The sequence below is a fragment of the Hesperophylax consimilis genome, chromosome 1 (genome assembly GCF_061612785.1).
Source record: "Hesperophylax consimilis isolate HC1 chromosome 1, BYU_Hcon_1.0, whole genome shotgun sequence".
In the NCBI taxonomy this organism is placed as follows: Eukaryota; Metazoa; Arthropoda; class Insecta; order Trichoptera; family Limnephilidae; genus Hesperophylax; species Hesperophylax consimilis.
In genome coordinates, this window is record NC_142836.1 from 34,670,780 (window position 1) to 34,814,958 (window position 144,179).

The 144,179-nt window shown below is 35.6% G+C and overlaps 6 protein-coding genes across 8 annotated transcripts; 5 read left to right on the forward strand and 1 right to left on the reverse strand.

Annotated features, from left to right (window-relative positions):
* The first annotated feature begins 2,528 nt into the window (after positions 1-2,528).
* LOC149426725 (uncharacterized) lies at positions 2,529-5,801 on the forward strand. The gene has a single exon (XM_089647092.1). It carries the CDS (start codon positions 2,529-2,531, stop codon positions 5,799-5,801), a length of 3,273 nt encoding a protein of 1,090 aa, XP_089503218.1.
* Positions 5,802-11,478: 5,677 nt separating this feature from the next.
* Positions 11,479-65,414, forward strand: LOC149426726 (uncharacterized). The gene is made up of 2 exons (XM_089638184.1): positions 11,479-11,722; positions 63,760-65,414. Exon 2 carries the CDS (start codon positions 63,875-63,877, stop codon positions 64,469-64,471), a length of 597 nt encoding a protein of 198 aa, XP_089494310.1. The 5' UTR covers positions 11,479-11,722; positions 63,760-63,874; the 3' UTR covers positions 64,472-65,414.
* A 13,224-nt stretch (positions 65,415-78,638) lies between these two features.
* On the forward strand, positions 78,639-99,595 carry Abcd3 (ATP binding cassette subfamily D member Pmp70). 3 transcript variants are annotated; one of them, XM_089633058.1, is made up of 16 exons: positions 78,639-78,884; positions 88,438-88,689; positions 91,051-91,120; positions 91,757-91,854; positions 91,957-92,137; positions 92,421-92,490; positions 93,093-93,187; positions 93,511-93,628; positions 94,273-94,353; positions 94,455-94,468; positions 94,795-94,993; positions 95,386-95,518; positions 95,604-95,778; positions 96,385-96,558; positions 97,134-97,238; positions 97,398-99,595. In XM_089633058.1, the coding sequence occupies exons 1-16, from the start codon at positions 78,775-78,777 to the stop codon at positions 97,530-97,532; spliced, it is 2,010 nt and encodes a 669-aa protein (XP_089489184.1). In that variant the 5' UTR covers positions 78,639-78,774; the 3' UTR covers positions 97,533-99,595. The 3 variants fall into 3 exon arrangements, with proteins under 3 accessions (XP_089489184.1, XP_089489189.1, XP_089489176.1); XM_089633063.1 differs by lacking the exon at positions 94,455-94,468 and adding an exon at positions 94,556-94,569; XM_089633050.1 differs by lacking the exon at positions 94,455-94,468 and having other exon boundaries at positions 94,273-94,367.
* Positions 99,596-106,020: 6,425 nt separating this feature from the next.
* Positions 106,021-112,835, forward strand: stx (ubiquitin-like domain-containing protein stuxnet). Its single transcript, XM_089633066.1, has 4 exons — positions 106,021-106,388; positions 106,549-106,636; positions 107,247-109,129; positions 109,298-112,835. Exons 1-4 carry the CDS (start codon positions 106,189-106,191, stop codon positions 109,977-109,979), a joined length of 2,853 nt encoding a protein of 950 aa, XP_089489192.1. The 5' UTR covers positions 106,021-106,188; the 3' UTR covers positions 109,980-112,835.
* Positions 112,836-123,375: 10,540 nt separating this feature from the next.
* On the reverse strand, positions 123,376-129,811 carry Sec61alpha (SEC61 translocon subunit alpha). Its single transcript, XM_089633067.1, has 10 exons — positions 129,654-129,811; positions 129,390-129,457; positions 129,099-129,164; positions 128,406-128,616; positions 127,329-127,490; positions 127,132-127,227; positions 125,323-125,489; positions 124,648-124,788; positions 124,281-124,529; positions 123,376-124,180 (listed from the first exon to the last, which is right to left on the reverse strand). The coding sequence occupies exons 1-10, from the start codon at positions 129,658-129,660 to the stop codon at positions 123,917-123,919; spliced, it is 1,431 nt and encodes a 476-aa protein (XP_089489193.1). The 5' UTR covers positions 129,661-129,811; the 3' UTR covers positions 123,376-123,916.
* A 1,901-nt stretch (positions 129,812-131,712) lies between these two features.
* Positions 131,713-140,277, forward strand: Tsr1 (Tsr1 ribosome assembly factor). The gene is made up of 10 exons (XM_089638197.1): positions 131,713-131,911; positions 132,035-132,875; positions 135,393-135,561; positions 135,651-135,758; positions 136,338-136,727; positions 136,974-137,249; positions 137,369-137,458; positions 137,783-137,887; positions 138,778-138,898; positions 140,015-140,277. Exons 1-10 carry the CDS (start codon positions 131,812-131,814, stop codon positions 140,179-140,181), a joined length of 2,367 nt encoding a protein of 788 aa, XP_089494323.1. The 5' UTR covers positions 131,713-131,811; the 3' UTR covers positions 140,182-140,277.
* Positions 140,278-144,179: the final 3,902 nt, after the last annotated feature.

A 144,179-nucleotide genomic window follows, 5' to 3' on the forward strand; every position in this document is an offset into this window, starting at 1 on the left:
GAGTTGCGCACTCGAGAGAAGCAGCACGTTAAGCACACCGCCAACCTACTTGCAGCCCTGGCAGCAGCAACAAAGACATCCGCCGCACTGCAAGCAGGCCACCAACCTGCCGATTCCAGGTTCACAACTATCCAAGCCCCCGTGGCGCCTGGAGCGTGGCCCGCCTTGAATGCCGGCTACGCTATCACAGCACCCGGGCAAGCCTCGAATGCATGCCCGGTGCAAACAGCGCCTGGAGCGTGGCCCGCCTCGAATGCCGGCTACGCTATCACACTACCCGGGCAAGCCTCGAATGCATGCCCGGTGCAAACAGCGCCTGGAGCGTGGCCCGCCTCGAATGCCGGCTACGCTATCACAGCACCCGGGCAAGCCTCGAATGCATGCCCGGTGCAAACAGCGCCTGGAGCGTGGCCCGCCTCGAATGCCGGCTACGCTATCACAGCACCCGGGCAAGCCTCGAATGCATGCCCGGTGCAAACAGCGCCTGGAGTGTGGCCCGCCTCGAAAGCCGGTTACACTATCACAGCACCCGGGCAAGCCTTGAATGCATGCCCGGTGCGTACACTGCCGGGAACACGGCCCGCCTCAAATGCTGGCCACGCTATCATAAAACCCGGACCCGCCTCGAATGCACGCTCAGTGCACATACTGTCGGAAACTACGAGACACACGGCACCCGTGGCAAGCATTCCCATAGCCGATTATACTCTACCACAGTACCCCGAGCGACAGCTCCAAGCAGCAGTACCTGGAGAAGTGGAATTTACGCATAACAGATCGCAGCAATTCCCTACGAGTCAGGATTTTTCACCACTGTTTCCGCCACTGCCTACGGCCGATGAGACAGCACAGCACACTCACGAGTGGGTGTAAAAAGGCGCTGATCAGCTGTCCCAGATCACCTCAGCAATAGCAGAGGGTTTTCGCACGTCCCGTGCCCAAGAAAGCCCTCGCACGATAGAGGACGATACACGGATGGCCGCCTTAATCGCAAGGCAGACCACGGCCAAGGATCTTCCCCTCTTCCTGGGTGACCCGCTCGAGTGGCCCACATGGAAAGCCCAGTACACCCAATCCACAACCACTTGCAGAATGACTTCATCTGAAAACCTCATCCGGCTGCAGCGTGCACTAAAAGGGAAGGCTCGGGATGCAGTCGGCCCTCTCCTCATGGATCCCGCTCAAGTTCCAGAGATCCTCTCTGTCCTCGAGCAGCGATACGGTGGCGCCAGCGCAATAGCCACGCTGATGTTGGAAAAGGTGAAAAAGCTGCCGTATCTCACAATAGACGCAACCCTTGAGGACCTGGCAGACTTCTCCGGAACCGTCCAGAACTTGGTGACATCACTTAGGATCCTCAGGACTGACGGATACCTGACCAACCCCACCCTACTGAATGACATCACAACAAAGATGCCGATTACGCTACGGATGACCTGGCTGTATGAGACACGTGGTCTTACGAGTCTAGCTACAATAACTCAGCTGGCAGCATTTCTGAAAAGTATGGCTAACGCTATACCCAACAGCGGGATGATCGACCCAGTGCGACCTCGACCGCGACGGACCGAGCAGGTGCATGTAGTAAACGGTGAAGAAGTTAAACCAGACTCTAGACCCGCTGAATTTGTTACATCGCGTAAGAGGAGTGAGCCTCGCGAAAATAAAATGAACAATACGCGTAAACGCAAACTGTCTAGTGAAAGTTGCGGCCAGTGCGGTGGCAACCACAAAACTCGCGAGTGCACCGAGTTCGCGGAGAAAAGTCTCGCCCTCCGGTGGACAATGGTGCGACAGAAGAACCTGTGTCGTAAGTGTCTGGATTGACACCACTCACGGGACTGTAAAACCAAGGCATGGTGCGGCATAGGAGGGTGCAGATCACCACATCACCGTTTGCTTCATGACCCACAGTTCGTACCGGAAGGTGCTGTCGGTGAGGTTAACTTGTGACGCCAGACGACGGACCGGAGCGTGCTGTTAAAAATTGTGCAGGTTATGTTGGGCGTCCCCCAAGGAAGCAAAGTTTTGGTGTTCGCGCTCCTCGACGAAGGCTCAACTGTGACACTTGTCGACGCTGACATCGCGACACGGATCGGGGTGAGCGGCACAGTCCGCGGCATACGGATCCATGGCGCCAAAGGGATGTGCACCTCTGACACACTCTCCCGCCGAGTGAAGCTGACCATAAGAGGATGTGATAGCAGTGACACCTACTACATCATCGCCAACACGATCTCCGACCTCAACCTGCCAGAACAACAGGCCCAGGGAAACCTTGTCACCCCAAAACTTTTGATAGGGCAAGACAATGCTCATCTGATCGTTTCACGGGAAGTGCGCGAAGACCATGACACTACGCGAATAGTGTCACGAACCGCACTGGGGTGGATCGCCCATGGGGGTGTCGGGACTGGCAGTGACAATAAATCCACGACGCTGGCACTACAAATTGAATCAGCCGCAGATATCCGCCTAAGAGAATTGGTAAAATGCAACTTTGCCGTCGACGAAGGGCCATTGCACTAATGAACACGACTACCCGGCCTCTTCGCACTGGGAGGTGGGAAACTGGCCTCCTGTGGCGTAATCCGGAAGCCACATTGCCTGACAACCGGCAGTGCGCGCTGAAACGACTTCATTCCCTTGAGAAGAAGCTGGCAGCAGATCAGAATCTGGCAGCAGCCTACAGCGACAAGATGAGCCAGCTGGTCAACAAAGGATACGCCAGGAAGCTGTCTAAACTGGAAGCGTCAACAACCGCACCCAGAAAATGGTACCTGCCGCACTTTGCGGTGACAAACCCCAATAAGCCAGGGAAGATCAGAATAGTGTTTGACGCCGCCAGTCGATGCCGAGGGACCTCCCTTAATGATCAGCTGCTTACCGGCCCTGACCTGCTGTCTTCCCTCTTAGGGAATATTCTGCGCTTTCGAGAGGGAAACATCGCCATTGCCGCAGATATCAAGGAAATGTTTCTGCAGATCAAGATAAGGCGGGAAGATCAGCTGTCCCAACTCTACCTCTGGAGATTACCGAACCAACACGAACCTGATACTTACCAGATGTCATCTATGATGTTCGGAGCCACTTGTTCACCGAGCAGCGCCCAGTTCGTCCGGAACAAGGTAGCCGGGGAATACGAACATGAAAACCCGATTGCCGCAGCAGCCATTCGTTCTAAATTCTACATGGATGACTACCTAGATGCGGTAGACAGTTGTCAGGAGGCTGCCTCACTCGTCCACGGTGTGAGCACCCTCCTCGCGAAAGGAGGATTCCACCTAACTAGCTGGGCATCTAACAGTCCAGCTGCCATAGCCGGTGTTCCCACAGAAGACCGGGCCAGTTCCACAGTGCGGATCAGCGGTGGAGGTACGGAGACGGAACGAGTGCTCGGACTAGTTTGGGACCCATCCACTGATAACTTCCTGTACTCATTCCAAGAGGCGATCACCCCAGAAGTGGCCACGCGACCCACGAAAAGGCAGCTGCTCTCAATAGTAATGAAAATCTTCGACCCAGTAGGCTTCATTTCCTGCCTTACAATCCGGTCGAAGATACTGCTGCAGGCCGTGTGGCGCTCGAGTATAGGCTGGGACAACCCCATTACCCCTGAACATACACAGAGGTGGACCGAATGGCTGAGCCTGTTGAATACACACAGCATTTCAGTTCCGAGACGCTGCCTCCATCTCAAGCAGAACAGCGTGACCCTACATCTCTTCTGCGATGCGTCAGAACAAGCCTGCTGCGCTGTCGCCTATTACACCGAAGAAGTAAATGGATCCCTACAGGCGACATTTCTGGCCAGTAAATGCAAAGTGGCGCCACTGAAGCCCCTCTCCATTCCCCGCCTTGAGTTACAAGCCGGACTCATCGCGGCAAGACTAGCCCAGACCATCCACAAGGAAAGCCAGGCCCGTATATCCCAAACGTACTTCTGGACAGACTCTGCAACCGTATTGTGCTGGTTACGAACTGACCCACGTACGTACTCTGCCTTCGTGGCAAACAGACTGGGCGAAATAGATGAGTTAACCAACATACTCGACTGGAGATGGGTGCCAACCAAGCTCAATCCCGCTGACATCGGTACAAGGGACTCAGATGTGCCCGACCTATCACCCAAAGGAAGGTGGTTTACCGGGCCGGCCTTTATCATTTTACCTGAGAGTGCGTGGCCAAAAGAGCGTGCACCTGTCAAAAGGCCCGACGACCAGACACTAGAGGTTAAGCCTCACTACGTCGGCCTTCTATCAACTGCAAGGGAAGCCTTACCATCCATCGAGAGATTCTCCTCATGGCAACGGCTGATTCGTGCAACAGCATGGGTTCTCCGCTTTGTGAAACAATGTCGGATGAAAGTTAACAAATCTGTAGGGGGCCCACTGCGAGCGGAGGAGATCAAAGAGGCGGAAGACAGATGGATAAAAAGGTCTCAGGAGGACGCCTTCAATACTGACATGACCACCCTCAAGCAAGGCCAAATGCTGCCGACTGGTAGTCGTCTGAACCCATTAAACCCCTTCTTCGGACAAGACGGCGCCCTGCGGATGGGTACCCGGCTGCGAGCTCTAGCGAAAACGAAGTGTGTAGCACGGACTCCCGTCATCCTGGATGGAGACCACCCGTACACTCAGCTCCTGATTCGCCACTACCACCAGAAGGCGGACCATCCCAGCACGGAGAAGACGGTCGCAGAGGTGCGGGGCGATTTCTTTGTACTGCGTCTGCGCACTACAAGCAGGAAGATAGCACACGCCTGCCCCACCTGCCACATAAGGAGAAGCAAACCCTCTCCACCACTAATGGGGGCGCTACCACCACCTCGACTGATGCATCACATCCGCCCATTTACACATTGCGGACTCGACTACTTCGGGCCTATGGAGATCACGGTTGGCAGACATCGGGAAAAACGATATGGAGCCATCTTCACTTGTCTCTCGACCCGCGCCATTCACTTAGAACTGGCCGCCTCACTGACCGCAGACTCAGCCATCATGGCCATACAGCGGATGACTGCGCGAAGGGGACAACCCGCAGCCATGTACTCCGACAACGGAACAAATTTTCATGGAGCCGATGCAGAGATGAGAGACGCTCTGGTATCATTGAGCCACGATGCCAGAATGCTTGATGCCATAGCCACCCAGGGCATTGAGTGGCATTTCATACCTCCAATGACGCCCCACATGGGGGGAGCTTGGGAGAGGCTTGTACGGTCAGTAAAAAGAGCCCTGAGCACCACACTTAAGGAACGGGCACCTAGAGAAGAAACCTTACTCACGGCCCTGGCAGAGGCTGAATTCACAGTGAACAACAGACCACTCACTCACATATCAGTTGACCCACGCGACGAAGAGCCTTTGACCCCCAACCACTTTCTTCTAGGGTCGGCTGGAAAGCGTCCCCTCTTGTCCATGTTTGGCAAAAAGGAAGAGGAAATATGCCTTCGCCGCCAGTGGCGTATCGGCCAGCAACTTGCAGACATATTCTGGAGGCGGTGGCTTCTAGAATACCTTCCCACCATGGCAGCTCGGCAAAAATGGCACAACCCGGTCACACCCATTAAGAAGGATGACCTGGTGGTCATTATGGACTCCACGCTGCCACGGAACAGCTGGCCGCGTGGCCGCGTCCTTGAGGCCGTGCCCGCCGCCGACGGACAAGTCAGGACAGCCCGTATCCAGACAAGTTCCGGAATATATGTTAGACCGGCCATTAAAATCGCCGTCATACTACCTGCTTCAACAACACCAGCCGATCCAATCACCAGCACGACAACACCTGCCTAGCCGAAACCCCTTGCAATGACATCAACTGCAAACACGAGACGCTGGGATGAAACAGAACACGCCCGACGGAGTAGCTGGGCGCAGCAGAGACTGCACCGTGGGGAGTATATCGGACGTGCAGAGCCAAAGTCATTATGAGATAACAAGATCTCAAGTTTTTACGATGTCCTTAATATTTTTGATAAAACCATTTAGATATCTGCGTCAAAATAAATATGATACTATAATATTATTCCACATCCTTAATGTGCGACTGCTATAGTTAATATTAATGGATTTTCGGCGCCACCATACATTTAAAAACTAATGTTTTTGTTTTGTTCAACACAGTGAAGAGATAAGGGTGATCGCTAATTACTCTCATTGAACATGTGTGAAATTTAATGTATAATTTTGTCCAATAAATAGAGAAGTAACTGGTACAAACAGTCACTTCTCATCCGAGAGTTCTCGGGAAAGTAATACTTGTTTAATTTAATGTTTTCCTACTGCCCCTGCAAAAACTCTCAGATCAAGGTGTCAATGTGTGCCGGTGCCCTATTGAATTTGCAGTATTTGTGCGGACTTCACTAACTTGGTCCCGTACAGGTGGGTAGGAATCTGGGGTTAATGTGTCCAGGAGTGACAGACATATCAATCCATCCCTCCCACTGCGGTGGGGTCCGGCTGGAGAGGTCAAAAGGTATCCCTCAACCAGTCTCACCCGATCCGACCCGTTACGCAGTACGTGGGCAAACGCATCCGCCGCCAAGACCTAGACAAAGCTCACCACGTGAACCCGGGCACCCCTGCTATGTCACCAAACGTAGCGATCACTTGGGGTGACCCATGGCAGGGGTGTTAGTTATCCGATAAATGGTTCCCCGGGCGGCGGTACCAATATCCGCCTCTCTAATTGGATCATAGTTCCAAGTGTTCATACAGAAGAATTGAAAAAAGGTAGGTACCTCAGTACCTACTTTTCAACAATTTGCACGAAATTTTTTAAAACTAGAGATCTTTTTTTGGGTTGAAGCGCGTGAGGCCTTGTACATTTATTTCGCTTGGCTTTTACTTGCCAATTCTTTCCCTATAAAACCACAGGTCTCCCAGTTGGAAGCTATTCGTGATGTTATATTATTATTATTAAATTACGACAATCACAAAGTCATTGTATAATTCTGAGTTTACCTCGTGTGATACTCGAAACTCGAGATCTCACACCGCTCAAAGTAGCCATGACGAAATTAATAGGACGGTAAATTATTTTATTGTAATGTGACTTTTTCAAGAGCAAAGTAATTTTAAATTACTTTCAGGTGAACTTTGAAAACCGAAGAGATGATAATCAGTTAATATATCCAAAAAAATGACAGGATGCAGTTGTGGACAAAAAATCTCCTAACATAGGTAAAATATATTAGCTATTGATTTTAAACTAACAAAACCTAATTTATTACTACAGTCGTCAGGTCAGGTGCTCTGAAACCACTGAGCTATGTCGGCTTATTTCCGCTTATTTATTTGTCTTATAGACATTACTTTATCATTAAAAAATAATAATATTTGACAAGTCAAAAATATTTCACCAATAAATGAAGATATTATATGTCTCGACGCCATCTAGTGAGATATTTAGCACTAACAAAGCCTTTCCTACAAAAATAAAGTTGGTTGTTTATACAGGTAGAAAAAATAAAATAAGCAGTAATTGTTGATTGAGGTACTAGTAGGTACATATTGAATCATTTGGCGGTTGGAAATAAGCCGACATAGCTCAGTGGTTTCAGAGCACCTGACCGGACATCAGAAGGCACGGGTTCTATTCCCGTTGGCGGCATTTATTTTTACACGGGAGATATTTTCAATTTGTATTGATATTTCAGGCGACTAATTATTGATTATAATTATTTATTACGCTTTGTAATTGTAGCTAAATGATTTTGCACAAACAAAAGCTACTCTACTACAACAGTAGTCACTGTGACTGAAATGTCATATAACTAGGTGCAGATATGTACTGCAAATAGAAAGATATTTTTAAGACAGTAAATACTATTAGACATACGAAGTTAAAGCAACAAAATCAATAGTAACCAGTGTTAATATTGTCTTCAAAACAAATCCTCTACTGGACACACTTGAAACAAACAGCATTTAGCACTCTGAATCACATATTCTGTTGTACTTGGCCGATCACAGCGGGTCTGAAGTAGCCGCGATAGCTTAGCGGCATCAGCCACTCTAGCAGGTCCATGCATTCAAAATCCCTGTCGCGGCAATGACATTTTGTCATGCGTGATTTTTATTACGATTTTGCTTGTTTTCTGAAAGACGAGCTTTTTAAAAAAATTCACTTTGTGGCAGATTATACCCCCGTACATACCAATAACAGAAAACGGCACTCACACAAAAAGTTATCAAAAATTCCACTAATCAATTGTGTTCGGTGATCAATTCTGATATCTGCATAACCGGATGAACGCATAAGAGCTCGGTTTGGAATATACAAGTACCTAATTATGTATTATGCATCCTACATCCGACACTCTATTTATTACGTTAAAATTATTTAATGGGTTAGTCAGGCTGCGAAGCGACATTTGCTTTATAGCTACGGTATACAGTTGTTGTTTTTTTATGTCCGTTGTCTGTTTATATACCTTACCTAGTATGTCTACAGAATCTATTTATGCACGTACATAGATTGCTTACAAGGTGTTTATATTATTATCGCAAAAAATACTACTGTATTGGAGAGGAGTAAAAGGAGAAGCTTTATTGATATTTCGGTTGAAGTTCTCCTTTAAAATTTTCCTTATTTTGGTATAGGTAACAACAAACCTACTTGTATTACCAACATGAAGAAATCGTATTGAATTCCTCTTTTATTATTTTCAGTAAAAAAATATTTTTATTTTTATTTTATGGAGTAGGCACCTACTTGCTTCCTAACATGAAAAAATTCATCTTGAATTCCGTTTTTAAATAATCTTAAAGTACCTAACTAATCCAACTTAGGGATACAAAATAATTATGCTTGAATTAATGTTTTTCCAATTTTTTCTAGTACCTATTGTTATTTTTTTTATCTTTTCTCAAAGTAACACAAAAACTATCACCGATAACCGTTCCAAATTTCTATCAGAAAAGCAGATCTATTATTTGTTCTTTCGACCTGACCTGTGTTATTTGAGTATCCTTTGATCCGTTGAGACCAGATCTGACACAACGGATGCACAACGGTGTGTTGCGGTTGGACTACGAACACCTGAGCTTCTCCTAGTGAAACTTTAAACGTCTGGCTGAACAATGCGTGAGAACCAATTAAAAAGTTACCATTCATCGAAAGGTTGATTTGGAAACGGGCTTATTTGAGAATTGCCATTTTGACGCGACTGACGTTGCGATGGGTGGATTTCGCGGGGACCGTTGTATTTACGATGCGCGAGACGTATTGCCTAGTGGCGGGCGGCGGCGGTCCCGAGACGGGAGGAACAAAAACTCGCCTCCGCTGGTGGGAGAACTGCTTTGTGTTCTGTTCCGAGGCACGGAGGACGGAGCTACCTTCTAACCACGAAGGTACCGTAAAGGTACCTCACTTTGCCACTGTCGGGGTAAATTTGCTCTATTAGTAAAAGGGGTATTATCTTTTATGAATACGCAAAATTATGTATAGAATACAACCTTGCGAACGTATTGTGAAATTAATAATGGCAATAACATTTGGAAGATTTTTATAGCGCCGTTTTTGTGAAAAATCACCTCAAGGGCGCTGTAATGCCTCTCTTAATCTCACCTAATCTAACACATCCGACGTTTATGAGATCGATCAATGGGTCAATAAAATAAGAAGAGGAACGCTGTTTGGTTATGTGAGGTTAGTTTAGATTGAGGGGCATGCAGTTCCGGCTTTTCCCTATTTTGCGTCTCTATAACTAACATTTAAAATTTTATTTATTTATAAAATACATGATAATACATTAAAACATGCATTTATATATGATACATTTAATCACCATACTAGGCGACTGCCTGTTTCATGGTGACCAATAGAATATAGTTATGTGAAGTCTAGTGTGAACATATAAATCATCAGCGAAGAGCAGAACTTGTACATCTTTATGTATAAATAATTTTTTTTAAAAAAATTGGTCCGAGGTGAAATCCTTGGGGAACCCCACTTGTGGCTTCGAAGATTTAAGATTCTATAGAATTTATTTTAACACAATGCTTTCTTTTACTAAGATAACAGTTGATCCAGATCAATAAGGTTCCTTTAATTCCCAAAAGACTTAGTTTATGCAGAAGAATATGTCTCCTAACTTTATCAAAAGCTTTGGAAAAATCAGTGTACATCGAATCCACCTGATGCTCGAAGACAAAGGAATCAGTTTTATAATTTTCATAAATGATTAAGTTACTTAAAGTGTTTCTACCTGTGATAAAGCCGTGCTGATTGGGTACGATTATATTATTGATTTGTATTGTAATGACATCTAGGACTTATGATTCAAAGAGTTTGGGTATAGCGGACAATATACATATTGGTATGTATTTTGATACATCGCTTTTATCACCCTTTTTGTGAACAGGCATTAAAAATCTTTTTTCCACTGATCCGGAAAACACCCTGATGACAAAGACTTATTAAATAATATGAATTTATTGCAATTGCAGATTTATTGGAATCTAAAGCTTTTATACCCTTTTCTATTGCAGCTATTTCAATGAAACAATGGCTTCTTCAAGTGATATATCGTTAGGGATCTCACTGTCAGGAATATCCAAGTCATATACACTTTTTAATTAATCTGCAAAAATATCGACTATACCTTCGGTACTGTTAGCACATTTGTTTTTAAGATACATAGTATTTGGTAACTACAATCATTCTTTCGCTGACCATTAGAAAAATTCCACAATCTTTTTGTGTTATGATGAACCTCCTTTTCTACAAGACTAAGATGATCATTGTAGCATTTACTGGATAATTCTTTGCATTGCCTTCTAAGTCAGTAAAATTTGTATAGTCGTTAACGTTTCTAGATTGCTTATACAATTTGTGCATTTGTTTTTTATTCTTTTTAAAACCATATGGGATAAAGTAAAGCCTTAAAATTAGTTTTAGGAACATCAAGTTCTTTCGAAGTGTTTAAAAATGAATAAAATTGCTGTACCTAATCAATTATATTGTTACCAGCCTCTAAAAATGACCAATCCAAATGGTCAAGATAATCAACAATATTTAGGTAGTCAGCTTTAGTAAAATTGTATGTTGTGTTCTAGACTCATTTGTAATAATAATGTCTAACGCCGGGTGATGTTGATCAAGAGGTAATAACAGTTCGTCCGATTGTTCCACTATTTTCTATATACATACTTATTTATTCACACATATATATTACCGACACTTACAACATTTTCTGAGTATGAGAAACAGGCTACTAACACATCGAAAAAGATTATATTGTTTAATTTTTATCACTTGTGGACTTAGTGGCGGCTGTGACTTTATCGTGTGCTAGAGTGCTAAGATTGTAAAATACGACATTGATGCTTGTGCCTACTTCAGACGCAAAGCTCGTCGTGTATTCTATTACCAAGCTACCCCGCGGGGTCAAAGTAAGGCAACTTTACGGCGCTGGGCTCTCTGAGTCTCTGACTCACATTAATTTGAGCGGCGCAGCCAATCCGGCCAACACAGAACACTGGCCACGGTTTTTATTTCAATGGCAGCCAGTCGCACATTCTCCCCGGTCGCGCAGTGTCGTTCCAGCTCACAACCATTCTAACAAAGAAAACATGAACATTTGAAAGTGTAACAGTGGTGAAGCGGGCAGTTCCAAACGAAAGTACTTTCATATCGACTTGGACAATTACCTCAGTGCCTCTGCAGTGTGAGTTCCGTGCCGGAAAGTGTTAATCCCCCAAGGAAACTGGTAAGGATACGACTGTGATCTCGTCTCCTTTGCCCTGTAAACTAGTTGAATGGCAACCGGATCATGTTGTCTTTCCGTGTACTATATCATATGTAGCAACCTTCTAGCACTACACCTTTATGTTATGCCATAAACATTGCCCATTGATTGTAACGGAGTAAGTTTTTCTTTCCCTTGTACAGATCGTATAACAACAACAGACAGGTTACGTTTTATAAGAGCTCAGTAAGTTTTGCATGCACTTTATAGTGCAGTTTTTATAATGTGATAACTATTATAAAAAATATTGACTAGCAATGGACATGAAAAATATGGAAAAGGATTCAGACAAGAATCTAGTTAGAACAAAAGAGATCTTAACGCCCCTCTGCACTAGCGACCAAATAAAACTATACAGATCCTAAACAATATAAAAACATTTTTCTTTCGCTTTCATTGTTTTAGGTTCTATTTAACATTCGCTAAAAATCTCTTGATAAACTAGAAATTATAACATGGACATCGATAGTAAAAATATAATATACAAGAGTGGCAAGGATACATTTTCGATTTGTTTTCACGTTTTTTTCACAATTTATGGATTGCTATTTGATTGAACCATAGAATTAGTAAGACTTTTATTGGTAATGTGAAGGGCCGTTAAGTTTAATTGATTATGCGTATTACATTTTAACGAAATGAACAATATTACAGCTAAACTTATTCTGCACTCGCAGTTAGTTACGCGATAAAAATACAACGACATAAAAGCTACAATTTCGAGCAAATTCTTGCAAGTTAGTGTGAGAAGTTGGAAAGCACAGTTACCGAATAAGAGTGCAGGTTTTTATGGAGATGTGTGTCTGTGAATAGCGCAGGTATGTTTTGCTTCACCTGTAATTATTATTATTTCAGCATGTATGGATCCCGTTACAGCATCTTTTCGTTGATTTATTGCGCTTCAAGCGAGAAAACTTTACGAGCGAGGTGTTATAACTTGTAACGCTGTATATATACATGCCTACACGCACTTAATATTTTTATACATGATTCTAAAGACCTTTGTGGTCCAGGGTTTATTATTATGCCGCGTTTTACGAAAGTAGTATTGCCGAGGTCCATTTATTTGGCATAGAAGATACTTTCAGTATTTCGCCCAATTGAAAGACAGCCATTCTGAATCGAAGCATTGTATGTTATGACTCGTCTGGTTCCCCCAACAACCCTCTCTCTTTTTTCTTTCACGCCCCTTATATTGCCTTTCATCGGAGGTATCAAAGTCTGACTTCAGAACTAACCCCATACTTTTTCCACCCTTATCCTCATTTTATCCCTGTCTATTCTGGATGGGGTGCAAATATAATATTATACACCCTCCTTACTTTCCTAGAAGTACATAATTAAGGAATTATGCAGCGGTGGGCAATGGCCTGCCAATACGTTTACAAGGGGCGCGCTAATCGCGATGTTCCGGAGAAAGGACGAATTGTTGTAATATACGGGCATATATATTCAACTACAATAACATCATTAGCCGCTGTTCGATGTGTAAAATAGCTAAACACAGTCAACATGACTCGTGAATAATGTTGATATGATTTATCCCATATTATATACATATTCGACATGAAATATATTCGTCTGAAAGGTCTGCAGCGTTCAATCCTCGGAATCCCTGGTGGCCCCTCTGCAGAACCCTAGTTTTCCACGAAACCCACTTCGGGAGCTGTTGTGTTAGACTGTAAAAAATAAACACCTTGGTCTCTTTAATTACGCACCCGAATTAAATGTATTTTACTTGAAATTTCAAAAGGCAACAAGTTCATAACACATTTAATTAATCTACAGAAATTATTCAGCAGGCTAATAATTTTATCAGATAATATGTTTTTTTTTACCAGGGGCGCGGTCTCTCCAGCGCACCCCTGCCATAATGTTTTAGAGTTTTTCAATAAATCGATATCAGAATAAAATATCCACACTCTGCTGGCTTCTTTAACATCCGTTTTACGATTACACCAAAAGCAACACTTAGAATAATTGTCTACGCATTTGATTTTGTGAGTCGTGAGTTTAATGTCCTTCAATTATTATCTTTTATAAATGACTTTATATCAGTGAGTATCGAACAAAGAAAAATAAATATTTGTATATCAGTGCTTAGAAAACTTGTTTTGTTTTAGATTTTCCTTAAGTGGTCATTTTAATATTGTCCTGGGAACGTATTTATTGCGAAATACATATCTGGCAATATAACTAATAGATACATTATAAGATAACATCGAAATTTGATGGAGGCTGGAGAAAGATCAAGGAGAATCGAACTAGAATACAAATATAGTACTTCATCTGAGACCTTTCACAAAGCTCCAATGAGAACACATTCGCAGAAATGTTGCCATTGTGATACCTATACAGTATACACTCATAGCTGAAAAGGAATTCAAATAAAATTTATTTTGTGAAGGGACCCCATAAATTTGGCACAAAAGATTTCCACTCACTTTCTGATTTTTTGTATCTAACGTTCTTTGATTAACCTCAATATATTATAAAGGGTAGTAAAATATTGCGCTTGTATAATATGATTAAAAAAAAATCAAATCCCAAAATTAGATTATACATATTATTATATGTATTATGTCTTCCTACATACAGACTTTTTTACTTCGGAGTATAAATTTTAGATTGCATTTTGGTCTCCGATAACTTTTTTCCACTTAAAAAAATTTAAAAAATCAGTAGGTATTTGACAGAGTGTGGGGGTGGGAGATTGTATTGATCAGTGCAGAAAGGGAATTACGAAACAAACATAAAATGGTTTAACGAAACATTCTAGCAAAATAAAATATTTTTGTAAACAACTCTTTCATAATCGACAGTCACAGTGTTCTACTTATTCCCTAATAGGTATATATCTATCAAATCTATTCGTATCGTATTTTCTCTTTGATGAGAAACATCTTTTGGCGTGCCTTTGAGGGGGGGGGGTGGTAACAGACTAGCAAGTCAAGCGTGGCAAGATGGGACGACGCCCTTGCACGGCTCTTTCCGCCCGTCTCACCAAAATTGGCAATGGATCTTTTCTAAAAAATGATGAATTTTTAATTCGCGACATATTACTTTGTACATATAACAATAAAATAATTGTTTTACTATAATAAAAATATTGTTTACTTTCATTTTCACTACCTTCAATTCAAATCAATTTCGATGTTTCACACCTTCAAGGCGTCCTGGACGGCTTTTAAAAAAAATTAATACCTACCTCCATTCTTACTCTCAGACATATAAATAACACACTGAAGTAGGCAATTAGTACTGAAAAACATTATAATACAGGTAGATACAATATTAAGGATCAAAGTGTTTTTTTGATAAATTCAAATTCGGAGTCGGTACCTACCAATTATTAGGCTCACCGTCGAAGATTATTTTCTGATTCTGATGGTTGAACTAGAAAAAAAAAATTTGTTCATAATTATTGATAAAAAAACGATCTAAGCCCGCACATTCATAAACAGTTCTAATTGGCTACAACGTCATTATGATGTATGTAACACTACTGGCTGGTAAGACGGCCGTCACCGACGTCAATAACGCCACGAATATCTTGTTTTGGCGGCAAATCGAAAATGGCACGTTTAAATTTATTCATAAATGCTAAAATAAAATAAAAATGTCATCAATATCGTAATTTTTTTAAAGAAAAAAAACTTTAAATAAATAGGTATTCCGCAAGAATTAAAATACATTTTTTTAAACTTCCAAATCTCGATGTAATTGAAAAATCCTCATATATGTTAATTCACATTTTATTTAAAATAATATGTAGTATATTTGTGGAACGTTCCAGAGTAGAAAATGCTCTTATAACGCTTTTGTGTAAGACTACCATTCATAATTGAAACGTTGCTTGAAATAGCTTAAGTCATGTTTGATGACTAGATCTGAATAGCCAGGTACTTCCCCACCTTTCTCTTCCCCATCTCCTTCACTCCCGACTACCTTCAGCATCACTACATACCCAAATGAGAATGCCATTGAGCCGGTGACCGGATAAATCATCAAAATGATAATTCATCACATCTTAAAAAAGTTTTATAAAGTGATGTAACAAAAACTTTATTAACTGGGTTAAGTAGGTTAGGTTAGGTTAGGTTAGTTTAGGTTAGGTTTAATTTATTTTTTTCATCGTTTCTAATGAAACATCACTTTTTAAAGGTGTGTTGAATTGTCACTGTGTTGAGTTATCATGGAACCCATTGAGCCTAAAGTCTCTCTTGGAACAGTTGGACTCTCGAGCGGGATGTGCATTAAAAAAATCATTTTAGATATCCCAGGGCTAACCGGATTTCGTGAAGTGCATAGACTACCACCCTGGAATACGAGTACCGTCTCCTCCGCATGGTTGCACCTCCTTCCTTCTAATTCACATCGCCGTGCGTGCAGATCCGGTTGCTGTCGGTTACGCCTGCATATTGTGTCACGCCGTCAATATTAATTTGTTTTTCACGAGATCGGGGATACACGCGATGGCCTTCGATGTAACAAATTTACACTACATATTGTGGAGATCAGTCGCTAAATATGGAGACTACGTCAATGGTTGCTTTTGGTCAATTTTCACGATTTATTTTGCTCAAAACAATCACGTGTCGTTAAAAATAAATAAGTTAAGAGTAATTTTTGCACATTTTTTCTAATAATCAAATACAATTTGCAATATGAACATGGCTGGATTGCAACCATTATCTGGTGAATGTGTAATTTTTGGTTCTGCGCCCTTAGGTGATTTTTAAAAAAACGGCGCTATACAAATTATCAATCATTATATCCTCACCAAACACAAGAGTATTGTCTCTTTATGTAAAAAATCTATTATTATTTTCCTTTATTATTTATGTGTATTTATTGTAAAAAACACAAACAATAAAAAGCAGTCAGAAAGCTGCGGACTCAATTTCCGGCGGCGACATTTATTTTTTCTCGGAAGATTTTTTCAATTTTTATGGGTTTTTTGAGCTGATAATTATTGCTTATGATTTGTTATCCTTTGTGGTTGCATAAAAACCTTGTCTTGTAAACATAAGTTTATCTCTGAAAAAATAGTAATAAATAAAAAGTATTAATATTGGACAGTATTTATACGTGTATATATTATTCACATTTTATCTTTAAAGCTATAAATAATAGTCTGCTTGTTTCTTCTTGATAGTGAGCTCTGGCGCTGTGAAAATTTTAATGTTCTAAGACAATTTATATAATGAGGCATGAAGCTATGAAACATCAATTTAAGATAATTTGATTCAATTTATTTTTTTTATTTACTTAGTAAAAATTAAGATCACAAACTAAAATTAAATGTACATACTCCTAGTTTATTTCATATTTTCAAGTATTCAATAAGAAAAATGCGTAGAAATTCTGGCGACGCCGGGAAATAACAGCGTATCAATTTCAATCGAATCGTGATGAAATAACGTTATTGACAGCTCGTGTAGCAACGATATTGAGTTGCATTTTATTATCTATTGTATTTAAAAAAAAAATCGTTTTAAATCATAAAACACGTTGAGTCAGGACTCCTTGACGGTATTGAGGGGGTACCTACCTGTTATTATTACACGACACATGAAAGATTGAATCATTTTTCTACGACTAATGACTTGAACTGTTTCATAATTGGTACAAAACACAATGTACACATAACATAACATTGCTGTAAACGGGAAACTCGGAAGCTGCATTGCGGTGAAACGCTGTAACGGGGCGGTGGTGTAACTCTACACCTAGAATCCATCTTAAACACGAACACCACCAACTCAAGAAACATACATTTACCCATCGATGTTGCAAAAACAAACAAAAGATTCTATTATAAATATGTAGTAATGATCTACGTTATAACCTTTTCTCCTGGGAGCAAGGATTCTTGAACATCTTCGCTAACTAAAAGAACTAATCCATAATTTGCCAATGTTTCTATGGTGATTGTTTATCGAATAGCTTTATCAAATTCCAATTTTTTTTTAAATACATCTAGGTATTTAAACTTCGATTATTTTTCTTTAATGAACAAATGAATCAATGAAATGGAAGTGGAATCAGCCCACTTCGTCGGGAAGTGATAGGGTGTAGATTCATCGCCAATTCGATTGGGTGTCATCAATCGAGCTGCAACTCGGCAGATAGACTCGTTGTCGATGACAATGTATTCTACTAACTTTTGGTGTAACTCACGCACACGCACGCATTTCTCCGAAATGACATTTTAAAAATTTAAAGCAGTTAATATACTAAATAAATCTCTATAACATGTTATAGCACATTTTAGTCACTTCCTTGGGAGGAAAGTTCAATCCTTAGACAAACAAAAAATAAATAAAAAATAATATATACGTTATAGTTTAAAAAAACTTTGTTTTTACGATTTGATTTTGATTCACTTTCGGTCAAGAACTCTATTATCTGAAAATTTACTTTTCTTATCTTGTTGTGATTTTGCATGCGAAGTAGATACTGCTATCTTGCGTCTAATTGACTGAACGTAGCGAAGTCCTATTTCAACTCGACCATTTGACATTTTATCCGTTTGTAAATTTGTTTGTTACGTTTCGGTTCCAGTTAAAGATGGTGGCCTTGTTGGATACTACCTTTTTATCCCGCCAGAGTTCGCATGATCGTGGTTCCAACTACGAGCTGCCGAGTTGGAATAATCAATAATATGAATATGAATGTTTGAAAAAATATATATTGTCATTTCTTTGGACAAATTGTATAAGTCCTTATTTGTAATATTTTTTTGATATTAAACTAAATGTTTATGGTTTATAATTAAGGCGATGCACTACGTAGTGTAATCTTTTAAATTGAGCCGCTATCAATAACAACCCTTACGTAAATGGCGATAAAGTTTAAATTCCTGCTTAACACAATCCGCCTGTTTTGATTTATGCAATAAAAAAAACATGGCCAAAAAGTGCCTTTTATTTTATTTTGTGGATGTTCAGGAATAAATATTTAATTTTTTTTCGATCATTTTATAAATAACTTAATTTTCACACTATACAATAAAATCATAACCGAAAATGGGTTCGTAAGTAGGAGATTTCGAACTTTAAAGCAGTTTTCATAGGCTTTATACATTATTTTTTTCTGGGCTTATAAAAAGACTTATCTAAAAAATTCTCGATTGTTTCAAAGGCCAAGATGTATTCTACTCGCAGTATTTAATTAAAGCATCTGAAACATTTCTAGGCGACCAAATTTTCAAACTTAAAACATATGCTTTTGCATTACTACGTATGGCATCGCCTTAAGTAGGTACGTTTAAGTACCTACTTACAAATAGTATGATTTAAAAAAATAGTGATTAATTAAATAAGGGAAATTTAGAAACATAGTGTTTTTGGATGCGAGGTCTACTTAACTGTTCACAGTACTACTAATTTATTATGCGTGATGAAAGTTATGATGCCCTTACTCTTATACTCTTCTGAACAAAAAATGGGTTCGTCTTTCTCTTCCACCGCAGTGTGATTACACTTAGCGCCAGGGTCGGCCAAATGGATCTGTCTCAATAACGTAATCTGACTAGAAAAACATATTTAGGTAGTTTATTCGTTAACATCATCATCCGCTCGTCAGCTTTCCCTCGTGCTGCAGATGTGGTATTTCACGATAGCTGCGGTCTTCGTGGCAATGAGAAGTATTAAGAACCTAATCTTATTGAGGTACATATAGATAGATATGGTCTGCGGTCTGTCGAATTTGTGATTTATTTTGAATTGTTGATGAGATCTCATAATAGGCAGGTAGGTACCTACTTGCCTAATATACCTTCTATGTTATGCAAGCTTGTTTAAACTCGAAATGCAGAATCAAATTCTTGCTTTTGGTGAACTGAACTTAAGTGTATGTACGAACTGTGTACCGGTCAGTGGCTGATTTGACATCGCGTTTGGGTCCCACCTAGGCGTCGTGTGTTCAATCCATCACAACCCAAGCAACATTTTCCGCTTACTAGTAGTAGTAGCAGTAGGAGTATCTCAAATATTGTAGGGTTAATCGTAACAGGGAATGTTTGCCTTTCTTAAAATAAAAACTAGCCCAAAATATGCTGCATTACAATTTTGTTAAAGAATGTGACACGTTAGAAGAACTGAAACAATTAATGATTTATAAACCAAAAGAAAATTGAATGTAATATTTTGATTGGTAATTCCTACCTAATTTGTAAAAAATATTTTTAATAACTGCATACTATGTTTAATTTATCTATTTCTCTAGCGATATTCACATCTTCTTTGCAGTTTTCCAGAAGATGTGATTTCCACTAATTCAAATACAGTCATAAAAACAAATCATAAAATCAGTGGCACTTACAAACATAGTAATTCTGACAAGTAATTTTAAGACCTCTCTGGTCGAGGGGTAAGACTATCGATGGCGATTCAAAATATTTTTTATTTAATTATTTTGTGTTATTTCACAATAAATTAATCAAAAATAATATATAGTATATTTTCTGAACGATCCAGAGTGGATGATACTCTCCGTATCGCCCTGGTGAACGACTGCCATTTATAATTGAATCGTGGCTTTAAATGGCTTTAGCCGTGTTTTGTGACCAAATCTGAATATCCAGATTGTACCAACTTCCCCTTCCTCATCTCCTTCCCCTCCACACCTACCTGCAGCCACACAACATATCCCAATAGAGGATGCCATAATCTCACTGGCTTTAGAAGGCTGGGATCAGTTGGAAGTCTTATATATACTCTATAATATTTAAATTTGACTGATCTAAGTTACTAATATGCTCATCGCGACTAACATTACCTTTCTAAATACTCAATATCTATATGAGAGGGTACCTACTTGACACTTGATATAACTTCCAAACTTCCGAGAACCTACGTGTGTCGCATAATACGAAGCACCTACCCAATATACGTTTCAATGACATCCCTTAGAATAAAGGGTGTACATTAATAAACCTCACAATTTTTTAGAACAGTTCTAAGAAAATGTTTCCAGGTCCCAAGATCTTCAGAAGGAACTACTCCAAACACTGATTTGTATAAAAGTGGTCAAAGAATGTGTCAATATCAATAGTTGAAAAACAAAATTACAGAAAGCAGAAATGCTTTTGAAAAAGCTCCCATTTGTGCGGGAGTGTGGGAATTATCAGAAATGAAAGTTATAACAATAGTTAGTTATTGGGTACCCTGTACACGACGACGATGACGAAGTCTCTATATATCCAGTTCCATATAATAATGAGTCACGAGTAAGGCTGTGAGTCATAGTGATGCATTTGCACTAAACAAACTTCTACTTGAGGACAGTGAATAAACCTTCAGATACACAATGCAACCTTTTACATCAATGATGAAGGTATCTCATTCAATGCCTTCTTCCTAGGCCAGTATACTTTGGGGGAACTCGTCAATCATTTCTCATTATAACTACTATTGTCTGATGTTTGTTTGTATATATTTTGTAGGCCCGGTTTTAATGCTGGCGCATTGGAGCAGGTAGCTCTGATCTACTTATACTCTTTTTGATCTAGATTTTCGAAGAAGTTTGGCTGTAAAGTTCTGTGAACAGTAAGACTTCGCGTAATGTTAACTATTCCGATTTGACAGCTCTTGAGCACATCATACCATATTGACAGGATTGTCCGAACCCGGAACACGCAAACAAATTTACAGACAGGTAGAATGCAAAGTGGTTGAGTTGAAACAGAAGTTTGGTACGCTCAGTAAATTATGATTTTTCTTCTTAGAATCACCTCAAAATTACAGCACCTTTTTTTGCAACCAAAAATACAAGAAATAATTTAAGATATGTTATTCCCATAATTTTCATTCGCAGACTGATTTTGTTCATAAATCGTTAAAGTTGATTGTTCACATAACATTTCGATTTCCATTACAATTTGGCTAATGATTAAAGTGGAAGGTATATTACCTGTTATATCTCTGAACACATTGTTTTATTATAAAAGTAAAAACATCACTCTCTTTTGTAGGATTTATTTGATGTATTATAAAAAATAAAGTAAATTAAATAATTATAAAATGAAGATGGTATGAACTTATAGTAGTTTTCGATTTCTATTTTCGTTTACTATCATTATTACATTTTTCTGTGAGCACCAAGGTGATTTGTACGATAAAAAACTAATAATGTTCATCTAAGCGTGTCCGACGTGTTTAACTTCTTGAAAATTATTAGGTACTTTAACAACAATAATTTGACACTGCTTATGATTTTTCTTGGAAGAAAAATGACTGGTATTCTATTTTTTCCACAAATTATGTTGGAACATACGTCAGCTATTTCTAAACTTGTTTTAGCATTCAAACTATTTACTAGAGACAAATACACCATTTACGTACCACTTTGAAATACATACTATATTTATATAAAAAAACGTATTTATTTTCCTGAATCTACCTCAGATTCTTGGAAATGTAAAAATGCATAATTTTTCCCTAGAAACACTACCAAGAATACTATACGTTACTTTTTTGCACGTTTAGCTTTAAATAAATAAATAAAAACTAAAATAGTTAATAATTTAAATACTCATACTCATAAAAGGACAAGACCCTAGGCGAACCAAGAAACTACTCGATATGGACAGAAACTCACTGAGGGAACTAGTAGGACTACTAACGGGATACTGCCATCTCAGGAGACACACGCAAATATTGTGAGTAGAAAACACCAATAGATGCAGGAAATGTGAAGAGGATGAAGATACTCCAATTCACCTATGGTGCCAATGTCCTGCCCTGATGGGAACTAGGCTCAGATACCTGGGGAGACATACAGTAGAACCAGAAGACATAGCCACATACCCAATAACAACCCTGGTGAACTTTATTAAAGGGACTGGGTCGTTGTTAAAGGATTGGGGTAAAATGGGAGATAGCACAATGGGCCTATGGCCTAAGTGCTCACGGGAACTACGTGTAAACCGTCTATGCTTTAAAAAAATATATATTTTAAATTACCTTCTCCAAAATACCAGCTGAAGAGTCCGGCGTTACCCGGGTTTTCGCAACAGACAGTGACCTTCCTCTTGTTTTCAAAGTCGAGTGTTTAAAAATTCATCAATCGAAAAAAAAACTGTAGGTTTGTATAAAAACCAAAGGCAGCTGCAAACGCTACCCGCCATACCGCCCTCTACACACTATTATTTAAATAAATAGATTTAAATGCACTTCTCAAAGATTCTAGGGTTAAAATTATAAATAAATGTACTAGAACAACACGAGTAAGAATTCGGGCCCCAAATTACTATTCTCGAATTTTTGTGAGAATTTCTCCTAGTGGAAATAAATTAACGACATTTTGCTCTCGAGAAAACTGTGCATGATTTACGATTTCTCAAATTTTCGATGACCGCCTTCTTGACCACAACCTTTAATCAATTGTCATTATTTTTCCCAAATTAACAGTCCGTGGTAATTTCTAACACGTGTTATTTTTTTAAATATAACTAGTTTCTAGAAAATCACATAATCGTCTAATTTATCTGAATCTGACAAGTCGCAATGCGGACACGGATTTCTAGAATAGTAATGATTTATAACCGGATATGCCAACAAATAATCATTCTAGACAACTGCTATTATTAATGTAAAAACCTTTAATTTTGTTCATGATCTGAATGAACCTATTCAGTGCGGCAATAATAAAAAGTCTTTTATTTGCATTGTCTAATAAAAACGTTCCAGTATAAGGTTTCTTGGAAATGTAAACACAAAAGTAGATAATAACTATGACTATATAACTATGACTAAATATGCCGTGAAGACGTAGTCGAGGGGTAAAGCTCTCGACTAGTAAGTTTTAGCGCGGGTTCAAATCCCGGAGTTTGCAAGTAAATTTTATTTGATACTGTGTTATTTCACAAAATAACTCATTTAAAATTTAAAAAATATAACATATTTGCGGCACGTTCCAGGGTGGAAGATACGCTCAGTATCGCCCTGGTGTAAGACCACCATTCAGAATTGATAATTTCTTGAAATGGCTCTGGCCTTTGGTGATCAGATCTGAATAGCCAGGTACTTCTCCACCTTTCTCTTCCCCATCTCCTTCTCCTTCCCACTACCTTTAGCCTCACAACATACCCCAATTGAGGGTACCTTAGTGTCACTGGCTCCGGACGGTTGAGAGCAGTTGTGCCTCTTGTGCAGTTTCATATTAAAAAGCTTCCTTGGCGTTGCCTGGGCCATATAAAGAGTTTTAGTTCTAAATCAGATATAGACAGTAATTTTTCTTTTTTTTTGTTTTTGGGGTGTTATGCCGTGTTGCGCTAACTCCTTCTTTAGCCAACGTTTCGGACAGCATTGCAGTGTCCATCATCAGGGCAGATGTGTTATTTGAGGTTGTGGTGAAATGTGAGCTTATGTATGAGGTTGTGATACCGTGTTGCCAGCTCCAACCCTCTGAGCTAACATTCACGTATCAATTTTTTTTCAATAAGTAATTTTCCTTTTATTTTCAACATCAAGTTTAGTGTGCAAAATTTCATCAAAAAATGCAAAAATTCTGCTTTAAAGATTTTAAAAGTGGATTGGGGTGGTATTCCGAAATCGCATGTAGACAGTGATTTACATTAAATAAAACTGTAAATTTTTATAAAAACCAATGCCTCGGACACTCTATTATTATATATATATAGATAGTATCTCTGATGGAAAATTAAATTGGAAACTTGTTCACTATTTAGATGTCCCCTGTCGAAAACACGGCTATGTCGAAAACACAGTTATACCGAAACCGGTTGGCGTTTAGCTATAATCAAAGTGTTGTAAATAAAGCTAAAATGAATCAGTTTATTAGTTTCTATAAAACTATGATAAAATACCGGATGCATCAATAAGTAATAATTCAAAACATTAACTATTCCATGCATATAAAAATATGAAACTGATAATATGATTCATCTTATATACATTTATTTACCCCAATGACGAGTGTGTATGTTATATTCCTCACCTGATTTATTGTTTCCTACCTGGCATTATTATTTGTTACAATTTGCGTTACCTATTATCACATCCTTGAAGCAAGCCATTACTGAACCACAAAGAAGGCAAACCAATTATCAATAAGCACTTGGCTACCTCCGTAGGTTATAATACTACATGTAAGTGATACCTACTTACATTTGTTACAAAACTGGTGCTGTAAAAACAACGAAAATGTACGGTAATTCCCGGCTTTGAAAATTCTCAGAAACTTCGAACTATTAATACTTATCGATATTTAATCTCTTATATTTACTTAAAGAGATAATTGTATTGCCTTTGATTAATGGTCAAAGAGTTCAAGGGTATGGATGCAAACACTTGCGAGGCCACAAAAAATTATTTAATATTGTTTTTTAAAGTATTTGTTTGAATTTGGCAGCCACCTCTTGTCTGAAGTCCCAAAATACCTGAAAAAACCTTGACTGTGCAGAAACTTATTGTCCGTTTGATAGATTCACCTATCTTAACAAACGTTTTGCAATCTTTAGAGCACAGGCGTCAGTATATGCTGTCCATGTACTACCGTTCTTACAATGGACGATACTCGAAGGAAATAGCATCATTGATCACCGGTGCCTATTCGCGAAACACGCCAAATGCGCGTCCGACATACGTAGATACACGGTTAACACATATCACATAAGAAAGGGTCGCTTCAACGACTCGTTCTTGAGTTCATCAGCTCGGCTGTAGAACGATTTGCTGGCCTATGTGTTTTCTCCTTCCTACGATATGGGTTTCTTCAAGATCCTTGTTAACTCCTTCCTCTCCTCAAAAACAGACCCTCACAATACAGCATCCCCCAAAGATGACATAGGCCCTGAGGGAAATTATTTTCCTCTGGCCTCCTGTGTGGAGTTAATATAAATATATTTATTGGTTATAGTGAGTGTAAATACGATTACTTTGTATGCGTCAGGTAATTGTTTGTATTTTGTGGTTTTGTTTATATATTATAATACTGAATTCATATGGAATACTCAAACAATGAGAATGTTAGTAACATAAATTATGTTGCTTTAATCTTTACAACGAATCTTTCTACATCGCACTGAAAACGTGCACTGTAGGACAAAAGGTATACTTATGATTTATTATTCTGCGGTTTAAACATTCAAAAAAGTTAATAGTTCATTTTTAAACTATGGTATTCCTAACACTAAACCCAAAATCAATTATCAAAACTACCCCAATTGGGCGATATTCTGAGATGTTTCTAATCACTTTCACTAAAAAACAACAAGGCTAATAAATTTTATAATATTTTTTTAATTACGTCTATTTGAATTTCACTTTTGTTTTCGGTAATGAATGGTATCAAATCTTGGAATCGAAAATTAACCTACTTCCCGACATTCGATCGAGCAGATAGACTTTTTGACGATGACAATGCATTCTTTAAAGTTTTTTGGTAATCACGTACACACGTATACATTTCTCTGAAATCGGATAAGAGTACATCAGTTAATATACTAAATAAATGTCGGTCTTACCCGATCGGTATTTTGCGAGGTTGGTGAGTTGCCGACTCCAGTTCCTGGATAGTCAGGTTGAAACCTCAAAAAAAGTTTTAAAAGACACTACTAAGTAATAATAAAAAGACTTTTTTTTAAGGTTTTTTTATATATAATTTTTATGCATAAAAGTAAACTCATTTCTACGAAAAAGTGAAGAGAGATAGAAAATCGAGATATAGATAATCGAGAGATAGATAATCGAGAGATAGATAATGGAGAGATAGATAATAGAGAGATAGTTAATCGAGATATAGATAATCGAGATCTAGATAATCGAGAGATATATAATCGAGAGATAGATAATCGAGAGATATATAATCGAGATATAGATAATCTAGAGATCGATAATCGAACAATAGATAATCGAGATTATATAATCGAGATTATATAATCGAAAGTTCGATAATCGAACAATAGATAATCGAGAGATAGATAGTCTAGAGATAGATTATCGAAAGATAGATAACATTAGAACTTCAAATCTTCAAATGTCATTTTGGACACGGATTTCATTTATCTGCAAAGCATGAAATTTTCTAGAATCGCTACACAGAAACATCCCATTGAAACAGAGAATTGCTCTGAAACGTTTTTCACCAGTTTTTGTTAAAAGAATATTATTGAATTTCATTGTTAAATACTGCGTTTCATTCTGATATTGTTTAAAATCTAAGGCAGCCTTGAAACAGAAACAGTACAAACGCGAGCCTTTTTTTAGATAGTTGGCGTCGGCCGTGAATAATTCCATAAGGACATGAACTGGCAACTTCATGGCTAGGTACTTCCGCCACTCCATCGCCTCAGGAAACTCAAATTAGGCAACATATTCAACCAATAATTTTAGTATCCATAGTATGTTTGGTTAATATGTTTCCTCTTAATGACCACTTTTATTTATTTTTTTGTTGGTGTTGGCTACTAAACATTAATATTGTTCATGGAATTAAATACACGGTGATTCAACCGACAAATATTAACAAGTGATTCCTGAGCTTATTTAGAGAGAAAAAAATTTCAGATATTCTGTTCAAAACAAAAATCATTTCAAATGTCACTCAGCCTGGTAACCACCCAACCCCCAGTCCCGCCAATTTGTTAAGGAACTCGGAAAGCGAAGAAGGTTAAAAAGAAGACGAAGACTAAAAAACACACATACTTCTAATGTATAGATAGTACCTACCTACTTTTGTAGCCAAAAACCAATTTTTTTTTGTAAGGATATTCAGGAATCTGGTGGAATGCCTGAAAAGCTTTGTATATATTATTTGAAGTTCTCTTCTAAAACATGCAGATCTGTAATATACCATTGCATAGTAAAATAAGTATATCTTTTTGAAAGTATATATTTTTGAAAGTAGGTATATATTTTTTTTCTTTTCTTCTACCGGTTTTTTAGGGTAAGGTTAGGTTAGGTTAATAACTATAACTAATAACTAATAACTAATAAGAGATCTATAATATACCACTACATAATAAAATAAGTATGTCTTTTTGAAATCTATTATTATACCGGTTTTCTTTTAGTACTCTACTATAAATAAAATTGAAAAAAATGGCTTTTATTACTCAAATAGACTTTCTTTGAGTTCAGAAAAAATTATAAAATAATTCATTGTTCTTTAATTTAATTTGTTGTTGTTTTTTTTGTTCTTTAATTTAAGTTAAATGAATTAATTTCACTCAAAACCATAAACTAATATACCTAGAAGACAGCGATGACAGTGGTGAGGCGTCTTTTGACATTATCCCTATGCATCTATATTTTGAATGGGTTTGATTTCACTATCAGAGCAATACAAATATATGCCTGTGAAAGACCACGTAATAAGAGCGCTATATTTTCGTGGCTTGGCCTATTTCAGCGTTTCGCTCACCCTACATTCCCATTGGTAGTGTATGGCGAGCGATATGCTGAAATAGGCTTAACCATGATGCCTATAGCGTAATGTGTTGCCTACCTTATGCGTAAAACATAATATTATGCACCTTTCATAATGGGCGTCACTTCACTCCAGTTGGGGATGTCACAGTTCCACAGGGCTCCGAGATCATTGAGGACTTGAGACTGATGTGCGGTATTCGCAAGTATTTTTATACCTATTTAGGTAATCTAGACATTAAAAAAATGACATTTCCAATGCAAAATAATATTTTGGGCCCTTTCACGACTTAAAACGGCCCTGTTCATAACCCTGAGCAACGCCAGGTACACGTAAGCTTGTATCTAAATATTTAAAGTTTGTTCTGACTACTTCTTTGTTCCTTCCCTGTAAGCTCTATAAAAAAATTAACCTGCCTTTCATACATAATATTATTATTATTACCCGAGTAGGTAACTTTAGCGTGATAAAACAAAAACTATTACTATTCAACGGACAACTTGGTCTTATAATTAATAGTAGACAAAAATGTAAGGCGCCGCGATCGTTTAAAAGGTTTTTAAATGGCAACTCCAAGATGGCTCATAAATGAAAGTAAGTTTTTTAAAAGTGAAATGTTTTTACTAACCAAACGGTGTTCAGAAATTAGTAGTACTTTCTGATGGGAGACGATTCTACGTCATATTCTCGGAAAATTTTATGCTTAAACTTTTGTTATTATTAATTTATGCTTTTCAAGGAAGATAATTATTACATATATGGAAAGACGTTATGTATGTATTTTTGAAATATGTGTATCAAAATAGCCATTTATTAAATGTTAAATCAAAATAAAAGAAAAACAGATCAACAACATAATAAATGACACAAAAAAATTGAAGTTCTTTAATTTGATTGGTTTTCCTTGTTTGTTTAAAACCAACTGTCGAAACTCGAATGTAAAGAAAGTGGCTAGTTTGGAGTTGCCATAGTAATGACAAAATTTAGTACAATTTTAATAAATTTCTAAATTATTATGCAAAGCTATAAATATATATACATGTTTGTGTTTTTGTATGATACCTTACTAGAGTACCAACTAACAGAGCAATTATTACCACGTCCCGCATAGTGTCAATTTTGAGGGACTTTGTGAGACGAATGGATAAAATAATACTCGGATTTATTACTAACCATAGCTATAGTATTTCAAGCACTGCTTCTGCTCTGGATAGTGCTACCTCACCAGCATGTCTAACCAAAACACGAAATACGATCTGCATTTAAATTTACCTACTTGATTTTTTTTCCGTGAAAAATCCCAAATGAGGTTTATACTTTTTATTTGCCCTTGCCTCTTGGCCCAGAGCCAAGGATCTTACTGCACTGCCTGGAGGTGGATATTTAATCGTATTCTTAGGATACATTAAATAATAATATTGATGCACAGAATTATATATACATAATATTAGGATTTTATTATTACTAATATGGTGTAAAATAAAGAATAAAAAAATAGATTTTTTTTTCAAAAATTCTGGCTTTCACCCTGCAAGTGTGTTCTAGGCCATCATTCCATATTATGGAGAAAGGGAAGGTGAATTTATAGATGTGCAAATTTCATAATTATGTTAAAGGTCGAGTTCAGACTTCGAAGAGATGAGGATATTGAATGAGGGGTGGCAATTTTAGATCAGGTTTGATAGAAGAGAAGATATTTTTTCATGGAGGGACAACCAAAAAAACATGTGATCTAAAGTTTCCACTTACGGACCACAGAAAGTACAATCCAGGGAATCAAGCAAGTGAATTTTAAAAAGGTGAGAAGGAACGTTACAATGTCCAATTCTCATTAGAATAAGTAAGGAAATTTCTTTTTTGGAAAAATGTTAAAACCACGGTTTTGATTTCATAGTCCTTTCTCTTGAAGCATAGCCGGCTCCATTGAATTGATTAGCAGTATGCCAATACTCTGCTCAAACATTGCAAGATCTATCCTTGCGGATGGAAAAAAAATCAGATAGGAGAATGTGGTTTACGAGGGTAACAGTAGGGTTGGATACTTTTTGTTTTGCCAAGAGATCTGCAATATCGTTATCCACGATGCCATCATATCCAGGAATCCAAAATAAAGAAGTTGCTAAATATCCCCAGTTTCCATGACAGAGAAAGGAAGTTTCCCAAAACAAGACAGGGAAGAATGGAAGAGGAGATTAGATGAAATTGCTGCAAACCAATCCCAGGATTGAAACCAGAGAGAGAGAGAATTATTATTAAAGCTAGCGGACGTGTACCCGGCTGTACTCGACTTTTATTTATTTATTTATTAACGGACATCGTCCAAATTACAAAATAATAACACGAATACAGTAAAATGAAAAATACAGGAGTAGACAAAGGTACATGAAAGCAAAGACATAAGGCAGATAATTATATATGCTATTTTCTTAAATTAATAAGAAAATAAAGTGACAAGTTGAATCAAGTCAAGAATACGCCATGGGTCAGGACCACGGGACACTTATAATATTCCGTCACTTGTTTAGCGACTGGCAAAAATAGTTATCCCAAAAAAGTTAAGGTTTCGACTTGAGTTGACCAGTCTACACATTCTGGACAATGGTGAATAATATCCATAATTTGTCGAATGATGGTTGAGGAAGAGCAGTTCATTATTTCTGAGTTTGTGCGAGGTTATATTGAAGGGAATGAGTTGCAGTAGAGTAGGTGAATCAATAATACCATTTATTATTTTGAGAAGCAAATGAGGTCATTTCTTTCCCGACGTACTTCTAAAGGAGAGAGGTTTAGAGTTAGTTCAATTTCATCATATGAGTATTTGCCTTTTTCTAATCCTAGCCTCCTAGCAATCCCTCTTAAGAACCGATGTTGAACAGATTCAATGCGTCGAATGTGGACAGCGTAAAAAGGAAACCAGATAACACAAGCATATTCATATTCTCTACTTTCAACAAATATAATATCCACGTACTGTATATTTAAACCTTAGGGAAGAAATTCTCTAAATAATAGTGAAAATCCTATCAAACTCCGTTGCATAGTTAGAAGAACTAAGCGCACAAACAGGCAGATGCGGATAGTGACTTTGTTTTATACTATTTAGAGATTTACTAACAATATCTGAGTGTAAACATTGTTTCTATTATAAGAACATGATTAAATAATACATTTTTATCTCTTATACACAAATTAGTCCCGCATTAGATTTAGATTAAAAAATATATTATTATGAGAAGCGCTTGAGACAAAAAAAGTGTTCATTGTTTAATTTTTAATTACACAATCTCATTACGATGACAAACAACAATGTTGGCGGATAAACGTAATTATATTATCTATTCAATGCCTTACCATGGACAAGTATTAATAATGACTATAAACGATGACTATTACTAGCTAGGTACCAGAATTATGAATTAATTTATTAGCATTTCACTTAGGTTGATGATTTTCGCTGCAGTTATAAACATTACGATTTCTCAATACTCGGCAATCAGTAAAAGATCACGACAGTCTTAAAATGCTTTTTATTTGAAAATTATTACAGTGATGCATTTCACAAGATTCAAGATGGTGTTCACAATAAAAAATATTGTCTGAATATAAATAATGGATAAGAGAATCATTAGTTATTCATGAAAATCATCGGTAAATGGGTCGATCATTCTTAATCAGTCCGCGGTTTGGTCGTAATAAAAAGTGAATGATTTTTCTGTTAAGTGGAATTATTCCGTAGAAAGTACTCTTAACAACATTTTTGAGGTGCTGATGTGCGACCAATACACAAGTTTGGAAGGTGAATATTCTATCTTACCATGACTTTCGTGAGTTTGTTTGGGTCAACGATCTATCTTAGTGTAAAAACAAATAGCTATGATGAGACAAGTTGCAATTGACAAATTAGTGTTTTTAAGCCACATAATCTAGTAAGAATAATTTTATTTAATGTAATATGTACATTGTACATGGAAAAATCGCTCGTTCGGATGCGTAAATAGAACATTCAATTCGCGTTTTCCTGGATGAAGTTCCCTTAAGGTCCTCTGAAGACGAAGATCGTTTTTAACAAAAAGTGTCTTGTTGCTATTTGCATATTTTATAAATTTATTCTTTTTTATGTCAAGAGTCACAACTGCTCCCAACCGTCTGGGACCAGTGAGACTATGGCATCACCAATTGGCGTATGTTGTGAAGCTAAAGGCGGTGGGGTCGGGAAGAAAATTTAAAATTTATATAAATTATATTTTCTTTGTTCAATATATTTTTATTGTGTTATGTTTGGAATACCTTTAGCTAGCGCCCTTTGTGGCAGCTGGACGCGTCATGCCGTCTCCAACCGCTTTGTGTTTTTTTAGTATTTTCAAGGGAAACGAGGCAACATCCCTTTGAAGATAATTTAATTTATTTTTTTACCATAATCTTAGATGGACACATCACATCAAACAAATCACAAATAGGCTCCTCAGAACAATACACATTTTCCTAAACATAAGAAACATATATAAAATAAAACAATTGAAAACAATATATTATGCACTATGCCAATCAATAATAGAATATGGAATAATTGCTTGGGGAGGAGCGACAAACGCAGCTATCGCTCAAATAGAAATCGCACAGAAAACGATATTAAAGGTAATACTCAAAAAACATAAACTAACCGACACAAACCAAATATTTAAAAGCTGTGACGTACTTGATATACGCCAATTATATGTTAAAACACTACTAAACTACATTTTCGACCAAAAAAACAAACCCCAACAAACACAAAATATCACTAATAGACCGGTCAGACAAGCGTACAAAGAAAACATAAAAACTCCGACGGTAAGCACTACCTTTGGACAAAGACACCATAAATACCACGCTATTAAAGCATTCAACAGTCTTCCACTTGAAACAAAAATTGAGGAAAATAAAAATAAATTCAAACACAAAATAAAAAAATGGATTAAAGAACAAAAAGACATTATTACCAAAATACTATAACATAAAAGAATAAAACATATACACGCAACACAAAAAAAATATATAAAACACACAACACACACAAACACATATATCATTATAAATGCCTATTTACATTCTCTTTTGATATTTTTCTTTTAGTGTTATAATTATATTTTAATTTTTAATCTTAATTTTTTATTTTAAATTTATCTTTATTTTAATGATGTTTTTCTTTTATTTTTTTTAAATGTATAAATTCTTAAATTATAAAATGGGGGCCTCAGCACGGGTAAACAACCCAGTGAGGCCAACATTACTAAATTGAAATATGAAATATTGTAAAAAAAATGTATCAACAATAAAAAAAATAAAAAAAAATAAAAGTTATTTTAAAAATCAGTGAATCAACATTTTAAATTAACTTACCAATTAGTAATCAGAACTTAATAGTAATGTGACTAGAGTGCAGTGTTTCAAAAATGAATAATCGAAAATTGTGCTAAAAATATTCTAAATTCGCTGAAGTTGAACTTGGGACGAGAATCGGTAACTGTAGGTACGCCAGATGTTTTCAATGTTATTCTTCGAAACTCTGAAAGCCCTAACAAGTGCCCAAGGTGATTTATTATCCCGTCCGCCGCCATTTATTTCGGAACAATGCACCACTAACATAATCACCAGAAACAAGTGTACAAGGAGATGGACTTTCCGAACGTCACAGCGGTTCTGCCAAGGTTTGTTATCTATGTGAGGATACTGTGACAGCGCTTAATTAGCAGCAGACACATACCTGGACCTTTGACGAACCTCGTGCTGGCACTGTTGGTGGCGCGGTGCACTCTTTCGCTGCAGTAGCTGGTCCAGTTTCCTCACCACCTAGGATTCTTGCTGCAGAGTCTCCATCCTCTACCTTCGTCGAATGTCACAGCGGTACTGCCAAGGTCTGGAATCCATGAGAGGACATTGTGTCAGCGCTCTATTAGCAGCAGACACATACCTGGAAGGATGACGAACCTCGTGCTGGCACTGTTGGTGGACGCGGTGGACTCTCTCGCTGCAGCAGCTGGTCCAGTTTCCTCACCACCTAGGATTCTTGCAGCAGATTCTCCATCTCCGTGTCACTTGTTTCTGTACTTCATTTTATTTAACTTAATTTCAATTTCAATTTGTAATATTTATATATTTTTTTGTAATATCTGCATTAACTGTACAGCACCCCTGAGGTGATATTTCGCAAAAGCGGCGCTATAAAAATCATCCAATAAATAAAATACCTTCTGGAATAAAATATTATTAATTATTATAAAACTATCAATAGATAATAAATAGTAAATTCATTTCTTATTTTTAATTTGCGAACAAAAAGCATTGGAGGTAAAGTTGGGATCTTATAAAATACATTTAAATCATTATAAATATAATTATAACATTGAAAACAACCCTCCATTTTAATACAACACTTAATTTGATGTAAAGCATTCTATAATAACTAAATAAATTAATATTTAACAGCCACGGCGTATGTACGCAATATTTAGACGTTTCACCACAAGTTATTGATTGAACGTAATATTGTGCTTTCAATCTTACCAACATTTTATTTGCTTGTGCTTTAATATGCAAGGATCATCAATCCACATACAGTATTAATGTTTAGCACGAGGTCATGAGATCATTCCAATAGTCCGATCTATTCCGAGTATTCGCCTCGGGAGAGTCAAGGCGAGGAAAACACGTTACATCACCTCATCACCCGAGTGGGAGGAACAAATGGTCAAAGCCTGCAAATAGTAACAACAAAGCCAGGAAAACGCCAGCCTATCACAAAGACTTCTAGCAACATTGTTGCAAAAAAGCATGGATAAATAGATAATGCTCAACAAATACCTACATAAGAACTCCCACACACGATCGAAATACAATGATTTCAAAATAATTTTGACTTTTGCAAGACTGCCACAGTATGAACTTTCCTGCCTAAAAGAAACATACTCCTGATCCATGCCAAAATTGAATAAAGACAATTAAAACGTGCACGTCTGTATTTAGATTCTTTACTGTTGACAATATTTAATCCTTATTAGTTTTTTGTTATTAAAGTGTTTAAGAACAACATTTAGTGTTTGATTTACTTTAAATAAAAATAAAAAAATTAATTTGTAATAAGCATTTACTTTGTGGATCGTCATAATTTACAATCAAAGAAATAAATTTGTTTTAGACCACTTTAATTTTAATTGCACTCAGTGCAATTAAAATTAAAGTGTCAGTGTCTAAAACAAATTTGTATCTTTTATTGTAAAAAAAATTATGTGGACGAATTAAAAAAATAAATAAATTATTAAATCCGTTTTTTTTCGACTTTGGTATTTTTATCGTAATATACAAGGGATTTCAAAATACTCAGATATTTTCAAATCTCTACCAATTAATAAAAGACCTCAAAATATTGACCAAAATTAAAAATAAAATATCGAAATAGAAATAAAAATATCTGAAAATGTACTGATATTCCATTAAACTTATTTGTCAGTTAAAAGTAGGCTGTCCACAAACGGTCAACATTCTGGTCAATATTATCTGTGATTTGATGTGGGTTTTAAAAATAATCTGAAAATCGTTAGTACAAATAATAATACTTCTAATAATCCAGCAATATTAGTTCAGCACAAGCTCAATGGTACATATTTTAAATACTAAACATATTATAGATCGTTTGTCCTGGCCGAAAGTTGAGTTTTCTGTCTGCCAACTTTGTTTAATGGTGCTGCCACACGCAAAGCTCACATCAACAGATAATATAAAGCACAATAGCGCTCGCCATACAATCCCATACAGACCCGACACACGTAAAAAGATAACGCGCTATAAGTGTGGTTCTGAACTTCGCTAACCGAATTTATTTTACGTAACCGCTCCCGACGCGATATTTGAAAAGTTATGCGTCCCCCTCTCCGCAGTAAAAAGGAGAGGGGGTCATTTTAATTACGGAGCTACCAACTAAGTTCCGTGTTCCCTTTGACAGCCATGACATAAGCAGCCTAATAATGCATTTCTTATTTATTATGTTAGCTCATATCGTCATGTGTGCTAGTAAATTTAGAAACATAAAAAAAAAACTTTATTTGGCAAACATACTAAACATATATTTAAAATATAAATATAATCAATATTTGAATTTGAAGTAAACAAATTTTCGCCCTTTCAAAATTAATCATATTTTTAACTCAGTATGTTTATTTGGTAATATCATTCGGTTTTTTGATAAAGTTGGACGGCCCGATACCTACATAGAGAAGCTTCTAGTTTGTTCGTTTGTTGATTGTTTTCCTGGGTAATCTGGTTTGCTCTCGTCTGCTCTCTTCTCGTTCCCTGCCCTGGTGTTGGTCCTTGCCGCCTTTGCCTTCGACATTTTTGGAAATCGACGCGAGCTTATTTTACAATAATTTATTATATGTCGCTTTCGTCGATCGGCGTGCGAACTGCGAATTTCCTGATTCGACGGAGAGGTTATGTCAGGTTATATGAAAATGCGCTACTTACGCGCAGATTGTTTAAAATCTAAAAAGTTTATAAATAGCATTTATAATTATATAGTTGGCGGCATCATCATCTGAGGATGAGCTGTCCAACAGATCCAGCAATAGGCGACAAGTATCATCCATTTCGAAAACGTGCTCAAGCTGTCAGTAAGTAAAGTTGTCACTTTGACAGATGAAATTATGTTCCTCGGCCGCTCTCGAATTCAACTGACCCCCTCTCCTACCATAGGAAGAAATATTTGATAGCGTCGTGTGTCGGTAGAAAAGATGATGCGCTGTACATTAACTTTTGATGTGAGCTTTGCGTGTGGCAGCAGCTTAACGATATCTTCCAAATGCTTCCAATTTTTTAGATACTTTTCAGCTATCTTAGGAACATCACTGTCATCGGTTCATCTTGTTTATGATCAACCAGGGGGCATATTCCCCTACCAAGCACTCCACTAGCTACCTAAAACAAAGTATGGAAAATACCGATTGGTACTCCAGAAAAATCAATTCTGCCTGAGGACGTGCACATTACGTTGAACGATCGGATAGGACAGAACCCACGAAATATGTTGAAATAATCAATTTCAATCTTTAATAAAGTTTATAATTGGATGATGATGAAATAATTACCCATCGCGTCAGTCAATCTTTTTTCAATTCAATTCAAAACAGGCATTCGTCAATACAGTATTTTAGAGTGAATTAGTTCTGTGAAAAGTAGACAAGAAAAACCCCAGTGGAAGTGTATTATGTACATAGTGGTTTTACAATTTTACTGCGCTAATTAGGAGACCATGTTTTCTCATCATACGCGAATGAAGTTATTTGTAGCAATTTACAATGTTGAAAATATTAAGTTATCGATAATCAATTAAAATAATTAGTTGTGTATCGAATCTGGATGTGTTATTCGATGAAATCAGTGTAATCATTATCATCGCACTTTTCAAAAATTTAATCAATTTCGTTACCTTCTTACCTCCTTGTCGAATTAATGATTATACTTAAATTGGCATTTAATTTCAAATTGCAGTTACCAGAATTTCATGCAATAGAGAACTATGATAGTACCATTTTCATTATTTTATTACGCAACTAAGTACCTACTTAATTTATGAATTTGTGTGCAGTGAAGTACCTACCTTCAAGCTCCCGGCCCCATTCATCCATCTAGTTCTTTTTTTCAGCTCGAATCATTACTTGAAAAAAATATATCACTTCAAGTCTAACTAAACGTCCATTCTCACTAGTAAGTAGTTTCATATGTGTACCCGATGACGTAGGGTTTGTTGTAGCGGGATCCCAGTCTATAATGTTTGTACAACAAAGAGCTAAAGCATGTAGGTACCTGGGTATCGATTCTCCAATCCAGGCCGCTCGGAATCGCCGTCGAAAGTACATACATTGATCGACCTTCTTATTCTTGAGTCTCGTCGAAGGTACTTAAGCCAAATGTCAAAAGTCTTTCAAATGACTTCGACGAGAATCGAGACCCAGTACCTATGTATATTATTTAGTCACGTGGTTATGATAGTTTTACTTCGAACCATTTTGTGTGGTTTTATATCCAGTCGTGATTGCTAGGAGCAGGCGTATGTAGAAGAGTGCATCATTTTAATTCCTTCTTCGCTAAAGTGGTTGTCCTTGGCTAGGAACCCACTCCGTCGCTGTCGAAAGTTTAAACTCTGCTCTCAAATCTATTATGACAAAACTCAATCTGATTTCTAACGAATCAAACAATATCAAAAATCTAACAGTCGTGATGTTTCAATTTAATAAGGTTTTTAAGAACAAAATATTAAGACAAAAATATTCCCGGGTTACAATATTTAAAATATTGCTTTTGGGGGGCTTAGCCAGTCGTGGAATTGAACTCATAATACTTGGGTGAAAACTGGAAACCGACAAAATTCCGCCTCAGCTAATGACCGGTCAATCTCTAATGTTTTTAGGGTATTCCTATGTATGAAGCATCTCAGCTGTTTTGTTAGTTCTCAATTAAGGTTTTGTCAAACCGTGGTGAAGCTACTGATTTCATTGAAAGTTCCTTAATTCCTTCGAAAGTTTCGGCTGCCACGAGCAGAAACAATTATAGCCAGCTGAATTGTAAAAAATGTTCTTAGGCCTGTCCTTTAGTTCAATAAAATACGCCTAATTACAACGAAATCAATATTTACACACCTTCTTTGGGGGAATGAACTATTGAAAATTTAGGTTAAGTATTAAATAATTAGTTTTTATTTTTTATATTTTCGATTAACAAGATTTTTGGTTAAGTTTTTTCCGCAACCAGCAATTTGTGGGCCATTGCGAAAAGGACTAGTAATTCGTAAACAGATTTTATTCACGAGGACTAAATAATGATATTACAATACGAGTTGCTTATACTCTGTCAGATTCGTTTATTATCAAATCACAGTAAGTGTGACGGTTACTCCGCCTTCTGCGCTCTTCGCAACTTGGTTCCTTCCCTTTCCCCTAATTGGCTAGTCTATAATTATGACTTTAATTCTCCAAACAACCACTCCTAACATAATCCGATTAAAAGAAAAACAAGGCTGCAACGCTTATGTTGAGATTCATAATACCACATTATTAATGTAAAAACATTTAGTTTTGACATTGCCAAATCCTTTTTCTTTTATGACTTTGATACATTTTAGGCGAATTAATTACGAGTTAAAAAGTTTCCGAAAAGTACATAATATTCTGCTGAAGGAGTTCCGCCGCAAGGTCAAAGACCCACCATCTTGACGGTTCGTGGTAAATGATAAATTAATAATAGTATTTTATTAGCCAGCCATATTTTAATGATAATATGTCTATTCAGCGTTCATTCTCAGCCTGACCAAGCGGTCAATGATTATTTTGTGCCAGGCTTACACGTGTGTAAAACGTACTACGCACAAGAGAACGTACGTGAAGTACGTAAGTACCGGTGGTAAATAGATACTTACCGCAACATTATAGAAAGAGTTATAACCTTATAACTTACAAATCTTACTTACTTGCATACTATCCAAATATTTCTCACAATTTGTATTAGCAACCGTTATCACTGTGACTAAATATTTTCTCCAAAAATCATTACACCTACGATATTTTTGACACTGACTTGTTAGAAAAACCGTTGAGAATTAAATATGTATTCCGGATATTTAGATAGCATTTTTTTAATTCAGCCCCTACACACACAATAGGTACTTTCAAAGTGTTAAAATGGTACAGCAAAATTTTCCAATTCTAAGCAAACCGGTGAACTTTACATCTTATAAATAAATACACAAGAGGCTAACATAAAACCATTTACAAAATAACCTGTTAGTGCGATTATTTGTCAGTAACCATTTAGTTTAGGATATAAAGAAAAGTGATTTTAAAAAATTTATGATGTCTACACGCAGAAAAATTACTGATATTGAATATTGCTAATTTATTAAGAATCTCTTCAAATTATTCGTCATTTGGTTAGAACGGGATTTCAGGTTTTGAACTAATGAATTTATAGGCTTCCTAATAAACTTTCAGTAAAACACGAATGTGTTATCGCGATGTCGGAACACATTTTCATAAAAATTCTAATATTTTCGCATTTCGTCATTGTATATTATCAGGACAACTACAGGTGCATGAACACGTGTTCGATATTGTTTCATAGTGCTTTCACACAAACGAAGTATTGAATTCCGTAAGTCTAAACATAAAATTTAGGGTGCACAGTTTACACCCGCGCTGTGCAAGCGGGTTCCCTACAGACATCCGACCATTCCATATAATAGAAATGTACTAAAAGTTTCACGGGAAACGTCCTGCAATCCTTTTTTTAAATGGATTTTTAAATATCAGCAATACTCATTTTTCTCCATGTATAAATATACAATAAAGTTTGTATGTGTGTACCACAGACATAGGAATTAATAGACGAGAAGATAATGGCGAGGGGTAAAATCAACTGTTGAAGAACGAAGGGAGTAAGGCTGACTGTGATTCGTCAATAAATCAATCTGACAGTAAATAGGCATCTCACATTATAATATCACCATTTACTTCTTAAAAGTAAAATCTGCTTTTGAATGAATAGACATTTTTACATGGGAGCGCAAATTACTCGCCACGTTATGAACTAATTTGCGAAGTCCAAATTCGGCAAAGTAAATTTCTTCTGTTTGCAGAGTCGTAGTTAGTTTCAGAGTATTTAGTTAAGACACTTTTACAAATGTTTCATAATTTACTTACCCCAGTAAACAACGATGAGCACACTTGAGAATCGCTACATTGTGATGTGATAGTATATGTTTCTAAAACTGATCCATATAATACGGTGTGAATAAGCTTAAAATAAAGTAAAATAATGCTTACTTATGGAATGTAATACGACAATTGGGTTTATTCTCTTTTTCACATCTATTTTTACAAGTTTTCATATCACAAGTCAACATTTTGCCGTGTTATTTCGTAAAATGAACCGATGATGCCTCGACCATAGTTCGCACAAGAATGATGACGTCACGTTTTCAAATTTCACTTGAGGCCATACGCGAGCCCAGCCGGCTCCAATGGAACCGGTATGGGGAGTGGGGATAATACGCTTTTAATCACTTAGGGCAGGTCTACTAATATTCATATGTCTATGGTGTGTACCCTATAGTCTTAAAAACTAATCGACCGATTTCGTTGTAAATTTAAAAGTTTGTTCTTATTAGTGCCAGGGGTGTTTGAATGGTAGAATAAGTCGGGATGCCTGAGGAAGATTCTAAACATTCATCCAAACCATTCATAGCCCCGAGCAACGTTGGGTACCTACACAACAGAAAGTTAAAAATTTATAGCCCATCTTCGTACGTTACTATTAGTATGCACATTAAAAAGGTAAACATCACTCTGCATTTACCATTTTGATTCTGACAGCTTCTTAATATGGACTTATTAATAATAATGACTTCGCATTTCATATAATTATGTATCCACAAAAAATTATAAAAAATCCCAAAGACGTTTAATAGTTCAGTTTTATTTTGTACAGAACTCAGATTAACTACTGTCTTTTTATAAACAAAATAATTAATCATAGGTCACACACAGGTCGATGTACAAAAAGTAGAAAAGTTCAGACACTTAATGTTCCAAAACAAACAAAAACATTTGTGACCTTGGTTACTTAATAATTTGTTAAATGTAAACAACAGAAAAAACCGGCGAATCAAAATAAAATTGTTAATTTTAGTTGAACTATTTTCCACAGATACATACATCTTCTTTCCCTTGTCATATATACATACTAGGGTCGAAGACCAATCAATTCGATATTGCACTTTCAAGCGTCAATTTCCTCCGCTACTTCCGTGATCTCCAAACAGCACGCCCAACTAGGTTTTGCAATCCCACAATCTCGCATCCCGCAATCCCGCATACCTCGAACCCGCGTGATTTCAGCAATATTTGATTGCCTTTTACTATTACTATTTTTTTTAAGTTTTCTTAAAAAAAACTTATTACGTTACTTTTTCAAAGTATTTTTTCATAATATTGCTATTACCAAAGATAATTGGTCTCACATTGACTGTGGAGAGTCCTGTCAGGGATGTTATTTATTTTTTCGTTATTTTTATCTTTTCAGTTTTTTTTTATAAAAGTCTTCTTAAATATATATCATGTTACGTTTTCAATATATTTTAAAAATATTACTAGTTCCAAAGATGATTGATTTGTTATTCTGACACAGGTTGGATCATACCTTTCTCCAAAGAATCATTAATTACAAATTAAAAATAATGATGAATTGGAAAGTCCTCTTAAATAATTTACTATGTTTCCTTTTCAATGACTTTTTTATAATATTTTATCATCATACGACAAGTTGATACCAAAAATGTTGATATTATTTCATTTTTTTAAATCACGCCAATCCTGCGGCTTTCAGCGGTATTTCTAAATTATATCCCGCAATCCCGCGGGATTTGAAAAAAGGTGCGGGATTTGCAAGCCCTTGGCCCAACCCAAAGATATTAGAAGAACGAGATGTGCTATGTGCAGTTCGTACTGAGTGGAATTGTTTTGCCGAGTGTCGCCGGTTTTGTTCACCAATACTACTGCACACCTTCGCTTGCGCTAAGGTATCCGCACTAATACATAGAACAGATTTCTGTGCGTACACGTACCGATACCGTTCAAAGTACCCTAATTAGGTAGTACTCCGGCTACGGTCCGGCGGCCAACATAGCATATCTGGTTCTTCTAATATCTTTGGCCCAACCTCTACTCGCAGAGGTAAATAAGTTTTTTGTTTACATGAAATGCTTTATTGTAACTACGTCTTTACGAAGACGTGTATAATTTTAAATTTGTCGTAGAATTTTTTATTGCTTGGTTAATTAAAAATATAATTTTTAATTTACAATTTTTGACCGAGCACAATAAATGCGTAACTTAATTTTAACATGGTGTATGTAATTAGCAATTATATATAACATTGATGTAATTAGTTATTCTGTTAAATAATATGATAGTGTTTGTAATTATATCATAAGCAATCAGCGAGTAAGATCGACCTTAGATCACGCAACCATAATAAGGCGTATGAATTATGTAGGTATCTTGAAAATTCTCAGCAGTCAGACAACAGACACTTAATTTCATAATTTTTCTACATACATAAATATTTTTTACTACAAGCAAAACAAAGAAGTCTTTATCCACACATAAAAAGCTGAGGGATTAGTTCATGAAAACGCAAAATTTTGCATTTTTTTTATTTTTTTTATTTTTTAAATTTATTTTATATATATAAATTACAAACAATACATAACAAAATGAACCTTTGTCTGTCCAACTGGGAAGGATTCCCGTTTCAGGACAGCCAAATTGTGTATTTAGTACATAATATTCTTACAGTGGAATGGCGATGCTGTCAAAACAGATTTTGGGAACATTGTTGATTGCATTCGAAGTGACAGGATGGTTTTTTTATCCTTGAAAGAATCGCAAAGATGTAATTTATTACCAGGGTCAATTTGGATACATTAGTAATTGCATTCAGAATAGATGATTGTTTTCTTTCGGGACATCACAAGTCTGAGATTCTTTCCAGGGCATTTTGGAAAACATTTACAATTGTATAGTTAGAATTTCTACATTTATAAATCAGTATAAGACATATGCATCCTATTGTACTTTTTTTTAGAATTTCTTAGGTATTTGATGTTATCTTTCTGATATGATTTAAGATTTTCAGTTTTTAGTTCGGTTGCCAATTTTGATCCAACGTTCAAACAGCATAATATGTTTCATTTACCTGCTGATTTAGTTTCAAAGAAATAGCTCCCTCGGCCCTTGCACATGTTCTCGTACCCCTCAACATTTTTACTGCAAGGTGCACAAAAAACCAGTTAAAGATTTCCTTTAAGAGTCAGATTAATATTTTTACACTAGTGCTATAAAACAGCTGTCCCAATCGTACCTACATTTTACGTGCTGGTAGATGTTATGATTTAAGCTTGTAACAGACCACGCTATAAGCGCGCTATATTTGGGTGGTACTTCCAGCAATATGCTGAAATATGCCAAGCCATGATGTGTATAGCTTAATGTGTCGAGTTTAGTTTAGGCTTGTAACATGTACCTATTTATAAATTTGGCATCGGATTTTAAATTTTACTTCGTTAGGTACCTTTCCTGCATGCCACGTATCACCCATTCTAATGATTATGCCACAAAATTGTTAATGTAAAATAAGGCGATATTTTGAAAAGCATATTCGTCTGACAATCAGGGCGAGACGATTCGAGGCGAACCATCCGAAACAAGCACGTTACCAGTTACTAAATGGATCCATATCGGCCGCCGCAACTTGGAATGGGCTGGTGTGAAACAAAAAACCTCTAAACCGGAGGAAACTTTCATTATTCTGCCATTGCGCAAGGGAACTGTATGGAATATAGAAGGTAGAACGTAGAACAGTGGGCCGGGGCTGGGCCTCTAACGTTCAACTGAAGCACAATAATATTACAAACACAGGATTACGGTGATTAATTACCTTGACTACTACTCAACTGCTGACTTGTGTGCAGTATTCATCTGATGGAACTGCTCTAAACGTTTGTTCTAGTTTCGGGCGTACGCTGGTTTTATGTTTCAGAATATTATTTTTTTTAAATCTATGATGTTTGTTGCAACCAATAGTGATGATTTAATTCTAATCAGCGTTAGTAAATATATGATTGATGGCTTCCGTGGTCGAGGGGTAAGGCTCTCGATTAGCAACACGAAGGTCGCAGGTTCAAATCCCAGTGTGCGCATGTAAATTATACTTGAACAATTTGTGTTATTTCACAATTCGTTCATTTAAAATAACATATAGTATACTTGCGGCACGTCCCAGAGTGGAAGATACTCTCAGTATCGCCCTGGTGTAGACAACCATTCAGTCCTGAAACGTTGCTTGAAAAACGACTTTAGCGGTTTTTGGTGACCAGGTCCGAATAGTCAGATACTCCTCCATCTTCTTCTTCCCCTTCTCCCCCCCCCCCCTCCCCGCTACCTTCAGCCTCACAGCATACCCCGATTGAGGCTGCCATAGTCTCACTGGCTCGAGACGGTTGGGACCAGTTGGGACTCTGGCGCGGTATTCACATAAATTTAAAAAATAATTAAGTCATGTATTAAGAAGAAAATTGTATTTTATCTTCCCTGGATGTTATCTTCTCCTATTTGGGTTTGACTATCATTGAAGCAATCTTCACCGTGAAAACTGACGCCAGTTACAATATAGTGAGATCGGGCTCATAGGTATACTATTGACGTAGGTCACAACGTCATGAATGACAACGTTTTCTCGTAGTACCTCTTTCATCAATCTTCCCCTGAATTTTCGATAGGGAAATTATTTTTTTGAAGATACTCGTATATGATTACCTTCATAATGAAAAACATAAAGTTGTTCTGATATGAAAAGTACCGAATTAATTGCGAATTTTTCTTTTAGATAAATTTTAAAATTTTAAAAATTATGAATAATTTCATAATTTAAAATGTTTCTGATATTTCAAATTGATTAATAACCCCTGGCCATTATTAAACTTCTTCGTTATGAAAGACATTTCCAATTAAATATTAAAAAATAATAATTGTATTTGCGTCACAGACCAGCAAAATAAAATAACATTATTATCATCTTCTTAATCATAGTACCTAATTATTTTAGACTGAATTATGTAAGTACTCCAAATTTTAAACATAATTATAAATTTATTTCGGCAAAAATTTGAGAATCTTTAAGTCCATCCGCTCATGAAGCAGAAAAAAACCAGTTGACAACTCAAGTTGCAATCCTGAGTATTTCAATGGCGGTCCGTGGATAGATATGACAGTTTTCAAGAAATTTGCGATTGCACCAGAGTCAGATTAACAGCAGGAAAACATAAAATTTGTTCAGGAGGTTGAAAAATTCCCGTATATTTACGCTATATTTTTCCTAATTTTCAAGAAAAGATTCTAGTTTGCAACTGGCAATTGCCAACCAGTTTCAGTTTAGTTTCAGTTGCCCCGTGAGCGGATGGACTTACATGTACCTATGATTCTAAAAATAATTTATCTAACTTGATTGAAATAATGACTGCAAATTTAATATGGGTGATGGGTAACCTACATGTTTCAGTAAAAAAATGTCTATTTGCTTATTTATTTAATTGGAATAACTTAATAAGTACAACCTCAAATTGTAATATTTAATTATTTAGTTCAGTAAGGCATTTAGTTCGAGTTGAATCTTGAAATCGTACATAAAGGTAGCTGCCAATATAAATGTGCGATGAGAAAATGAAGATAATGTTGGTAATTCTTATTCGAATTATAATACAGTTACATATGACGGAAGAAGATAGGGTCCCATTAGGTCTGTTGGTAGAGCGGCGTCCCGGCAACACGAGGGTCCTTGATTCAAGTCCTAGATGTGACCGTATCTTTTTCCGGTTTTTCTGTTTCAAATTGTATTCAATAATTAAACGTGTATTTGCTTTTAACTCCATAGATTACACGTTGAATTATTATATATATTTAATTATTGTCGAACATTCATGGATATGAATGTGTATCTATTATAAGATATTTTGCATAAAATTCTGCGGATATCAACAAAAAAAATAAACAAGTGAAAATCAGACGGCCGGCATAGTCCAGTGGTAACGCATTGGACTGCCATTCCGAAGGTCGCGGGTTCGAACCCGGCGTGCGCAAATAAATTTTATTTGATTAATTTGTGTTATTTCACAATTAATTAATTAAAATAATATATAGTATATTTGCGGCACGTTCCATAGTGGAAGATACTACGAGTATCGCCCTGGTGTAAGACCACCATTCAGAATTGAAACGTTGCTCCAAATGGCTTTAGCCGTGTTTAGTGACTAGATCTGAATAGCCAGGTACTTCCTCACCTTCCTCTTTCCCTTCCTCACTTACCTTCAGCCTCACAACATCCCCGGATTGGGGATGCCATAGTCTCACTGGCTCCAGACGGGAGCTGTTGGGACTCTTGTGAGGTATTCACTATAAAAAATAAAAAAAAAGACATTATATATTACATAAATATGTAGTTACTCGTATATTAACTTGATCGTGAGTTCAAGCATTGCCAGGTTCATCTCAACAGTTGTGAAAACATGCATTAAATATCTATTAACTTAGAATAATTGAACAGACCAACAGATCTTAACTCTCTCCCTCTCTCTTTACATTCTACTTTCATGTCGTGAATTTTTATTCAGGAGTGTGTTCTCTGCATCGAGATCTTCACCTTCTATTTCTCGTAGGTATCTACTTATATTACAGGAATCTTGTACTTCAATCACTGCATTTGTTCATTTATACCTAACGTACGACTATATGTTGATTACATAGATATTACCTGCGTACCTAAGAATCTACTGAGAATAACTGAGATGAGTGCTCACGTTTAACAAATCTAGTTACTGGCGACATAAGACTAATAACGGGGGTTTGTTCGACGCTCACATTTTAATTATTTCTAATTACTGTTTTACTAAAATCTCAAATGTTAACAAGAGGGATCACTACGGATATAAGGATATTTAATAAAAACAGGACCTTACCGTTCAAAAATTTTAATTAAAACGATTTGAAAATTGTATAAAACGTTTTTCAACTATAAAGTTAGCGGTAAGCACCAAATAGAAATTATTAAAATAAACCCCACGTAAAGATCGATTTTCTAGGCCTGCTAGGGCAAAGTCGACCGTAGTAAGGGGGTTACCCCAGACCGTGCGCCGAATATTGTGTTTACACGACTTCATCACTTGCGTCGTTAAGATTTCCACTTTATTTTATAGATTTGAAAGGACAAATTCAGCCTCAAGTCTGTCCAGTACGCCAGCGCCGCGCATCGCATATTTTATGCACGGCTGATTCCTCACGTGTCGTTAAGATTCTGGATTTATTTTAGGGTATTGTCTCGTCTTAAACATATTATAATAAAATCGACAGTCCTGAAGAACAATGTTGGATGTGTAAAATTTCAGTTATGCAGAAAAGCTGTTTAAAGTTTCGTTTCTGCATTTTTACTGTTTTAAAGGGCAGATGTGTGTGATCCTGATGATAGACACTCTAATGATGTCCGAAACGTTGGCTAAACAAAGAGTTATCGCAACACGACATAATATCCCAAAAAATAAATCACTTTATTACTTTTGGCCGTAAAATTCTCAAATCATATAGAACACTATATTTCTTGATCTCAAAAACAGTAAAAATGCTGAAACGAAACTTTAAACTGCTTTTCTGCAAATTTGCACATCCAAAATTGTTCTTCGGGACTGTCGAAATGAAGTATTCTTAAGTATACCAATCTATTTCTAAATTTCTACTAAGCTTCCCAACACCTTCAGCATTATTTTTAAAACCTTCTAAATGTTTACGTTTTGTTAAGCTTTTTGTAACTTTTTATCTTACCTAATTCTCGACTCATGTGACTAATGCGTTGAAAGTTTAACGCCTGAAAAAGGTTATTACGATAGCTATTATTTCAAAATCGGTGAGTACTTTTTGCCTCCTTCAAGCCGTAGTTATTTGCCAATAAATAAGTCACATTTCCTTTAAAGACTATGTGTTGTTTTATAAAAGCGTGTTGTGATTTTCACGGCGTTTTTTTAATAAAGCTCAAAACAAATTCACAATTCCCGAGGCTCTACAAAAATTCTACAACAAAAACCTTGGAATTGAGTTTTGTGAACATTGTTTATAACCGCTGAGAAAAACCTACCATTCTTTGAAAATAAAAGCTTCCAACCTTCATCAATAGATTTCTCAATAATATCTGAACGTTTATTATGGTGCATACATAGGAACGTACATAATTTATTGCGCCAAAGCAGTAAACCACAGACCATCAACAATCATTGCAAATTAGCAATCTGCATTGATCTATTTTCGGACAAAAGCATGACCAATGATTGACAGGGGAGCTTTAATAGATTGGGTGCACATCTTGTCCAACAATTGAAGCAATTTATAGAAATCAATTTTCTTTAGCACAGTTGAATCGTCAATAAGTGAAGCGATTAAAACAACTTCAATATATTTTTGAGCCGGAATCAACCTTTCGATGCAGTTAAATGCGTAGATCATTATACTGGTCAAAGAATAATTGATTGATTGATTTTTACGTTGCAAAACAGCTGTGTTTGCATTTGTTGAACATAATTAAACTAGAAGCAAAACTGGAACCGTCTCGCCTCCGAAGCATAAACACTTTTTTATGCCATCATCAAGATCTACCAAGAAAACTAGGTACATAGGAATAATTGTGATTAGATATACATTTTATATTATGAATGATTGTTGTTTTTTCCATGTTATATATAGGTACCAGGCACCATATGGTACAGAAATTAACTGATAACTAAACAATAGCTGATACCTTAAAGAAAACACATTTTTAAATACTTAATACACTGCCTTATGTAATATCAACAGTTAGTAAGGTCATAATTCTATCAGCAAACACTCACTATGTAAAATGCATGCAGGCAGATAATAAAAAAGAAGTGTGAATTATATTATTTTTTACCTGCAAAAAACTGCATGAGCCGATCTTTAATATAAAGCACACTCTGTTCTCACCAACCTAATAGTCCGTTTCCACTTACGTCAATTATTTCCCTTGACTACTTATTTAAACCATCCTCTCCCCACAGACGAACAATTTATATTAATTTTATTTAAAACATTCGTGGTACGCGGAAAAACCTCTGAATAATTTTACATTTAATGTAGGTACCAATATCTGGCCTTTGTTGGTAAGAAGAAACCATTACCACAAATAAGTACGTATTTTGCAACCATAATAACTGATGACTATTAATAGATTTGTGACCATCGACAATTTTAACGTCACTTACACACAGTTTAGCAATTATCTTTTGACCCATGTCACAAAATTGTAAAATTGTCTCTATGGCCTTTTATTACACGTACCTCAAAATTGTAATCTTCTCCGTAATTTATTGGTGTTTAACCGTTTTATGGAGAACATGAATAAACAAAGAAATGAGAGTGTCGAATAAATTATAAATTTCTGATCACCTGTTAAATCGTCTCAAAACGAAGAGGGATACTTTCAAAAACCTTGGCTGTACAAAAAAGATACTAAGACAATATTTCGGACGGGTTGTTTCGGAGAAATAGAACAATTCTTAAAATTTCAAAGTAAAATATTCAAGTTCTGTTATTATTTCATTTCTGTCAAGCAGCTAGCCTGTAATGATATAATAACACAACTTGAATAGAACTTTCACAGAACACGAAAATGAACGTTGAAATGTGATGAATTGTTCAAATTTTCTGAAACAACCCGTCCTTTAGAAATTTTACCAGAAGTTATAATTGACTCGATCAGGTAACTCCATTAATGGAGGACTGAACGCAGTTGGCGCTAACAAAAAATGTCCAATAAGCGAAGTTAGCAGTCCACAATGGAGTGCTGGTACACACCCTGATGTATGGAAGTGAGGCATGGAACTGGCGAAGAAAGGATGAAAAAGATTGAATGCTGTTGAAATGAGATCCCTGAGGCTTTTGTGTGGTAAAACCATGTATGATCATGTGAGGAATGTGGAGATCCGCAAAAAGTGGAAGGCTGATGTAAGCGTAATGAGTAAGATCAAGAAAGGGACGCTTAGATGGTTTGGGCATGTAGAGCGAATAAGCGAAGAAAGGAGTGTAAGGAGAATATACGATGCAAATGTGAATGGTAGCAGAAATCGGAGACGCCCGAGGAAGACATGGCACGACCAAGTGAATCAGATACTTGAGTCGGGCCATGTCAAGAGTCAGAATAATAGAAGATTATGTATGAGACGATGTATGAATGTGAATGAGGCAAGGATTGTGTGCCAAGACCGAGTTGTTTGGCGGTCCGTCCTCTCTACCTACCCCTGCGGGGAAACAGCGTGATGGTTAGTTAGTTAGTTAGTTTATCTACTGACAAGTATTACAACTGCTTGCTTGCATTATGCAATATTGTCTGAATGCCGTTATGAAATTTAATAATCGAGCAGCATTACAAAAATGATGAGCATTTACGAAATGCACCGTTAAACCAAAATAATGAGACAAAAAGCGTGATTACATATTGAAACCTACTACCGAATCTTTTAAATTCATTAAGTATATTATTTTCCTTTTTACCGTATAGATTTAATGTCAGAAAAGTAGTTTTATCATATTGCATTAATGTATGTTGGTATTTATTTTAAAAAAACTGCACTTGTAACGGGAATTGAGCCCGCATTTTATTATTCTAACGCGATTACGTATCTACATACTCGTGTCTAGCGAGAATGCAAAAAATTGTATTTATAATTTGACTGAATTTTTGGAGTTACTGACCAAAACTGAGGCCCACGCTGTCCTCAAAATGGCTGGAGTTTACGATTGACAACATTATATAAATTATACAGAATAATAATAATCATTACATCAAATGTAATAAAATTAAACAAATATTTAATAAATTATTTTAGAAAATCACCTACATGCATATTATGTATTGTAAGAAAATTATCGGATAATTTAGGTTAGGTTGTCTTGTAGCTCGTAACAAACCAATTGCTTAGAAATTTGTGATTATTTAAAAAAGATATCTGCCAAAAATATGAGAAAATTAGTTGCAAGATTATTATTCTGAAATTCAAAAATGACGTATAATAACTAGATCCCAATGTTCGAGTGGTTAAGACGCTCTCCCGGTAAGACAAAAGATCTCGGGTTCGATTCCGAGTTGTGATCGTTATCTTTTTAATTTACGTGTCTTGTTCTATCTCGTGTATCATTTAGATTTATTAGTATTATCTTCTTCTTCACTCATATATTACATTGATGAAATATAAATATATATATTACATTACATCACTAAATAGTTTAAAAAATAGAAAAATTTGTTCCTGAATTAAAAAACAACGACAACTTTAAATGAACTACATGAAGTTCTTCTCGGCGAGTTCTAGGTTCTAGGAATATTCTTGAATGCTGGTAAATTTTTGTATTTAAATCAGAATATTCGATTCCAAGGAAAATCATGATAAGTTTGTTCGTGATAGACGGTGCTAGGTACTGGTACAATGTCATGATAACGCGAGTCCTACTTTTATTGAGACGCGTCAGACGAGTCTGCCATCCATCACTTCTGACTACCTGTACAGTACCTACCACTACCTGTTGTCGACTACCAACTACCACAAGTACAACTCCCAACAAGGTACAACTAACAATAACGGATCTCAGCGTTGATTGAGGTCTCGTGATCAATCTGCAGATAGATCCTAGATAAAAACAGCTGATTTTATACTTATATTTTTATAGGTAAGTACTATTCTACTTTTTAATGTATTATTATTAGTACTTAAAATTAATTTATTTTTTATATGAAGCCTATTTTTCGTGTAAGAATGTAGTTTTTTCTTTGTTTATTTAAAAAAAGAAAAGTAAAGCGATATAATAAGAAATAAATAACTACATGTTTGTCAATAGGTGCTTTTAACGTTGAAATAAACTTTTTTTATTTTTATTTATTAACGCCGATTATAGCGGCTTTTACAAAAGAATAACAATTGTTTTAGTTATTATAAATACAGAATATACATAGATAAAAAAAATATAAATACAAAATACATAAAAGAGAACAATAGAAATGGTTATTATAAATACAATGCAACAATGTGTATATATAAATATATAAACAATTAATTTACAATAAATCCCGGATAAACTAATACTTTAAAACTGTATTTGGTTATATTCAATCAGAGAAGCGCTGATATACAGTTTTAATTAAGTGGTGTTTGTATGAGGATAAACTAGCAATGTTTATAGATTCATCCAGTTCATCCAGATTCATCCAATTCATCGATTCAACTTAAATATAACTTGCATTTAAATGTACATGCTCATATTCTGTAATTTATAAAAATACATGATGACGTACACATATATGCACATTATAAAATATTAATAATACGAAAACAGAGATGACAATATTAAAAAAAAAATAATCAACCATGTGGCATGTCAACAGGAAAAATATCTAACAACAATAAAAAACTATGTATACATGCCGAGATGAAGCATAATATAGAAACTATAAATTATAGATAGATCTCTCATCGGGAAAAAGTAATAACTTAGTAAATTATTTGTGTTTGTGAAGCAGAAAAATCAATTTACCGGTGAGCTCTGACTTCATAAAATTTGTATAGCATTTTTCCATCTGAATAGTCAATATGATTACAAATATTTCAACAGGAAACGATGTTTCCATCATGAGCTATGGAGTTATCGAAAATGTGTATATTTAAATAGGGCGAAGAGTTGTTGGTTAAATAAAAAAAACGATTGTTCTGCTGAAAAATTAAATTAAATTTTCATCGTTTTTCAGTGAAATATTATGAAAAATGCAAATGCGTGTATGTAATAAATATAACAATCCATATTACGGGAAAATCCGCGCAGTACCTACCTAGCCTAAAACTAGCGAAATATAAACGTAAGTCTCACTATTTCACAATGACATTATGTCAATTGGTATAAAAGTTCACATCTTTACCATTTACCGCAATAAACGAATACGCAAGACATCAACTCAACACGACTCTGACAACTGTAACATACACACAATGGAATTGTGGTGCATCAGTCTAAATTAAGATAGTCGTATAAAATACTGTTTTAAAATGGTGACACAAACAATGTTAATATTTAAAGAAACAGTTGTTCTAAAATATTTTTACACAAAGAGCTTCTTCAGGACAATCCACACAACTCAAGTGAGCCGCTTTCAACTAACAGATAAGTAAATAAGCAGCCAAACAGAAAAGTACCTATATGAAATCAATTTTAATTCATTACCAGAAAGTATCCGTAATATAAACAAACAACAAAGATTTTAAACGTCATATTAAAACACACACTAAAAATATAAACTGAATACTTTGGCATATTACATTAAAAATAAAGAACAAAATGACACATCCCCCCATACACACAAGCCTAGTTTTAATATGGTGGTACATCGTATAAAATTAGGTGAAATAATTACTATATTTTCTGTAACATTATAAATATATTTTTTTATTGTGACTCATAATGTATTCGGACATTCTCTAAAGAGACTTATGACGCTGGTTCTAAGAATATAAAGCTCAATTTATTCATACCAAAATCACCACATTTAGTATTATTGTGCAATTTAAAAAAATACAAATTTTATAAAACGCATTTTCAGTTTCCTTTAATAAAATAATAATAATATTATTTAGTAAAACGATAAAATAAATGTTACATCTTCATTTCATAATTTGTTTTACTCCTTCAGCCAAATGATAATAATTAACTTGTGTTCTTTGATCTTTCACAGTCTTATTTATAAAGATTTCCTAATACGTCGCTGCTACGCTGGTATAGCTATACGGTGAGAAGGGCCGTATAATGCTCGGGTCAAAATATTTACTTATAATAATATTCATGCAAGCTTTTTTTAGACTGGCACCACTTTGTTCCAATCCTCAAAAACACGGTCATTTTTGCATTTCGCGTTTACTTGCCAACTTCACGTTTCTTCAGATTGACCCGGCCTGTTTTAAATTGCTTCTAAATTTGGCCAGTTTGATTATGCGTTCTGTATTTGTTTTGGTTAATCTATCTTTCGATTTAAAATATTCCTCTGATAGTGCTGCCAATGGGTATTACTGCTTTTTTACACTTTCATTGCGCGACCGATCGATATTTGTCAAATCTACAAGATTTTTAACAAAGTCCGCGTTCTCCGTCTTAATACCATGGTAATACGTCCCTAATCCTGGGGGTCGGACATTTTAAAAATCTGTCAGTCACTAATACTGCGGTATTACGGCCGGTATACGCGGTACGATTATGTGTAACGATTTCTACTAACCTGTTCTTATCCCTTCGTATTATCCATTATGAGTAAGATGGTTTTATCTTTCATTATTAGAAATGCTAGTTCTACAATTCAGTTAATCATTACTAATTTCCTTCTTAATTTCAATCTCATAAATGAAAGGTCTCATTTTTTATGTTTGCTATCTCAGTTGAACGGTGTTTTCCACGCTATCGTGTGACTATAAGTAAATGACGTGTCACGTTCACGTTATTCAGTGCCTTCGTTACGTAATAAAGCACGGAAAAACATAACTGCAGCGTGTTTTGTGTCACATCGCCTCAATTTATATTATTTTTCTACAGATAAAATGTGATTATTTTGATATTTACACGTATGGCACGACGAGTAGAAATAGATTTATGAATATTTAACAACCTCTTGAATAGTTAAAAAAAATATCTGTTATACGTAATATGCATACATATACTTTCAAGATCGGTTCATTCATTCGAATACTGAAAATAGCTCATTTTATTCTTTCGTCCGTTATTTCAACGCATGGGTATTATACAAACTTTCTTGGGAGGATTGTGTTCAGCGATTTTTTATTTGTGTTGTGTGTATTTTTACAATAATTATTATGTGTTTAAGGCGAATTGAAACCAAGTATTATAGCTATTCCTCGTCATAAAGAGACACAACTCTTGTGATTGGTAAGGGAATTTAAGTTCATAAAATAAAATCATAAAAGTAATAAAATAATTTAATAAAAACCAGAAAATAAATAAGAAAAACGCAAGATTTATCGAAAACCGAATAAAATAAACTAAGAAAAAATAATAACAATAATAGACTGTAATAATCTAATATATATTATGAAAAAGAAACCCGTGTTTCCCTACCGTTCTAATTACCTTCACAACCAGCCACTGCCACCCACCTTTGGTTATGGTAGTAGATGGCCCTTGGTGTCACATCGAAAGTAAGAGAGTTTGGTGAGGGTGGCTGAACGTGGGTGGGAGTGGGTGACGAAAATGTTTTTTGTTATTGGAAGGACGCGAATGCTTCAGATTATTTCAGAATGATGTTCATGAAGGTTCTTGAATGCTCTAACTCTAGAAGGTTCTGGAAGGAGAAATTTCATGAAGGTTCTATGCGGTTCCAGACTGAGTGGCGGAGTGTGTCAGTGAGTCTAAAAGGTTTCGGAAAGTTCGAGTATGCTCTTGAAAGTTCTAGAAGGAGCCACAACAACGCATGGCGGGTTAACACTAGTAGTAAATATGATTTGATATTTCAATTGCCAAAAGTATTATAGTGATTTATGTTTGGGGTATTATGCCGTTTTGTGCTACCTCCTTCTTTAGTCAAAGTTTCGGACAGCATTACAGTATCCATTATCAGGGCAGATGTGTAATCTCATAATTATAATAGTGGCTATTTTTTTATGCTGAAATTCATCAATATTTTAACGTTTAAATTAAAAATTTAATTACTTCCTTTGTTTTAATTTTGGTACTGAAACAAGCGAGATTTTTTCTAATGAGTATCGCCCGCTTTTTTATTTGAATTTGACTAAATTTCTCTGGTACAATCCAAGTTGGTAGGAACGATAGTCCGTTCTGTGAAACCAAACAACACTGTAAAACAACTACAAAAGACATTGTCATTTAAAAATCTTTTTCCCCTATCTAATAAATCTATCTAATGAATCAGATTGACCAAAATGAGTCTTTAATATTTCGTTACTTTGCATACAAAAATAGTCCCTTAGATTTCTCACCTACAAAAGCTGAGAAAATCGGGTAGTGAAATTCTTAAATCTGAGAACTGATCAACACAATCATGCAATCAAATATAAAAAATATGTAATGTAATACAATATCTGTGTAATATATAATACATATATCACAATATCTGCAGAAACCAATGTTTCACCGTCAATCACAGCCGCCTCCGTTTTCATTTGTCTGTGCGATGTCTTTCGCAACAGTTATCCACAACAAGAACAAGGTAAATGTAAAAACTAGGGCGTCCCTTTTACAACAAAGCACAGAATATCTCACAGAATCTCACTGAATATCTTCAATGTAAATATGTGAATTAGAAATGATAAACTGTAGCAGATATTTTGATCTGAGAAAACAATGATCCGATAAAATTGAATTACATATTTTTTTAGTAACAAATCAAAATTGATGTTCAGAATTTATCGTGAGAAGAGTAATGTCGAGTGATAAGATATTACAGCTTTGTTTATTTGCAGCAATCTGCTGAATTACGTTTACTTTTACCGGAAACACTTTTTTTAAATCAAAATCACGGCTATAACGCAAAAATTCGTGTTTCTTCTTACATAATGGACGTCTGATCTAATCATGAAAAAACTTTAGAGGAAAATATCAGTTAATATTTTCAAGGCAATACCCAGTTACTTCGTTTTAATTTGTTAAATTGATTGCGGAAACGTTATCGATGTTTCAAGTAAGTACATCTAGGCCATGGGCCCATAGGTTATTTAATTATTGCTATTTTAGATACCTATGGCATAGAAGTAACTTGATATTGATGTAACACCTTTTTCACCTCTCTTGTAGTAAATCTTTGTAAACGTAACTAACTAATCGTCAAGATGTTTTTCTGCAGGATTAGATACACGGCCCTAAGCCAAACGGCGCTTGGCGCCAGCAAAATTTTTACGTCCCTTGTCAAAACCAGTAGATGCCTAGATGGGTGATCACTGTAATCAATATTATTCGGATGATTTGTATTTTTATGTAGCGCCGTTTTTGTGAAAATAATCTCAAGGATGATGTGTTAGGATCGTTAGGTGTTAGGTATTATCAGCGCCTTTGCGCCTTTATAATTCTGCGGACTGCTCCAATTTGGACCAGCCCTGATGTAGATTCACACTCGTACATTGTCTCATACATAGTTAGTTAGTCTTCTATTATTCTGACTCTTAACATGACCCGACTAAAACTTGATCGTGGGTTGTTTCTCGGACATCCCTAACTTACTTCTTCTACCATTCTCTTTTGGGTCCGTATGATATCCTCTCTTTGCTCCCCATTTTCAACCATGCTTTTGGAAACAACCCTGTTTCAAATGTGATCTGCATCCTCTTTAAAATATTGTTTTAGTTCTAAGAAGACGAGCTGTGTCGGTCTATCAGTAATAACAGACCATTACAATCATTATTTTATGAGCGAGTTTTTCTCACGCCGAACTTTGAAGTATGTGTGTATTTTGCTATTCTCTTCTCGTCTGAGGAATGATTGTTATTAAAGTTGTGTAACTAAATCGCCATTGTTACGACGGCAGAATCTGTTCTGCCATTACTCTTTGAAAATGAATATAGAGTACTGGTGTCCACCGGTGCCCTTGGCAGCTTAGGTAAACGCTCAGACTCGCAGCATTTTGGCAATCTAAATGAGTTATCGCTAAGTTAAAATGTTGCTAAATTTTACTGTCTCGCTGTGTCTAATCAAAGGCTCTGAGCGCATCTTTTGACTGGGGGTAAATTTACGTGTGTATATATTAATTCGAGCTATTTACTGTGAAATAAACAGAAACAGGATTGGTTTACGAATCTAGCATTAAAAGATTATTTGTATTAAGTTCTGAAGAATTATTTAAATAGGCACAGGTAAATCGTTTAAAAGAGACCCTTGCTTGTGCAGAGATCTACTTGGTGGATAAAACTAAAATTATATTTAATAATAATTTTGTTGCTGAAGAATGAAACAAAAAAAAAATATCGGAATTAATTTAAACGGATTTTATAAATGTCGCTAAGCACCCGCACGCTACAGTAGAGGAGGGACGGCGCGGCGGGCGCATGTACCAAGTTATTACAAGTACTTTTTTGTAATTTCCTATACAATCGGTGTGCACAAATACATTCAAAGTGTCCTCTTTAAAATAATTTGCCTGCACATATATAGTATTTTCATCTTTCTCTTTGTAAATTGGGTAAGCGCTTAATGAAATAAAATACTCTAAGGTTTTATAGTGATTTATATTTGGGGTCTTATGTCGTGTTGTTCTACCTCCTTCTTTAACCATCTTTTCGGACAACGTTACGCTGTCCATCATCAGGTCAGATGTCATTAAGGTTCGCTAATAAAGATATTTATGTCCGTCAATTTGCTCTCTGGCAGGGGGCCTGACAAGATAAGCCGATATACCGGCCCTAAATTGGTAATGAGTACCTACCTACTCTTTCGCTAAATTTCTTTAGCTTACATTTTCGTAAGCTTTCTTGTGTTCAATTTTGAATGATGAAAAAAAAAATTCTGTGAACACTGAACATTAAATCCATTTTTTAAATTAAAATGGGGTAGGCACATCTTCGAAGATTTTATTAAAATCGGGTAGGCACTTGTTCGAAGATTCTTTAATTAAAATGGGGTAGGCACTTCTTCGAAGATTATTTAATTAAAATGGGGTAGGCACTTCTTAGAAGATTCTTCAATTAAAATGGGATAGGCACTTCTTCGAAGATTTTTTAATTAAAATAAGGTAGGCACTTCTTCGAAGATTTTTCACAATACATATTTAAATCTGTTAAATAAAAAAAAACCAAAGAATATGTATGGAAAATAAAACTGAAGCTTTACATAAGAAAAACAGTGAGATATTTGAGTTTTATCTGCTTAGGGGATGATGTAATACATCTTACTTTTAAATAAACAATAGGAGAGGGAGAGAATATTATAATATTGTAATTGATCTTCAGAGCCTGCATTCAAGTTTTTCTTTAATTCTTTAAGTTTTTAAGTTCCAAAAAATTTTTTTCGTTATTTTTTAAGATAATATTCATACCTTTGTTGTGCTGAAATATTAATTATATATAATTCCCTCGATAGAATGTAATCGCAAAGTAAGCTCCGAAAATTATTAAACCACGTTTTGTTCTGTTATGTTGAAAAAATTCACAGTGTATCTCTAAATGTTGAGAGATTTTTGCTCTATTTCAAACAATTCGTATTTTATTAAATATTTTCACCATTTTCGCTTAATTGTTTTCATTTTTTAATATAAGCACGCTTCCTCTAACATTCGTATTTACATTTCTCCCTTTCAAACCATCTACGAACGCTTACTACGGGGCCTTAATCAAACAAACAAACTTTAGTTTTACGCCATAACTCGGTTATCCATTGTCAATTTATCTGTGTAAACCTAGGTATATTCTACGCGCTTTTGATTTTTGTTACAGAAGAGTCACCATTATGTTTTGTCTTATAATAAAATTAATTACAAAAGTGTGTTCTGGTATCTGTTGCTGAGATTTGTAGAACAGTCGGCATTATATACCTAATATCTGATGGTAGTTAGTTACTCAGTAGCGGCTCGAGTCCTTTTTCAGTGGTGGGTAGAATTTTTTTTTCCAAGAAATTCTCACTGTCCCTATAGGTTAACGGATAGTTTTAGGTCCTGTAAGGTTGTGAGGGTTTAAAACAGAAGAAGAACATAATAAAACGGGAAACAAGGATTTAAGATAAAGTTAATAAACATTGAACATGGCTTAAGCGATTTCATGAAGTATCCATGTTTAATACTTTTTGCTCTCGATTAGCAAATATTGTAAGAATTAGTTATATTGTTGTATATCCAATTTCAATTTTCATTTTCCTTAGAAATCCTGGTTTAAGTTTTAAGAGGAAAGCTACAAGCCAAAAATGTGTATTTTTTTGGTGAACCTTATATTGTAGGTAAAAAGCATTAAAATCGCTTGACAAACTGAGTCTAGAAACGTTCGATTTCATAAAACTATTTTTTATTTATTTTGTAAATAATTTTATAAGAAAGCAAAAAAGTTAATCAAGTGAAACTGTCACAGTTAATCTTAGCTATAACATTGTATTTTTTTAAAGTTGTTTCCTTTACGCGTTCATACATTTCTATTGAAAAAAATATTTTTTAGTAGTTTACATTTATATTTTTTATTGAGTAATTTATTTTGAAGTGAAACTTCTTTACGCGCGTCATGCAATTTCGAGGACTGGAGTAAAACCGACTCATGACCGTCACGAAAAACCGTGATCATTTCGCTATAGGAGCCTAGCTAATATTATATACCTAGTTTAGGTCACTCTCCAAACTCAGCTTCGCGGTCTAGAGGCAGAGCGCCCGACTGTCGTCGTGAAGAACCGAGGTTCGATCCCCGCTTTAACTAATTATTATTTTTTTCTTTTTGTGATTTTTTTAATACGAGGAAAAGTGATAAAATGCTCTCGTGCTGCGACTTTTAAATATTTTGACTATATGATATTTTGGTCGAAATATAGCTTACAAATCGAGCCGGTAGAGTCGCTCGGTATTTTGGTTAATTATTTTTATTTTGAATCATTAAAATTACTAATCAAGGTCGATAACGCGATTGCGCGGGACAATTGAGCAGTACACGTTGTATACGCGGTTCTCGTCGCGCGAGATACATCTCCTCGCGGTCTAGAGGGAGAGCGTTCGACACTCGTTATGCAGGACCCGGGTTCGAATCCCATATTTTTATAACTTTTAATTTTTTTTATCACATGCTACTTATAAATATGTCAATAGACAGAAGAAAAGAGAGAATGAAATGAAAAGAGAGAGAGAAGAATACTAAAAGTTTCACTTCCGTCGTGCGTAGGCTTGCCACACACTGTATTTTTTTTATTTGCATTATACTCAAGCGAAACGATAGGAAAATCCTTCAATTTATCTAAAGAATATTTTTTGGTATTCATAATATACACCAAGTCGTTACAAAGATTAATCAAAATAGTGATTTAGCATTAAGCTTCGCCTTAAGTGCGAACCATTCCTTATAACCTATTCCTTATTCCTGTGACCGACCTTTATTGCCAGGGAGAGGGCACATAAATTATGAGCCTTTATTAAATTGTAATATTTATAATAGTTATTATCCTACTAGTGCTTACGTAATTTACCTATATAAATGTTATCCGTGGAGTGCGGGTGGCCTAGCTTACAACATCTACGGTTTTATTCAGAGATTGATGAAATTTTCAACACTACACCTTTAAAATAAGAGGAAGGTCACTGTTTACATAAATTTCGAAAAACAACCCTCATCTCATTTGACTTCTTCGCGAAATTTTGCCCATGTGATTACGGAAACCTTCGTAAAGCCCGGGCAACGCCGGGTACTTCACTTAGGTTATTACGAATAAAAGAATTGTCATTTGAAGACCAATATGATGTATAACAATAATAAAGCTACGCTTTGTGGACATCATTATGGAACATGTCTTGCATAAGATTGTAAAGCAGTTTTCCACCGGAAGTACTGAAAGTTTTTATACGCTCCGCCACCGCCTTTTCAACAAGTCACTGAACACACCTAATTGTTGTAATTACTGCTTTTGTCGTCTCAGGATTTCATTGCCACCATAGAACATTCCAGCATGGACGTAGCATTCATTATGTTTTGCTCGCTCAAACGGCGGATCTTCAATAAATTAGATAAAGTAAAAGGTTTATGAAAATACACGATTTTCAGTGAAAATCGTTAAATAAGTACTTTTCTTGAATAAAAAAACAAATTTTGCTACACCACGGTAATAAAAACAATCAACATATTTCCGACATTTAACCACTATTAGCTGCTTCAATTACTCTATAGTGAAGAGGGACTTTATCTTACATATAGGCGTTTTTGAGCGTTGGTGAAATCGAAATAATACTTTATCCTATGCATAGTGCTTCTGACAGTTTATGAGCAGGATGGTGAAATACCCCGTGAAAGATTAGAAGTATAAAGGTAGCTAATTTTTATTACCGTCAGCAGTTCTGCAGTAATTCACTAGAAGGAAAATGTATTAAAAGCAAGAAAAATATTACTTCAAAAATAGCAAAGTCACTGTGTGGCGTCATTTTAATGAAATAAAATAACGAACTCTGTTTAAATCACTATACTAAAAATTATAAACATGGTTTCTTCACACTCCAAAAATTGATAATATTCATCAGTATACAAAGTATCAATTTGTATCCTGATGAAGAAATATGTTGATTGTTTTTACTACCGTGGTGTAGCAAAATTTGTTTTTTTATTCAAGAAAAGTACTTATTTAACGATTTTTAAACAGCATTGAGGATTCAAGATTTTTTAGTATAAATTTCCTATCCGCGATTTAGGAGGAAAACAAAATTAGTAGGCAGTTATTTTGTTATTAAAAAAAGGATTAAAAAAATATTAGCATTTGAAAGTAAAAAATGTAATCGAAATACTTGTAAATATTGGCTAATGTTTCATTAGTTCGTCATAAAACTTGCTATTCTTAAAATATATATATTCAGGTGGGATTTATTTTAGCAGCTGTACAATAGTTCTCAATAAACAAGATGTTTATTGTTTCCTAGTAACATCAAATTGGAATTATTACAAGACGAATATTTTATTTTAGTACCTATACAAATATTTTAAATGTTCTAAATGGCCATTCAACTTTCCCACGTCCTACACGCTATATTGTCTCTCCAGTTTTGAAGGTCTCTGTATAAAGCACATTTCTGATTACGTCGCAAAGATTACTAGGTATTATTTGAATCTCTGCAGATTTCAGACCCAATAACCTACCTCCCACTCATTACACTAGCTAAACACTCACATGGTTCTACTTTATCCGAATTATGATTTTCCGTATTTAAAGTAACATTAAAAAACATCATCTAACCATTTATTCTTTTAATTTCAGATTGCTACACTTGGTATGGAATGAGATGCCCACATAGATCTCAAATTACGAGAGGAGGAATCGACAGACAAATCAGCTGCTGCAGACTGACCTGACCTAGACCAGAAACCTCATCATGACTTCTGAAAGGAGCATTCCTCATCTGAGGGACATCTTCGGTCTCGGAGGCCAAGCCTTCCACTCCGGATACAGCGAAATCAACAGCTTCCCAAACCAAAAAACCAACATCGAAAACTTCGAAGATACCAATAAATCGAAATCCAAAAAGTCTACCAAAAAATCAAAAAGCAAAGACAACTACAAAACCCTCACGAATGGAGACGTGAAAACGTTAGAAAGACATTTAAGTATGAAGAAGACGATCAGAAAAAAAATAATGCGGGACCTACAGCAGGCCTTTGTGGAAGACCCTAACGAGTTCAAAACTGAGAACTCCACCCCGGAACAACTAAAAGCTGAATTGAGTGCTGAAGCCATGAAATTTGGAGAGAAGCACAACAGGAAGAACGGACCTGACTCTAACTTCTTGGATATGCTGCGTGGAGAGAACAAGACCGTGAAGACAATAGCCGTGGCTGTGGCTTCACTTCCACCAGACGACTACTGTGTGGGGAAGTTGGAGCAGGATGTCGAGGACCCCTCGGCCCAGGCCAACGGGGAGAAAACGAGCTTTTGGCGACGATTCACAATCAAAAACAAAACTAAAAGATAAGACCACGAGCGCCAAAAATGTTATATTATTTGTGTCGTTGTAGTATTCGCCAAATATTTCCTGTAGGTTGTACCGAGTCCTTTGGAGCGATCTGTTGAAGCTATTCATCGTAGAAGAGCAAGAGGTTTTTGCAACAAAAACATTACAACGATCTCAGAAACTAAAGCAAAATAACGAGTTCATTTTCCAGAATCAGACTTAACGATCGCTCTAATATTTTGTGATAAGAATAAAATATTACTTTATTATTCAAACTATGTTTTCTTTAGTATAGTTTAGTTATAATGTTAAAGTGACATGAACATTGTACGAATATTAGCTTCAAAATTAAATAATGAAACTTTCTAGATCAAAACCAAAACCCACATCGAATTAGTATGTAAAAGTATTCTACAAATGGAGTCATTAAAATAACAGATTTTGTTAAATATTAGGTACTTACCTACTTCTATATTATTTCATTAGAATCTTCTGAACAACCACAAAATTCTTATGAGAACATTTTTAAGTACCTACTACCACTTAATTACGGATGTTTTGCTTTTTATTATTTGTTTGCCTATTTATAAATTAAGTTACACAATATGTTAGTGGAAAGTGTTCCGTCCATTAGATTTAAGTATCTGAAACAAAATACTGTGTTATTTTCAGAATCAACGATCCGTCTTAAATTATATGACTGTGTTTAAGAACCTATCCTGAAAACTGAGTTAGCAGTTGAGGCCGTTTTTATACTCTATTTTATTTAAAAATGGCCCTTGTATTTTTACAATAATATTCCTGAAACATATAATTTGCAGAGGTTATGCTGGACAGTGATAAGTAAATTGTAAGATTTTCAAAAAATATTATCATGTAAATATTTATATCAAAAATACTAAATTTTATATAACTGCTTACATTGTTAAACCTAATATTAATAAACAATAAAGGATATTTTCACTTACTTACCTATCAGTTATGTAATTTCTTTGCTACTTGTTATATCTATCTTACTTAGCAGATTTAAGGGTTGGGAACTCTTTGTTAAAAAGTAAAAGGTTCTACTTATAATTGTGTTTATTACGTTACAAGTAATAGGTCTGGATTTAGCTACACTGTTCATTATCCGAGGTTTGGTAATTCTCAGGTTAGATAAGCTTATTCATTGTCACTATAACCTCACAAGCATCTGTTACACTCTAGCGACATCTGACGGACTCTCGAGTAAGCTTTATGACTAGCGCCATCTATCGCTTAACTACTCAACTTATTACCATACATCACACTACCCTTCAAAGAAAAAGGGAGGTGAAAGATTGGTGTCCGTGGGTGAAAGGTGACACCAAAATAACTTAATAACAATACTTTCCACACAGACAAAATTTAAAAATCTAAATTTGCTTGAAAACAATTAACCTATGTTCCGTGAACCAATCTGAAGATCCAGCGACTTCCTAAACATCCCCCTCGCCATCCATTCTTCTGTTCACTTTTTTCAGCTAACAACAGTCCACCATATGCTTCGAGCAGCTGAGATGGGAGAAGAACCATGGGTGTGACACCAGCTCTTTTGATGATAGACACTGTCCTAATATAAAGTAGAAGATACAAGTAATAATTAATTATTATTTCCATGGGATGAGAGAGATTTCATAAAATTTGGTTTTAGAGATCACTCCCATATAGGTTCCCAACTAACTATTTTAAGGGTTTTCTAGGGGTCGCCGTCTGTAATAGTTAAAAAATATATTTTTTAGCAATATTACTCATTTTTAATCTAACGATTCCTAAGCTGTTATTTACTACTCTCTGCCACTAATCTTCGAATAAATGCATCAATAATAATGGAAAGTAAAACAGCAAATGCAAATAGGAAAATATCAAATCTATGTCCGGGGTTTTTACTATAATAGAGTCCTCTGCGTGCAAAGTCGTAAACTTTAAATAAAAGTGTGTTTATCTGATGTGACCAGCCAGGTAAGTATGAATTTTAATTGTTTTTTTTTTAAGATATACAAACATTCCCGGGTTACGAATAACCTGAAAATATTTGAAAATATCCTACTACCACCACAGTAAGCGGAAAATGTTGCTTGTGTTGTGATAGACGACTTAGCCAGCCGAGGAATCGAACACACTACGCCTGGGTGGGACCAAAACGCGATGTGAACTGCCACCGACTGAGTATTTCACGGAATAGCATAATTAACGCTCGAAAATTCCTCCAATCCGAAAATATATAATAGATTTAGCCAACCGTATATTTTCTGTATCTGTTTTTTAAATAATAAGTATGTTTTTCAAAATCTGACTGTAAATAATAAAATAATGTAGAAACTAGGAGTTCGTAATAAATTGTACAGCGCCCTTGAGTTGATTTTTCACAAAACGGCTCTATGCAAGTTATCCAATTATTATTATCTTGTTGAAAAAATGCCGTCTGAATTCTGATGCACTATGTATCAGCAATATCCAAAAATGACAATTTTTTCTACCATTCACTTGTACATACTAATAATATCTCTGTGAGAGTGGATTTTCAACGCTTGTTAGTTTGAAATTTAAAACAAGAAACAAATTGGTTTTCGAGAGTGACAACTCAACCGCGATTTTTTAAGCTTGGTAAAAAGGTGAAATGTCAAGAATCCCATTAAATATAAATTAATAAATAAAACTTTAATTATACTGAAAATATAACGGGCGATCACGAGAGTTTTCAAAATCGATCACTTTCGTTATTTCGTTAGGTACTCGTATATTAGGTATATTTTAAAGCCTAAAAAAGATTTTTTTAAAACATTGAATTTATGTGGGCAAGGTATATTGGAGTGGCAATGAAATATAATCTGATGTAGGTAGGTACTTTGAAAAATTGCTTATGGGGAATGACTCTTTTTAAGGAGAGGAAGGGAAGGAAAATGATACTATGTATTTAATTTTGTCATAAAATTTCAAATTGTCTCATACTATTTTACTTCTGAACTTATGTTAACAGTGATGTCAGCAGCGAAAGAAAGTTCTAGACATGGATATTTTTAATTAATTAATCCGATTCGTTGAAAATATTGAAAGCGTGTATAAAATATAGTTTTAAAATAACTATCAATATTTTTCGAAAATTGTTATAGCACTGAGTAGACCATTGTGTATTATGGATTATGAGTAATATACTATTTTCACTTTGGAAGGCAGGTTTGGGTACCGCAGCCCCGGGAACCATTTATAGGATATCCAACACATCTGGTGTAGGTCACCCCAATTGGTTCGGTATGTTTGGTGATTTAGCGGGGGTACCCGGGTTCATCGGGTGATGTGTGTTCAGGATGCGCTTGCCACCAGCTGCGTGACGTACCAGATCGGGAGAGGCTGGTTTGGCGAGACTATGTCCTATGTCTGTCACTCCTGGACCAAAATACCTCATATCTTTTATCTTCCCAGAACTTCCTTCCCTCCCTTTCCTTAAAAAAGACCCTCTACACAGCATCCAAAAGGATGATATATAGGCCCTGAGGAAAATTATTTACCTCAGGGCCTCCTGTGTGGGGTTGATGTAAAAAAAATACGAACATCATCTGAAAAAAAATTACGTAAAACACTAGAGACTTGGTAAATATTGAAATTTATTAATTGGCATTTTGTAAATACCTAAATATATGTGGAAAAATAACAAGGAACGGGTTATTCTACGATTAATACTGTTCATTATTTCACTACGCTCGGGCAACACTGGTTTGACGTTTGGTAGAGATGTACATACATGAAATGGGTTGTCACTACGGTTCCCGTTACCGGGGAACCGGTTCCTCAGGGTTTTGAAATGGGTTTGCCAAAGAATAAGGAATTCCAACTTTTTTATGTTCACCTTTTAACTTAAATAACAGTTTATTTTTAAAAAAATGTCGATTTATGGATAAAATAATTTTCAAAGCTTGCATTTTTCAAAGCCCGCCAAAATGATCGAAATCTGACTGGGTACGGTTTGGTGGTGAACACTGTGGTCAATCCCACTCGAGTCAGTATGAAATCAAAACATCAATTTTTAATGTAAAACACCTAATGGAGTCCCAACTGCTTCCAACCATCTGGAGCCAGTGAGACTATGACTTCCCCAATTGTTGTGTGGCTGAAGGTAGAGGAGAGGGGAAAGAGATGAGGGAGAGGAAGTTGGTAAAGTTCCTGGCTATTCATATATGGTCACAAACACGGCCAAAGCCATTTCAAGCTGAACGTTTCGATTCTGAACGGTGGTCTTACGCCAGGGACTGAGAGTGTATTTCGCTCTGGACCGTGCCGCAATTCATAATATATATATATATATATATATATATATATATATATATATATATATATATATATATATATATATATATATATATATATATATATATATATATATACGAGGCGTATCCAGAAAGTAAGTGTACTGAGGCTCTCACGACCAAATGAATTTTATTTTCGACATGTCAGCTACACTTACGTGTAGCCTGACTCTTCCCCTCCGCAACGATACCGGTTCAAGGTCAGTACGTTGAGAAATGTCGACGCAACAACACGTTTTGTGAAAAATTTCAATCCAATCTCCCGCCAAGTGCGAAATACGCGGCGTCATCCGTTATCTCGTTTGGAAGGGAAAACCTCCGTTTGAGGTTTATAATGACGAGAAAACTGCATATGGCGATAAAGATATGAATCGTACGAGTATGTACAAGTGGTATCGCGAGTTTAAAAACGGTTCTCACCTCTTCACTCTCCGCCAAAAAGTTCAAAACCACAATTTCAGCCAAGAAAATCATGGCATCCGTGTTTTGAGACAGTCAAGGCATAATTTTTATTGAATATCTGCCTGAAGAGGAGACCATCAACTCTGCAAGATACTGTGAGACCCTAAAAAAATTGCGGAAGGCGATTCAAAACATGAGGAGAGGTATGCTGACAAAGGGAGTCAGCCTGCTGCACGACGATGCCAGACCACACACGGCCAACGCCACGTTTAAATGGGATGTCCTGAACCACTCCGCGCATTCCCCTGACCTAGCACCTTCAGATTATTATCTCTTTACCTCCCTGAAGCTGTACATGGGTGGAAAAAGGTTTTTAACCGACGAGGAGGTAAACCAGGAGGTGGAGAAGTGGACGAAGGGGTTGGCGGGAAACTTCTTCGAGGGAGGCATCAAAAAGTTGATACCCCGCTTCACCACCTGCATTGAGAGGAATGGCGACTATGTCTAAAAATAGCTTACATATGTACTACGGTAACCATGTAATATTTTTGTTTCAATTAAAAAAAATTGTAACCTACAGAAATTCAGTACACTTACTTTCTGGATACGCCTCGTATATAAAAATCACGTGTCACTATTTTTGTGATATGATATGTGTATGGTTGGTTCTAATTTGAAATACAGGATAATTTTGGACCCAAAAGAAATTTGAAAAAAAACATTTTCTTGAACGATGATTTTAAAGTAAGGATTTAGGGAAATAGTGTTAGGACGGGTTGTTTCGGAGAATTTGAACAATTCTTCAAATTTCAAAGTTAATTTTCAGGTTCTGTGAAAGATTTTTTCAAGTTCTGTTTTTATTTCAGTTCTGTCAAGCAACTACCCTATGCTGATATAATAACAGAACTTGAATAGGACTTTCACAGAACCCGGAAATCAACGTTGAAATTTGATGAATTGTTCAAATTCTCCGAAACAACCCGTCCTAAGTGTTGATTTTTAAAAATTCTTTTTTTTTTCAAACAAACATGCTTATTTTGTTTCAATATTTTTATTGAATATTAATTATAAGACAATGAAGATACCAAGCTTTTTTTAAAAGCAGTAGCTTAAACCTACTTACCGACATAAGAGGGGACCCAAACTTATTCCAGACATTTAAAGACAGACAGATCAAATTATCTAAACATTAAAATCATCGCTAACTCAAAAAAACACCTAGTTAGGAACTTTTGGCAGTAAACCCCACTATATATTTTGTAAGCTTTAATATTTTTTACTCAAATTCTATTTCCGAAAAAAAGGAATCAGGTCCCCAGAAAAACTTTGCATCTTTGGTGGGGGGGGGGGTAATTGAAAAAATTCTGAGAGAAAAAAGAACGAATTTCTCTAAAAACTTTTTTTTTTTTGAATATTTTGTTCTTTCACCTTTTCTGATATTTTTTTCATTTGATAGACGTTTCAAAAGAAGCTTTTTCCAGAAATAGCCGGTTCGTCAGAGAAATTGATATGTCCCTAGGTATCTACGTGACTTGAATTCACAGAAAGACCAAAGTGACCACGTGCGCCAGCATTTGTCTCTGTAATTTCACACGCAGATTGAGACGGCAGTCCGCATTATTGGACCTTAAATATTTACTGAATAGCTTCGCCGGTCCCGCAATAAAAATTAAGAAAGCCAACTTAGAAATACACCCATAAAGTCGTAAATCTGAAATGGGTGTATTGTTAAACCAGCGACCCGGCAATAAAAACCTTCGCCCAAGGCTAGGCTATATTGTAATTGTTTGAAGGTCTTTTGTACAAATGTAATTGTAAAATAATAATAACTCTAGCGGTGAGGATGGCGATGCCAGCACCCCGGACTCAGACAACGTACCAAAGTGGTGTAAAGCGGAACCACTTTAGTTCCAGCACCCCACGACAGGCGCGCTACGGTCGCCGGATTGCGCAGCTGACAACAGATTCTATTCACCAACAGTTGATTTTTCGGCACTGGAGAGTGATCATCTCGCTGCCCCGTGCGGCGGTCGCCGAGGCGCTTCCACCTAGGAAGCTGTCCTCTCGGCAGTTCCCATCTCGCCTCAACAGTCAAGAGTTCCCATTCAGAGAGTGATCATCTCGCCGCCCGTGAGGCGGTCGCCGAGGCGCTTCCGCCCAGGAAGCTGCCCTCTCGGCAGTTCCCATTCAGCACTCAACAGATTCCGCAAAACAGTCAACAGTCCCCATTCACAAAGTGATCATCTCGCCTCCCCGTGAGGCTGTCGCCGAGGCGCTTCCGCCCAGGAAGCTGCCCCCTCGGCAGTTCCCATTCAGAACTCAACAGATTCCGCAACCAAGTCAACAGTACCCAGTCAGAGAGTGATCATCTCGCCGCCCCGTGAGGCGGTCGCCGAGGCTCTTCCGACCAGGAAGCTGCCCTAGCAGGAGTTACCATCTCGCCTCCGCCGAGAAACTTCCTGCTCTCCCCCTTGGAGCGGCGCTGAGGATCTTCCGACCAGGAAGCTGCCCTCTCAGGAGTCGCTGCCTGCCGACTCCGCCCTTCGGAGCATTGGCCCAGGCTGAACTGATTCCGCCCTTCGGAACCAGCCCAAGTTGCCGCTTTTGTGTATCGTTGATAAGTGCGAACGTGGAGATCCGCGGTTCCATATAAGAATTATAATTTAACTGCTGACTATTATTAAGGGCGCGCAAGAGCGCCGAGAAATTTTAACGATAGGTATTTGTAAAAATTATTTCTATTTCGTTCTTCTCAGCGGGGACAGCAAAAGCGCTATCGGTGTATTGGTGAACCCCAATGCGTGTGTGTGCGTGGCACATCACGTGGCTCAGTCACATCGCAACTTGTGCGTAGGTATATACGTGTGACTGCCTGCTCCGAGCTCATCTTCTGCACACGCACAAGTCAATGAGACTTGTGCGTGCGTGTATACAGGTTGCTGCCTGCTGCAACAGATAAGTCAATACGCGTCGCGACTTGAGCGTGCGTATTCCTATATAATAGATATGTTCTGCGCTCATAGTTCATTCATCTTGTTACTATTAGTAAAGTAAGATGCACGCTGTTTTGGTTTAGTAATATCGGAAGATTCATACCATCTTTTTTTATAAAACGGCAGCATAGGCGCAGTAGGTCCTTTTTTAATTAAACATATAAATATCGCTAAAAATGATGTTGTTTTTTGGCTCTCCCTGAATAACGTAAATTCATCAGTTTTGAATGTATGCATAAAGTGCATTAGTGCAAGTCGGTACATTTGTTAACATATCTAGTAACCTATAATAAATATTATTCTACGTCTTGGGCTGCGTATACACACGCCAGCCGAACAACGGATTATGGGAAAGGAACGAAGCAAAAGCAAACTGCCCGAAACGCTGCGTCGCTTGCGGTTGCTTCGTACCTTTACCATAATTCGTGGTTCGGCTCGCGTCTCTGTCCGCAAAGAGTGGCGTGCACTGATTTTTCAGTGGGCTAGAATCCTAAGATTGAAAATACGACATTAATGATGTTGTCGTAGCTGAAAATTATTTTTTTTCCGAAATTTCAATTTTCAAATTCTGTGCACGCCACTATTCGCAAATATATACGTAGCATAATATATGTGTATTTAGAAATTGAGTTACATAAAATCGACTACTATATTACCTACCTTCAACTCAAAAAAAATTTTCTTACAGATAAATAATGGGTAAAAGAAATGGAAACAAAGCGCGTTTGTTTTTATCTACTAGACGAAAAAAACCGATTATTAGTATCAAACGACAGATTCATGTTGCACCACGTTCGACATCTAGGTAAGTCGAAATATCGCTTTCCTGTTACTCTTAATACTGAACCTTCCTAAGGTTACCTTTACGTACGTAAAGTTTTTTTTCCCGTAAGTTGCTCACATAAGAGAGTTATGGCAAAATTACCAATGGGTATCGTTTACATTGATAATTTTGCCATAACTCTCTTACGTGAGCGACTTACGAGAAAAACCTAAAGATTTATGCTATGAGAGCCGTGTATTATGTAGCATGTATAACGGGAAAATGGGATGGACAAATTTGAATAAATAAATCATTTGCATTTACAGGGATATGGATGTCATCGATACTACTTTTGGAAACTTAACTACATCTTCACTAATGCATGAAACTTCCATGGATGAATCATTTGCTCCAAATATAGACGAAAACGCAAGTTCATCGTCATCAACAACGCTTGATGATTTGGTGATAGAACCAGACCATATTGATGAAACCCATAATTTCGAAGGTCGCAGAATTGTGGATATAAAATATTTGTTTTCGGAGATATCAAATATAAAGCACGAACACACCAACTGCACATTTTCCGATTTAAAATTTGTGAAGGAATGACGAAATGGTCTTCTAAGCCAGTATGTTTTTGAGTGCAAAATGTGCAAGAAAATAGAATACGTACACTCCGAAGACCCGAAACGGAAAATGTCTATAAATACTGCTGTCGTCGAAGGAGTGATGTGTACAGGAAATGGGTATTCACAATGGAATGAAATTTGTGGGGTTTTAAATATGCCAAATATGGATTGTAAGACTTACACGAACATAGAACAATGTTTAGCGCCAACAATTGAAGAATGTGCCTTAGAAGAAATGATCGCAGCTGGTGAAGAAGAAAAAAGGCTAGCCATTTTAAACGGTGACGTAGACGAGGGTGGCTATCCTTTGGTAACGGTGGTTGCAGATGGCTCCTGGGCAAAGAGGTCGTACAAAAGTGGATTTAGCTCCTCATCTGGCGCAGGGTGCATAGTTGGACTACGAACTAAAAAGGTTTTATTTCTGGGAGTGCGAAACTCATACTGCTGCATATGTGCTAGAGCTACTAAAATACTACACATAGTTGCTTCTGAGCACAGGTGCTTCATAAACTGGCGTGACAGTGCTAATGCCATGGAAGCCCACATTATAGCAGAAGGGTTCTCGAGAAGCATGGAAATGCATGGATTGAAATTTAACAAACTAGTTGGTGATGGCGACTCCAGCATCATGAAAAAAATAATGCAACAAATGCCATATGGTCCTAACCTTATAGTACAAAAAATAGAGTGCAAAAATCACTTACTCCGCAATTTTTGCAACAAAATGAAAGCACTTGGAAAAAAAAACCAACAACGCTAAAGGCTTTGTACCAGTTCATATAAGGAAAAAGGTTGAAGCAAACGTTTTACGCATGAGAAGAGCTGTAGTTGGAGCAGTAAATTACAGGAAAGAGCAAGAAAACACAGTACAAAGTGATAAAATAAAATTTGAAAATGGACATAAAAAATACCGCAAATCATGTGTTTGGTGAACATAAAAATTGTGCATCGTACTATTGCAAGCCGGAGAAGTATACTGATGATCCAAATTTAGTAAGCGATCTTCGAGATTGTGGAATATGGACTGATATCTAACAATTCTTATTGTCTCTAATAGCAAATGCAGAAAGTCTTATTATTGACGGGACAAATAACACTGTGGAGCAATTCAACAACGTTATCGCCAAATTTATAGGTGGAAAAAGGGTAAATTTTACTACAAGAGGATCTTACCAAGCAAGATGTTTTGGAGCAGTAGCTTCGTGGAATAGTGAATTGGCAACCCATTCAAGAATACAAAAGAAAATCCAAGGCCACAGTCCCGGCAAATACACGAAGCACTTTATAGAGAGAAAACGACGTTCGAAGGAGAATACACAAATGTGTCGAAAAAAAAACTAAAGTATAATGAAAATACGACAGAAAAAAGAAAAAAAGTTACAGGGCCCGATGAAAATTATGGTCAATTGGAATTAGAACCAGATATGCCACCTGAAATATTTGAAACGAAAAAAGAGGAATTTCTCAAAGAATTATCTTCAACGAATAAGGAAGAGCTCGAACGAAATACGGTAGGCCAAAGCAATAACAATCTGTGGGCAATTGAAAGACGTAAGCGGATAACGGCGTTTAACTTTGGAAAAATATATAAGCTTCGGCAAAAAACTTCAGTTACGGGAGTATTAAACTCTTTACTGTACTCACAATTCAAAGGAACTATGGCCACAAATTATGGAAAAGAAAATGAAAGCCTAGCAATAGAGCAATTTTCAAAAAAAACAAGTTTGCAGGTATCCGCTTGTGGGCTATTTATCGATAAAACCAAAAACTTTTTAGCGGCAAGTCCGGATGGCCTTATCGGTGAGGATTCTATAATTGAAATGAAATGCCCTTATAGCATAGCAAATATGTCACCAGAAGAGGGAATTTTTCGAGGATCCCACCACTTACCCGCCCCGGTATAGGTAACTTATGGTTACCCCTTCAGGGCTCTTGCAAGGACGCTAATTTTTTTGTTAAGAACGACTCTACATTTAATAAGAACGAAGCTAAACCGCGAATGTCCCCGCATACGTTTTTAGGGAAGCAGTCTGCGAGTGCTTACTGTGTACAATGTTAGTTTGTTAGTAGATTACTTGCCTCTGTTTCTATGTTAGTAGAAGGGGAAAAAAATAAATACAAAAATAAAAACAACTGGTGTGGACTGTTTGTCTACATAGTATGTGCATAGTAATTTAGAGAAAACAAAAGTATAAACGAAAAACATCTGGTGCTGGTCCGGAGAGGAATAATCCACATTCTTCTCGGCGGTCCCGAGGCGAGTCAGTTGGTGATTGGGTTGATCGGTTACGAAGTCAGGGGACCGCTCCTCTTAGCCTATTTCTCGGTGGTGCCCTGAAGAAAGTGTAACTGGGAGCTGGGGGAGTGGATACCCGAAGACCCTAGGGAGAGATGCGTCGAGTCGTCGGAGGCGGGGAGGAAGATCCCCTAAGGTCGACCGACCATCCCTCAAACCTGCTACTGTCCTCGGGGGAGGCGCGGTAGGTTTGTGGATATCCTGTTTCCGGGGTCTGTCCGTTGGCCGTATGAGGGGACGAGGTTTATCCACCCCCTTGTGGGGAAAATGGACATTGACAGAACATTGATGTTCAGTTTCATCCCGGACTCGTGTTGCCCCTAAAGGTGTCTTCTATATGGGTGTATAACCTGAATAACAAAATATAAGAAAAGAAAGCAGAAGAGAAATGTGAGGAAACTATAAAGAAAATTATGAAGCAAAAATAAAACAAAAGTATGAAAGAACGGAGAATTGGTAGAAGCTACAATTTCCGTAGCAAAAAAAAAAATATATATATATATATATATATTATTTGTCATTCCAAGGTATCCACAAATAAGAAGAGGGAATTGCACAAAAGATAATTGATTACTGTAAATTGGAAGACCATTCTTTAACATTAAAACGGAATCATAATTACTTCTACCAAGTACAAGGCCAGTTACATATTACTCGTCGTAATTATTGTTATTTTGTTGTGTGGAGTCCAAAAATAGTCCTGTATGAAAAAATTGAGAGGGACGATGAAATCTGGCAAAAAATCGTTCCACTGTTAGAAAATTTCTACCACCAATGCCTTTTACCAGAAATAATTGACGGTCGCATACCAAGAAATTTACCGGCGAGGGAAAGGTCTGGACCATAAATTGTTTTAATTTCATTGTGTAGATGTTAAACAGTAATTTTTTTACAATAAAGCGTTTAAAAACAAAAAATATTAGATCATTGAAGAAGATTGAAAATGTCAAGTGATGTAGGAGGTATTCCCAAAAGTGCATTTTTCTGTAATAATATAACGTATTAAAAAAGTTAAATAAAAACTAAACTAGTTATGTGTATGTACCTAATATGTAGCACAATAAACAATATGGTGCCTCTTATACATAGATTTCAATATTCATTTGTATAATATGATATTATAATAACATAATCGATTCAACAACATAAGGTAGATGCATGTACCACTGAACATACGCTGTACCAGCATTCCAACAAAAGATCAGTGGTGTATGTACTTACCATCACACATTTTCTTGTAAAATATAATTTAAAAAAAAAAATCTAGAACAATATATTTAGTCAAATATAATTTTTTTTTGGCTCGGTAGTTGTATCTTAAAAAAAGTGTCCTATAAAGGGATAATATTATGTTGAGTACAACCTTCAAAAGTTATCAAAAAATATTTTAATTAATTTTTGTGTTCCATATCCAACTCGGCAATACGGAACGGAATCATCTCGGGGTCTGTCTGTAACAGGTGTTTTTTTTTTCAATTTTTTTCCATTAATTTATTTGACGTAAACAAATTAAATTTGTCACAATAAATTTAGTAAATAAGCTCGGTAAGTATTGGCACACTCAAGATAAGTCACCAAACAGAAAAATAATTTAACTAACTCGGGTACAGGATAACTCGGGACATGACAACACTAGTGGACTAGTGTATCGATATAATTATTGAGAATGTCACATCACTTCGTTGACTGTATACGTATTCAACAAAACCCTCTCCCCCCCCCCCCTCTCCCCCCCTGAATAGTATTAATTATTTAAGTAGAGTTATAACAAAATATTATCGATGGTTCCAGTGACAGTAGGGGAGCCGGTTTCGTGTAACTGGGAAAAGAAAAACAACCATCTCTATGTTGAAGTGATTTGAAGTTTTAGCAAATGCGTTTTCCAGTTTTCTTGCTTGTCAATTAGAGATGGGCGAAGCGGTTCAGTTGAGGGAGCCGGTTCACTAGTTCCCGTTCACTTGAAAGATCCGCTTCAGTGAACCGGCTCAATTGAGCGGGTCAATGTCGCCGTTTTTCAGTTGCAGTAATTCTGCCCACATATTCCCCACAAATATTCTGCGTGAGCGTGATTCCTCCTTTCATTATTCGAAATCCATGGGGGGGGGGGTTGTTACAGAATTTCTATAAAACACAATTCCCCACAAAAAAATTCAAGATACATACTCCTAACGAAATATTTGAAATCCATGGGGGGTGGGGGTTGTTAGAGATTTTCTGAAAAACATAATTCCCCACAAACTACGTACTCCCCGCAAGATATTTGAAATCCGTGGGGGGGGGGGGGTGGCTACGGAATTTCTATGAAACATAATTCCCCACAAAAGTTTTGTTAAAATACATACTCCCCACAAGATATTTGAAATCCGTGGGGGGGGGGGGGTTGTTACAGAATTTCTGTGAAACATAATTCCCGCAAAAAAATTTCTACGGGATTCCATTTCAAAAATTTCCTCATAAAAATCAAGTGAACCGGCTCACCGTCCTCGAACGAGTGAACCGGCTCATCATTCGCCAACAAGTGAACCGGCTCACCATTCGCGAACGATTGAACCGGCTCATCGTTCGCGAACAAGTGAACCGGCTCATCGTTCGCGATCAAGTGAACCGGCTCACCATTCGCGAACGAGTGAACCGACTCACACGAACGAGTGAGTCACTACTGATCCGAGAACGAGTGAGCGGCTAATTTGGGAACCGGATCTTACGGATCCGCAAAAAGATCCGGTTCACTGAGCCGACTCGTTCGCGAACGACTCACTTCTATTGTCAATGCTTGAGCAGTGAGTGTTCGTGAGTGGTTAATTTATGCTCAAGCTTCGAGCCGCTTAAGCCCGCTTGAGCCCGTTTGCTAAGTTTTCTTTGCCAAACCGGTTGTGCTATCGATGAAATAATTTTTGTCAATAACAGGCGAGCAAAATGGCTCCAAATTTAAGTAAATTAGTTACAAATCCAAAAGTGCAAATAATTGGATCAGTTTCGGCACTTTTCGTGGCATGGTATCTCAAAAATGGATATTCCAAGCGAAGGTAAGTTTGACGTTTGCGAACAATTATGTGTAAACTGATTTCGTAATCCACAAATGAAGTAACTAGCAATCAAAAATAGGAAAATTTTAATTATAATTTAACGACCTTTTATATTCGCAGTGTCATGTCACTTTTGATACATCTGATAACCTCGTGATATAATTGTTAAGTCTTAGAATTACCTAATCTTAGATTGTGGTTAATACTTAATATTTTGTTAATTTCTTGCCTCGTATGTACAATTCAGCACACTTATATTTAAAAAGGTCATAACCCCAGGGCCCGATGCGGCATGCCCCATTACTCATTACTGTGCAAGCAACCTAAATTCTCTGACAAGCAAAACAATTCTAAATCATTCGAATATTGTCAGGTGCTTAAATTTTAACTATTTCTTTACAACAATCAACATAAGTGGTTGATATTTTCCATACCTATGTTTTAATGTAATATGTTCTAGTAACATACCATTTTATGTTTTGAATAGATTTTATTAGAAGTGGGACACCTAGTGCAATATTAGAATTAGTTTATCTGCAACGTATAGTTCGGTTTGCTTGCCACAATCCAGATATCCTAGCTTCTAATTTGGCCATTAAATATCTGTTTCTAAAATTATTGTGCAAAAACATATAATATTTGCTTAGATAATCATTGAGCTCTTCTTATTTTGCAATTTTACGTTTTTGCATATCGCTAAGCTGGTTGTGTAATTTATACACACGCTATGAACCTAATTGGTTCTAAGCTTAAAATATTAAAATCTATTCCATTATACCTAATTATTTCTTTGGAATTTTAATAATAACCAAACTAGATAGACATTATTGTGATAAGTTTATTACTTTGAAACTAAGCAATAGTATATTTTAATTTTATTAGGTTTTACTAATCACTTTTCATAAAAAGGAATTAGTAAAACTACAGAAAGGCCATTTTATTTTATTTTATTGATACGCGATTACATGTGGTTTTTTGTGATATTTCACCCTCCATGCTAGGGATGACCCTGTGTTATGGCGGGTGAATTTTACAATTTGCGGATATAGAATCTATACTTTACTATAATATAAATAAGAAAAATGATGGATAGCTAGTTTAAAAAGTTTTTCATAATAATTTGATAAAATGCATGCATATTATTATTTTCAAATATGATTATTTTTCTCTTATTCCGCTTCACTCTTAATACGCAATATTTCACTTTCATATAAATGGATTTAGCTTTATTAATTCAAAACATGATTTATTATGTCGGGGGAGACGGAAAAATACGCACTTTTAATTTTAATTTCGTTTATTAAGTCACTTACGCGATATGTCAATTAGTATGCGGCGCCGTTATAGTCTCAGCCGACGGCGACTATGTTCATATCAAGAGTTGGATTATATTCATAATATTGTATTAGAATTAAATCACAAACCAGTCTATACAAACCTAGCGTAGCCCACAAACTACTTGAAAACTGGGATATAACTCTAAAGGGGACGCGAGCAGGCGTTATTAAAGGTTTTCCCCAACATTCATAGTAACTTTTAGTAATAATATAACTAAATTCAAGTATTAATTCAAAGTAAACATTCCATATTTACCCAAACACGTCTTGCTGCTCTGTAATGTAAACTTTTTGTATCAAAATTTAAAATTGTATCCATTTTTAGTTTGACTTATAGGTAGTGTCCATAATTTATCATCGATAAAAATGTAATAAAAACTTAATTGGCTTATCTCGTCCAAGGCAAATTCGATATTATAGCGTTGAATTAATAATCATAATTCACACATGTGTGTCTTTCTATTGAAACTGGAAATGCGAATCTTAGATCTTTTATTTTTTTTAAACAACAACCGACCTTGGAAATTGTCGATAGATGAATGTAAATACTCGGCTAACAAATAAGTTGAATAAAGTATTATATTATGTATTTTATTTAAATTAAAGTAGTTTTTCCTTATTGTAAAATAAACATTAATATCAAGCAAACATCCTATTATAAAATGCCATGTGTAATTTTATTGTGGTTGTATTTTAATCCATCTCTCACACTCGAGACAACTGAAAAGTTTATATTCATTGCAAAATACTATTTGTAACATAACCTAGCATATAATAGTTAATAGGTTCCTTGGTCCCTAATTATTTCATGTTATAGCAATAGTATATTATCCCGTACTGAGTAGGTAATTAGGTAGAGAGATTACATCAATTCTTGGCGATTAAACCCAGTTTTATAGCAATTTATTGCTGATAAGGCAAATCTAATATGTAAGTTGATAATGCCAATAATTATTATTTATGTTTCTTTAAAATTATCGAGGGGTAATTACAACAGCTAGGTAACTCCGAAATCAGCAGAAATGAGTTTTGCACAGAAAATCAGAACTACTTTATTTCCTCACTCGTGTACGCACAATGCATATTAGTATGTGTTTGTGGCCTACACAAGCGAAGAAATATAATGGTTTTATGTGTAACTGGAAAAAAATTGATTTCAGTATTGCCTAGTTGTAGTAATTACCCCACGATATTTTATTTATTTGCGCTATAAACAGTCTTTATACATTAATATTTTATAGTGTTTATATCATTGCGCAATAAAATAACGGCATAAAAAATTTAATACCAAATTAAAAAAAGAAAAATACATAACAATGTAATAGCTACTAGTTAAATATACAATATGCAAGTGAAGGACCTTAGAAATAATTTTAATATATTTATTACCACCTCCGTCCACATGACCTTTCGCTGGTATATGTCACCTCCAATATGGCCTTCAAAATTGGCTAACAAGTACTACTAGTCAATCTGAATACTTCAGGCTATATATTAGGCGTATTAACAATCTAATACAAGCTACTAGTTAAATATACGTATAATATGCAAGTGAAGGACCTTAGAAATAATGTTAATATATTTATTACCACCTCCGTCCACATGACCTTATGCTGGTATATGTCACCTCCGATATGGCCTTAAACATTGGCTTACAGGTACTACTAGTCTATCTGAATACTTCAGGCTATATATTAGGCGTATTAACAATCTATTATAACCTATTAGTTAAATATACAATATGCAAGTGAAGGACCTTAGAAATAATGTTAATATATTTATTACCACCTCTGTCCACATGACCTTTTGCTGGTATATGTCACCTCCGATATGGCCTTAAACATTGGCTTACAGGTACTACTAGTCACTCTGAATACTTCAGGCTATAGATAAGACGTATTACCAATCTAATATAAGCTACTAGTTAAATATTCAGTACACAAGTGAAGGACCTTAGAAATAATGTTAATGTATTTATTACACCTTACACCTTTCTTATTTCTTATTCATAATATTCAAACGAAACAGTCAATTTATTTAATCTTAGGAATTAACCTAGCTGGAAGTAGACAAATGTGTTTTAGATGATAAATAATATACAATAGACACAGTGTCGTTCTTACGAAACTCGCAAATCTACTTTACAATGAGAACCCTTTCAATCAGAAAGCAATCTTTTTTCAATCTGAGTATTTTGATTTTTTAAACATTTTTTTTTGGCAACTAAAGGGTTAAAATACTTTTGGAGCCAGGTATATGCTTCGACGAATTATAAAAATGTTAGTTGGTATTATATCCCTAGCGACTGATTTTTTCAAATTTGACCTAATAACTAGATTAACTTACTAAACTATTCTTCGGGCTAATTTGTTTGCTTTTGGGAACAACTTAAATGGTTCCATTGAAATCGTTGTATCTGTCATGGTGAGAAATGTGATCTAAACTTATTTTATGTTATTAACTTATTACTTGTTTTATGGAATAGCCCAATGCGTGTAAATGAATAAATAAATAAACGGTGTTAGAGAGAGAAAACACCATGTTTTATATTCAATTGTAGAATTTAACCACAGAAGAATTAAAATGTGCACCTTTATGAAACCAAAGGTTCTGAACACAATTTCAAATTAAATTATGAAACTTTGTAAATTTTTAATAAATTATTTTTAAAAAACTACAAAAAAAGTGAGGTGACAATGTCATTTGTAATACATTTGTAATACATTTGTAATACATTTGTAATACATTTGTCTAATAAAATGTATGTGTTTTTATATATTTTTTGTTATCAGTAATTTTAGCTACAAAAACGTGAGTGAGCCATTTTCTTTTTTATGTTCGCATTAAAAATTTTAAAATATCAAAAATTACATTCTTATTTCGAATAATAAATTCATCCATTTGAAAGCGTATTTTATCACCTTTCAAAAACAGTTTTTATGTTTTGTTACATTGAGAAATATTAATTTATTTATTTATATGCTTAAAAAGGCTTTTACATAAAAGTGATACATGATGCAGTGTACGTACATAGGAGAATATCTTTCTGTATTATATAGGAAATACTAACAGTATATAGATGCATTTCATTATAAAGTAGGTACAAAATAGATCTACGGATTACAAGTATAATGAGAATATATTAAAAAAAAAAACTAAATATGAAACAATATAATTAAACGTAAGAGTAACATAAAATAAAATAGACACTAAAATAATACTCCATAAAAGACAAAACACTTGAAGTTCCTACATTACTTAAGCTACTATAATTTGTAGGATTCAACAAAGTGCTGGTATAGATTATGCTTAATTCTATGAATGGAGTCAATAAATGTATCAAGAATGTTATATTTTGTCTTGTATTCCTAGTCGGCACATGGAATTTAATAGTGGCAACGATGGCAGGACTGTCAATTAAGTTGTTAATGACTGTGTACACCACCACACCACATGCTTGCACAATGCACAATGACACCACAACCAGGTCTGAAATAATTCTCCTGTCAGGTTTCCATTTATTTGGATATTATTGCAAAGCAGAAACACTCTGACCTTCCGTCAAAATATGGCAGAGGTCTGAGGAGTTAAACCCCGAAATCCACATGCAACACGATATCAATTACACTACAAGACCGCATAATAACCCAAAAATTAATCACAAATATCATTTTAAAAATTTGAAATTCATGCAAAATTTCTTTTTTTTTTTTTTTTTGGTACAATATTTTACATTTCTTAGTACAATTTAGCAATGTTGGCTTCACTGGTTGGCTCACCCGTGTTGAGCTGCTATGCTGATTATAAAGACATATTTTATTATTATGTAAAGTAAACGCAAAATCAACAATGCTATAACATCCATAAGTTTATAGTTCAGGGTCAAAGAACATGTCTGAGTTTTTTTAATAATATATGCAGAGGACCTATAAAAAATCTTATGAAAAATGTAGACAATGGCAGTACTGCTGTATGTCTTTAATTTAATGATATTATGGTGACTAAACATTCAATGTACATTTCCGCTGTGTTCAAGTTGAATATCATCAACCAGCATAAATAACTTTAACATAGGTCATATAGTTCATTTCTTTATTCAATAAAGTGAACATTTAGGACGGATTGTTTCGTAGAATCTGAACAATTCATCAAATTTCAACGTTTATTTTCGGGTTCTGTGAAAGACTTAGTCAAGTTCTGTTTTTATATCATTTTAGGCTAGTAGCTTGACAAAACTGAAATAAAAACAGAACTTGAAAAAATCTTTCACAGAACTTGAAAATGAAGGTTGAAATTTGATGAATTGTTCAGATTCTCCGAAACAACCCGTCCTTAAAAAAAAAAATACATATCATTTTCGATGAGTACTTTTATTAGAGACCATTTTTTATTCATTATTTTGAGTATTATTTTAGAATTAGAATAAGGAAGTTGAGTAAAATATATTTTGACTTTTGAAAAATATGTTCCTGTCGACCAAAAAATGCCCATTCTGAATATACACATATAATTCCATATTTTTACTCTCATAATTAATAATTCATAGCAATCATATTTGCATAAACCAAGTTCAACTTGAAATAGGGTAAACTTCATGTCCTGGGTCCCTTTTAAACTTTTTGTGGCATTTTATGTAACGGTGGAGTGCATTGTTATTTCTCTTTGACCAGGGGCAGGAGGTAGCTTTTCAGGTGTAGATTAACACTAGATATCGGATTATGTGCACATGCATGCAAATATGCACTACCAATACCAAATATGCAGTTTTAATGCTGAAATAATTCCTAAATTCATCGTGAAAGTTAGGAATTAGTGTTCTGGAAACAAAAAAATTCTTTGGGAAATATTTGATTTTCACAGAGGGCCAGCGATATTCTCGAGCAAAAGAATCAAATTGTTTCCTCATCTATATACATGTACAGTGAAACCTCTATCTATTGGTTTTAAAGGGACCTATCGAAATAAACGATGAATGCGGGAAAACAATGAATGCGGGATTAAGAGGACAAAACACAAGGAGATACGATCCAGTAAAGATACCGTCCTCCCAATCTGCATAACCATTGGTAGATTAAAATTATAAGAAGAAAATAGTTTTAGATGTAAATAAATGTATTTATTTAAAAAAAATACAAAGCTAAACAGAACCAAATTTTTTAAAAAGTTTATTGCATTGTAAATACATAATCTTTCATGGACATTTGTTTTTTTACTGTTTTATTTCCGCAAGTCAACAGTATATTTTCAGCTTTGCAAATGATATTCTTTTCGGCATCAGTTATTGAGTGTGCGTAGTAGAAAGTTTTCAATCTTTCAAAGAGTGTGCATGCTTCTGAAAATGAAGGTACAGGCAGGGGCTCCTCTTCATCAATAACGACCTCTTTTGTTGTCTCCGTCAATCTTGCGTCACACAAGCTTTCGATAGTTTCTATCCCACAAGTTGGAATATTGTCGTCGAAAGTAACAATATTGTTAAAATTTGTCAAATTTGGTACCAAGAGATAAGAATTTTCTCCAGTTCGCTAAACTTTGATTCTTTACTGGTTTTTCTAGTTTTCGAAGATTTTCCGCACTTTTGAATTTGCTCCCGAATTTCGTTTTTTTTTCACGAAAATAGAATTTATCGCGGATGCCGCGATTTCTAAACGCTTGGCTATATCGATACGTTTTTCAGCGGGGTTTTTTCCACCTCTTCGATAATTTTCAATCTTTCTTGAAGAGTATGTACTTTTTCATCAAACAGCTCATTTCGAAAATAGTTTAAAAGCTCAAAAAGGATAACTGCAAACAATCCACTAAGTTCGGGTATCTAGCGACTGATGGCGGCGACAAACTGTTATTCTTTCTCTTTCTCTCTCAAAAGTTTCGCGCATCGTAACGAGTGCCGTCTGGCGCCGTTTAAACATAGACAAAAAATATCAAATACGCGACGTAATTCCTACGATGAATGCGGGAAAATGGTGGACATAGAAACGATCGATGCGATCTATTTTTGTATGAAATGAATTCGGACTAGAAGAAATAAATGATACATCCGGGAAAACGATTATTCGAGGAACGATAGATAGAGGTTTCACTGTATATATAAAACTCTTATTTCTGCACTAGAATTTGATATTGAGATGAATTATTGTAGTTTTTTTAACAATAAATATGTGGAAATAAGTGAATGCTAGAAAAGGCAGCAAAATGGGACGGCATGCGATCATTCTTCAGCGCCTTTCCTTGGAGTGCGATCTGCTTTAGCTCAGAGGACCCATCAATCTGTGCACGCGAGAAGGGGGAGGTAATCATATCTGCGATGGATTGCTACATTCCCTTCTCTGTCAAATCCTGTGGAGCAGGCACAAAGCCATGGTTTGACCATCGCTGTGCTGAAGTGGTCAGACTAAAGAACACCGCTTATAATGCACTCTGGAAAATTGGCTCCTTGGATAAACTTTCGGATTGAAAACGGGCAAAGGATTGCAAGAGAACTCTAAATAGAGCTTAGATTTTCTCACGAAAGTGGCGCTATACAAATAATCCAGTCATTATTATTAAGTATATCAGACCGGCTCATGTATCGAGGCTCTATAGAAGCCCGAGTAAATCTGGCTTCCAAGAAATTGGGCGTCTTGTATAGGGCTAGCAGGTTCTTCAATAGTAACGTCCAACAATTGAATTTAAGAGTCACCTCTGGGCTGGAGCCCCACAATACTTGATAAACCTAGTTATATCTGTGCAAAGGAGGGAGGTCCATCTGATTGATAATCCATTGTTAACAGACCAATTTCCGTCTAATGCACAGACACAATGTGGGAATGCTGAATCTGTTCTTCAGGTATTTTAATGGAGCCTGCTCTAAGGAGCTAGCAGCATTGATCTCCAGTGCACTTGTGTGAAACTCGACGTTCATGAGCGGAATACCGCTACTTTGACTCGTTTTTGTGTAAGACGGCTTGTATGTGGAACGAGCTATCGGTATCCGTTTTTCCTCCTTCATATAATCCGGGCCTCTTCAAGACTGGTATTAATAAAGCCCCTCCTACAGCCCCTACCTTAACCAGCTTCACAATTTTGTCCAACCGGGTGGCACCATAGCTTCCCTGCCTTTACACTGTACAGACAGGGGCGCTCTTTTGAGGTGCCACATAAATTTTTTCTTTTTAAAATCAAATAATTATTTGTGATAAAACGGGGCGTACATGATGAAGAAAGAAAGAGGCATGACGACAATGTATGATTTGGAAGTGATTTGTTAAAGAAGTCGATGTCACCCGAGTATATAATGTAATAGTATTTCCACTTTTAAAATGCACCCAGTTGGCAGGTAAACTAGAATTCACAACTTCAAACTTTACCCAAAACCATTCTTAAGACCCCGAGCACCACAGTAAACTATAAAATTAATTTGAACATCTCTTATTTTGAAGAATAACATGGCTGAAGTATGCATTAATTAAAGGTGAGAAAAGTCTCAAATGTTCACAGATGTGTATATTATAATACCATGTCCAATTATCACCACTCATCATGTAAACCTGAATCAACAAATTTATGAAGTACAATCTCTCGACAGTTGCAAATAAAAATTAGATTTTAAGTAGGCAAACATTTTCTTAGGATAGAATGATTAAAACTATATTTTTTTTAAAAGTTCTTCAATTTACAGATACATTTTTATCAGAACTTTGTAATTTTCTTTTTAATTATTTTTAGATTCATTTTTCTCAAATGTAGGCTCTGCTTTTCAGCATTTATGGGTTGCATGCCACTGAGTGGCGTGAACAGAATTTTCAATCAGGGTAGGCAGTAGGAAAAACAGCAAATAAATCGATACTCAAAAAAACTTACCACAGAAGCGTTGTGTTTTTGCTAAGCTGCTGGCTTTAGCCGCTGTTGGTTAGTATTAATTTCCGAAGCTTTATCAAATATCATTAATTTATGTATTTATGACAAGTCAATAACTGGATCTATATAAAATTTCCGCATTTTTTTCGATTGCACAATTACAAATATTTCATTTGTCATTTGAATATCTATTTCCTGCCTTTATGGTATTGGTGCTGCGATTATTATTGACTTATTTTTATGTACGGTTAGATTACTCGCGATAAACTTATAAATTATTTATATTCGAATGAGGTAGGGTAGGCAGTGCTTATTTGCCTATGTTGACTGCTCGCCCTTCATTAAAGCATTTAACAATAATTTATGTTCTTATAACTTTCCAGCTTACCCAAGTCAAAGAAACCGCAGCTCAAACCGGAGGATCAAATCCAATACATGATCGTGGAAAAGAACTCAAAGAAACCGCGGCCGCAGGTGGACGCTAAGTTCTTTGCGCAGTTCAAGAAGCTCCTGAAGATTATGATACCTGGCTTCTGGTCCAAAGAATGCGGGTTCTTATTCCTCGTGGCCTCATCACTGGTGGCGAGAACCCTCTGCGATCTGTGGATGATCAACAATGGGACACTCATTGAGAGGTATTTTTTTTTAAAGAAAGACAAACATTCCCTGGTTATGAATAACCTGACTATATTTGAAGGATGCTTGGATTGAACCAGAGGCATTTGACAACTAAGCCACTAACCGGTCAAATTGTTTACTAATGGTTCATTCAATTGACCGATCGATGACTCAGTTGATAAATTCGTTGGGTTCCCACCCAGGTGTCGTGAATTCAATTCCTCGACTGGCTAAGTTCTCCACTATTGCATGGGCAACATCTTCCGCTTTGATTTTGCGGGATGACAGATAATGAAGAGATTCATACAACCATGCATGCTCTTTATAACTACAGTGTTGTCCCGCTTTCATGCACTCTCTCATACAAAAGACTTCAGTCGCACATTCATTATATTAACGATGCAGATGCTATTTCGTTCAAAATATACAGATAATTTTCCATCTAGTATGCATCCGTCTTAAAAATTGATGGTGTGGTGAAATAGTACATAATTATTCTAATGGACAAATCTTTAATCGACCAGTTCGGTATATACATTGAGCTCGGCTGTTTTATGCATGGATAATATTATTACAATAGATGTTATAATATTATAGAACTAGCTGAATTGTCTAGAAACTGAACTGGTCTGAAGCAGTCTTCATTTTTATGTGGTGTAATAATTATAGTGTATTTTCTTAATTGGCCTGCTTTGATTTAATTACAGTTGCATAACTGTTCCATTTCAATGATAGGTTAGTAAATAGTGCAGTAAATTTCACTAAAAACATGCAAACCAAAAGGTTGAGCATATGCTAAGGCGCAGACCACGCAGCTGAGTGCAGAGCGGGACAATGCAGATTTTGTAAACACAGCGGTGCAGGCGCGTGCAACGCAGATATGTGTTTGCTCTAACCTACGCTCAGTTGTGATCGCGGCACAGTTTCAGCAGGGCGCGGGCGCAGGAGGGTAATATTTTGTACACTACGTTTGCATTAAATTCTCACAAATAACCAGCGCCCAAGCTGAACTAAGCTGTGTCGCAGCACATGCTGGTCACCGATTTCTGCCTTGTCTGTCCTGCGGCAACATTCCTGCTCTGTACTGAGCTGTGCGGTGTGCGTCTCAGCATATGCTCATCCTATTCTTCATCCATTTCTGACTAGTGTTAAATTTCTGGTTCCTTACTATAATGGACAACGGGGGAGAAAGTACATATAAAAAAACCACTGGATTTACGTAAAATAACAGTTTGAAAATCCACTAATTTCAAATAAGTATGGAGGCCGAATGCTGGAGTACTATCTTCCAGTGATTTTTGATAAATTAAAAAATAACTTTGCATTTGAGGAAAATGAGAAACCTAGCACTAAAATTGTAAAGATGTGGCTAATAAAAGAAAAATCCATCTATTTACAAAAGAAAAAGAATAATAATTTCATTTTTTGCTAACCCTTAAGATGGCTAGTATTTTGTAAATACCTCAAAGCCAAATATAATATTGGAAATTAAATTTGAAATAATTTACAGGCATCTACAACGTCAACGTTTTACTTAGGAATTTTCATGGACAATATTGAAATGCGTTCAAAACTTCTAAAACCTAGCTCTGAACACTGCACATTTTTATTCATTATGTGCATCTATATAAAAAGGTTTACATATTTTTTTTTTGGCTTTGCCTGTCTCACTAGGAAATCCTGTGCCGAGACAGACTAGTTTACAAATATTTTATAATATTAAAATAAAGTACATTTTTCAATAAAGCAAAAATATTTGACAAAAATTTTCAGGGTGGTAGGTAGTGGTAACAGTAAAATTGCAGTGCACCTGAAGGTAGTCATGATTTCACTGAACTACTGTTGTAGTTGGTCGTATCCTAAGGGTTACGGTAGAACCTACAGACAAGCAGCCATATGGCAGCTTTGCAGGACCACTTTTTTTACAAAACCTCGAACCGCCGTTTGGTGGAGTTCGAATGTTTCGAGAAACTCTACAACCACCAATTAGCGTATGCGTCAATATAACTATCAATGCTCAATCCATGAAAATCCAGCAACTGTCGCGATGTGTTGTTTTTGTACTGGACCTGTGCTTGAATGAATCAAAAATTGCTGTCTGCATGCCGTTTTGACTACCTTCTTAACCTTTTAAATGCCAGTAGGTAGAAGTGTAGATGTGCACAGCAGGTCAAGAATGCGAGTTAACTCGCTCTTGGCACAGAAGCGGTTAAGGTTTAAAAGTTATAGCGTGTTGAATATGTGTGTCGGAGTTTTCCAGGTTTACGTATTGATGTTTTCCAAGCCTTCGCCGTCCAAGGCTGGCAATGAACCTGTTTAATATTACTGAAGTTCAAAAAAAATTAGGTAAATAATTATCAAACATTTATTTATTTCAGTGCCATTATTGGAATGGACAGGCCTTTATTCAAAAAAAGATTACTACATTTCTTCTACGCAATGCCAGTGGTAAGAGTTTTTTCCCTCAAATATATATACATTCTGAAATTTTACATCATACTTTGAAAATATCCACACAATAATATTTGATAGATATTACATTATTTGTAAAAAAAAAAAAATAACCCTGAGGTTATCTTATATTGGAAAAAATATTTGTACAAAGCCCTTTAGGTTATTTGTCAGCAAAACAGCGCTATACAAATCATCCAATTATTATTATTATCAACGTACAATAAATTCTTTAAGTTTTGGTGAAACGTGAAAATGCTACTTAGTAATCATTTTGGAGATCTGCTTGTTATTTTTTTCATCATTTGTAACAGTAATGTGGGGCGGGCCCTGTGCAGGCGCAATTGGAGCAGTCTGCTCCGAGCCCCGTTTGTCTCGGGGCTGGCCCTGCAATGCACTTCCTTTTTGGACTGCATTACCAATTTTTCCAGTGTTCGCAGGCCACACAATGTGGGTGGAGGATTCCCATTGAAATCCATGTTTTTAACATTTTTCTATTTTTGATTTTTTTGAGGTGCACGCCGTTCTTAAAATTTTATCAAAAACTCCCTGGAGCCATCCATCCTCCTGTCCATATGTTTGGGAATATTTGGTGTTTTTATTTTATATTATATAGTGTCACTTTATTTGCAGATATCTTTAGTAAACAATGTAATGAAATGGAGTATAGGAGAATTGAAAATTCGACTCAGGACCAATATGACTTACAATCTATACAGCCAGTATCTTAAGTAAGTATTACATTTTTTACCATAACAATCAAATCGATGTGATGATAATAGAAAAATTATGAAATTATTGGATTTAATTCAATCCGTTTTGTTTTCTTGCAGTGGTTTTACATATTACAAAATGTCCAATTTGGACAATAGGATATCAAATGCCGATCAGTTGCTCACCAACGACATAGACAAGTTCTGTGAAACTGTCACTGACCTATACAGCAATGTTTCCAAGCCTATACTGGATATAGGAATCTACGTATACAGGTTGACTGTCAACCTGGGTGGACAGGTGGGTTATCTTACAATATATGTGCATATTTTACTAAATATAATCATAAGGTGACATTCCCAATGAAAGATGTTTTTTAATGTTTCAACCTGATGGCCAAGAACACCCTTGAAAGGCGGAAGTCAAATACAATAAGAAACGCAAACAGGCATGCTTGGAGAATTTCATAACATTTTTCTGCCATTACTTTTATTCTCTGTCAAGGTTATGGACCTAGTGGTTACAACGGGGGTTTGCTGCACCACTACCTACTTCATTTAATCTTTTCATTTGTTGTTCACAGACTCCAGCCGTGATGTTGGCTTATTTATTCTTTGCTGGAGTTCTGCTTACCCATCTTAGGAAACCGACAGGTAGTGAAGTCATTTATCTGTACATAAATCAATAATTTTACCAACAATTTATTATTTCAATTATTTTACTTGATGTTGATGTATTTGCCCAAGACTTATTGCAATCTTAGCTCTGCCACATTTTCAATTTTAACACTTTGCTTCTTTATTTATGTAGGTATTATATTTATTGTTCTAAAGCCTCTGACATTTTGCAATGTACTGCTGTTAGGAAAATACAGAATACAGATTCCACGGTAAATCTTTTCAAATTACATTTGATTCTAGATAAATTCGCTGTTACTGAACGTATTACTAAATAAAGTACTGATTTTGGTGCATATATTGTATTGTTTGTAAATCGACATATGCAATTAAATATATTAAAATTTTGATAAAGTTTTTAAAGTCACTTATCAATGGTTTTTATCTTACAACTGTAATTACTACTTTAGACGAAATTAAAAAAAAAAAACAAGTTTACTTTTAACAAATGTATTAAAAAGGTTATGTTTATTATATATAAAAGATCAAAAAAACTTTATATTATACATTAACCTGATTAGCCCTGTAAAGATGTGGTTTACCTACCTATATATATTTATACATAATTTTTATTTCAGCCCGTATGACTGTGACTGAGCAGAAACTAGAGGGAGAATTTAGATATATTAATTCAAGATTGATCACAAACTCTGAAGAAATTGCTTTCTATCAGGTAAATTATTATATTCATTATTATATTAATTATATTCATTATTCATGTACATTATGTACCTTTTGCGGCTACATTATGTAACTTATTGAATGCAACATGCTAAAAGTTGTTAACAGAACCTAACTGCAATAGCCATTGATATGTTTTATGAACTCTACAACTTTGTGTAGTATCTAGGCTAGCTAACTAACTATGAGTTTATTTAACGAGTGTGGTGTGGTTTTAGTGCGCCCTAGTAATTTAATTTACAATCCAAAGCCCATAACATTTTACAACATCTTGTGGCTTTGAGTAATGAACCATAAATTATTATGTATTTACAGGGAAATAACCGAGAGAAACTTACACTGATGGCGAGTTTCAACAAACTGAAGGCCCACTTAAGGAAATTCCTGGAGTTTAGAATATATATGGGAGTGATTGACAATATAGTAGCCAAATGTGAGTCATTTCAAAGGATTTATTTGTTTGAAAAGCGATATAATATCATTAAAAGCGGTGAAATAAAAACTAACCTTAAGACCTGGACTCCACTGCCATTTACAGTTGCTAAAATAAAATGCATTGTTTCAAATACAGGCGCAACCACAACTAAACAACTTGAACTAGATTTTTGGTCTACGCGATTAACCAAGCAGCTGGAAATCGCAGTGGAGTCCAGGCCATAAGTTTTTATAAGCCATAAGTCCCAACCTAGTTTTTTTCATCACTTTTCAAAAATGTGTTGATTTTTACCTGTGACCAGCGAGTCAAGATTTGGAAACAACTCTTGGAAATGTTTTCAAGTGAAAGGATTTCTTATAATATTTTTCTCATCGGCATTTTCTAGTCATAGAAATTACACATAATTATTTCATTGTTTTAGACCATTCTAATTTTAAATTTTAACCGTATTATTGACTTGTTATTTATTTTGAGTAGAGTATTTGTTTATAAATCTGTATGTACATATTTAAACGAAACTAAATTGCAGAAACCTCTTGGATTTATGTAGGTACATAATATGTGTACTTATACATATTATACTCTTTGATTATTTTAAATACAGTTTGTGTATTTATTGCAATGTTTTATTATATTTGTAGATTTTGCAACTGTTATTGGATTCTATTCGGTCTCTCTCCCATTCTTTGTCGCTGACCACAAGCTGCTGTCTGTTAACAAAGGTGATAGATTTAGAGTAAGTATTTTGCAACTGTTATTGGATTCTATTCGGTCTCTCTCCCATTCTTTGTTGCCGACCACAAGCTGCTGTCTGTTAACAAAGGCGATAGATTTAGAGTAAGTATTTTGCAACTGTTATTGGATTCTATTCAGTCTCTCTACCATTCTTTGTCGCCGACCACAAGCCGCTGTCTGTTAACAAAGGCGATAGATTTAGAGTAAGTATTTTGCAACTGTTATTGGATTCTATTTGATCTCTCTTCCATTCTTTGTCCCCAACCACAAGCTGTTGTCTGTTAACAAAGGCGGTAGATTTAGAGTAAGTATTTTGTAGTATGTAAGTATTGCTATACTTCCTTCAAGTATTTTAGTTCCTTGCCATTCAGTTATATTTCTGCTTGGTGTTAATTGGCTGCTTCTTGATGAATTTTTTATATTTACAGCATTACTACACGTTTGGGCGCATGTTAGTGAAACTAGCTGAAGCCATTGGAAGGCTCGTACTGGGAGGCAAAGAACTGACGAAGCTTGCTGGTCTCACGTCTCGAGTCACTGAACTGATGTCTGTGCTGAAGGATCTCAATGATGGCCATTATGAAAGGACCATGGTAGATGGTTCTTCCGCTCTTGAAAGTGGATCAGGTTATTATTTTTTTACTTACTTAATAAGCATTAAAACCAAATCTTTGCTTCTCCTTTGACACTTATCAACTCATAAATTACTTAACTATGTATGCACTAATTCAATTGTGTTGGTAATTTAATATACCTAGAAAGAATTTCCATAAACATCTTTTGCCATCATGGATGGCAATCTTCCTTTATTTATATTTTACCTAAGTTTATTTAATATTTGTTTTGTCACCATCTGTAGAATAGGTACCCCGCTAACTACTCTCTTGGATTGATTCCAAGAAAATATGGTGGAGATGGAAGAATGATCTACTTCATATTATGGAAAAAGCTTCAATGTCTGAAGGCAGTCTTTAATTATTTACAAATATTATAATGAAAATGATTATTTTCCTTTATAGGTAATGAGCTCATGCCATTGATTCCAAACTCGGGGAAGATTTCATTCCAAGACAATGTGATAAGGTTCACCAATGTCCCTCTGGTGACACCCAACGGAGATGTTCTAGTTAAAAACCTTTCCTTCGAAGTAAAGTATGTTTCAATCCAATAATAATAATAAATTTAACGATATTTCAGCAATACGCCGGTAGTTTAATATTGTTTTCTATTATTTCAGATCCGGTATGAATGTGTTGGTCTGTGGACCTAATGGTTGTGGCAAATCCAGCCTCTTCCGAATTCTCGGAGAACTGTGGCCGATGTTTGGTGGCACCCTAGTTAAACCGCCTCGAGGAAAACTGTTCTACATTCCTCAAAGGCCTTACATGACTCTTGGAACTCTAAGAGATCAGGTATACATCTTATTTGGATCAGTTACGCGTGCCCATGCTTCATTCTTTATTAATGTCTGAACACTGGAAAACATAGTTTAAGAAAGACGAGAGATCGGGAAAGAAATGAATGTTTATTTTGGCTTTCACCCACTAAGGGTGATCTCGGCCATACACAATTAACATTTTTTCTTATAAACAAATACAGCAAATGACAGTATATATTTGAGTATGTAGTTTTAGGTTGCATAATATTAAACAAGAAAGAAAAAAATGTATTCTCTTGACTATGCAGAGTGACATAATGTAATGCTAAATCAAAAATACTATGATTTGTTTGCATGTAACAAAATAAACAAAATAATAGGTTATTTATGTCTTCAATTCTCAGCTATCGATGGAAGCTTAGCTATTACATTTATTATACAGTCCAGTATAAAATCTATTCATCGTCATCAGCGCTACACACCTTGGAGAGTTCTGACCACCTTTAAGAAATGCCTCCAATCGTGCTGGTCACCAGTTCCCTATTCTCAAGGATGTGGTGTTTGCAATCTCACCGTCCACTATATTGATCGCATTAGCTGGTCATCAGGTGTGATAATAACAATGTTTTTTTGTAACCAGGTCATCTATCCCCACACACGCCTCGAGATGACAAGACGAGGTCGCACTGACGAGGAACTCCTAAAGTATTTGGATATTGTGCAGTTGTCATACCTGCTAACGAGAGAGAAGGGGTGGGACGCCATTGCAGATTGGTTGGACGTGTTGTCCGGAGGGGAGAAACAAAGAATCGCCGTAAGTTATTCACTATGTATATTTGCTGATGTATTCTTTTTTTTAATTTTTATTTTAATTGAAATATTTTGATACACATGTATGTAATGAACAGTTACACAAATAAAATTACTATAATGTGCAGCAAAAAATTCCACGAAGGCAAAAATGTGTGTAATTATTATCACAATTCTGTGGTAAGAATAAAACATAATATAATTATTGTGTACATTTTCTTCTAAGTTAAATAATATAAAAAGAGGAATACTAAAAAGTGAAAACAAAAAATAACATAAAATATTACATTACATATCAGTCATAAAAATGAGGTACCTGCTAATGTTTATTAAAAAGAAGTTTTACAAAACTATATAAATATTTTGCTATTGGTACAATCAAAAACAAAACTTGATGTAAGTAAATGCTAGTACAGATGGCGTGTTGCAAAGTGTATTGTAGTCAGATTTGATTTATTTTTTTATAATAGTTGATGTTGACGCTATATGTTCTCTTCAAAGGGTGTGAGTAGTGAATTGTATAATTGTTTTCAGATGATAACTTCTTTATTTATGAAATTAATCTTTTTTTTTCTTCAGATGGCTCGATTATTCTACCACGCTCCACAATTCGCAATCTTGGATGAGTGCACCAGTGCCGTCTCAGTTGACGTAGAAGGTTCCATGTACCAATACTGCAAAACTGTAAGATTTCTACTTATATTTTATTTAATGTCTATTTGCGATAAATCTCTATTGCTTTCAAATGTTACCATAGCTGGAGAAAGGGATCTTTCATAATAGTGACCATTCTATCCTTCCCGTCTTTTTACAGAAATTAATAGTTGTTTATTCTGTTTCCAGGTGGGCATCTCCTTGTTCACAGTCTCCCACAGGAAGTCTCTTTGGACCCACCATGATTACTTCTTGAAGATGGACGGAAGGGGAGGTTTCAAGTTCGGACTCATTGCTGAGGACACTGAAGAATTCGGCTCATGATAAACCAAATGCACATAATAAGACACCACATTACAAAATTATTATGTAATACATAATACTGTAAATATTGTTCATAATATTTGACTGTGATCTTATAATGATGTTTTTTGTGATGGATTATTTATGACTTTATACAGATTTTTGGTACAGACCACTAACTTCCAGACCGTGAGGTTGCAGATTCTATTCCTGTAAAAATGTAGTTATATTATTGAATTATTTCTGTATTCAAAATACAGATATTTCAGACCGGGTATTATTATCAATTATTTTTTATTTGTTTGGACGCCTTACGAAAAATTGTTTTTAATGCTTTTGAAAAAGCATTGATTTAATTTAGTGTGCCCATTTTTATTTATGTTAAGATTAATCATGTGAAGTACTTTATGAAAGACTATTGAAATGAAATTCTTACATTATAATCTATTGTTTAAGTAAATAAAACTGGATGTGTTTCTGACTGGTCTCTAAACCATCCTCACCCGTTCGATGAATTTAAATCAAACTACATACATTTTTATGTGACTTTTGTCGGTAAAACATTATTTTAGTGTATTTATAGGCATTCATATCGATAGACCAGCCAATCAGGGAAAGGAGAACACACCGAGAGCGGGTCTCCTTTTCCATGATTTTCATTGTAATAATCACGATTTATTACTCAAAAATAAAATCTGCTTATGAATTAGTACTTTTTACAATGGCGCACAAACTGCTGGCTGCATACAAATTTAACTACAAATCTCAAACTGCTCTGTTAAAAATTTACATTCAGATCTTGCGCAGAAAAGTCCCACCTCAATGGACTGCTCTGAAAACCGTTGCCTTACTTTGGCTACCTTTACTCTTCTGGGCATGGTCTGTTATTTCAATGTGCCCTCTTGGGCGGGCAATTTAACGACTTATGTCATAGTTTATTCAAAGAACTCTCAAAGCCTCCCAATGCCAAAAAATATGGTCACATGCTTTGCCTCCAGCTTGTCGAAATGATAGCCTGATTTTATGTTAGGGCAAGTCTATTAATTTGGATGTCTATGAGTGTATTCTATTTCTTAGTTTTAAAAAACATCTTCATATTGCTTCAGAACATTCTGAATCCTGGACATAGGCCGCTCTATAAAAGTAGGTACTTAGAATGACATTATACTATCCATTGTTATTCAAAGAAACATTTATGATTACTTTTGGCCTTCTATAGATATATTTTTCATTCATTCAACATATGAATGTTAATATTCCCTTCATAGATTATCATCATATTTTAAGTAAAATAAATTTACATATTCTTTTAAAAATAAAAATATTTAACTTTATAATTATGTATGTACCTGTTTAAAATATTTTAAATCAAATTTATATCTTTATAATCGCTTAAGAATTTCGCCGTCTGTAGTAAGAGGGACTATTTAAATATTATGGTTTAGGATGGGCCTAACAATAAATATTATTTTTATGTAATGTGGTTGTTGGTAGATTTTATATTATGTAATTATTACCTAAGTTATTGTAATTGTGTTGTTATTTTTAAAGCTGTACGATGTATAATTATACATAAATACTTTGTTAAATTACTTATACTATCGTATTCAGCTGATACTTTGTAGTTGTTCATTACAAAAATAAAATAATAAAGATTATTCACCATTTTCTCGATAACTATCCATTGTAATAAAAATACTAGCAATAGGTTGAAAATCGGCTAAACTATTCTCAGCGAGAGCTCGTATGGACGTTATTGACGATCGTCCTCTTCCTTCTCAAGCGTCTTGTTTAATAACTTGTCTTGATAACGAAAAAGACAAGATAAGATATGTTGACGTCACATACAATCTCTCGCTGGGACTGGAATAACTTGTCTGATATATATATTTTTTTTTTTTAAAAGAAAGACAAACATTCCCGGGTTACGAATAACCTGACGATATTTGAAAATCTCCTACTACCACCACAGTAAGCTGAAAATATTGCTTGTGTTGTGATGGAGGACTTAGCCAGCCGAGGAATTGAACACACTACGCCTGGGTGGGACCCAAGCGCGATGTCAACTCGGCCACCGACCGGTCAATATACAGGGTGTATCGGCACGTACCCGACAAACTTTAACCAGCTATTCCTTAGCACATTTGGAGTAAAAAATGTTATGGGCGCTTTGCTGTCCGGTAACATTTTTTTTCCATTAAAAACAAAAAAGAAATAAAAAATCCACACTCCGTCACTGTCATTTGCATTGTATCTCGTGTTCACCATCTGTTATTAGCAAGTGTGTCAAAAAATGTGTTCTCGCTCTTTCGTACACACTAAATAATAATAGTTAAAAATGAGACGAATGGTGCCGTGCCATTTCGTTTGTGATTGTAAAAGCGCGCCAATGTAGGTACGTACGTACATTATTCAACGAAACTCGAACAAAATATTGCCAGATGGGTTTTCAAACTTTGACAAAGTATAAAACATTGGTGACATGTGGTGAAAATATGAATAATACATTTTTTATAAAAAAAAAATGTTACCGGACAGCAAAGTGCCCATAACATTTTTTACTCCAAATGTGCTAAGGAATAGCTGGTTAAAGTTTGTCGGGTACGTGCCGATACACCCTGTATATAACCACTATTCAAAGGTTTAAGTACCGAATAGTAAACTTGAAAATATATTCATTGTCCTATGGATAGTGCTTTTGACATTTTATCGAGAGGATGGTGAAATAACTCCTTAGTAAAACACCACTTCATTTAAATATTAACTGTACCTCTCCACTCGTTGCTGTGGCTCAGTCTGACTGTGCAGATAGAGAAACAATAGCGTATTTTGCTATTGCGTCCAACAGATGGCGCGGTTTTTACCTGTTACAGGTGACAACTATATAATATAGGTATATAAAAACACATGTGTATTAGAATGTAACGCTGTGCCAAAATTTCAAAGCAATTGAGATTTTGAACAAACGAACATTTACATTTTTGTTTATTTTTAATAAAGTGGCGTTTTATTAAGTGGGATTCTTTTATTTTTAAATTTTTTATTTCTTTATTTAAAATGTACAATGGTGTATTGAAAAGGTTCTAACTCGTGCATCCATCTATATTTTTCTACAGTGTATTTTATAGTTATTTGATGTTATGTTTTGACATGAGCAACCTTTTGCTGTGCTATTAATGTATCATCTAATGTACTATTTTCGGGTCAATATTTTAAAACGAAACATGATAACTTTTTTAGATTTTGTTATTTCTTAAATTGTAATTTTTGTATATGTATGCTCTTTAAAGGATTACCTAAGTGTTTATTTTAGCAAGTTATTTGTTTAACCTCTTGAAGAGTATGAACGAACCGTGTCATTCAAAAAAGTCTCAAAGGAATACGAATGACAGTCAATTGTTTCAGATTTATAAAAATTTAAAAAAATTGTGTAGGCAGAATTAAAATAATTAAAAATTAGAATAGGTACCTTTTATATCTAATGCATATAAAAATCCATATCACAATATTATTCATTCTGTTTCACCTCAATATTTTAAATTATATTGATTATTTTATTAATTATTAGCACTAATTTATGATTGCGATGCAATGTTTATTTGTACTTCATTCAATCAATTATTTTTTTTTAAAGAAAGGCAAACATTCCTTGGTTACGAATAGCCTGACAATATTTGGAAATATCCTACTACTAGAAAGTGGAAAATTTTTGCTTGTATTGTGCTGGACTTGGCCAGCCGAGGAATTGAGCACACTATCCCTGGGTGGGACCCAAACGTGGTGTCAACTCAGCCATTGACCGGTTAATAATCATACGATTACAACTGTTGAATAAATAAATATTTTAGACAATTATCTTATCTGTTTTATTCATTGTAAAAATACTTGCATTCAAGAAACAAATTTTGAAAAATGATGCAAACAAAACAATTTTACCTAAATTAGTAAATTAAATTACTCTGCAAATTAAGAATGTTAAATATGTTTTTTTTTTTATTTTGTGGGTTTAGGATTATTTAGATTTCATTATTAAAAAAATGTAGCTACATTTCAACAAATCAAAAATACATATTTTTGAGGATTACAAATGATAATCAGTGTTAATTTGTAATTGTTGTATCACTTAATTACCTATTTATATTATGAAGTAGAAATTACTAATTTCATACGCGTGGCTGTCATTGAAAATTGTAAAATATGTATTTATGTAGTAGTAAATCAATGTGTACGCATTGTCCTCAAATAATAATTTCTAAAATATGCATGAAAACATCAAAATTGCCTGGAATCTTTCATTCTTTTGAGTCAATATTTTAGGAAGGCAAGTAGATAGATTGAAGATTACTAAATTGAAGGCTTTTTCCCATAGAGTGAGTCAAACGGGCTAATTCTACTGGATCTGTAATTGCTGGTTTTCTTGTAACTCAAAATGGTTTTGACGGCCTTCGTGGTCGAGGGGTAAGGCTCTTGACTAGCAAGCCGGTGGTCACGGGTTCAAATCCCGGCGTGCACAAGTAAATTTTATTTGTGCTGTTTCACAAATTACTCATTTAAAATATTTGTATTTACTGCACGTTCCAGAGTGAAAGATACTCTCAGTATCACCCTGTTGTAAGACCGCCTTTCAGAATTGAAACGTTGCTTGAAATGGCCGTGTTTAGTGGCCATATCTGAATAGCCAGGTACTTCCCCATCTCCTTCCCCTCCCCACTACCTTCAGCCTAACAACATATCCCATTTGGAGATACCATAGTCTCACTGGTTCCAGAGGGTTGGGAGCAGTTTGGAATCTTGCGCAGTTTCACATACCAAAAAAAAATTATTTAGTGGTAAAAAAAAGTATTTACAAAAAACCTTTGAAACCCCAATTTAAACGACTGACTTTACCTGCCATTCCTAGTAGATATTGTGTCAAATAATATAATAATGACAATAATAAATGTCTGCATGAGGGGTAGGCAAGTATCCTGACAGTGCCTTGCAACTTGCAATCGTTTTATAATAAAAGTATTAAGTTCATAGTGTATATTACATTAAATGTCTCACATTCATAGTACTATAATTTCCAGTGTTGCCAACTCAACAACTTGAAAGTATGCTAGAGTGATGGAAAAATATGCCAGAAAAATGCTAAATTACTTAAAAAAATGCCAAAAGAAAAGCTAACATAAATTTAACTTAGAAATAAAATCAGTGAAATAAAATATCAATTTCTTCATCTTCATCTTCTTCTTCTTCATTAACAGCAGCTGATGTGGAAGGCTGAGAGAAGGAGTCGTAACTTTCTTTGGTCCCAATGCAGCGTAGTACTTCGTCAGGAACAGTGTAAGAATAACAGCACTTTCCTGCTCTCTTTAGGCCAAATCTCACGTACAAAATGGCATTAAAGGTTCTCACCGCCAAACGATTTCGGAGTTTTGTTTTGACCAGACTCATTTGGCTAAATACACGTTCAATGTCCGCATTTGAATGCGGCAATGTTAAAATAGACATTGCAAACTGACATAAATCACCGAAGGGGTTATTATTAGCTGCATCTTTATATTGCATGACTTCATTCCAAAACTCTACAGTGGAAGTCAAGGTTCCCATTTAATGTGAACTATGTTTCTCCATTGAGACACCAATTTTTCAATCGTAGGTTCATTTAGTCGGAACTCTTGGGCTATTTTTACAATGGATGGTTTTACTACTTTTAAAGAATCTTTATCTTTATCGCCCGAAAAAGTGTTGTCAATAGTGCAAGTGAGGTGGGGAGACCGACAAAGTTATCGATATCATTTTTGTTAGTTAAAAAATTGGTTTTTATTATTTTCATGTTTCTGTAAAAATAAGCCAAATAAATATGCTATATGCTGAAAGCATAATAGTTATGCTAAACATGGAGTAATTATGCCAAATTTAGCATATAATATGCTAACTTGGCAACACTGATAATGTCACTACTATGTAACATTCTGCTATAGTTGTTGATGTTTAATATGTATTATTATATTATGTGATAATGGCTTTTATATATACTATTGTTTGAAACAAATAGACATATTTTATACGAGAAAACACAAATCTTATTTTTCCAAGATTTATCTAAACACTAGAATAAATAAGAAAACTGGAAGTGCCTTCCATACAAATTTAAGTAGAAACAAATGTTGCCCGCCACTGACTTAGTACCTTTTAGTTTTAGACTATTTAGCGCATGCTCTGTCTGTCTTACACTCTGACATTGCATATCGGCATCCCATTAGAATTTCTTAATCGTGGTGAAACACAGTTTTATATTGGAAATTTAAGGCCCAATTGGCCAAATATTTCGATCATGAAACATGTCCACATGACATTTCTTGTGTTCTATATTCTATGTTGAAAACCCTTTATAATAATTGCATATGCAAGTATTATTTTATGTAACCTTTGTAGTGAATGGTTAGTATTGAACTAATTTTGTTTTGGAATATCACATGGGTTAGTATAAGCTTCCTTGCTAAAGAGCAACTTTTAGAACAATTAAATGTTTCTGGAGCCCTTTATGAATTGATTAGTAATAGTATTAAAATACTTAATTTTTAATAAACAGGGTGTTTCGAATAATGTCTTCTTTTGACCACAAATTGGTTATTTCTATTTTTATACATAAATTTTTTCTGTTATTCATAAAAAATAAATAATTAGTTTGTTAAAAAATTGTTTTTATTTCTCCAAAACAATTACTATGTTTATTTCACCTATGGATTGGTGATTAGAAAACATCAAATTATATACAAATATATAATGCATATTTTTAATCATTTTGGTCATTAGTGCATATTTATTATCAATTTCTCCCTTCCCTCATTAAATCTATAAAAAGAAGAGATTTGTATGCAAATCTACAGTTTTATTTCGAGATTGATAAAGTTTTGCACACTTGACCTTCAAAACGACAGGAAGATCACTGTCTACATTGGATTTCGAAAATCCGCCCCCATCCTCTTTTCCCACCTCTCTAATGCAGAATTCTCCTTGATGAAATTTGGTACACGGAAAATTACTCTCTACATCTACTTTCGAAAAACTCTTCATAAAGCTTGGGCAGCACTGGGGACTTCAGCCAGAACAATACAATATTTTAACACAAGGTGCAAATTATGCCGATTCAGTAAAATACACAAGGTGTTAACACTAGAGCGACCGGGTACTGCTCTATTCCGACGACTACGGTCTTTCTAGTGTTAAGAGACCTTCGTGACTTACAGTGATTCCTGACATTATTTGGAGTTATAAATGTAAATGACGCAAAAATGTTTTGACGGCCTCTGTGATTAAGGGGTAGTGCCAATAAGGCTCTCGACTAGCTATCCGAAGGTCTCGGGTTCAAATCACGGCGTGTGCAGGGAAATTTTATTTGTTAAATTTGTTTTGTTTCACAATATAATTTAAACTAATAAGTAGTGTACTTGAGGCAAGTTCCAGTATGGAAGATACTCTCAGTATCGCCCCGATCTAAGACCACCATTTAGAATTGAAACGTTGCTTGAATAGCCAGATACTTTCCCACCTTCCTCTTCCCTATCTCCTTTCCCTCCCCACTTCCTTAAGCCTCACAACATACCCCAATTGGGGATGCCGTAGTCTCACTGGCTAGAGCTAGTCTAGAGACAGTTGGGACTCTTGCGTGGTTTCACATAGCAAAAAAATTTTGAATTATTCACTTAAAAACATTAAATTTAGTATATTTTTTCAAATTTTTTAAAATCCAAACAATCAAAAATATGTCATCATTAGACACAGTGCAGTAACCGCCCAACCTGCCACTCCGACCAAAACCTCCAAGATCACAAGGCCGGGACACTCATTCAAAGCAGCCTCCTAACTTGTATGGGATTTAACAACAACAACAAAAAAATCACTTTATTGTTATTTAACATCCTAAAATGTTTTAGTTAATTAAAAGAAATAATAAAATAAATTGAGGTTCCCATACAAGTTAGGAGGCTGCGGGAGGCTGATTTGATTCAGTGTCCCGACCTTGTGATGCAGGAAGTAAGCATCAACATTTTTACTTCAAATAACCTCAGATATCACTAAAAAAGTAAAGTCTCTAAATATCCCGTATCCCAAATTATTAAAAAGTCAAATAAACTATTTATTTTAAAATGCGTGAACATGCTCCTTCGGATAGATTATTTTTCGCGATTTAGATAGTATTATACGACTACTAAATTATCAGGTTGTAACGGAGTTTTTTAAATTCCGGTTGGTAGGTACCTACTCGTGCGGCGTTATTTTTCTGCGTGGCTGATTTAAATATTAGCGCCAAATTTTGTGTTGTCATGTTGTTCCTATCAGATGTTCAAAATGGCACCGACGATGGTACTTATTTAGAAGCATTCGTTGACAACTAACTTAAAACAAAATACCAGATATATTTTTTTAAAGTGAATAATAATAAAAAGCAGATTCCGTTGAAATTTTATTCTGAATTAGCATCCAGAGTGAATTACCCGTATTTGATTTGTTGATGATGCAAATGATTTTTCGCAGTTGCCATACTCGCGGCCACATCGAATCTGGGCCCTGGCGCAGAGTGACCCTGTTTTCTTGTTACTAATTAACAATATCGCCCGTAAAAGGAATTTCGCTACGTAATAGGGCCCCGAAAAGTGCTAGTTAATGGTTCCAAAGTAAAATATCTATTATGGAAAAGCCTACATCGAGTGAAACCCTTGGGTGTGGCTCAAGCCAATCTTCGGAAATAACACTAAACATACAAACAACTACAGGAGGAAACTTCTCAATAACCGTGGATGATAATTATACCGTTGATCAGCTCAAGAAAATAATATCAAAAAAGCTTAAAGTGCCAAAAGATCGCATATGCTTGCTTCATCGTGAAAGGTACCTTATTTCCATTTGATCATATTATACGTACTTATTTTGTTGTCAACTTGATTCCGATTACGTTTCGCTTTATTCGATGATTAATCAACTTTACTTTTGATTGAATGTTTGCCCATGATTCGCATTTTGTGGTTCTACAAGTGATTTCTTTTTGCAGGCAATTAAGGGATGGAACACTTAAAGATAACGGCCTTATGGATGGCTCCAGGATTATCCTGCTGCCTAGTGTAGAAACTGGGCTATTGGTAAGTTTGGCTTGGTTTGGTGATGGCCCTTTCCTTTTCGTAACTAGTATCTCCACTGAACAGAATAGTGGTAGAACAAAGATGTTTGTTTTACAGTTTATGCATCACAGCAGTAAATAATCAATATTGGTGTACCTTCAGTTTCCTACACTTTCTTCTCACAGATTTACTAACTTTATTTGGAATTATCGAGGTTGTAATTAACTCTTCTAATAAATAAATTACCATTCAGCTTATGTATGAAAGTACTATCTATGACTATTTACAATGACCAATTTTATTTCCACAATGCCCTAAATTTATTGTTATTTTATATAGTTCATGACGCAATAGTGTAAAATCAGTAGGTATATTACAGTCAAGCATAGTGACCCCGAGAAGAGAGGAGGCCAGCTCCATGGTCAGTCTAGTATTTATTTCATAAATTAATGCTCTCAAGACATAACATAACCTTGTCATTACATTTTGCTCATTCACAGTGTTTTTTATTGCCTGTCTCAGTCTGAATGAAAACTGTCTGCTGGCTTAACTGTTAAAAATTTTACTGCTTGCAGTGTGTAGCATGTAGGAACTACGAATGTGAAGATATATTTTGTAATTTGTTCAACAGACACAGCGCCCGGAAAGTTCTGTGATGCAAGCTTTAGAATCTTTGAATGATTCTCAAGTGAACGATTTCTTAAGTGGAAAATCCCCATTGAATTTGACAATGCGCCTGGGGGACCACATGATGCTGATACAACTCCAGCTGTCCACTCTGAACCCCATCTCCAACACCCTGGCTGGAATCAATGCGGCTCGTGCAGAGGCTGCTGCAGCTGCTGCTGCCGGCAGCACCCCTGCCCCCACCAGCAAGCCTCGCACCTTCGTCGCCCCCCCACGCTCCTCCAAAGGCACTCCCTCTACCTCCGATGAAGATTCCAAATTACGCCCTAAAAGTCCTAGCAAATGTCCTCCACCTGAAAAGTCTGATATACACACATCCACAGTAAAACAAGAACCCGCTGAGCCCAATACTGGAACCCCTGATGAAAAGGCCAAGTCTCGAACCACGGAAAAGAAAACTGGAACTCAAGTCAAGAATGCTGATGATATTAAGTCATTTTTGAGGAAGCAAGATATTGAAACCCTTCAAAATGCATTTGAAATATTTAAATCACTCGCTGAAATGCAAGAAGATATGGAAAAAGACTCTGACGATACCTCTCCAAATGATTCCAACAACCAATCTTCAAGTAGTTGTTCATCTAAATATTCTTATGATAATGAAAACAGTGTCATGGATTCATCATCGTCCAGTGCCGATTTAAGCTTTGAAGAGCAATCCCCCATCAAATCTCTCTCTAACCTCGTTTCCAGTCCTTTGAAGTCCGCTCTGCAGTCTAATTATTCTCCAGTTTCAATTCCTTTAAACAATAAAGAAGATTGTGAAGAGATGGACAAAGAAGACAAGCCACCGCCCACTATCATTCCACCCAAGTATGTTCCATTGCCGAGCTCCCTAAAGAACAACTTGATTGATAGTTTAGTAGAAGAAGATCCTGGCGAGGCCAAGTCACCCCCCTGCAGCCCGGATATCACAGACCCTATCGCCGCTAACCTCACATCCTGTCTTTGCTCAAAGTTAAATCCCAACTACAACTGCTCCACCAACTGCCATACCACCGCTCACACTATTACTAAAGTAGATAATCCTCAAAGTGTCGTGATGGAGACAGATTCTTGCGATGACCCCATTTCAGGGGATGGCATTCTTGGTGCTTATCCTGAAGACCAGTTGATCAATGCTGAGGCAGAAAAGTCTATAGATGGTGTAGAATATGATTGCGAGCCTTCCAATGAAGACGGACTTACTTCACACAATGAGGGAAGCAAGTCGGGTGAAAAGCTAGTGGAGGACAGAGAGACTCCCTCAGAGAGACAAGATGTATCTGAATCTACAAAGAACAAACGACTGCATTATCTTCTACATAAGACCTCCAAGCAAAGTAACCCTATCGCACAAAATAAACAAAAGGCCTTTATGCAATCTGTAGTCAATAAACACCTTAAGAAGAAGATGCAGCAGAACTCCAGCAACACGAGCAATGATTCGGCTCAACCATCCACATCGAAGCAGAGTGATTTTTCACATTCCGGTTATTTAAGTAATCATTTTGAAAATTTGAGTGAACCTTCGACATCCCACTGTGCAAAAGAAACATCGGTCTTCCGCGTACCCAATATTCCCACTCCCAAAAAGGTGGAGAAACCCCCACTTCTGTCTGCTTCTGTCTCTGACACCAAAGCTCTCATTGAGGCTTCTAAAAACTTAACTCAGACTCTAAAGAAGCTATCCAAAGAAGTCCTCACCAGCAAGGTGGACTTGACCAATGAGGAGAACACGAGAGCCAAGATCGGCCAAGGAGCCGTCATAGAGTCAATGAAACATCACGGTAAAGGCATTTACTCGGGAACCTTCTCTGGAACATTAAACCCAGCCCTCCAAGATAGGTATGTGCATTTTTCTTTGTTCTCATGCTTTTAAAACCCTGAAAGCAATTTATTATACTCATCGGTTATGTGAATCTAATGACCATTATACTTTTATTTGATATGATAATATTAACATATTTGTCAATGTGTGTGTTGGTTCCATTTTAACAATTTAATGTTTTTTAGGTTTGGCCGTCCGAAACGAGACATCTCCACGATTATTCACATCCTGAATGATTTGCTTTGTGCCACACCACCTCAATATAGACGCGGAGCTCGCATTACTTTTGAACCAACTCACAATACTAGCAACTCGTCAGCGCGCACCAAACAGCGTGATGCTCGCCACCAGTCCCAGTCTGCGTCGGCCAGCTGCTCCGGCGATCACCACGGGAGCTCCGAGTGTGCCTGCAGCAAGTGCAGTGGCTCCTCGGGAAAGTGTCCCTACGGTGAGTGCAACGGCCACTACCCCACCCCGGCACACAGCTCCTCCGAGTCGGGCAGCACTGACTGCTCCTGCAAGGCCCTGCACTCCTCCGATGACCACACCGCCTCTTGCGTCGCCTGCTCCATGGGCAGACTTAACGCCCCCCTCAAGAAATGTCACGATAAAGAAAAAGACGACAAGTTGAAAAGATCCAACAAGAACTGCAAGAGATGCCACTCTGTCAGCGCACTCGCGTTAGAGAACTCTAAAACCAAGTGCAAATTAGATCACCTGCGGCTCGTGATGCAGCAGAAGAAGCAGAGGCGCGAAATGAGGAAGATGAAGACGGCCCCCTACGTCACCCCCACCTCCACCTCGGTGACACCTCTCCAGACGGACGCCCCTGGGGTTATTGCTGAAGAAATTGAAACTTTAGCATAGCTACGATCTCGTAAATACTATTGAAACGGTATTCGTGTCTGAAAATCACAAAGAGTTAGTTTATTTTATTTGGTGATAGTGTTCATAAACTTTTTGAACTAATTTTTAAAAAATATGCTTTAAATTATGAAAGGATACTGAGCACCCGACAATCCGTATGTCCACCTTAGTGTGGTTACACTGGGCAAGGGGCTACATAACACCAAATACATTATTACTTTCCTTCACTTACACTTCCATGTTCATCATGAATTATTCATCTCACTAAACAGACTTCATAATCTAGTCAGATGCCTTAGGTTGAATGTTGAACATTATTATTTGGTGATTTTCCTAGAAAACTTCATAATAAATATATTATTTACTTCTACGGGATTCTGATTCTTAGCTAAATCGTCATTTTTACCCTGCTCAAGAATCCATGTGTTATATTTTCTAAATCGGCCAACATCAATATAGCTGACTGAATATTTTATTATAGTTGTACACAACTGCAAAATATGTAGTTCTTATTATCATTTAGTCATGGAATCAAATGACATCATGATTCCATTGTTAATATGTAGTCGATAATCATTAGATAGTTTCTGTTATTGATACTATTTTTGAAGGTTTATTACCTTATTTAATATTATCTGTGCAATTTATTTAACTATAATGTATGAAATACGCATTTATTGACCCCAAATTGTGCTGAATTTGCAACACTACGTCCTAAGTGCATAGAACAGTGCTGGTTCAGTCGCAGGTCTTCCATCTTGGAATAACTGCAATTAGTCTTTAATGATGGGTCTAGCGAGTATTTAAATAACGTCACGATATCTAGGAATTTTTGTATTATGGAATTAATTATCTCACAATACAACTGAAATGTTTACAAATTCAAAGTAATATCCAAAAGCCAATGAACATAGTAAATAGGTTCCGGAGAAGCCAAGTGAATTGCGTGGTAGATGATTTTTAATACAAGATTAATGAATATTTCATCCTAAATTATAAAATAAATACCTATGTGACATACGGTTTATTTGTGACAATTAAATGGCTTTTATATTTTTGTTTGAGCCGATTTTTGAGAACTTAGCCTCGGACATGGATTTAGAGCTATTATTTTTATATATGGTTATAAATATTTTTTTAGAAGCACACAAAAATAGGAAGGTGGGTTCATCATATCCATTTTTCATTAATATTTGGAGTAAAATTCAGGGGTTTGGGATCACAGTGGCCTATCTACAAAAACATAGTTTTGAGATAAACGCAAATTAACATTGTAAAGCTCATATGCCCAATTGTATCTTTTAAACGGCTGTATGTATAATAAATATGATTATGGCATTACCGAAAGCAAGCTTAACTCAAAACACCAGATTTTGTAGTTATGCCTTTGTGAACCTAAGACCCTGAATTTTTTTTTTTTAACAGATGAATTTTGTTGTTTTTATAAATTTTAATGTTAGGTATGTTAATTATTTCATTTAGATTATTGTATTAATTTTTATATCTCTTTTTCGGATTTTGTTATACTTTTGATAAGAAAAAAACATTGAGAGAAAAGAGAGATAATAATGCAGATGGTAAATAATTATTCTTATGCTGTAAAAAAATAAACATTCTAAATTATAGTCTAGGCTACTACCGTGTTATAAAAAAATAATAAGATTAGTATCATTATTATTGAATTCAATGTAGACGCTATAAATGAATGTGTATTGTGATTTTGAATTTTAGCTTGCTTTCGTAACTAAATTGTCATTTGCCTCTGTTGTCTTAAATTTGAGTTGTATTGGTATCATGTAAATGTAAATTATTGTTCTTGATGGACTTCAGTGAATTGAGAGGTTTGAGAAATAAATATCAATTTACCGAGTACGCAAAGCAATAGAAAAATGATGCCTATGTAATTGGAACAAGTATATTTAGTAAAACTTTAGTTTCTATGTATCCATGTAGAAAACACCATATTTTAATGATTGTAAAAATTAACAAATAAATACATCATTTGATTTGCATAAAAAAACAAACAAATTGCTTATTACATATCAACTTATTGGCGGCTGCACAACAAAAGAACGAGAAATATACACGGGATCAAATGGAAGATTGTTTTATTATAAAATGCGCTCGCAATCTTGACGAGCCAAATTATCACGCTTATAATAATCCTGCGAACAGAGAAAGTTACTTATTTGTTCATTGGAATATTGAAGACGGCTGCATTGGGATGCTGAGTGGAGATTCTCCAATTGAGCTTTGTGGCTTGAACTTGTCCATGCAAAGCATTGTCCTTTAGTTAACATTATGGCATATCGTGTGTTTGCACTTTCCTTGAGAGAAGATACTCGAGCAATTTTGGTCTGCAATAGTGGTATATTTGTTTATTTGGGAAGTCACTGGTTTAAATCATGAATCTTCAGGTAATCTCTTCTTGCATCTTCTAATTATCTTCTCTTTTGATCACTGTTTGCCTCCTCTTGCTTCTTTGCTTTTCTTAAATGATATAGGAGAGAATACACAAATTCCGTATGTGAAGATAAGAAACTCTAAATACAATTAAAGTGTCGATTCCAAAACTACAAAATCGAACTAAATGTAGTTCACAGAGTGGGGTAAAATGTGACAGAAATAAACAATTAAGATAAAGACACAAAACTAAAATTGAAAATATCTTTTCTCAATTTTTGTTCATTTTTATCTTCCACACGTCAGTCGGGAGAAGGCATAAATAAACCAATCACGGAGAAGGCATTTCTCGCAGTACAATCTTTTAAATGCATTAATTAGGTAAGTCCGTCAAAATATGTGTATTCTTTTGTAAACAACTGGCGTCATCTGTGTGCTCTATGTGTTATTATTAGAATGTATCTATACATTACAACTTTGGATTATTTAAACTATGAATGTCTTCATCTAACATTTATTTTGTTTACCATTTTATAAATGACAAACTCATGCTAGTGCACTTGAACTCACGCGTGAAAGCGCACGTTACCTAAACGTGAGATTATTATAAACTCCAAATGAGACATTCTACTCGTGTCAATCAATGCCTTGAATGCTTATCCAAGTTCAGTGGTCCGAAACCTTTTCTTACCAACTGTAGGTGTCAACTGTTCTGCAAACTGAAACTGACATGAAATGTCAAAAAAAGATATTGTAAAATTCTCTGATATGGTGATTATTAAAAATAAATAAAGTCCAACAAGTATTACTCGTTGCAAACAAATTACTTAGCAAAAATGCACCATAGTACTTTGTCATATTGCACACCGCTCCAGACCTGGAGGTATGTCCCATACCTCCAGGTCTACATACTCGCATAACAAAAGTGAAATAGAAGGAGTTTTATCTTAACTCTTGACAGGCCAAGATGCCAAACAAAATGTCTGTAACCAAGTGGGTCTTCTGACGACCCCATGATTTTTCTATCGTATGGGCTTTTAAACTAGAAATCCCAATTATTTGGTAACTTATGTATTTGCGCAGGAATACGTAAAATACTAAAATGATATGTCAAGTATTTAAGCTAATATAAGGAAGATAGTAATTTTGGGTACTACCTACTGCCCCACTTGGCTGCGGGATAGTAAGATGAAGCGCAAGCGACAATTCTCAAACAATCTGTTTGCAGGCCCCACTCGAAAACAACCGACATTATAATATTTATTTTAGTTCTGAAAAATAATACTAAAAATGAGATTGACGCAAATAATTAATTGTGATGTCACTTATAATCTGATAGTCCTAGCGTCTGGACGATGTAGGCCCTCTGATTGGTCAAAATAAAATTGTCTGTTTCGGGTAAATTCAGCTAACTTGAAAATTAAGACACGATTTCATACTAAAATAGGATCGCCTCATAATAATACGAGATTTCTTCAAAAGCATCGTTTCTGCTCATATAATTTTTGGATAATATCGAAGAAAATATGTTTTAGAAAGTTCATAATCCATTGGATTAATTACATTACAATGAAAATTATCCACAGTTACGTGATTATGTTTGACGTTTATAAAAAAATCACGCGTTCCTTCAATGGCCGATACCACGGCTATAGATTAGATGGCCGACAGAGCGCACCTCTGGCGGTATAAAAACCAACCAAATGAATGGCGCGAATATTTAAATATGCAGCTCACAATATTTGACTACTTACGATTAACAAGCGTTTAATAAGAAGATTTCTTCTGGAAGCTTATCACTTTGTAATGGCATTTTTCATTATTAATTATATCTGATTTTATATTGACATGTTTTCTAATTTCTAAAATTTCTAAATTTATTTGCGATGCTTATATCCTGAGTGAAGTATTTTAAGACCTGAATTTTTTATCGAAAGTGTGATCATTATTCAAACTCAGATTCAATATTTCCATTTAGAGCCCTGCGATATTCTTTAGTTCTGACTTCAAAGTTCCTATTGGTTCTACCTTTGTAAAAGAAATTACAATCATCACAATTGAGTTTTTAAACTCCTGATTTTTTTGTTTGAATTTTGCTATCTTTATTATTAAGAATATATTTCTTCATTTTGTTATTAGTGTAAAACGCCAGATGAATAGTACCAGGATTGTTTTTATATATAATTTTAGAAGTATCGTTATCCACAAACAGAATTCTACACCATTGTTTATTTCTATCTTTAGAAAGACCGTTTGAACGGAAAATGTTTAATTTTTTTATTTAGTATTTCAACTATCAATTTATTAGAATAACCGTTGTTAAATGCTATTTGTCTTATTAATATATTGTTTTATGGTTATATGCTATTTGTTTTTTTCAGGTCTTAAAATACTTCACTATAAATAATTTTGAAATTTTAGAAATGAGGAAACATGTTAATTATAAAAGCAGATATAATTAACAAGAATTTTTTTATAAACACTCTTTTAAATATTTTCCCACTTAACTGGTCTTTCCCGTCTAACGATATTGTATTTCTTAATTATTATAAACCCAGCCTACTCTTACCCCTCCCCCCTCCTTCCACTTCTTCTTTCCCAATTGCAAACTATATTTAATTTTTGACTTCGGTGTATACACAATAAAATGTAAACATTATATTTATTTATTTATTGGACAATTTGCATAGCGCCGCTTTTGTGAGATATCACCTCAGGGGCGCTATATTGTAATAATCTACCTTTATATATAGATTTTTACTCTCCTGATGAAGGTGTATATATAATCTAACTTTAAACTTTATTAGATACAGTAACAGTCTTAGGTAAAGAATTACCACCAGTTGGAGTAAAATTAACACCTTTTAATTAAACCGACTGCTAATCTCATCGCACAATTACTCTCCTTTTATTCATAAACACGGGTAAAATTAATCAATATGTAATAATCTATTATTTAAGTCAACTTTGTTATAACTATCTTTAATTGTGACAAACTAAACGATATTGATTTAACTTATAGACATTGACGATTGTAACACATATTTAAGCACTGCAAGTCTCCTATGAGCTAATTATATTAGGTACGATAACAGTTAATATCAGTTGTAGACATGTAGTCAATAATAGTGTTTCATTTGAAATAATCCATCACAAATACGTAAAATTTCATTTATTCAAACAACTGTCATTCTTATTATGCGTAAATTTAGCATGTTATTATTAATTAACTCCTTCCTGTTCCGTGTTTTAACAATATATATATACTCACCCTCTCTCTGTGAATGTTCTAATATCTATCTATTAAATGTAATTGTTGTTAATATCACTTAAAATGGGCGAAGCCCAAAAAAGAGCCGCCCGCAGGGCCTAGCAGAAAAAAACCCGCGGAGCGGGTTTTTAACTGCTAGTAATCAAATAATTGCTTTAGCAAAAGTATTTATTTTTCTTCCCATTTATGTGGGTGTTAGTGACTGGTAGCTGAAATACCCACCCTGCAATATAGGTAGGTACTCCCGTCTTATGTATATAGAATGTGACAAGGCCAACCCTGAGTCAAACGGCGCTTGGTGCAAGATAGATTTTGGTGACTCTTGTCAAAACCAGTAGACGCCTAGGTTGGAGATGACTGTATTCATTAATATTTGAATGATTTGTGTTTTCGTGCAGCGTCGTTTTTATGAAAAATAATCTCAAGGGTGAGGTATTTATTATCAGCGCCTTGGCAATTTGGCGCCCGGAGAGTACTGCTCTAATTGCGCCTAGGGCCGGCTCTGGAATGAGACACTCGTGTGTAAGCGGTTCCGATATACGTTCATCAAGCAGGCTTTCGGCACATTCGTGTTGTATGTTAAAGTAGTTAAACATGTTTTTAGTAAAAAGATCAAAAGATTGCATGAATGATTTGTGATTCTGGTAAAATATTTATTTTGGTTTTTTATTAAGTTCAAATTTTATGCATTATCACTAAATAGTATAAAATAAAGTAGCTATCCGCGTCTGTCTGTTCATGCGCTTAGTTCTTTGAAACTATGCAACTGATGTTGATAGGGTTTTCACTATCATTTAGAGAATTTCTTCCAAAAGGTTTATGTATATAATACATGCATATTATATTTATAGAAAGTACAGAAAAGTGGATTTTTTTTTAAAAAAGTTGTAAAAAATATTTTCGGGCACTTACATTGTTAACGCTGGCTAAACATTATAAGATGCATTAAAATAATGTACTACGTAAGTGTATATTTTAAAAAGGCTTACAGAAAAGTCCGCGATGGTATGTCTATCTCCTAATGATAACCCCCAGCTCAGTTATGAACAAAATTCACAGTCGAGCTAGGTACCTACTCAGATATTTGTCTACCACCTTGCACGTGCAGCCAGCGTTTCGAACTCAAAGTTTAGTGACTATAAGAAATCGATAATAATAATAATTTTGATTTCTTCTACCCTTCAATTCGTGTCATATACATCGTTTCGTAATAATATTACTGTTACCTATTAGCAAACTCATTTATTATGTATTATGAAATGCTTATGTACTCTGGATTGAGCACACAAGAAATCGCTTATAATCACCCGCCCTTATAAGCGCCCTTGAGGTGATTTTCTCACAAAAACGGCGCTATATAAATTATCCAATCATTATTAATCACATAAAAATAAACAAATATGTGTTACTTTTTGACTTACAAATAATATACAAGCAAAAAAATTGAGAAAGAGTTTTAGACGGCAGCAGACAACTTTGAAATGCACTCTTTTTTGCAAATATGTTTTGGTTGGGTAATACATATTTTTTTTACATGTTATTTTTGAGATCAAATTGTGTGTTTTTATACCGTAAAAAAAAAAAAACTTAAAATCATGAACATACATCAAAACAAATCTAACATCATTACAGCGGCGAGTAGCAGGCGTCCCCGGTGCGGGCCAAAACTGTTGGTAAATTTTGCCAACATTCGCGGCCTGCACACAAATTTAAATTCTGTTCATCACCATCTTTTGTCCCAACGTCCCAACCTTCTTTTCCTATCCGAAACTCAGATAGCCGAGCCGCCAGACTCCTCCTATCTGGACTGCCCGGGCTTTACTCTTGCTTTACCTTTATCAAAAATACCAAGAGCTCTGAAAGATCTACGATACGAAGATAGACTCAAGGAACTAAGATTACCAACCTTACAAGAAAGAAGAGAAAGGGGTGACTTGATCGAGACTTTCAAAATTTTATCTGGACATTACAGTTGCCTTAGCATCCAAGAAATCTTCACTACTAATAAAAATATAAATCTCCGTGGACACTCAAAAAAAATTACCAAAACGCCTTTTGCATCTAATCCTAGAAAACACTTCCTTGCAAATAGAGTAGTGGATGCTTGGAACAAACTCCCACAACATGTCATCGATGCAACAAATATAAATCAATTCAAAGCTCTATTGGATTCTCATTTGGAGAGAAGAAAGGACTTAGTTCAAACTTAAAACAACTCAATTACTGTCAGACTTGTTGTGAAATCAGATATGAGCGCATCAGCAGAATGCTGCCTGCTCATTACATAATAATATTAATAAGCAAGTTCCGACTCAAAGGAGGAGTTTGCCTCTATAATCGAGCTGACGTCAACTGCGTACGGCTATTGAGTCTGGAAAACTCCAGATTCGACGTAATGTTGGTGCGCGTCAATCTTGCCAGTACGGCAAGATTCTACGCATGTTTATACCGCTCACCGAACCATAGCGAATCAGACACTTCCGAACTCTTCAAACATTTGAGCGATACTATTGATGATCTCTTGCCCCGCTACCCTTCGGCCGAGTTTATTGTTCTGGGAGACTTCAATGTTCATAACGAACCATGGTTGAAGTTCTCAGGCCCAACGGACTCGGCTGGCCGACAGGCGGAATCCTTTGCCATTTGCTACGGATTAGAGCAACTGGTTCAGGAGCCTACAAGGGTTCCTGATGTCCAGACTCACCGCTCCAATCTGTTAGACCTATTCTTAACTACTGTGCCACACGGTTATAAGATTGACGTCACAGCGCCTCTGGGATCATCCGACCACTGCCTAGTGACGACATCAATCCCCGTTAACCTCAGACCAACCAATGAGAGGCTGAGGAGAAAAGTGTGGCACTATAGGTCAGCAGATTGGTTCGGTATGCAGGCCCATTTCAACGCTTTTCCGTGGTCAGCTGTTTTCGGACTTCGGACCCTTCAAGATGTGCCCAGGAGATTGGTGAAGTCATCAAATCGGCGATGGATGGCTTCATACAATCGTCTACTAAAGAAACTGGTGTGGGCTCAAAGCCGTGGTTCAGTCGACAATGCTCCGAGGCAGTTCGACGAAAAATCGCGGCTTACCGAGCCTTCAACACATCTAGAACGCCCGAAAGCAGATCAGCATACAAAAAATTGAATCAAAAAAATCAAAAAAGAGAATCATTAATAGGTCAAAATTCGAACACGACCTGCAGATCAGCAAAAAGCTGGCTGCCTGCCAGCATGGCAGCAGAGCATTCTGGTCGCTTGCGGGCTCAATAGGTCGGAATTTTTGCAAACCCAGTTTGCCACCTCTTACCAGACCTGACGGCTCACTAGCAAACACCACCACCGAAAAGGCTAACCTATTAGGGAAAATGTTTTCGGAAAACTCGACCGTCGACGACGGAGGTGCTGTTCCGCCGTCGGTTCCTCACTGCGGCTTCTATATGAAAAAGCTGAGGATCCGGCATCGGGATGTACTCCACGTTATACGGGGGCTCGATGTTAACAAAGCTAGTGGACCTGATGGAATACCTGCCCTGGTATTGCAGAGGTGTGCTGCGGAAATAGTTCCAGTTTTGACAAAGCTCTTCAAAATGTCCCTGAAGTGTGGCACTGTGCCCTCTGGTTGGAAAAAAGCGGTCATTCACCCTATTCCCAAGAAAGGTGAACGCTCCAACCCGGCCAACTACCGCCCCATAGCGATCACATCAGTTCTGTCCAAAGTGATGGAACGTGTGATCAACGACAAACTGCTCACATACCTCGAGAAGAACAAAATTATCAACGACCGTCAATACGGATTCCGGCGGAACCGCTCGTGCGGTGATCTTCTCGCGTATGTGACGCATGTTTGGGGGCGGTGCCTGGAACGTCACGGCGAGACCCAAAAGGTCGCACTAGACATATCCAAGGCCTTTGACCGGGTCTGGCACCGAGGACTTGTCAACAAATATCCTTCTTACGGACTTCCCGCATCCCTGTGTACGTAGATTGCTGACTTTTTAAGGGATAGGTCGATTCAGGCGGTTGCTGACGGTTTCACCTCTTCCTCACACTCTATAAATGCTGGCGTCCCACAGGGATCGGTTCTGTCTCCGACTTTGTTTTTGTTGCACATCAATGACCTTTTGACATGTGCACCGATTCATTGTTACGCGGATGACAGTACAGTTCATGATAGCTTTTTGTTTGACAAGCCCCCAAAGGGCACACAAACTCCAACGGCTCGGAGGGCTTTGAAGCAGAGAATGGACGGTTATCTCGAGAGTAGGGGTAAAAATAATCTCGTCAAATTTAATGTTTCGAAGACCCAATCCTGTCTGATTACGTCTAAAAGGGATCCAAATGATAATCTAGTCTCCTTCAACGGAAGCAATCTTCTGAACAGGCCTTCCATTGATATGCTTGGTGTAACTATAAGTGACCAGCTCAGGTACGGGGGCTCCATCGAAGCCAGAGTAAAGTTGGCAGGGCCCGCAGATACTTTAATAGTACACAACTGCTGACCCTGTACAAATCGCAAGTGCGCCCTACTGTCGAATTTGGCAGCCATCTCTGGTCCGGAGCCCCAAAATACCTGAAAAAAACCCTTGACTCTGTGCAGAAACAGGCGGTCGGTTTGATAGATTCCCCAATCTTAACAAACGGACTGCAATCTTTAGAGCACAGGCGTCAGGTAGGTATACTGTCCTTGTTCTATCGGTATTACAATGGAAGATGCTCTGAGGAACTAGCGTCAATGATCCCTTCGGCACCGGTGCGTAGTCGGGATACACGCCAAACGCGCGCCCAACATTTGTACACGGTTGACATTTGTCACATGAGAACGGGTCGCTTCTACGATTCGTTCTTAAGTTCAACAGCTCGGCTGTGGAACGAGCTGCCGGCCTCTGTGTTTCCTCCCTCCTACAACATGGGACTCTTCAAGACCCATGTTCACTCCTTCCTCTCCACAAAAAGACCCTCCAAACAGCATCCCCAAAGATGATATAGGTCCTGAGGGAAATTATTTTCTTCAAGGCCTCCTGTGTGGAGTTAATATAAAAATAAATACCATTCTCTAAGACCTGAGCATTAGAGGTAGATTGTTTTTAATATAAATTAAGATATCTTATGTACGGGTGCAAACCCATAATTTATATAGAATAATATATCTTATGTAGGGGCGCCAACCAATAATTCATCACTATATTCAAAAGTGTTTTATTCAACAATATTGAAAATAATGACATCTATCGGTGTGAATTTTCTAAATATATTTTGAGAATACCCTTATTCTCAAAATATATTTCTATCTATGAAACGATCAGCAAAAATATGCTATAGAAACCAGAAGCGGCCCGTGACTGTAATTACCAGCAGTGCATTTCACTTTTAAAATGTACCTAGTCTGTAATTTAGGTGGAGCAAATTAATGAATGGGAACACCTACTGCAATTCATTCTATCTTCTAAGTTATATTTGTAAAATAACTGATAAATAATACAAAATTATCTCGAAAATAAAGGACACTCAATTCATCGTTGAAAATATAGCGAAACCGTTTGATTTCACCGCGAACGAGTTCCAATGTGTTAATGTTGTTGCGTTAACATTGAACATTAGTATTTCTAAGCGAATCCATTCCAAACGCATTGGATTACGCATGATCAAAGTGATGCAAAATTGACTCGCCGTCAAAGCACTTCGATAATGCACGGATGGGTTATGTATCTGCACTGCTCTAACACGTAATTTGACGTTAAGAGTGTAATCTGTCTCGCTCATGTCACCGTTTCGGCTACTTCGGGCTGTCTCGATACTGCCCGACGCTGTTTTAGTAGTATGGTAAAAGTTGGTTTTGTGCATATCTGGGTATGCACGACCGCTTGCTTTTGCGCGGGATTTTTTTACTAGAAGATAGCTCAAATAATGACCTGACGGGAATTACGAATTTCTTACATCGATCACTGGGGCACAGATGTCGTTGTAATTTGTTATGTGGAGATTGAAGACAAGCAGTGCAATGCACAAATGCACGTACCAAGGAACCGCCTCTGATAGAAACCCAAAGTTGAATCTACTTTAGTAAACTTCGTTCTACGAAATAGAAAAGGTTGGAACCCAGCATTATTAGAGTATCTTCTTGGTGTGATACTTTTAATAATTCATTAATGTAATTCTTTTATCAAATTCAAACATTATACCACTTAATGCTTTTGAACGAGCGGTGTTCGCGGACGGCGCGTGTATCGTACCGCGACAAACCGAACACTGCTCGCGTCTTTTGACTTGTTTGCGTTATACAAGATAAACAAACGAACTGCGCTCGCCAGTTTTTTTATTGTTTTGAATTTGGTTAAGTTTTTTTACATTTTTTATTGCTTATGTTTTGTTTTTTTTTTGAACTGGTCATTTTTAAATTATGTTGACTCTTTATAAAAAATAAAATAACGTGATGTTTTTAGTTTCATTTTTGTATTAAAACATTTCATTTTTGGTAAAAACCAAGTATTAAGTGGTTAACATCATTTTTACCACTATTGCAATGACGCAAAACCAACAAAGCTTTTTTCAAAGTTGGGATAGGAGGTCAAAGTGGGATGCTGAGATTATTCAGCCAGTCGATGGCATCGGGAGTCACTTGGTTCAGCACAGATGTTTCTTGTTGTGTCTTCTGTTGCTTGAATATGTTCATCCACACAATTCAGAATCCTTTAGGGCCCATTTATGCATCTTCTATTAACAACAGCAGTGACTGCAATGGATGCGGTTTAGTGAGGTCCACGTCTTCCGAGAGAGAACCCTGGCATTTTAATAGGTGAATCCACAACAAGGTTCTTGCATTGCTGATGGAAGACTTAGCCAGTCGAGGAATTGAACTCACAGCACATGGGTGTAACTCGACACATTTACCAACTATTACTCTACTCGAACACTGACCAGTCAATTGGAAGCATTACTGCATCCGTAAGTATGTTTCGAGAACAAATGTGATTTTTCTCTAGTGCAGGTTCTAATACTTAAAAAAATTTCAGATTCAACAGCTGACTGTTGATACAGGCATCCTGACCACAAGAATGGTTTCTCTCTGGTATAATTGTATTCTAGAGTGTAGAATATATAAAATATGATTTATAAAAATGTAAATGTTTGTTTGTTTAAAATCGTAAATCTCCAAAAGTTCTTCACTGATTGTTCTGAAATTTGGACACAACATTGCATTCAAATACGCTTATGTTTTTATATACATATATTATATAGATGTCACCTGTGACAGGTTAAAACATGTTTTATATACATATATTATATAGATGTCACCTGTGACAGGTTAAAACATGTTTTTATATACATACATTATATAGATGTCACCTGTGACAGGTTAAAACATGTTTTTTTTTTTTTAAACAAAGCCATCTGTTGAACGTAAAAGCAACACGCGCCATTATTATCTTTTGTCACTCAACTCTCCCTGCAGTATTGTGGGAGTATGGTTACGAGATAGTATCATGTTATTGTCATTATTATCTTTTGTTACTAAATTCTCCCTGCAGTATTGTGGGAGTATGGTTACGAGATAGTATCATGTTATTGTCATTATTATCTTTTGTTACTAAACTCTCCCTGCTGTGTTGTGGGAGTATGGTTACAAGATAGTATCATGTTATTATACTTACATTGAACTCACTTCAGTAGTAGGCTTTGAAGATTCCTTATTTTAAAAGTGTGTAAAAAAAAAAAAACCTAATATTTATGCATTTTTTTAGGGATTTTATTTAAATTTCTCTTAACAAAACATTTTAAATCTATAGTAGTGATTCAGCACTTAATTACAAATATCTAACATTTATGAAAAATGAAAATATTTAAGTTACCCTCTAAATGTCGATGGTTTTCAGTCCCAAGTCGAGGACAAATTAAATGCAGTTCTTCTTTTAAATAAATAATGACACTGATTTATAGTACAGAGTTAACGATGTATAAAAATTATGAGTACATTTGAAATAAATATTTGTAAACAGGTGTTTTGAATGTAAAACGCTTGAAGATTTCACAAGAACTTGCCGCAATACAGTCATGAATATTTTGAGAAATCACATTGATGAATTACATTCACACTTTTTTCCGGTTTTGGTCGAAGAGTTCCCAAACCCACACAAACATCACCAATGAGAATGTTCACAACAGTCGCATCCAACTGACTCATGAACAACTAACACCTTCACTCACACTCACAACCGCTTCCGGTATTGTTTCCTCTGTGTGAAATATTCTACCTGTCTTCAGTTCTCTAGAACAGGAGAGTACTCATTCCTCCCATTTCTGATTGTTCCTTGACAAAGATTTCAAAGTACTGGTAGATGATGGTGACAGCCAGCAGAATACCTGTGCCTGATCCAATGGCACCGAGGAAATCAGCCAGTACGGAGAGGGCACCGATACACAGGCCTCCGAAGGCAGCCGCCGTCGGAATGTAACGGTTCAGCTCGTGGATCATCGAGTTGTCTCGGTGTCCCCTCATCACCATCTGCTGTTCCTTCAGTTGCTTGGCCACCTACAAACAAGTGAACACATTGCGTTAGTTGCCAAACTCCGCACCTTCTTTGCTATTAGGATAATTTACATTACATGAGGTACAAGCAAAGAATACTCACATCCTTGGCAGAAGATCCTGAAACATCGATCCAGGTCTTTGAGAAGAATGCGCAAGAGCCGAGCATGAAGATGATGTACAGGACGGCGTGAACGGGGTCCTGTGCTATATGCCCCAGTGACTCGGGGGGACTAAAGTAGTAACACAAGCCCCCCACCGGGTAGGCTCTGGCGGGGCCGCCACCACCCACATCGGCCCAAACTCCTAGTAAGTTCACTAGGAAGTTGCCGCCAAATTTCACTGCCAACATCTGAGAATAAAGCAAGTGTTATTAGATATTTATTTAAAGACACATTCTCAAGTCAAAAGCATTAACGCCTGTTTTATGAGGCATCTTCTAATCATTTGGAAATATAATGTTTTCTTACCTGAGATATAACGTAAAGATTGGAAACAAGCGCACTCTGAAGAATAATGGGAATGTTGGAAGTGTAGAATAGTTTGATGGGATATGAAGAATACTGTCCTCTGTAGCGAGCTGACTTGATTGGTAGATCTACTCTGAAACCCTGGAAAAAATACAAACAATTCAAATAATGTATTCATTCTTGACACTAGACAGCTAATATAGTGTCTAACTGATTCAACTTTGTGTAATATACTGTATTAGTATCGCTGTCTTGTAAGAGGAATCGGTGAGCACTCTGTGAAATAGAATCTTGGGCCAGTTTCACAAAACTTGAACAATTCATCAAATTTCGAAGTTAATATTCAAGTTCTATTTATTCCATTATGGGCCAGTTGTTTCACTTGAATAGAACTTGAGTACATATTAACTTTGAAATTTGATGAATTGTTCTGTGAAACAGCTGGCTAGCCCTATCATCGCAAGACGACTGAAGGGTAGAATGAATGAATGTAATAATGAATACTACAATTATTACCATTCATAATCGGTTCAAGTCGATTTCCCTTATCTTTCTGTTTTGCAACTAAGGTTAAAATTGGATCAATAAAATGATATAATTATGTGTAAGTATTACAAAATGATAAAATATGATGTGATTTATATAAAAAATAATAAATAAATGACAGCATCTCACCTGGAAGTATATGACTATAGCAAAGACGAGAACAGTGGCCAGCAGGTTCATCAAGTTGGGCAGATTCTGGCGGTAGAAGGCCTCGCGCAAAGCACGGACCTTGTCTTGCCGGGTGGCCAGAAGGTGGAACAGGGCAATGACTGCTCCCTCGAATTCTGTGCCACGACCTGGTCAGTACAATTATACAAATTATTAGTTAGGGTTTCTTGCTAAATACGGTTATATCATATTTGCCCTCCCCAAAGAGATAAGCATTTTCAAAGATGACATGGTCCTGAGGGAAATATCGATTGTGGCAAATATGATTCATGAGGTTTTATGTCCAAATTATTTGGTCGATACAACTATAAACTTCACTAAAATCTTCTAAATTTTATCATACTAATGACTACAAGAACTTAATCTACAAGGTTTTGTTTGTTTAGTGATTATTCCTAGCTTTGCAATCGGTTTTGCTATCTTGAATAGACAGAATCAATTTATCCAAAATATACTTATGATAAAAATAAACATTGGTGGCAGCTTAATTGGCAAATTCGTATTTTATTATCATATCTACACATGTGTTGAATTCTTTTGAAGAGCAGAAACTGTATTTTATTATCATATCTACAGATGTGTTGAATTCTTTTGAAGAGCAGAAACTGTATTTTATTATCATATCTACACATGTATTGAATTCTTTTGAAGAGCAGAAACTGTATTTTATTATCATATCTACACATGTGTTGAATTCTTTTGAAGAGCAGAAACTGTATTTTATTATCATATCTACACATGTGTTGAATTCTTTTGAAGAGCAGAAACTGTATTTTATTATCATATCTACACATGTGTTGAATTCTTTTGAAGAGCAGAAAACTGTATTTTATTATCATATCTACACATGTATTGAATTCTTTTGAAGAGCAGAAACTGTATTTTATTATCATATCTACACATGTGTTGAATTCTTTTGAAGAGCAGAAACTATATTTTGTCCGGTTCCATGATAACTCAACACAGTGACAATTCAACACACTTTTAAAAAGTGATAGTCATTAGAAACGATGAAATTTTTTTTTTTTTTTAACCTAACCTACATAACCCAGTTAATAAAGTTTTTGTTTCATCACTTTCCATGACTTTATAACTTTTTAAAGATGTGATGAATTATCATTGTGATGATTTATCCGGTTACCATCTATCACGTTGAACAAATCTTATTAGATTTCGTAGGGATTGGTCTACTTGAATCATTCTATGTTGATAAGTTTATTTACATTAAAAGTTGTATGCCTGTAAATATAGGAAAAGCAGGAGATTAGAAATGCGAGAAGCAGTGAGAACAGGCAAACCTGAAGGAAACTAATGGTGACCTAAAGCCCTTCTTCCATAGGGACACGTAAGTATACAATAGTTGAAGTTCGTACACAGGCACATGTTGCCAACATTTTGTAAACTAGTCGGTGATGCCAGTCTCCCGCGATTAGCCAGGCATGGTTGTTCCATGTTAAAACTCACGTCATCAAGACTTTAAGCATGGCGTCCTTTTGACACAATTGAAACAATGCGTGTGCTTTAGATCAATACTAGGAACAAAACAGTTAACAAAGAATGACTGCTACAGCAACCGTTTGGTTGTGAGTGAGGTTACGAAAGCATTCTAGTTTCAAAATTTTGAGAGGTGGGGACGCGGGTCTCATTATTTCAGTAGCGATAAGTTGCTTGCGATGAGAGTGTACAACAATAGTATTGGATACTTACCATCCCTGTGGAAGAAAGGCCTTATAAAGATAACAGAAGAAAGGAAAAAAAGTATCTACTGACCTGTGTTGACTGTGGCAGGTGAGAATGCTTTCCATACAATTGTTTCGCAAATGTTTGTGGCAATAAAGAGTGAGATACCAGATCCCAGACCATATCCTGCAAAGTGAAAATAACAAAAAAATATATATTAAAAATCAATTCTTATAAGATAACATTATATAAAAGACTTGTTGAATAGATAATGGGAATCAACAAACCTTTTTGTAGGAGCTCGTCGAGTAGCAGCACAATTAAACCGGCTACGAAGAGTTGAATGATGATCAGGAGGCAGACTCCTGCTCCGATTTCACTCGGCTCTCCGTACATTCCTGTCATCACGTACACGATTGCCTGACCCACGGTGATTACCATGCCGAACACTGGGGACAAGGAAACACATGTTGTAGACGGGCAATATAAGACTCAAAGGTAAATAAGTAAATTATGCTCTATATGATGTGTGTTGGTAGAGACAAGTTGAAATCAAGTTCTTTGGATGCAGGTTCCACTCAACTATATAGTGTTGCTGGTGATACATTTGTTTATTAAAGTGAGAGAGTACAAAAAGAACTATTAGCATATTGTCTTTATGTACTAAAGTGCCCATAATGAGAATACAAATGAGGCGCTCGGCGTAGAAATGACATAAGTAACCACAAAAATTCAATAATCGGAAGAGGCTTCAAATGATATGTTAATAAAAGTGGACAGATCAACCAAAGAAAAATATTTCATTTTAAATTCCATGTTTTTCGTTGCCAGTTTGATTTGAACAACCACAATTTAAAACTTTAAATGCAATAATTATCTTAGCACAACATTTTTTTGGGTATATTTTTGTGGTTTGGATTTTTGTGGGTTACGCCACTTCTGCTGAGACCTCCTGAAACGAGGTAGCAGATCTCCAGGAGGTGTTGGGTTAGTGCAGAATTCAAACTTCAAAGAAACTTGTAACGAAAACTGTTCAGTAAAGTAATTCCGTATAACCATTTGCACTTGTAAATAGAACTGAGATAAAATTACCAATTTGACAGATTGTGCACAGGAGCGCCCAATTTGAATGATCCTTACAAATAGGATGCTGGTTCGGGTGCGATGCAGAGAATGTGACGAAAGGCTTATCCGTTATTACCTCTTCCCCATAAATGAGACAAGTATCAGAAAGAGGGGTAACGGATCTCTCAGTGGCGGGACCATATTTGTTGTGCTCAATTATTAGCAAAACCAAAATTATAAAACTGATACTCCCATGTCAATAGTTGACTCAGATTCAGACAGACATGTTGGTCACTTACATTTCTGTGCACCGTTGAAGAGGGCTCGGTCCTTAGGGGTGTCTCCGACTTCAATGATCTTGGCGCCGGCCAGCAGCTGCATGATCAGGCCTGAGGTCACGATGGGGGAGATACCCAGCTCCATGAGGGTTCCTCTGTTGGAGGCCAGAATGACACGGATCCAGTAGAATGGATCTGCGCTGTCTGATGACATTATACCGAACAGAGGAATCTGGAATAATTAATTTGTTGTTAAACATTGTTTATTTAGGAATCCAAACATAAATACTAGATAACATAACTGAAAATGTTCAAATAATAATGGTTTAGGTATTGCCACAGAACAGGGAATTTAGTAGGCTTGAGGATGGTTTTTCATGTTACAACCTCATGCAAAACTATTAAATTATGTTTCCACAATAATTTTTAACATTATTTCAGACATTTTATAATGTAAAGAAAGATTATACCATATGGTTGTGTTGACATTGCTTGTTACAATTAACTCCATACTTAAATGAAAGTAATTATGTATACCTAAACATATGTTGCTGCCACATATAAGGAATATCGAACTTCACTCATTTTGCTCAATAATATATTATTTATCTGTTCGGCCGTCACCAAAGAAAGATACATTGCAAATTCAACAGTTGTTCAGGAATTTAGAAAATGGAATAAAGTATATTGTATTATTGCAAAAAAATACTTTACCTGACAGCATACTAAAAAGATAAATAGGGTGATTGCAGTCCATAGTACTTTCTCCCGGAATTGGATCTGGAAAGAAGGGAATAACGTTTTTAAAACACATCGCAATGAGATACCGTTGTGACTAATCAGCCATTCCAGTGGTGGCCGAGTCCATATTGCATTATTTAGACAAAAATATGACAATTTTATGGGATAAAACATAACATTATATATAAATGCAGATAGCTTTTACAAAAATAGGTCATCAAATTGTCATATCAAAAAGAAAGGTTAATGAGATGACGTGCTTACCTTTCTTTCGGGTTTCGCTATTTCTGGTAGAATACTACAGAAGGGCTTGATAACTTCGAGGAATTTAACTGAAAGAAAAACAGTAAACTTAGTTGATATTCTTGTAATAAGGCTTCCACATATAAAAAGTGAATTTGGAAATAAATCTGTGTACGTAGGCAAAGCGGTACAACCATTTCCGAAAATCTTGACAATATAACGAAACATTTACTGAATTACATAAATAAATATCTTTATAAATATGATGGCTATCAATATACTCACTCCCCATGATGATTTATTTAATAACTTAAACTATAAACACGACTAAGGCGACGAAAGAACTGACACAAGCAACGGAACCCAGATTCCTGAAAAAGATCGAACGCGAAGTGAGCGTGCGTAGCCGCCGCATCAACTCTTTTCGAATGACACGTCCCCAACGTCACGTCACGTGACCGGTGATGTTGGATCCCTTGGGTTGCCACCTTTCAAACGTGTGCGTACGTATCTACCTGACGACTGGCTTGTGCACGATCGTGCAACAAATAATTGCAAGAACAATTAATTACATTTTAGAAATAAAACAACTTCTTCTATCGATGTCTGAAACCTAATATCGTTTCCAGACCCTTCGCTCTCCTAGATCTAGCTGGAAATTTTAAAACATAGTGGGAGCATATTGTAAGACTTTGTTTATAACCCCTTTGCACACTAAAACAACCCGATGGGCCCAAAAACCGTATATTTTGGTAAATAATTTTATATTCCTGCACTGCTGTATGGTTGTAAATTATAAAAAAAACAACGCTGGGATTGAATGTAAATACTTGGTCCATTGCATTTTGTAGCAAAAGTTTAATCCCCATAAAAATATTTTATATATGCCATCAATTAATAATTTGTTTTGAATTCAGGCGCTCCAAAAAAATCCAGCGGGACGAATAAAAGCAGCATTGTTGTAATCAAAAATCACTTTCCTCTAACTGTGTAATAGGTATTATGATAGATTTAAGATATATTATGAAGATTAAAAGGCTTTTTTTTAATAACTTTTGAGTAAAACCTTAAATTGTAATATTTAATCATTGAAGACAATATTAGCGATTCCTAAACGAAAAATTGAAACAGAAAAAGATACGGTCACATCTACGACTCGAACACAGGACCCTTGTCTTGCCGGAAAATTCTTATTTTCAAAATAATGATAATCACAAACCTACACACCATCTTAATCAGAAGTAAAGTCAATATTTTTTTTAGGAGTGTCTTTCTCAAATGCCACAATTAAACTTTCTTTTCGCTCTTAACAAAAAGCTTACAAATGCAGACAAGATTATAAACGTTTTCATTTAATTTTAGTATTTTACGATTTATGATAGATTGTTCAGTATACATGCATTTTGTACAGGCGTTTGGATACATTTATATGATTGATTAAATTACTTTCACATTTTTTTACCTAGGTATAAAGTTATTTAAAAAAATATGAAATTGATATTATTTAAATTTATTATTATTGAACGTTTAAATATATAACATGGGAATTTTATATCTAACCGCTGCACTTTTAGCAAAATATTATGGAAATCAAATTTCGTTTCAACAATGACTACAAGTAACGATAGTTAATACGTACAAAATAGGTTATTAGGTTCTTAATTTGGGTTAATTAAGTAATTTATGCGTACTCAGATTTAAAAAAATGCAAAGTTGAATCCTTACTAAAAAAAATCCAAAATGGTGGCAAATGGATCGTTTTATGAAGAAAATTTTGAATTTCGATACAAATAGAATTTTAATGCATCTTTTACCAACTCCTCCGACGTAAATAGTTGTTTCATGTAGTAATTAATTTAAAACGAAGTGTAATTTTTATATTCTATGACTATTAAAAGTGCGGCGGTTAGGTAAATATTTACCCAAAAAATGAAAGGCCCTTGAAAGAAAATGCCTTATAGGTTTTAGGTCGGCTTTTTAGGTTCATGATACAAAAGGCCATTATTATTTACATGGATCTAAAAAGCCATGGACGATTAGTGCAATTTTGTATGAATGGCAATGAAGCCAAATCTAGGGTGAGGGGAAAATGCTTGTTGAAAACAACTTTTGAAATGATTTGTATGCAAAGTGGTGTTTAATGAACAATTATTATTTTATTTTCATATTGTTAACACACAATGGCTTATGATTTGTTTGGGTATTTGATGAGACAAGGAATGGGATACGTCATAAAAAATATATGTAGATTTTGACATTTTTCATATAATATATATTCTCTGTTGATCACCATAGAGTGAAGACTATTTTTCTATGCAGTGTGATATTGTAAAATTCTGTGGTTAACTTCATTTGACGTCTGTCGGTCTTATAATTTTTTGGATGCGCCAACCTTATTTATGGCATCAACATAGTAACAAGTTGATAAGTAAAAAGCTACAACATGCAGGCAACGCACAGGCCAGGGGCCTTAAAACAGGTTAATAAAACCCACAAAGTTGGAAAACATCGATCTAAGGGGTCTCTCGATGCTGCCATGAAAGGTAATATTTCCTCACGTGGGTGACGGATAACCTATAAATCAATTTTCAAAACATTGTTCCATAGTACCATAACCAATCATTTTAATATCGTTTTGGAAGTTACATGATATTTATTGGTTTCAGGCAAGGTGAACGTCAAGACTGTCACGAAAAGGAATCGTCTCCTGCTGAGGAAGGATGAACGCAAACACCAAGCCTTGCAAATCAGGAGAGTCAAACGGGAAGAAATATTCTCACAGAAGAGAGGACTCGGAGGAGTGAACACACCACCATTCCTCACTTGTATTGTGCCTTTAAATGTGCAGTTAGACAGTAAATCTGCCATTGCCATTCTGCGCTCATGCCATGATGACGCTGTTGTCACTTGTACTTCTAGTGGAGTAGTGCATGTTAGTTTACCTGTATTCAAACAACGTTATGCCTTCATCTGCCCTGAGGTTGACAATGAATTTGAAACATTGGATGCCCTGAAGGTGGCCGATTCAGTATTGTTCTTAGTGTCTGCTCTAGATTCCCCCATTGATGAATGGGGAGAGAAGATATTGGCGGCTGCCATTGGCCAGGGAATGCCATCTCCAATAGTGGCGGCCATGGACATTGAAAGTTTGAACCCCAAGAAAAGAACACAGGAAAAACAAAATATACAAAAGTTAATCTCAAAGTGGCTCCCTGAAGAAAAAATCTATCAGTTTGATAAGAATTCTGATGCTTTGAATTTATTCAGACGTATTGGTAGCATGAAGAGGAAGTACCTCCATCACAGAGAAAAGCGTCCCTACATGTTGGCTGAACATTACGAATACGCTCCCAACGAGGATGGCGATACTGGCACGCTCAAAATCACAGGTTATTTGAGGGGTGTTCCTCTCAGTGTCAATGGAATCGTTCACATTCCTTCTCTAGGAGACTATCAGATGTCACATATATACGCACCCACTGATCCACATCCTTTAGAGAAAGTCAGGTAACTTAATTATTCCTTTAAATACTTATGTAAACTTATAATGAAGCAGTCCCTATACACACACAGCTGAATCCCAAAAGCCCTATGGTTTAAGAATTCAATTCATCATGCCATTGTGATCATAAAATATTTCCATAAACACGTCAGTGTTTTTTTGATGGTTGACAATTAAAAAGTTCAGAGTTTAATATAATAAATTAATAACAATGAGGTAAAACAGAACCTAATCGATTCTGAAAGCTTATGCCTGTTAGCAAATATTGTTTTAATTAAATACGAAAAGCATTTGAGAAAATAAATAATTATTATAGTACCTACATCAGTGGCGCATCCAAGAGTGGTTTTTATTCAATAATAATCACTGACCATTTTAACCCTTTCTTGCTGGTGCTGTCAACTGATTTAACATGTCTCTAGTTATTACAATATCATTGTAAATATACTCAACACAGAGATCATATTTATTTTACCCCAGCAATACATTTATTAATTGAATAAAATATATAAGTATTTGTCGAACGCAATGGAAAAAAATGTTTTGTCAATTAATCAGGAAAAAAATTGTTAATGTGTACGCATTTTTGCGTGCTAACTTTCCGAGTAATGCGGTAGTGAACAAGAGGGGTACCGGGTTTCACTCACCATGCCATTATGCGCAGTTGTTAGTATTAGCAGCTGTCTACCGGTTGTAATAGACATATCATATCAATGGACGTGGGCAATGTTTTTTTCCTTGCTTTCAGCACTAATTTTACTTATTAAAAATGACAAAATTCTATGTGTACCCTGCGTACTGAGCAGTGGCCGTTCGGGGTCTTTCACTGTGGGTTCAAACATCAAGAAAAGTTATTATATTTATTTACCTACTTCATCAAATTATACAGATTTCCCTAATTTTTAATTTCAAGCCTCTTCACACCAACTCAACTTAAAAAAATAATGTAAAAAACACAATATTAGGTACAACTAACAAGAATAACTGCGTCAAAAACTTTAAAAGCAACTGCTTTCCAGTCGAAAGCTGAAACCAAACTAGAGAAAGCGCAACAGAATATTGCATTACTAGAGGCTTAAGACAATTAAGACAAAATCTGTTTTACTAGCAGATTTACAAATGCCATTAACAGCAAATGGTTGATAATAATAATAAACGATGAAATAAACTATTAAAGAAAAATTACATTTAACTTGCATCTTTTGGTGCGGGCGGTGATGATGGTATTTTTCAAAACTACTCGTCAAAAGAGGTCACGTGGCATAAAACATGCGCACAAAGATCGTCTTCTTTGGCGTACGTCATTAGATTTCACCGTCAGGGGTATTGTGTTGTTTTTTTTTTGTATGAAGTATTTTGTGCTGATTCTATAACGCACGGCGTGGGAATATCGTGTTGCTCTTATTTTTCAATAAATTATTTTTCAGTTGTGTTGATTTTAAAGGCAGTATTTTAATGGCGCGTTGTTTATAATATGCTAATATTATCATAATACACTACACAAACGCACTTTAGAGAAAACCGTCGCTGGTACTGAGTACACAGCACCGGAGTTGGAGGGATTTTCTAGCACCGTAATTGAAGGGTTAAGCATTCTGCCAGAATGCTACCTACATTAGTCACGCATTAGTAAATGCATGACACAACATAATTTTGAATGGCTTGATCACGAAAATGAACTCGACTCAACGTTCTGTCTAATTATTTCACTGTGTTTGCGGCACATCAACCTATCTGTGCAAATTATTAAAGGGAGAAAGAGGCTAGTGTACAAATATGTGCATGCGTGCATAGATAAAATTAAGTAATCAAGTTAATGTACCACGAAATAATAAATAACATTTTCAAAATATGTAGGTTAAAAAAAACAATATTCTTACCAATCATGTTCCTTCAAATTGGAGTCTAGTAGGTTAATAATACGTAACATATGCAAACCTCTCATAAAATATTGATTAATTTTGTGTATACTTTCTTCGAAATGTGTGCGGAAGATGTAAACATGTGTGTGGACAATTTTTAACAGATGAGCGGCTGCACACTTCAAAGGGAACATTGGCGTCAGGTATATATAGAATACAGGCGATGAAAATGATCACAGGCTTTGTTAATAATTCTTACCTTTTGTTCCTGAAACAAACACCACCGGAAAATTTATCCAAAAAAAAAAAAAACGGAATCTGACTTTCCGAATGATAAAAATCGACAGAATTCATCAATTTGAATTTGAAGAATGACAGAAATTGAAAAATTTTCTCCTGCAGCGGATTTCACTGTGTCATGAATTAAATAATTTAGGAAGGGGTACATAAAAATTATGTTCAAAATCGCTAATAAATTTTTTGAGAGGAACTGGGGTTCCGCCAACATCTGTTTAGAGTTTTTGCTAAATGTCTTCTTCTTGAAAATGTTGACTAATATAACCATATATAATGAGACTCTACGTCAAGATTAACTCAACTCCCAAGAAAAATTCTGGGTGCACTGACCTACATATTTAAAATTTTGAATAACTTTTCTAGACATACTGAAAGTAAAGATGTTGCAATGGAATCTAAAGGAGTCATGAAACTGTTGGAAGTTGCCGACCCGTCCAAGCAGGAGAGTCTTATTGCTGTCAACACACCCGACCCTATGGATGCCGAACAAACCTGGCCCAATGAGGAGGAAATCACAATAGCACAGGAAGAAGTATGCTTGCTTTCTATTTTCCAATTAATCTAAATGGAATCAGAATATTTGTCAAAATCACGCTACATATTGTGTATTTTATATTTTAGACGAAAAAACAGAAGATGAAAAAGATTCCAAAAGGTATGTCAGATTATCAAGCAACTTGGATAGGAGAATCGGATGAAGAGGATGTATCGGACGTCAGTGGTGATGAGGTATTCTTTCAACCTTTTTATTATTACTTTTGAAATGTTTTCATGTTTATTTTTTTTAAATAAATAAAATTTGACATTTATTAAAAGGGTAAACACATTATTTATACATAGTACCTACAGACTTTTTCAAGATTTTTTTTTGAAACATATTGATATGATGATATCCTCACTGGAATCTCCCGTGCTGAAGATTTCATTTACATTTTATTAAAATTTTGTACTATCGATAATATTAAGCAGTGTTTTTGTTACGTTTTTAAAAACATGTTGACTTTTACTTTCTTTGGCACTCTTTTAATGTAATGTCTTTTCTAGTAGCATGTTGGTGCTTCATTTTATGCACATACATAACAGCGTATTGATTAATGGTATTCATTTTCTTATTCTGCAAATACATTTGCGAGCTGAGCCTCGAATTATGAGAAAGTAACGAAGCAACCCCAAGCGGCGTTTTGTGCATTACTGTTGCTTCGTTCCTTTGCCATAATTTGTGGCTTGGCTCGCAAATGTATACGCAATAGAAGTGCAATTGAATATTTCAATAGAGGCAAAACAATTATTTTTTATTTTTTTTTGCAGAATGAGGAGGGATTTATGTCCTGCGACGATGATAATTCTGATGTAGAACTCAATGACAAAGACGAATATGAAACTATAACTGAATCAGAAGTAGGAGTGTCTGACGATAAGTATGATCAAGGCATGGATGCCGTTGAAGAGATGGAGATGCTGGAGAAAATTAAAGCCGCTCGCAGCGACCAGCAATTTCCAGATGAAGTGGACACTCCGGACAACGTTCCCGCCAAGGAAAGGTTCCAGAAGTACAGAGGTCTTGAGTCCTTCAGAACTTCTCCTTGGGATGTAAAGGAGAATTTACCCGAGGATTATGCTAGAATTTTCCAATTCAAGAATTTTGATCACACTAGGAAAAGGATGTTGAAAGATACTGACGATCGTGATGGTGCTCTTGTAAGTAGTTTGATTAAACCAGTATTTCTACAATAGTATCACTTTTCAAATAAATGTTTTTGTTTTTCAATGCCAAATGTTAGCTGCAGCTTTTTTCAGCTTTTGTAATAATAAAATAATAATTTGTCTTCAACTTTGAAAACTTACATTTACAACTATTAATTAATTTGGGAACATAACGGCCACGAACGTTGTAGAATAATAATAAAGAATTGCATTAATTTTATAACAATTTATTTGTCTTAGCCCGGATGGTATGTAACAATATTCATAGTGAATGTGCCCAAAGTGTGCTGGGATGCTTACACTTCCTCCACCAACCTGACTCCCAAGGGATCCCTCATCATGTTTGGTTTGTTGCCGCACGAGCATAAGATGTCCGTTGTGAACGCCGTGTTGAGGCGCACTGGAGCTAGCGAGGAACCCATCAAGAGCAAGGAACGCCTCCTCATGCAGTGTGGGTACAGGCGATATGTCGTATCTCCCATTTTCAGCCAACACACTAACGGGAAGAAGCACAAAGTAAGTTGTTTCTTAATACATAGTAATGTTACCATCTACATTTAAAAAGTTATTATGGTTTTCACATACATATTTGATATGGGGTGCTGTTCATCATAATAGTTATTTTCAATTTGCAGTATGAACGGTTCTTCCAACCAGCATCCACCTGTGTGGCCACATTCTTCGCCCCTATTCAGTTTAATCCTTCATCAGTGCTCTGCTATAAGGTAAGTTACATTTTTTTATGTGAACGAGAGTCGCAACTGCTCCCAACCGTCTGGAGCCAGTGAGACTGGCATCCCCAAGGTGGAATGGGGAAGTATCTGGCTATTCAGATCTGGTCACCAAACATGGCTAAAGCCATTTCAATCTTCTTTTTAAAAAATTTAAAATTAATCAAATTAAATGCTTTGTTTTTCTACATTTTTGGGTGTTCTAAGTAACATTGAAGTTGGAGCACAAGGAAGTGGAGCAAAAGTCTTAGCTTAATTTTTTTGAACATTATAATTTACATATGGTTTAAATATTTTATGTATTTTTGTAATCCACAGACTAAAAATTCAACTACACAATTGATAGCCACTGGTTGCATTTTGTCCTGCAATCCTGACAGAATCATCATTAAAAGAATAGTCTTATCAGGACATCCATTAAAGGTTAGTAACTCGTTAGGTTTTTTTTTTTTAAAGGAAATAATTGATATTAACCCCTCAGGTCTCTGGCGTATTGACCGTTATATTTATTAATGATGCCGTCAGAAGGTAGGAGAATTTGTTTATATTACCACTTTGCAATAATATCCAAATAAATGGAATATTTCTGAATGTATCTGAAAACTAAAAACTGTTTTTGAAAATTGATGAAATATGCTTTCAAACTTTTGTTATTAGAAATAAACATATAATTTTGCTAAGGCGATGCACTACATCGTGTAATATTTTGAATCGAGCCGCCATCAATAAAACTCGTTACGTAGATGGCGATAAGGCATAAATTCCCGCTTAACACCATCCAGCTGTTTTGATTTATGCAAGAAAAAAACATGGCCAAAAATTGCCTTTTATTTTATTTTGTGGATGTTCAGGCATAAATATTTAAATGTTTCACTGAAATAAATTATGGAAAAAAAAAATAATTCACACTTTTTTTTTAGACAAATGTATTTTAAACATTATTGTCACCCCACTTTTGTTTCGTTTCATATAAAAATATTTGATAAAAATTTTTCATAAATTATTTCTCAAATTACGTTAGGAATCTTTGGTTTCAGAGAAGTGTACATTTTAATTCTTCTGTGGTTAACCTCTAGATTTGAATATAATGCTTGGTGTTTTCTTTTTCTAACACCGTTTGGTTCATATTTCTAACTATGACAGTAAGGGAACACAACCATTTCTATAAGACCATATGAGCTGCACACAAAAGCGAACAAATTGCCTCTAAGGGTAATATCAGTTTGTTCCCAAAACCAAACAAATTAGCTCGAGAGGTAAATACATATTATGTTACGAGCATTATACATAATAATATTCTCATTTCTTTTCAGGTTCACAAGAGATCGGCTGTCGTCAGATTTATGTTCTTCAATAGAGATGATGTTCTATATTTCAGACCTTGTAAACTACGCACCAAATATGGACGAACTGGTCATATTAAGGAATCTCTTGGTAAACATACCATCTTTTTAAAATAAATGCTACATATTGCCACTTATATGGAGTAATGTGTGATATACAATTTTATATAAATACAAGATTTGTAACACATTTCTCAGTATGATTTTGTCAGCTAATACAGGCTTCTTATGAAATTTACATGATTTAATTAATTATGTTGCTTTAATCCTTATTTTCTCTAAATGGTATAAAATAAAGTCACTATCCGCGTCTGTCTGTTTGTGCGCTTAATTCTACTAAACTATGCAACGGATTTTGATAGGGTTTACACTATCATTTAGAGAATTTCATCCGGAAGGTTTACATATATGATACTTGCATATTATATTTATAGAAAGTACATATAGAAAAGTCGATGTTTTTATAAAAATTATTTATTTGATTATTCAAGATGTAAAAATATATTTTAGGGCACTACATTGCTAACGCTGGCTAAACCTTATGAGATATATCAAAATAATGTACTACAGAATTGTATATCTTTAAAAAGCCTACAGAAAAGTCCACAATGATGTACGTCTATCTCCTAAGGATAACCCACAGCAACGCCGGGTACACGTCAGCTAGTAATATATAAAAATTCAGCCTGTGTATGTTTGTGCTCGCAAAACTCGAAAAGTAGTCGACGAATATCGCTGAAAATTTCAAAGTTTGTTCTTATTAGTGCCAGGAGTGTTTAGAGAGTAGTTTGAATGGTAGAAGAAGTTGGGGACATCCAAGGAATGCTTAATGCAATATCTTTGCGTCGAAATGAGATACGGACTCGAATTAAAGTCGATGTAATGTAGTTTAACAGTAACGTTGTGGTATACAGTAGTGAATGGTGGAAGAAGTTTGAGATGCCCGAGAAAGACATTAGCAATAGCGCAGCACTGCGGGGCCCACTAGTGCATAAAAACTTCTAAGTTTTCACATTTTTGCCAACTATATGGTCTTGCTGTGGAGGGCTCCGTTATAAAGTTAAACATATTTTTCAATCACTGGCATTTTGTATGAGAAAGAGGTTACAAAAGAGCTGTCAGATGAATGCCTGTATTATTAGTTAAAATTGTTCTTTTAACCTTGTGTTTTCAATTCTAAATATTTATTTGTTTTTTTGTTGTTCAGGTACGCACGGGCACATGAAGTGTGTCTTCGACAGTCAACTCAAGTCTCAAGATACAATTCTGCTGACCCTCTACAAGAGAGTTTTCCCCAAGTGGACATATGATGAATGTCTTCCCAATAGCAATACGAACGAAGTTGCTGGAAAAGCTGAAAATATGCAAGAATAATAATTCTATCACAAAATTTAAAAAAAAGATGTGATTGAAATTAACTCAATTTTTTGTATAAATAATAATAAAATGAAGAAGCTTGCATTAAAATAATATTGATTTTTTATTTGTTTTTGCATCTACTTATACATATATTTTTTTAAGTAAAGAAAACGATGATTATTTTTCATATTGTACGCCAAAAAATTTTATGACCATTGGAGAATAAATAATCTACATACACCGGTCAGGGGCTGGAGGGTATAACTTTGTTTGAAAATTGCAACATTATATTATGATGCCTAACAATATCCACCAATGAAAAGTCTATGGAATAAACTTTCAGAGTTTTTCATTGGTGTATAATAAGTAGGCTCCGAATGAGAATTTTACCATCTATATATTGGCATATCTATGGTTTTTTAGGTCCAATTTGTTTCATACAAAAAGCCCGAAGATATCGATCTAGTGATTGCTTTATTTATGGTCAGGGGTGAGCAGCCCATAGACGAAATTAAATAAAAAATTAATAAGGAAAATAATTTATGAAAACTTTGGGTTTATTTGTGGAAAATTACATTATTTTTGGGGCATAAACAGTTTAACTTTAAAAATTCAAAGGGAGTAAAACAATGAAATACAAAATTAGACCAATATATATTTATTACAAATTAATTCAATAAAATTACCAATATAATATTATTTTTAATACAAGTACTTAAGCAAATTTAAGAAGCTTCATGTTGTATCTTGTCCATCCTTTAGAGTTTCAAACAGAATATAATATACATGTTATTATGTAGTTTTGTGAAGCTCTTCATATTATAATTTTTTCATTTGTCATTTTGCTTATCTATTCACATTATAACACTTGTTCATAATAACTCAATTAAAATCTCCTATGGTTAAAATTATGTAAATAATATATTTAAAAAATCAATTCTTGCTTTTCATAGTGTGATCAGTTTTGTTTGGTTATTTTTCAAAATATAATATGGGCAACACGTGATTTGAAAAGTAGCTTTTCATTGGCCAGGTTTTTCGTCAAGTGTCAACAGCTGACAAGAAATTCTGAGAACAAAAAAATATTCTCATTAAAGCCAACACATAGACAATACCATACTAAACTATATAAAATGACATTTATATTTTTGTCTTTAACAAACCAGTAGTAGTAATATTAGACAAAATGAATGCATGTACAAGGTTGAGACTGCAATTGCAGTGCTTCATATGTGGCATGTGTGACCATGATTTTTCAACACTGAAAATCCAGGGTCCGGTCTAAATAAGTGGCATGGGCGATGGATAACTAATAATTTAGAAAAAAAAACATGAATAATATTTAATAATTAACTGTTATAATTATTTTTTAGCAATACTTTAGAAAGGTACACTTTTAAATACACACGTACAGGTACATGAAACAAAGCATCATTGAACATGAACACATAACATTACATTACAAGATGTACATAAATAAATACTTCAAAATCAATACACAGTTTAAACATTAAAAACAATTTATGATTCAATTAAATAATGTTTACTATTGAATGATACAATAAATAATTTTTACTTTGAATAGACCTTTGCAACATTGAACATGTTATATTATGAATCGTATGAAAATAAGAATGATTGGTTTCACAGAATTTGAATAATTCATCAAATCTCAAAGTTCGTTCTTAAGCTGGGCTTTAGAATGTGAACGCTACATCGAGTAAGTTAGTAGTGGCACAGAGCAGAGCCGCAGAGTTACGCTGTATTGCCCTTTTAAAACCTTTTAGATTGCTCCACATGTCTCAAGTACCATTTCACAAAGGGCCCGATTTAAAATTATTGCAGAATATTGAAGGACTGTGTAAGACCTTCCGGTTGCTAGGTAACTCTACATTAGAGATAATTTTTCGTGAGGTGAAATTGATTTTCTCATACGGGTGTCATTTTTTGTAATTAATGGGGTAACCATTTGCATAAGTTCATTGTAAAACTCTTCTGGCAAAAAATTTGATAATCAGCAGATATAAGTAATATGTGGCTGTAATCTGTGCATCGTTTCAACCACTCCTTTACCCAGTATCTTTTATTTCTATTTAAACTCATTTTATGAGCAAGCAATGCGAGACACGCTAAACAAAGCCACCATTTCTTCCTTGTTGTAGACGTGCTGAGGCTCGAACCGTTCAGCTTACACTAAACGTTGAGTAAAACCGTATCTGTGGACACTGCCTCGAGCCTTCGTTCTTACTCGTCCATCAAGTGCGTACCAGGTTTTAAGATGATTTTAACCAAGTTAGGGTTGAGATTTAAATATAATATTAACATTGCCATAGAGAACAAGAGATTGCCTTTGGCGTACCAAAATATTACCACCTTATTGGCTAATATTTTCACGCCAGTCACATGGTTGTCATTCAGATTGGAATGCTTTCTTGTACTGAATACACTAAAACAAATATGTGAACTCGCTCATTTTAAATGCTTTAATAAGAGGAAGTAATAATACTAATTAATGTTTCGACACATTTATTCTGAGAGTTGTATAAAGTTTTTGGTTTAAAGATAACGAAGCAAAATCTAAATTCCCATAGCGGCTATGACATACATTTAGCACGACAAAGTGATGCCTTGGATAAACTGTTTTACTATAAATACTTGTGCAATGAGCATTCCATTAATCGTTTTTATAAAGATAATATTACACAGCAGTCCCTCTGTCTGGAGCCAGGGGTATAAGGTACTCGCAATTCAGGAATTTGGGATGTAAAAGGCAGTGGAAAATGGAGAAGTAACTGGCTATTCAGATCTTGTTATTGAATATAGCTAAAGCCATTGAAAACAATGTTTGATTCTGAATAATGATTTCACACCAGTCGGAACAAAGTTGTTTGAATAGTATGTACTTCTAACAAGTGTTATAAAAATGTCAGTGGAGGAACAGCTGCGTGGCCTTTTTCATACAAAACTTAAATTAGGATTTGAGGCCAAAATACCCAACCAACCTACATACAAATTTATTTTTTTAATCAAAAGGTATAAAATATCTAGTATGGATACATGCAACTTTATTTATTTGTGTTTTAAATTATAAAATACTGGTGGGCCCGGGCAGACTTTGTTCTGCCACAGACCGCCTTCTATCTGTTGTTGGATATTTAATGCATTTGAAATAAATAGAATACATGTGCAAGTCACATCCATCGTAGATATTGTTTTGACGTTTCATTTGATATCGATCATTTCACCAGATTGTGATTATTGTCCTTTTATCTGATGTCTGATATTTTATGCATTTGAAATAATACATAGAATACATGTGCAAGTCATATCCATCGTAGATATTGTTTTGACGTTTCATTTGATATCGATCATTTCACCAGATTGTGATTATTGTCCTTTTATCTGATGTCTGATATTTTATGCATTTGAAATAATACATAGAATACATGTGCAAGTCACATCCATCGTAGATATTGTTTTGACGTTTCATTTGATATTGATAATTTCAGCAGATTGTGATTATTGTCCTTTTATCTGATGTCTGATATTTTATGCATTTGAAATAATACATAGAATACATGCGCAAGTCACATCCATCGTAGATATTGTTTTGACGTTTCATTTGATATTGATAATTTCAGCAGATTGTGATTATTGTCCTTTTATCTGATGTCTGATATTTTATGCATTTGAAATAATACATAGAATACATGCGCAAGTCACATCCATCGTAGATATTGTTTTGACGTTTCATTTGATATTGATAATTTCAGCAGATTGTGATTATTGTCCTTTTATCTGATGTCTGATATTTTATGCATTTGAAATAATACATAGAATACATGCGCAAGTCACATCCATCGTAGATATTGTTTTGACGTTTCATTTGATATTGATAATTTCAGCAGATTGTGATTATTGTCCTTTTATCTGATGTCTGATATTTTATGCATTTGAAATAATACATAGAATACATGCGCAAGTCATATCCATCGTAGATATTGTTTTGACGT

Excerpts from the sequence above, each read along its gene's own strand:
- LOC149426726 (XM_089638184.1), top strand. The coding sequence starts at position 63,875 with ATGACTTCTGAAAGGAGCATTCCTCATCTGAGGGACATCTTCGGTCTC.
- Tsr1 (XM_089638197.1), top strand. The coding sequence starts at position 131,812 with ATGCAGGCAACGCACAGGCCAGGGGCCTTAAAACAGGTTAATAAAACC. Across the intron at positions 132,876-135,392 it reads CATCCTTTAGAGAAAGTCAG|ACATACTGAAAGTAAAGATG; the intron begins GTAACTTAATTA and ends TAACTTTTCTAG. Across the intron at positions 135,562-135,650 it reads TCACAATAGCACAGGAAGAA|ACGAAAAAACAGAAGATGAA; the intron begins GTATGCTTGCTT and ends TTTATATTTTAG.
- Sec61alpha (XM_089633067.1), bottom strand. Across the intron at positions 127,228-127,328 it reads CGACGAGCTCCTACAAAAAG|GATATGGTCTGGGATCTGGT; the intron begins GTTTGTTGATTC and ends TTCACTTTGCAG. Across the intron at positions 125,490-127,131 it reads ACCTGCCACAGTCAACACAG|GTCGTGGCACAGAATTCGAG; the intron begins GTCAGTAGATAC and ends TGTACTGACCAG.
- Abcd3 (XM_089633050.1), top strand. The coding sequence starts at position 78,775 with ATGGCTCCAAATTTAAGTAAATTAGTTACAAATCCAAAAGTGCAAATA. Across the intron at positions 78,885-88,437 it reads AATGGATATTCCAAGCGAAG|CTTACCCAAGTCAAAGAAAC; the intron begins GTAAGTTTGACG and ends ATAACTTTCCAG. Across the intron at positions 94,994-95,385 it reads CGCTCTTGAAAGTGGATCAG|GTAATGAGCTCATGCCATTG; the intron begins GTTATTATTTTT and ends TTTCCTTTATAG.
- LOC149426725 (XM_089647092.1), top strand. The coding sequence starts at position 2,529 with ATGAACACGACTACCCGGCCTCTTCGCACTGGGAGGTGGGAAACTGGC.
- stx (XM_089633066.1), top strand. The coding sequence starts at position 106,189 with ATGGAAAAGCCTACATCGAGTGAAACCCTTGGGTGTGGCTCAAGCCAA. Across the intron at positions 106,389-106,548 it reads TGCTTGCTTCATCGTGAAAG|GCAATTAAGGGATGGAACAC; the intron begins GTACCTTATTTC and ends TTCTTTTTGCAG. Across the intron at positions 109,130-109,297 it reads AACCCAGCCCTCCAAGATAG|GTTTGGCCGTCCGAAACGAG; the intron begins GTATGTGCATTT and ends AATGTTTTTTAG.